General features: G+C 42.9%; 2 protein-coding genes across 2 annotated transcripts; both read left to right on the top strand.

The window, feature by feature from the left end:
• Nucleotides 1-15,029: 15,029 nt before the first annotated feature.
• Nucleotides 15,030-76,367, top strand: RTEL1 (regulator of telomere elongation helicase 1). The gene is made up of 35 exons (XM_063459489.1): nucleotides 15,030-15,168; nucleotides 24,311-24,509; nucleotides 24,683-24,776; nucleotides 25,097-25,178; nucleotides 31,575-31,635; nucleotides 31,902-31,977; nucleotides 32,068-32,152; nucleotides 32,394-32,459; nucleotides 32,596-32,749; nucleotides 32,864-32,902; nucleotides 33,086-33,164; nucleotides 33,909-34,006; nucleotides 34,269-34,324; nucleotides 34,461-34,535; nucleotides 35,326-35,401; nucleotides 38,740-38,872; nucleotides 42,346-42,459; nucleotides 43,027-43,067; nucleotides 43,463-43,548; nucleotides 45,049-45,126; nucleotides 45,248-45,325; nucleotides 45,416-45,562; nucleotides 45,672-45,787; nucleotides 48,683-48,806; nucleotides 49,717-49,885; nucleotides 50,308-50,462; nucleotides 50,536-50,631; nucleotides 50,713-50,920; nucleotides 51,151-51,273; nucleotides 51,354-51,470; nucleotides 57,516-57,734; nucleotides 58,993-59,232; nucleotides 62,884-62,964; nucleotides 75,261-75,364; nucleotides 75,749-76,367. The coding sequence occupies exons 1-35, from the start codon at nucleotides 15,067-15,069 to the stop codon at nucleotides 75,827-75,829; spliced, it is 3,852 nt and encodes a 1,283-aa protein (XP_063315559.1). The 5' UTR covers nucleotides 15,030-15,066; the 3' UTR covers nucleotides 75,830-76,367.
• A 6,236-nt stretch (nucleotides 76,368-82,603) lies between these two features.
• Nucleotides 82,604-90,194, top strand: TNFRSF6B (TNF receptor superfamily member 6b). The gene is made up of 6 exons (XM_063459488.1): nucleotides 82,604-82,652; nucleotides 83,711-83,745; nucleotides 83,869-83,925; nucleotides 84,304-84,679; nucleotides 87,362-87,553; nucleotides 89,509-90,194. Exons 3-6 carry the CDS (start codon nucleotides 83,896-83,898, stop codon nucleotides 89,739-89,741), a joined length of 831 nt encoding a protein of 276 aa, XP_063315558.1. The 5' UTR covers nucleotides 82,604-82,652; nucleotides 83,711-83,745; nucleotides 83,869-83,895; the 3' UTR covers nucleotides 89,742-90,194.
• The last annotated feature ends 24,895 nt before the right edge of the window (nucleotides 90,195-115,089 follow it).

Genomic DNA, 115,089 nt, shown 5'->3' with positions numbered 1-115,089 from the left:
TTAATATCATTTCTCTCACCCTGTCATACACAGAACCCCCCCCCCCCAACCTTACTATCATTCCTCTCACCCTGTCATACATAGATTCCCCCCCAACCTTAATATCATTTCTCTCACCCTGTCATACACAGAAACCCCCCCCCCAACCTTAATATCATTCCTCTCACCCTGTCACATAGATCCCCCCCAACCGTAATATCATTCCTCTCACCGTGTCTGTCATACATAGAATATCCCCCAACCTTACTATCATTCCTCTTACCCTGACTGTCATATACAGAATCCCCCCCAACCTCACTGTCAGTACATGTAAACCCCCAACCTTTAGTGTCAGTACATGTAACCCCCCCCCCCCCCAACCTTACTGTCAGTATATGTAATCCCCTCAAACCTTGACAATCTTCCCAGGATTTGACGCCCCAGCAATATCACCCCCCGAGATTAGACCATGCAATGCTCAGAGAAATTGCAAAACACCTAACAGTTACATCTCAGACTCTACAGGCCTCAGTTAGCATGTTAAATGTTAACATTAATGACAGTACAATTAGAAAAAAGACTGAATAAGTATGGTATGTTTGGAAGGGTTGTCAAGAGATAGCCGCTTCTCTCTAAAATAAACATGGTAGTATGGTTTAGGTTTGCAAAGTTGCATCAAACAAACCTGTTGTGGAACAATGTCCTTGACCTTGACAATGTCCATACTTCTGTAGCAGAGAAGATCAAAGTATAGGTGTTTTGACATAATGCACAGCACCTCGTTTGGCGAAAACCAAACTCAACATATCAGTCAGTACATTTAATCCCTTAATCTAACTGTCAGTACATGTGTGACGGTAGTCGCCATCACTGGCAGCATAGGATTGACACTTCATGTAGGTCCCCTGATGACTCTTAAATATGTCACCCTGTGTCCATTATAGGTGCTGTATATATATTACTATTGTTGTTTAAATGTTTTGTGTGCTCTCCTGTCCTGCTGATGTGCACTACTTGAATAGCAAGACTTGGTCATTTGCATATTTAGGTAGATTATGATTTCTGCAGGCAGTGGCGATATTACTTGTTAGTTTCTTCATTAGTTTGATGTAATGCGGATAGGGGATAGTACTAAGTGGAACTGTAAGGGCAGTAGTTGGAGGCAGTGTAGGTAGAGGTGTTGATACTTGCCTGGTGGAGAAACAGAAGAGGCAAAGGCAGAGGGTATAATACCTGCCTGGAATTAGAAAGCTGCAGCCTGGTCTGGTGAAAGAGGTTCTCAAAGACCCCAGTCAAGCTTCGTTGACTGGATCTGATGTGCTCCATATTCCCTGGTAGCAGAAAGGAAGCTAACCTGGCGAAGTTACTCAGTTGGAGTACAGGAGATCCACTGTATTTGGTGGTATTGGTGAAATGTCCTCTTAGCTATTAAGAAAACATCCAAACTACCACCAGGACCCCTGCACATATTCCTGAACTCATATAGATGGATAGAGCTAGCAACCGTGCAGTGTTCTCGCCTTATGAGGAGTTTCTGAGTAGCGTGTTGGAGAGATTGGCTATCTTCGAAACCATTTCAGGAACAGAGATGGACCAACAGAGGTGGATATGCCTGGCCAGCCAGGCCCGAGCAAGGGCAGAGCTAGCAAAATAAATGGGGCTAGTTCTTTGCCATCAACGGTACATCCAGGAGGGAACTATCAAGTTCCTTAATCTTAGGGCCCTGTCCCATTCCAGAAGATATTGAGTGGCTGGATTCAGGATATAATATTTCTGGAGGAGCATTATAGAGCCTTACATTTCAGAGCCTGGCATGAATATGTAGTGAGCCTGAGGCCTCCCTCCAGGCAGCAAATTGTAACCCAGGGAGAGAAGGTGGATGTAGCCAGCCTCTCTCCTCAGCAGCAGATTGAGCTCTTTGGGGGGGAGGTTTTTGTTCTCCCTACTTAGCGGCAGAGTGCAACCTAGTGAGAGGAGGTAAAGGTACCCGATCTCCTTCCCCAGGGTCAGATTTCAACTCATGAAGTGGAAGTAGTTGGCCTCCATCCTAGGCAGCATATTGTAACCCAGGGAGAGGTGAATTAGCCAGCCTTCCAGTCCAGCGGCAGATTTAGCTCCTGGGAGGGGAGGTCATTGGCCTACCTCCCCAGTGGCTAACGAACCTTGAGAGGGTCCAATGGAGGGAGCTATATGGTGGAGCTTCTTCCAGGAGTATTCAGGGTGAATGAACTTTTTGGGACTGGTTACCTGACAAACTCAGACACAGAGCGATTGAAGGGCTGGTATCTGGTTAATCTACCCTTGGAGGGTGAAATATGTGAGAGTAGTCACCATCACTGGGAGCATAAGACAGACACTTTATATAGGTGCAGCATCTCCACCGATCAAGAAAAAGGATTGGAATTCAATGCAAAAGTAATCATGACAACACATTTTTTTCATTACACACTTATCATCAACCAATGACAATCACATAGATTTTTATTTTTATTACAACAAAAACTGGGACACTGCCCCACCTGCCCTTCTAAAGCATCCCCCATTGCCTCAGTGACTCATTGCTCCCACTCCAGTCTTTGAATCTTCTAACCTGAGTGTTCCAGTCTTCAGGTCTCTAAAAAATATCCTACTGCCTCTCAGAAAACCTCCCCATGAGTCCTATCTCATAGCTTACCTGTTCTCCTTAAGATCTGGCCACAAAACTTGGCAGTTTGCAAATAGGGCAGAACTCCTAGGGCTGCTTTTAACTCATTGGTAGTGAAGGATGAGTCCCTCATACTACCGTCACTGGCACCATCATCTTTGTGCCACAGTGTTTTTTCTCTGCCTCTGAGCGAGCTATAATTGTATTTGGCAAGGAGTCTCCCTGACAGGCCTTGTTTGATTGCACGCTGATTAATGTATGTCCTCTCCTCCACAGGACATTCCATACACCACCATAAGTGACTCATCACCGGAAACCCAGGACTCCCAGTCCATGATTAACATTGCAGTGGCAGCTACTATGGAGAACTCTTATCCTCCAAACTCATTGGATGTTGTTAATAAATGACGTGTGGATGATTCTGATTTGTATAGGGAGAATGACTGGCAAGACATGCCCTCCTCAGACTCTAAGTTTGTCAAGGAGTCATTTGTGGAGGACTCCCTCCCTCACCACATGCAAGGATCCTACACATTAGAAGTCGATGGGATTTTCCTTGACACTCAGGGTAGCCCACTGTTTGACCCCAGGACCAACAGGCATCCGAGGTCCTCCGAGTGGAACCTGCCAACACATTTAGCCAAATTCATCTCTTTCCAGTTTAAAAAAAAAAAAACTACTAGACCAGGAAGTTCGGGGTCGTTCACAAGCTGAATGCCCACAATCCTCACTCCCCAATAAAATGGAAGTCACACCAGAATTCAATCAGATGGTGATAATCTTTATGTCATGGATGGAACACAATTAAAGCAAAGTCATTGAAAAGGGGCTAAAGCAACACAAGATAAATTGCTACACCTACAAGGTCCACTTGCCAAAATCTTCTACTTAGCAGACCTAGCACTGTTTCAAGGGACACTGTACAAGAATGGCGCAGTGCTGCATATGTATTCAGGGAAATACCAACGCCTCACAGAAAGGTGCAGGGCGGCCCTCTTACGGATCAACAGGCAGCTCATGAATTTGGCCACTAAAGAGCTTGGAACATCAGCCAACTGCCTTCTGTTTAGCAACTCCTTTATTGCCAAATTGAAGAAAAATGTCTCATTGTTTACAACCCTACCAAGGCACAATCATCAATGAGACAGGTGTTCCATACGCCTCCTGGGAGAGGTGTTTTTGGAAGGGCTGATTGGCAGAGGAGCTGGGCCACCATCCTCTTCCTTCTTCCCGACTGTTGCATGGACCACATCCTTTTTTTGAGGCCCAGACAAACATTTAGGCTACTGAGACAGAGGCCAAGTACGTTTTCCCACAGGTGCCTTGTAAAAGGATGTGGTCCACCTTTACATTACCATTACACTACTTTCACTGTGGGCAGGTTGTCCCATTTCCTACAGAATTGGGAAGAGATTTCCTCAGATGCATGGATCCTACAAATGGTGCGGAGATTCGTCATCAAATTCAGTTCCCCCCCCACATCAACCACACCCCTCTCCACCCCTACGGGTTTCCGTGGAGCACGAGGCCCTTATAGACAGAAAATCCGGGTGCTGTTTGCCAAAGGAGCAGTTCACTACACACATTTCTGGTGTCGAGAAAGACAGGAGATTTACGTCATCAACCTGCGACAACTCAACACCTACGTGGTGTATCGACACTTGACGATGTAAGGGATTCACCTGTTATGCAACCTTCTCCTCAAGTATGATTGGCTCACCCAACTCGACCTCAAGGACACATACCTTTCAGTGCCAACTCTCTATCTTGTCCAAAATTCCTTTGCTTTCTTTGGTGCGGACTCCCATGCCAATTCATCTGTCTTTCCTTCAAACTCAGCTCAGCTCTGTGGTACTTCACAAAGCTTCTAAAGCTGGTTCTAGCTCATCTACAGTCACTGGGAATATGGAGTCTAATCTTCCATCTTTCGTCTGCAAAACCAGGCACTTTCATGCACTTTCTCGAATCTCTGACATTCATTGTAAATCACGACAAATCAGCTCTGGACCTCTCTCAGGTTGTTCAGATCTTAGGATTCAAGATAGAATCGATGTTTTGCGTAAAAATCCACCTGCCCCTCAAGAAGATCGCAGCTATCCAGAAGAAGATTCGGAAGATACTTAGATTGGACCACATCCCTCTTCACCTCCTCCCTCGAGTCTATCCTGAGCCTCTCCACTAGCAGGCAATGCAACAGTTGAAAGCACATTGTAATGGACCGTTTTGCTCACCAGAGGTTAAAACCCGTTTAGGCCTTCGCCACTTGGGCCTGGAGAGGACTGCTTGCCAGCCTCTTGTCATGTGATTATGGTCCCTGGGAGGTTTTGCCCTTTTCAAACAAGATTTGGGCACAATGGATTTTCGTTGGGCTACTGCTGGCCCTTTAACTTCCAGAGGAAGGGTTTGTACTTTTAAATTGGCACTTCGAATGCAGTCGAAGTGCCGAAGTCGTCGAAGTGGCCGCCATTCGACAAACGAACACGTGGCGGCGGCCATTTTAACTTATTCGAACGCGGTCAGCGGTGTGTGCAGCCAAATCTATGGAACTGTTTGCGGCTACCCAAATGCACGAACACCGTTGACCCGTACCTTCTTCGACACTGCGGCTGGAGACTAAGTCCCGTTCGAAGATTCAAACGCCCGTTCGAATGGGACTTAGTCATTTTCACAGTGTAAAATAGACCGACCGCACAGCCCAAATCCATGGAACTGTTTTGGGCAGGAAAAGGTGCCTGCTATCGGTCAAAAGTGACATAACTATCTCCCGAACGGCTGAACGGATTCGTATGATTTTTGGGTATGTTTGTATTTGGAATGTGCTGATTAATATTATGTAACTGTTATTAATATTGGATGTATGGTTTTAGAGTTATGAATGTTAGGTAAAAAGTATGTTTTAAACTGTACGTATTTGGCGCAGCCTTTCTCTTCCTTGTTGTACATATAATTGGGTTACCTCTCAGGCTAAGGGGAGGGAATCTGTGGGATGTAACCATTGTGTGATTGTCTAATGTATAATTGTATGTGGGCGTCTCTCTTGCATGGGAGAATTGCATAAAAGCAGAGTGTGTGTCATTAAAAGTCAGTCTTGTTCCAGCATTAAGCCTTGGCTCATGTGTGGATTATTCGGCAATACCAGCGATGTATTACTCTGTGGATTACTTGGTGTTTTTATTTTATGGGAAGAAGGGAATGCTTGACGGAGTAACGGATTGTACCGTCACAACTGGTGGCAAGCGGCGAGATTTTCCCTTCTTTTTCCCTGCACAGAGGATTCAAGGAAAGCACTGGTGTATAGTGCATGGAGGGCAACGCTAGCACTCGTGCAGCGACCCTGGCTTCGGAGGAACTCAAGGGATAGAGCTAGCTACGGGCAGCGTCCCTATCCACAGCAACATGGAAGAGGAGTTTCGCTGGAGGTTGCAGCAGCACTTGGCCCAACAGGATGGGCCTGTATCAGAGGAGTGCATACTAGACTGGAGAGAGGCCACTCGTAAGGGGTTGTGGGACGAGGCCCTGGACGAGGTACAGCGGCGGCGGGGTGAGAGTCTCCCCAGTGAAGAGCAGCGGTTGCAGAAGCAAGTGGCCCTGCGGATGCCCTTCCTGGGAGAGCAGCCCCTGGAAGAATGGGTGAAGGAACTAGAGCATCGGGTATGGCAGGAACTATGGCTGGAGGATGCCTACCAGGCGCTCTGGTGGTATATGGCACAGCATATACCCGGGATAGCCGAGCATGACAAGCCAGAGGGAGAGGAGTTTGATGGTCCTGGCTTGTTATGGGAGTCCTTGGCAGAGCCTGACTTCGGGAGCCCTGCGCAGACCAGACTTCAGGACATTTTCTACGACAGGGAGGCTAGGCATGACTGGGATGACCTCCATGAGGTAGAGCAAGACCTGGCTCACCTAGCAACCCTGGAGTGGGAACTGGAGCAGAACTACCGAGGTCTCTTCCACTCCATTGGGAAGGCTCAGCAGGACAGCAAGGTGACAGACCCAGATCCAGACCCCTTCCGCTGGGAAGATATCGTAGAGATGTACTGGGAGGAACCCCAGATGGCAGGTGGAGATGGGACCGAGGTCTCTCCACTGGCCCTACAGGGATGCTGGGTACCCGGCCCAGATCCCCAGCAGCAGTGCACCTTACAGGGAGAGGAGACAACTAGTCTCGCTCCCCAGCGGCAGCCTGAGTTTCAGGAGGAGGTGATGGTCGATCCCCCCACCGTACAGCAACCAGCGTCCTGGGGACGGGAGGCAACCGGCCTCCCTCTCCTTCACCAGTCAGAGGTACCTGAGGTAGTGGACCTCATAGACTTGTCCTGGGGACACACACAGATGGCAGGTGGAGATGGGGCCGAGGTCTCTCCACCGGCCCTACAGGGATGCTGGGTACCTGGCCCAGATCCCCAGCGGCAGTGCATCTCACAGGGAGAGGAGAAAATCAGTCTCTCTTCCCAGCGGCAGCCTGAGTTCCAGGAGGAGGTGATGGTGGATCCCTCCACCTTACAGCAAACAGCGTCCTGGGGAGTGGGGGCAGCCGGCCTCTCCCTCCCACCGCATCAGGAGATACCGGGTGAGGGGGAAAACAACCCTAACCACACTGGCACAGATGGGACCGCGGTCTCTGTGCCAGTCCTACAGGGATGCTGGACGGGCGGTCCAGATCCCCAACCTTCCCCGCAGGGATACCAGGAGGAGGTAAGCGAGCCTTCCCCTCCCCTGCTACATCCTGACCGGGTCCTTGGGGCAGTGGATGAGTCTACGATACCCACTGACCCCCTTCCAGCAGAAGAGCTGGCATCCGGGCAGAGTATTGCTAGCCTTTGCCCTCCCTTTTTGTCCAGAGCCTGATTTACTGCAGGCTACCCCAGCGGAAGAGCTGGCAGCAGAGCAGAGTGCCGCTGGCCTCTGCCCCCCAAGTAACCCCAGCTGTCTGCCTAGCTGCGCCAGGGAGACCGAGGAGGCTGAACTGTCCCGCTACAACCTGGAACCTACAGGCCAGTACCATTTATTGTGGGGGGGTTACTCTGTGAACTGTTTACTGTGGGTGGGCTGCCCGACTAACCTAGGTACTGACCGGCAGAAGGTCAGGTACCTGTTTAGTCTTCCCCCCAAAGGGAAGATGTGTGACGAAGTGCCCTTCGCCACTTGGGCCTGGAGAGGGCTGCTTGCCAGCCTCTAGCCATGTGATTATGGTCCCTGGGAGGTTTTGCCCTTTTCAAACAAGATTTGGGCACAATGGATTTTCATTGGGCTACTGCTGGCCCTTTAACTTCCAGAGGAAGGGTTTGTACTTTTAAATTGGCACTTCGAATGCAGTCGAAGTGCCGAAGTCGTCAAAGTGCCGAAGTCGTCGAAGTGGCCGCCATTCGACAAACGAACACGTGGCGGCGGCCATTTTAACTAATTCGAACGCGGTCAGCGGTGTGTGCAGCCAAATCTATGGAACTGTTTGCGGCTACCCAAATGCACGAACACTGCTGACCCATACCTTCTTCGACACTGCGGCTGGAGACTAAGTCCCGTTCGAAGATTCGAACGCCCGTTCGAATGGGACTAAGTCGTTTTCACGGTATAAAATAGACCGACTGCACAGCCCAAATCCATGGAACTGTTTTGGGCAGGAAAAGGTGACTGGGGTCGGTCAAAAGTGACTTATAACTATCTCCCGAACGGCTGAACGGATTCGTATGATTTTTGGGTATGTTTGTATTTGGAATGTGCTGATTAATAATAATATGTAACTTATTAATATTGGATGTATGGTTTTAGAGTTATGAATGTTAGGTAAAAAGTATGTTTTAAACTGTACGTATAATTGGGTTACCTCTCAGGCTAGGGGGAGGGAATCTGTGGGATGGAACCATTGTGTGATTGGATAATGTATAATTGTATGTGGGCGTCTCTCTTGCATGGGAGAATTGCATAAAAGCAGAGTGTGTGTCATTAAAAGTCAGTCTTGTTCCAGCATTAAGCCTTGGCTCATATGTGGATTATTCAGCAATACCAGCGATGTATTACTCTGTGGATTACTTGGTGATTTTATTTTATGGGAAGAAGGGAATGCTTGACGGAGTAACAGATTGTACTGTCACAAGGCAATATTCCCCTTTCCAGATGCACAGGCAGCTACTGTAAGCACCAATCTCCCGAACTGCGAACTACACGAATCCTCCAACTCCCGAACAGGAAAAGCACGGACCCAGGAAACAGCCGAACAGAAAAAGCATACAATCAGCTTACACTCCTGGCAATCGGCATACAATCCAAATCCCCCAATAACGAGACGACACTTCGTTTTGAGGGTCAAGCAGAATCTGACTGTACTGGCACATACAGTCTCTTTTATTCCCAATCCACAAACATAGTACAGCCCACAGGGTTTTACAGAACAACCAATTAATCTGTACAATACACACAGACACTCCCACACAAAATCCTCCCCTCTGCCTGTGATATGATTACTGAACACAATGGGTAATATCATTATCACAGGCAGAGGAATACAGTTTTATAAAACATATCACCGGGACCCCAAAACATGCAATAACCCCATATAAAGTATATCTTTAGAACCGGGGGATCTGGGTGAACCACATATCCACAATGCACCCAGATCCGTTCAGTAGTTTGGAAGATACAGTTTAATGCAGATTCCGCAGAACATATACAGATTATATAAAAAATAATTACTGTATAATGTGTCTTCTGTTGTATAGTTTAAAACTACTGCACGATGCCTTTGTGCACCAGATACCGGCGAGATGGCACCGTGTAGAAAAGTCACAACAGTGTCTGTGAGTTAAAATGGCCGCCATCCATTGTTCTCACCATGTGCTTCATCCATTGTTCTCAACATGTGCCTCTGATACATGAAATGGTGGCCACCCAGTAACTCCACAGTATGTCCCCAGATGGTTCTTAAAGGGCCAGTAGCAGCATAATACAATACAACATACCCAAATCAGTTCCTAGAAGGGCAATACATCCCAGGGCCATAGTCACAGGGCAAGAGGCTGGCAAGCAGTCCTCTCCAGGTACAAGTGACAGGGCTGGTTCTGCCACACACGTTACCTACACTCAGGCCTCTCCTACGACCAGATGGTGCCTCTCACTTCCGTAGTACGGATGGAACTCAGTTGATGGCTCGGCCATCTGCAGGCTTGGAATAGAAAGGCCATATTTGGTCCTTCACCAGATTTTTTGGTGGTATTGGATGCCAGCCTATGGGGCCGAGGGGAGCATTGTGCGGTCTCGTCCACAGGAGGGCCATGGTTAGACGAGGAGACCGACTTCCATATGAATTGCTTGGAACAGATCACAGGCTCCTTCATCATCTGCAATCTGGCCAGACACATCTCTGACTGCTGCATCCTGTAAAACATGGAAAACATCTCGTTGGTCAAGGATATAAACTGACTGGGTGGGGCCCACTCACAGGCGCTGTAAGAGGCAACAAAGGACATTGACATCGCAGTCTACACGATTATAGTGGAACTCTACAAGTTGATCTTTTTTGCCTCATGGACCAATCGCCAGCTCCCGTGATTTTTCAGCTAGCTTCTGGATCCAGAAATCGAGGCAGTGGCCATCACCAGAGGCGTACACATTCCCTTCATTCTCAGTGTGTCACGGTTCTCACTGCAACATCCAGACTGCCAGACGAGGTCGCCCCAGAAGTGCCCAACAAGGGATTTGAACCTGGGTCCTGGGCCACCTTACAGCTCAAGTATAGCTTATAGTCCGATCTTGCCTTGTATCCAGCACTGGGGGCTGGACGTTATCTGTGGCTGCTCCAATATTTCCAGCACACCTGAAGCTGAGGGCCAAATTAGCCAGGTATAAGACACTGCCTCTCCCTGAGGGCAGTGTCAGTTCATTGACTCTGGTTCCTGTATTGCTGTTTCGTGGTCCAGTGTTCTCCTGACCTTGGCTTGTTATTTCATATATCCTGACTTCTGGCATCCTCTGACCTCGGCTCTCTACTCGTGTATCCTGATTTCTGGCACCCATTGACCTTTGGCTTACCCACAACGATTCTCCTGTTTATGTCCGTATCTGTACTGCGACTTGGAGCATCATCCTGCACAGTCCCCCGTGCACAGACTCACAGGCCAGGTGAGTTCTTCCCTGTGTTTAATTGCAAGGGTGAGCATATCTCTGCATACCGGACTCCCACTAAGGTAAGCCGTGACACAGTGCTGGCGAGGGTCCTACATCAGGTTCATGTTCAAGGGATTTTGCTTCTCTTCATTGCTCTTCTATGACCAAGTCAGGCATGATTCCTGAATCTTTGGAATTATCCTGCGACTATCCTCTCCTCCTGCCGTCATTCCCTCTTCTCCTATCCGATCCCCAGGGAGATCCACACCCTCTCCTCCTCCAAGGCCGACTAGATGGCTCACATGGCTTGAATGATTTCAGGGTATTCTGGTCAGTCAACAGCCTATCACAGACAACTAAGGACCTATTGTGGGACTCTTGGACGTCTGGCACTAGGACTAGTTGGTGTTTGGAGAAGGACTCCAATCCCTGTATTGCACCTGTTCCCGTCATCTTGATTTTCTTATCCTATATGTTCAGATCATTCGTTTCATTTGGTGGGGCATGTTCTGGTTCAGGGGCTCCAGGTAAGTCAGGAACCGTTGATCTGTCGGCTTCTGTGTGTTATTCAGTTGTCTTGTCCCCCCAGCACCAAAATACTTGCGGCTCTGGGGTGTTGACATGGTCCTCTGTTTCCTTCAGGATTGGCCAGCTAATGAGGTATTGTCAGCTCTCAGCAAAACTTACTCTTTTACTTTGTCTGGTCTGTTTCTATCACATGGCTGACATCTTGGGTTTTGATGTGGACGGGTTGTCTTTTTTGCCGAAAGGGGTATCTTTTTCAGTCTCGCAACATAACAAGAAGAATTCTTCAATGGCTTTCTACCCTTTTTTTCCTGCTCCACAGATCACAGATCTCCATGATCAAGACGTTATTGCACTATGTTGAAGCAACCACTCCTCTGCGTCGTTCTCCAACTGGTCAGCTGCTTATTTCTTATGTCAAGCCACACAAACATGTGTCGACTACTATTCTAGCGAGATGGGGTCGCTGGCTTCTGATATTGGCTGGAGTGCAAAGTGCGGCTGTGTCTCAAACTTTCTCAACAGGTGCGTCTCTTGTGGTTTCGTGAACATATCTTTCGAGTCTTTTACTTTCGCTCGTCTTCTCACGCTTCCTTAGCGTTAAAAAATCTAAATCTTAAGCCTCCTGTAATGTGGTAAAATTGTAGATTATGATAACGGAGTGTACTTATAAACTTAATTTTAGTTATGATAGGAGGCGAGTATTTTCTCTCACATTTTGGGCTTGACATGGTTTTCTATGTTGTTTATATTTGCTTACTGAATGGGTGGTAGTTGTTAATACTGCTTTATGTCAGTTGCATAGTTAGTTTTATTCTTATACTTTGTATTCCTATACTTTGATCTGTTTGATGTCATATATTGTTTAACATTATTTATATGGACATTCTGTCATTGCCACTACCTTTCACGTATTTGTGTTCTTTTCAGTGTGAAACTCGAAACTTTGGTGTCAGTGACGGAGATTCCTCCTACGCATTCCACGTTGTCTATCCAGAATTTGTTGGATTGGTTGTAAAGTCTGACTCTTTGTTTCGTGTTTTATATTGGACTATTCCATTCACATCAAAGAAAAAGGAGGTGTTTAGACTCTCAGGGCTTTATATAACATGACACCTTTTTTTTTGATTGGTTGATTTTTTTATGATTGGTCTGTTTACTACAGTTTGAGTAAAGAAAGTTTATGAAAAATACTTGCCTCCTGTCATTTCTAAAATTAAGATTATAAATACACTCCGTTAGCATAATCTACAATTGAAGCAACTGTCTTCTCTTCCTGGTCATGTATCAAAATGTACCCAGAGGACATCAAAGTGAGCGTAAGCCTTGGAGGCTATGACAGTCAATGAACAAATAGTGGAGTTTTGACTCTCTAATTGTTTACATATTCTTATAAACACTACATGTTACTATAAAATTGACGTTTAGTTCCCGGAATTCCACCCATTACAATATTCTTCACTGGTAGAACTACAATGATCGCAGGGTGTAGGTGTAAATGGGCCCCTAGGGACCTCTTGTTGCTCCGCATAACTTGCTACCTTGTTTTTGGCTGTGTTGTACAATATAGCAGGGCAGTTCTACCTTCATTAAAGAACCAGGAACAGTATTTGGAAAGACAACAGTTCTGTTTTAACCCCGTCACTGTCAGGATACACTAATATGCTCAGCACGCAGAACTTAAGTAATAATTAAAGAAAACCCTAAAGCGTATTACCAGACCTTAGAACGGCTGGATTTAACGTATAAAAAGAAAAATACAAGACAGGCCAGGAATACAGAGTGTACGTAAACGGTAGGCAAGCCAAAGTTCAAGGAATAAAGAGGTCAGAGTAGTCAGGAAACAAACCCAGGCCAAAATACACAAGAGTCAATACCAGAAACGTGCTCTGGGATAACCACAATGAAAACCATGACACTGAGAAATTATCATAAATGGTTTAAATAGCTTAAGTTACTCTATGATTGGCTGCAGGAGAGCATGTGACATCACACGCATCTTCCCAGTTGTCAGGGACTAAAGGGTTAGCTAAGAACATTAAAAGGTTCTGACTTGCAGCGGCCAGCGTCTCTAATAATTTCAGACCCGGCTGCTGCGAGAGGGCAGGAGCACTCATCGGGACCGAGACCATGCTCGGAGCAAGATCAGCAGGTTCCGCAGAAGCAGGTAAGTCTACATCGGTGACTTTTTTTTAATTTTTTATATTTAATTTATGCATTCATTCTTTAAAGAAAGATTGGGGGAATTAAAAGGTTTACACAATATTCCTTATCCTGCAGGATTCCTGATATAATTTTATAAAATCAAAAATATAATTGTTGTTACATGCACTAGGTGTGACAAAAACAGACAAATAAAAATGATCACATACCCTGCTCATAGGTGTTTGTTGGAATCCTTATGGCATGGCTAATAATATAGCTTACTGAAAATGGCAACAGAATGGAAAAAGAATGTCTGCATTTGTGCATAATGTCCACATAAAATAAGTAAAGTGAAATCATATATTTCTAACCTAAAAGTATTTAAAAAGGTTTTTAGAGCAATCTCTGTACAATGTAATGCTTAGAGGGATACGAGAGATGACATTTACTCTCTGCTTGCTAACTGCAGAAATGGTAACATCTTTCCACTTTCCTTTACTATTTGGAAGAAGTAGGGGATGTCAATATTTTTAGGACCTTTGCAGACATTAAATTGGTGGAATGGACTCCTGGTAAGGAAATTAGTTTCTCTACAGACTGGTTATTATAACTCCTGCAGTATAAATAAATGAAATTACAGCTGACTTGGAGAAATTTTACTTGTTTAATTTTTTTGTCTTAAAAATGGCAAACTCACATTAAATTCCCAACTATTTATATTTTTTTTGTGAATAATTTTCTTTAAAAACATATGCAGCACAATATGAAGTCCAGAACTGATTATGGTTCATTTGGAGATTATGGCAGGATATACAAGTAAATTGAAAATGGAAAGGAGAGATAATTTTGTCATTTTCCAAAGATGTATTAAAGGAACATTTCTGTGAGGATTTATATATATATAAAGATAGAGAGAGTCACAATGAATTAAAATATTAATTATAAAACAAAGTTCAGCAGCGCTTTACAATGGGTGGACGAACGGACATGTAGTTGTAACCAGACAGGTTGGACACACAGGAACAGAGGGGTTGGGGGCCCTGCTCAATGAGCTTACATGCTAGAGGGAGTGGGGTATAGTGACACAAAAAGGTAAGGATAGTATTAGACTAGTGACAGTTGTAAGAGAGGGCTTTTCTTGTGTAGATTCTCCCAAGGACCTGATTCTGCTCCAGTGATTTGTTGATGAAGTGCGCAAAAATAATCGGGTGCGTTTATTCGCTAAAAATGGTTAACTACTCTGTAGTGGTTATGGTGCATGGAGGGTTCATTTAAGTTCTCACTACAGTGGATATCAGTTAAATTAACTCATGTGTAGCAATCAGATTATTTTTTTTATTTTTTTTCCTGGGTTTCAAATGACTGACAAACTGTGCTTCCTCCACAAACTACAATATGAATAAAATATTCTATAACAGTGATGGCAAACCATTGCCTCTGCAGCTATTGTAGGGGGCAACATTTGAGGTGATGCCCCAAATCAGTGGATGTGTTGGTGGAGCATCAAGGGAAATGTAGTCCAAGAGCCCTCACTGACTCAGACTGTGGCAGCAGGCGCACGCTCAGCTCAGCCTACCGAGTGACGTCACGACGCCAGCGCGCGAATTTCCAAACCTGGCGAACGTGAGGTCCCGGAAGTGAGAGGACAGGAGGACGAGGACACCGGGTGGGAGATGCCGCAGGTGCAGGTGGCCGGTCTGTCCGTGGACTTCCCGTTCACGCCGTACAAATGTCAGGAGGATTATATGGGCAAAGTGCTCGAGTGTCTGCAGAAGGTGGGTCCCATGGAGACTGAGAGCACCAAGATGGAGGATGGAAAGGGACCCTCCACTCACTCAGGCACATACACCATGGGATTCTTTACTCCAGGAGGTCACAGGGAGGGAGGGGGGCCATGGTCCTCTGTGAGGAAACAGCATTGTGTTAAGCTGGTGGTCTTCAGTCATGTACAATGAAAAGAGGGGTCTTTCTCTCTAATATTAAAGTGCAATTTATTAATAAAATAAACATTAAAGGACCACTATAGTGCCAGGAAAACAAACTCGTTTTCCTGGCACTATAGTATTAAAAGGTCCCCTCCAGTCTGGAGTAAGGGGGTTGACTCCCTCGGCTCTAGGGGCTCTCCTCCTCCTTCGGAAGTCATCGGCTGAATGCGCATCCACGCGCGCATTCAGTCAGTCCATCGGAAAGCATTCTCAATGCTTATCTATGGACGCTGGCATCTTCTCATTGTGATTTTCACAGTGAGAAGCGCGGAAGCACCTCTAGCGGCTGTCAATGAGACAGCCACTAGAGGCTGGATTAACCCATATGAAAACATAGCAGTTTCTCTAAAACTGCTATGTTTACAGCGGCAGGGTTAACCCTAGATGGACCTGGCACCCAGACCACTTCATTGAGCTGAAGTGGTCTGGGTGCCTAGAGTGTCCCTTTAATAAAGGCTTCTGGAACTGAATATCCTTCAGGAAAGATGTGTTAAAGGGAAACTCCAGTGATCCGTTTTCCTGGCACTGGAGGGTTCCTCTCCCTCCCTCCCACCCCCCAATCCCCGGTTACTGAAGGGGTGATGTCCCTCGCCGCTGTCTCCTCCGCGACGCTCCTCCTGTCCATTGCGTCGGCCGGTGGGCGAGACTGATCCCGCCCACCGGCCGAGGAGAACTAATGCGCATGCGCGGCAATGCCGCGCATGCGCATTACGTCTCCCCATAGGAAAGCATTGAAAAATCATTTCAATGCTTTCCTATGGGGTTTTGAGCGACGCTGGAGGTCCTCACACAGCGCGAGGACGTCCAGCGACGCTCTAGCACAGGTTTCCTGTGCTATGGACCAGGAAGTGACCTCTAGTGGCTGTCTAGTAGACAGCCACTAGAGGTGGAGTTAACCCTGCAAGGTAATTATTGCAGTTTATGAAAAACTGCAATAATTACACTTGCAGGGTTAAGAGTAGTGGGAGTTGGCACCCAGACCACTCCAATGAGCAGAAGTGGTCTGGGTGCCTGGAGTGTCCCTTTAAGTTATGGGGATATTGAAAGACCAATGCTTGCATGTATGGAGGGATTCAGTATCCCGTCCAATGAATACTACTCTTGGAGTACGTGATGGAGTTTTGAAAACATAGTAAAATAAAGTAAGGGGAAGGAATGTACAAGTCAGAAGTCATGTAGCAAAAAGTGGAAAACTAACTACGCTGTTCCTCTCACTTTTAATTAAACAAGGTATTGACAGGTGCCGGAAGAATCTAATTTATTGGTACATGAAAAAATTGATCAGGAGATTCCATTACCACCACCAAAGAGAACAATTGAACCTGGCTTTGTTTCTCGGAATATGTAACATTTACTCTTGCTGCATTTTAAATCTGATCTCCCATTGTATCGCTTAATTTAGCCATTTATTTATTCTGTCCTATGAAATGGACTACGTATATCGCAGGTTGGGAGTGTTTACCAAGTGACAGTAACATAGCGGTCTGTAATTGGTTACACTGGCCAGTTTTGTGCATTTGATGTTTGTACTTGGTTTTACAAAGCATCTGAATTATGCTTTTTGTTTGTGTTTCTTGGTGATATTCACAGCTGTATCTGACAATGGTTATAAAGTCATTGTCTGCACAATTCTAGGGCAAAGTTCTAAATATACAACAAATACCTTGGATTTAGTGGTGGATCTCTGCTATGTTTTTGCAACATTACCCAATAATACTTCCTTGTATTATTTTTTGGGAATTAGTACAATTACCCCGTTTTGGATGTTTAATTTTTAATTTTATTTACTATCTGTTATGCAATGTGAATTCATCCAAATATCCTATGACACCAGTAGAGGGCGCTCTCAACATTTCATTTTTTCTTTCGAAACATTATAACCGAGCGGCGCAACACAGCGGTCGCCATTTACAACGGCTCCGATAAATCAGCGCAACAAACGAGCAATTTACCTGCACTCACAGCCCATCGGCTAAAAAGAACTGCAGGTGCATACTCCGGACACCTGGCGGATCCCGCAGATGCCTTTTTTCCAAACACCGGGCATGAAACGCCGCACCAAGGGACCTGGGGCCTACCGCACACGCGACCAACACCTAACCAGGGAGCTGACATCGTGGCTCGGGGTGAGCTCACAATACGCAGAAGCTGACTTCTACACCCCGGAAGAAATGGGACGGAGATCCCACAAACCAAACCCGCAACGGGACATAGGCAGCATGCTGCAATCCCCTCCGCCTGCACGGACCCAAGCCGCCGAGGTGGTCTCACCCGAGAGGTCCGAGGACGGGGACTCCACACATAGCATGGCTATGACAGGTGGGGGAAGTGCGCACATACACACCCTGGATGACTCTGCACCGGCAACGAGGCAAGACATTCAGAACATGCTGGCTGGTCTTCAACGGAATTTACAGCACATGTGGCAAGCTGACCTGAAGGGGCTGGCGGCAGAGGTACAGGCAGTATTGGCCCGAACCCAGGCCGCGGAACAAGAGGTGAGAGACATACGCCAAGACCTCACCTCCCTTAAAGACACAGTCACCCAAATGCAAACCGCACAAGAAAACACCATTAAACAAGTCACCATACTAGACGACAGGGGCAGGAGAAAGAACATCAAAATCAGGGGAGTATCAGAGGCGGTACTACTGGACGAATTGCCCCACTTTATAAGGCGCCTAGTGGCTGCACTCCTCCCCAACAGACAGGCGAAACACTTCGTGTTTGACGGCGTATACCGCATTGCCAAACCACAGCAGGCACCAAAGGCAGCCCTATCCTAAGATGCCAATCCCGAACGGATAAGAGAGCCCTGATGACGGCCATTAAAGAGAAAACACTGAACGACTTTGAAACACACAGAATCACCTTCTTCCAGGACCTGAATAGAGACACTCTCCTATGGCGCAAGAGCATGCAGCCCATCACGACCACCCTGCAAGCAGCGGGCCTCATGTACAAATGGGCAACCCCCAGGACATTATGGGTGACTAAAGGTGACCAACACTACAAGATCTCCAACTTGGGAGAAGGTCCGGCCCTGCTGACCACCCTGGGACTGTCCAACAACACCATGACACCAGCCACCACGTTTCCGGGACCCGCATCCTGAAACCTGCATTGGCCACATTGCTAGCCTATTGTTACTGTTTTTTTTGTGTTTTTTATTCGCTGTTTGTTTCGATTTGTTTTGCTGTTTATTTTTTTTTATTTTTTGATGACAAGCTAAGTCACTCACAACCTGTTATCATTGACCCCAACCTCACCGGTTAGTACTACTTACACAGCCCCGTGACGGTAAGGTGGTTGCCCAGCGCCCAAACCAGGGTCCCTCCTCCCCCCCCCCCTAAATGCCCGGGGTTATAGGGCACAGTAATCCTTGGAGCCCCCATGCAGGAACACCGGCCTAGCTGGGGAAAAAAACAAAAGAAGAGGTCATATGACTCCTGTACGCTGCCACGACAGGCCAAGCCCTGCGAGGGCACAAACACCCGAGCTCCAAAATACACTGCATTCTCACATAGACGAGACGCAAAGGCCTTGCTCCGCTACCTAACCTGACACATCTCGAAACCACGCAAGGCACTAAGCAACCACTAAGGCTATAACCTGTGCCAGCGCCCCAACATCGCCTCAGAGTCCCACTGGGTCAACACTAGACAGACATACATATCACACTCACCACTGGCACAGTCAGTTCCCCGCTAAAACTACATAGCCCTTGCCATTATAAAATGTGCACAGCTCAACTCGGCCCAACATATGAGACAAACGAAATGTGACTGTACCTCATGCATATGCTGTTGTGGCACCTTTACCTATGTCTGTACTGCTGAAACTGCACCAAAAATAAAGAATTAAAAAACAAAAACAAAAAAAAAACATTATAACCAACAAAAAATGCTTTTTAACCCCTTAAGGACGCAGCTTCAAAACCTGGACTTACCCTTAAGGACACAAGCCTTTTTTGCATTTTTTGCTGTTTGTGTTCAACCTCTGTTTGTATTTTTCTTATTTATTACACCAACACATGATATATATCATTTTTTAAAGGACAAAAAGGGCTTTAATCTGATGTGACATATACATATATAAATTCTTATTTATTATTAAAAAAAATCCAAAAAAATGTTTAAAAAATGAAATAAATTGTTTTTTTCCCACAGTTTAGGCAATAATAACGTGTGTGTATAATAAGTGCAGCTTAAGGAAAGTAATTTAAAAAATATTCAATTAGTTCTGATTTTCAGAGTACATAATATGTCTAGGATTTCAGCTTATTTTAAAAGTTACAGGTCACAAAAAACAAGGAGTAAAAACTTTTTTTTTAATGTGGAGCTATTTTAGAATTTGGCATGTTTGTCTTGTAAGCTTAATAGCCATCACAGAAAGCAAAATTGCTTCACAAAAGTATATATTTATATAAAGCACACATCACAGGCTATTTACCAAAGGGTATTCTGACACTTTTTACGTAGCCATTTCGCTGCCAATCTCTGCTAAATCGTGTAGTAAAATTGTGTTTTTGTGTTTCTAACATACACACATAAAACAAGGATTTTCAATGTGTATTTCATAAAGTTGATATATACTACTGATGTAGAAAACCCCATATTGTTTTCAGCCATATCAACAGAGTAAAATGATACCCCCAATCTATGTCTTTGCCACTATCCTGTGAAGTTACAGTGCCATAAAAGAGACCTGACCATTTCAGTTTTCACAGTGATAATTTTGATAGATGAATTTGATGGAGCAAGTCTCATTTTGGGGCATTGTAGCAGTTTAACTGTTGAATTTATCCCTCAATGACCTACCATTGGTGAAAGTAGACACTACAGTGTATCTCATATGGTATATATTGTGCCTTAACGTGATGCCATTTTTTCACCAGTTTATGTCAAACTTTGTGGTAAAATGTTTTTTTGCATTTTTTTACATACACATTACATTTTTTGGGGTCATTTTTCAAGTCTGGTATGTGCCACTGTGATCAAAACCCCATAATTATGCTCAGCAAACTCTTCTGAATAAAACAATACCCCCAATGTATGTCTTTGCCACTATCCTGTGAAGCTACAGTGCCTTAAACGAGTCCTGACCATTACAGTTTTTACAATTAGAATTTTGATAAATGGATTTGGTGTGTCTATATCACATTTTAGGGCATTGTAGCAGTTTGACAGTTAAAATTACTCCATAAATGCATACCATTTGTGAAAGTAGACACCACGGGCTATGTCATATGGTATATTTTGAGCTTTATTATACAGTTATGTTAGCACCAATTACTTTTTATATGTTATCATATTGTTTTATTTTTGCATTTTTATACACACATGTTGTATTTTAGTAGTTAATTATGCAAACTTGATATGTTACTGTAAATTAAATCACGAAATTATTCTCAGCTATATTTCCTGAGTACAAAATGACCCCCTTTGTACACCTTAGCCAGGTTTTTGTGAAAAAATACAGGGCTAAAATCATACCCGGCCCATTACAGGTTTTTTTAAATGGCAAATTGACGAATGGTCATTGTTTCATTTTGGGGCATTTTAGTCGCTCATATATTTAAATAACGCCACCAATGCATACCATTTACAAAAGTGGACAACATGGGGACCCTCATATAAAATATTATAAGCTTTATTGAAGTGACATTTTGTTACCATTTTGTTTCAAAGTTTGTGGTATTCATTTTTATTTTAACATTTTTACATACACATAGTATTTTTGATGATTATTTTTTAAATATCCTGTTTCCCACTGTCATAAAATTATCTTAGCTGTACTCAGCAACATCTTCTCAGTACAAATATACCCCATATGCATATCTTTGGAAAGTAGCGATCTTAATATTAATCTAAATCTCTAATCCTAAACCAAGCCCTAATTCTAAACCTAATCCCAAATCTAACCCTCAATCTAATAAACCATTAGGGGTTAAACCATTACCACAATCCTAACCCATAACGTAATCCCATGTGTAACCCTAATTATAACCTTAATCCAAATCTCAATCCTACCTTTAGCAATAGTGTTAAAATGATTCCCCCTGCTGGTGTCAGCCGAGGAATTCCCTTGCTATATTCAGCAAGGGATGCCCATGCTGACCCTAATCCTAATCTGAACCATAATCTGAAACATAATCCCAATACTACAATTAATTATAAACCTAATCTTAAACATAAACTTAATAATAAACCCAGTAATAAACCTGATAATAAATCTAGTACTTATGCTAAACCGAATAATAATCCTTAATTGTAATCCTTAATTTAATCTTAATCCCAAAGGTTTCCCTCTACTAATATCAGTGCTGATATTAGTAAAGGGATTTTAAACTAAAACACAGTGGTATGTTGCTGCCATCTACTGGCTATTTTCAGTATTGCAGTCTCCCATTTCTTACATTGAAGACATTATGACCAATGCAATGCATCTGTGCTGGACAACTGAAAATGCCCAGCACTGATCAGAATGGCATTGGGGCATAGAGGGTGACCCTCCAGGGTTTGTTCAGACCCTGGGGGTCTCCCAAGCACCAGATCACTTGAGAGAATGACTGTAGCTGAGCTTGATCGCTGCAGTGTTCTTTGTGGATTTAAATGGCTACATGCAGTGCTACCTTTCAGCACTGCATGCAGCTAATCAAAAAGTCTGGGGCCACTAAAAATGGCCCCAACTGACAGAGGGGACCCCCAGGTTTCTAATGATACCTGGGTTTCCTAGTGTGAGCAGGGATTTAACCCTGCTCACACTACATTGCTGTCTATGGGGATTTAAATCCCCATTAAAAGAGCTGCTTGCCGACCTCACTTTGAGCTCTGCATGCAGCTCATCAAAAAACCTGGGGCCACTAAAAATGGCCCCAGCTGACAGAGGGGACACCCAGGTTTCTAATGATACCTGGGTTTCCTAGTGTGAGCAGGGATTTAACCTTGCTCACACTACATTGCTGTCTATGGGGATTTAAATCCCCATTAAAAGAGCTGCTTGCCGAACTCACTTTGAGCTCTGCATGCAGCTCATCAAAAAGCCTGGGGCCACTAAAAATGACCCCAGCTGACAGAGAGAAACCGCAGGTATCTATTGATACCTGGGTTTCCTAGTGTGAGCAGGGATTTAACCCTGCTCACACTGCATTGTGCTCTATGGGGATTTAAATCCCCATTTAAACAGCTGCATGCCGATCTCACTTTGAGCTCTGCATGCAGCTCAGCTGTCAGTCTGTGGACATTAAAAATGACCCCAACTGACAGAGGGGAGACCCAGGTTTCTAATGATACCTGGGTTTCCTGGTGTGAGCAGGGATTTAACCCTGCTTACACCACAATCTAGATATAGGCATTTAAATGCCTATTTAAAGGGAAACTCCAGTGCCAGAAAAACGATCCGTTTTTCTGGCACTGGAGGGTCCCTCTCCCTCCCACCCCCCAATCACCAGTTACTGAAGGGGTGAAAACCCCTTCAGTGACTTACCTGGGACAGCGGCGATGTCCCTCGCCGCTGTCTCCTTCTCCGCGATGCTCCTCCTTGTGATTACGTCAGCCGGTGGGCGAGACTAATCTCGCCCACCGGCCTAGGAGACCTAATGCGCATGCGCGGAAATGCCGCGCATGCGCATTACGTCTCCCCATAGGAAAGCATTGAAAAATAATTTCAATGCTTTCCTATGGGGTTTTGAGCGACGCTGGAGGTCCTCACACAGCGTGAGGACGTCCAGCGACGCTCTATCACAGGAAACCTGTGCTAGAAACTAGGAAGTGACCTCTAGTGGCTGTCTAGTAGACAGCCACTAGAGGTGGAGTTAACCCTGCAATGTAATTATTGCAGTTTATGAAAAATTGCAATAATTACACTTGCAGGGTTAAGGGTAGTGGGAGTTGGCACCCAGACCACTCCAATGAGCAGAAGTGATCTGGGTGCCTGGAGTGTCCCTTTAAGCAGATACATGCCGCGCTGACTTCCAGCACTGCATGTAACTCATCAAAAAGGCTGGGGTCACTAAAAATGTCCCCAGCTGATAGAGGGGAGCCCCAGGTTTCCATTGATACCTGGAACTCCCTTGTGTAAGCAGGGATTTAACCCTGATCACACCAAATTGTAATAGTGGGGATTTAAATCACTTGGAGCTCTGCAAACAGAGCATCAGTCAGTCTGGGGCCACTAATTCTGGCCCCAGGTGAGAGAGGGGAGCCCCAGGAATCAAATGATACCTGGGGCTCATAGTTACCAGCAAGGTAATAGACCCTGCTGGAAAAATACTGCATGATGGAAATGTTCCGTCATGCGTCCTTAAGGGGTTAAGAATCTTTTGTATTATTATTATTAATTTTTTTTTTTTTTCCTAAAAGCATTACTGACTGTCATTAAAATATAAGCAACAAGGAAATGTATAGAATGCACTTCTTATTTTTATTTGTTTACTTTTCTTTGTAACTGTTGGATGCTAATGCACAGTAGTTAGAAAATGTTAGTGTTGGTAAATCTAAGAACACATATGGGCAACTTATTTGTAGTATTTTGAATTTTATGCTGTTCTTTATTTTTTTCGACATGAAATTGAATTGAAAACTTTAATAAAAACATCTAATCTATATGTTAGAGCAGTGGTTCCCAACATAGTCCTCAAGTATCCCCTAACAGTCCAGGATTTAGGAATTACCCAGTTGTGTCTACAGTGTTTTTAGAGTAAAAACAAAACACTTTATACAACAGGGTAATCACTAAGTCCCGGACTGGTAGGAGGTACTTAAGGACTGGGTTGGGAACTCCTGTGCTAGAGCTTTGGTTAGCTTAATGTGTATTTGGAAACTGAAAGCTAAATTAAATCTTACATTTCTACACAAACAAACAAGATTTAGATTTACTTTATACTTAGATCTTTACATATAACAAAGACTAATATTGTGCATGTTTGCAGGGTGTGAATGGAGTTCTGGAGAGTCCCACGGGAACTGGAAAGACTCTTTGCCTGCTGTGTGCCACCCTTGCATGGCGCCAGCACTTTAAGGATGGGATCAGCGCCCGCAAGATTGCGGAACGCATGAATGGAGCCGAACTGTTTCCTGACCGTCCGATATCCACCTGGGGGAATACAGACACCAGTGATCAGGGCTCAGGTACAAGTCTTATTCTGAGAACAAAAGAGCATGTTACCTTCTCTCTTTTCTTCACTCTCTCCAGAAAACCACCTCTATTGGTTTTAAATCTTTTTTTTTATTAAACATACAGGTGCTCTTGATTCCGTCCTTTAACATTTTTTATATAAATTTAACACCCTGCTGTTCTCCAGCTTATTATAGTGACATTCCCAAGATTATCTACGCCTCCAGGACCCATTCTCAGCTGACGCAGGTTATAAGTGAGCTGAAGCACACGTCCTACAGGTAATGGGTATTGCTGTGTGGTGGACGGGGTAGCAAAGTTACATTCTAAGCTTAAAGAGTAACTGATCTTTGGAGAGCTGTTTCAATGTGGGGTATAATTATGGAATAGATATTTTGGCAATTTTACTTCAGCCAATTGGTTTAAAAAAAAAAAAAAAAGTGTTTTTTTTGTTTTGTTTTTATGTAGAGAGTAGAGAGGCCAGATGTCTATTCCATAGCATGCTAAGTGTAATGTGTACCATGTGAGGGGCCAGAGCCTATTCAATGTAGCCTCTTCCCTTTTTGAAAAAAAAAAATGTTATCCTCTTTTTTTCCTCTAGGCCCAAAGTTTGTGTTCTCGGTTCTAGGGAGCAACTGTGTATCCACCCCGAGGTGAAGAAGCAGGAGAATAATCACGTTAAGGTAACCTTTAGTAAAGGAAAGCACAGCATGGGCAACAGTCTCCAGTCTTAATAGCTCTCCAGTAAGTGTCCTGTCAGGCAAAACCTCTAATACAGGGGTCCACACTCACAGATCTGCACCGACACTGATAATCGCTGCCATACACACGGATATATACAAGCACTCCTCTAATTTAGCTTGGCCATGTGGCGTCTTTATGGAGAGGACGCTTCTAATAGGACCCTCCAATGTTTGTAGTCAGGGAACGGGGTATGATAATCTGCCTTGTTCCTGCCTCTTCACACACAATACACAGCATTGTGCATTAGATCCTCTGAGTCTGGCAAGTGATGCTACTAGGCTACGTTAGTGGGGAAGCAGCCAGTACCTCAATTGTTAGACTCTCTGGTTGGATATTTATTGAGCAGACTAGATGGGCAGAATGGTTCTTTTTTTTTTTTTTAATTCTTTATTTTTGCTCACGATAGGCAGAGCAAGAGCAATACAACTGTGAGGCTTGCGCAGAAGCCAAAATTCAAAAGAACAGTCTTGTAAACACAATATTTGACATCAGCCCATATGACAAGCCTCTTTATAAATTCTGTACCACTGGCCTCCCATCGAGGATTTTGTGTTTTACAATCAGGCTAGGCATCCTAAAAAGGAGCCCCAACTCTATCCATGTCAGATTTTACTTTAGGCTCCCTCAATTCTCCGTCAGTATGATCATGCCTGAATGAGGAAAAAAACTAAAACTGAGACATTTAAAATAGAAGAAGGTAAAGAAGAACAATACCCTTGGAAACCAAGGGTTTAGCAACAAGGTGTGAAATGTGAGGAAGCAAGATAGGAAAAGTAGAGGAAAGATGAAGAGAGGAGGAAGGAAAATGGGAAAAGAAGATGTAAGTAGAGAGGGTAGGAAGGTGTGGCGGGGGGAGGAGGGGGGCGAACGAGGCTAACGGAGTCCACACCGACACTGGACCTCGCAGTGCCAGTTCCCAACCTATACCATATACCCATCCCATCAGTCACTACTGGAGCCCATTACGCTATTATCCCATGGTTCCCAAATCCTCTGGAAAGTTACGGTTGTTCCTCTTAATCTTGCGGTCAGGTCGTCCTTGATTCTGCCTTCCCTTATCCTAAAAATCACCCCCCGGAACTCTGGGCCTCCAGGTGAGAGCCACGCCGTTGCTACCGCTCTGCGTGCGCTTAAAGTTATCGGCCGTACCAGTTTCTGCTCTCTTCTCGTCCATCCCTCAATAGATCCATGGGTCTAAAACTAGGGATTTGCCAAACGTCTGTGTCAAGAGGTCTTCAACGGATTTCCAAAATCCGTGGATTTTCGGGCATTCTCACCACCTATGGAGATACGTGCCTCATAATCCGCAGCCCCTCCAGCAATCGTCCGTATCTATCTTGCGCATTTTGTGCAAAGTTACCGGAGTAGTATACCACCTGAGCATGGTTTTCCATGCCTGCTCCTGTTGCGTGACACATATGGAAGCGCTCTTGGTTGCTTCCCAAATCTCCTGCCACTCAATTCCTTCCAGTTCCTCCCCCAGGTCTGATTCCCATCTATCAATGTACTTCAATCTACCCCATTCCTTAGTTTCAGTGCTGAGATGGGCATATAGAAGCGTAATCATTCCTTTGGGGGCAGAACCCTCCCTACATAATCTCTCATAGAAAGTAAACTGTCCCTGGGCTGCTGCTTTAATACGGGGTCTTCTAGCAAAGTCCCTTATCTGGACATATCTGAAAAAATCTGCAGGAGTCAAGTGATTATTTTGTTGGAGATCTTCAAATGGTATGATTTCCCCGTTTCTATACAGTTGGTAAATACGTTGCAACCCAGTCTGTTCTATGTTTCGGAAGTTCCTAGGGGCCATACCAGGTGGGAACTCTCTGTTTCTAAGTATCGGAGCCATAGGGGAGGGGGACGAAGCAAGTCCAAATTTGACGCAGTTCGCATCCCATTATCGAAGAGCGTTGAGGATGGCCAGGCATGTCGCCCTTATCATGGGTCTATGTTCTTTTGGTACCCATAACGTGAATTGAGGGACGTCGAGACCCACCATCAAGGATTCAATTTCCACCCACCTCCGTTCCCCAACAGGGGAATGCCACATGGCCACCCGAGACAGTTGGGCCGCTAAGTAGTAATAATACAGGTTTGGTAGACCCAGACCCCCTCTATCTTTACGCCTATACAGGATTTGTCTGGCTATTCTATGTCTCTTATTGTGCCACACAAAGTCACAGATCACCCTCTGTAACGGCATCAGTTGAGATTTCGTGACACGGGCAGGGAGAGCCTGAAATAGAAATAATATGCGCGGGAGGATATTCATTTTCACAGAGTGTATACGTCCTAGCCAAGAGATAGGTTTGTCCGACCATTTTTCCAAGTCACCTATCAGGGTCCGTAGCATGGGGTCGTAGTTGCTAGAGTATAATCGACCTGGATCTGCCGTCAGGTGGACGCCTAAGTATTTTAAGGAGTTCGGTTCCATCCGTATTTGGTACGTTTCCTTTATCAGAGCTTCATCGGCCGCCGTTAAGCCTATAGGCATCGCGCTGGATTTCTGGATATTTGCCTTGTATCCGGACAGACCCCCGTATTATTGTATGACTCCCTGCAATGCCGCTATCGACTCAATCGGGTTCGTTATGGTGAGGAGGACATCGTCCGCATAGGCAGAGACAGTGAATTCTCCCCCCCCCCCAACCCTAACCCCACTAATGTTTGGATGCCTGCGTATCGCCTGTAGTAAGGGTTCCATAGCTATTATGAAAAGGAGGGGGGAGAGAGGGCACCCCTGTCTGGTTCCGTTGTGTAGTCTGAAAGGATTCAGTGGGGCCCCTGTTATCTGTATCTGTGCCCTCACATCGTGATACATTGCTCTCGTGACTTGCACGAAGTCTTCCGGAAATCCGAGGTGTTTCAATACCGAGAACAAGAATTGCCACCTAACCCTATCGAAGGCCTTCTCCGCGTCGATAGAGATCACTAGAGAAGGTGTTCCGGTTGCCACTTGTTTCCAGATGAGGTCGACATTCCGTCTGGTGTTTTCGAATAATTGCCGTCCTTGTATGAACCCGACTTGATCAGCGTGGATAAGTGAAGGCAGAAGCGGGTTCAGTCTAACCGCCTGTATCTTAGCCAAGATCTTTAAGTCATGATTAATCAACGATATGGGCCTGTAGTTTTCAGGGTGGAGCAGGTCCTTCTCTGGTTTGGGCAACAGTACGATCGTGGCCAATGCCATCTCTGGGCCTAGGCGTTCCCCTTGCCTTAAGTAGTTGAAGAGTGCCACCAGTTGGGGCGTGAGCTCTTCTCTAAAGATCTTGTAGTACGTCCCATCGAAATCCGTCCGGGCCCGGTGTTTTGTTACCCTTCAGATTCGATTTTGCTCTGTCGACCTCTTCCTCACTGATTTCCGCGGCTAGGCTTTCCGCTGCCTCCCCTGTTAGTTTGTTCATACCCAAACCGTCCAGGTACTGCAAGATGTTGTCTTCCCCTTGCCCCTCCCGGGCTTGCCCGTCCGGTGTGTGAGTGTACAGTTGTTTGTAGAAATCCTCAAAGACCTTTGCGATATCCGTCGGTGTCTGATGGCTGTGATGTGGGGCCTGTTTTGCCTGGGCCGCAACGTCCTGGCCAGGAGCGTATCCATTTTGTTGGCTTTATCGAAATACATACGTTTGGACCACGTCATGGCCCGAGCTGTGTCATCCAACAGAAGGGTACGGATGTCCCGTCTAACTGCCTCCAGGCGACCGAATAGCTCATCGTCCGGGGCAGATTGGTGTTTCTGCTCAAGGTTCCGTAGTTGTTTCAGTAAGGTTTCCAGCTGGTGGTGCTTCAGTTTCTTCTTCCTTGTGGCCAATTTGATCAGGTTCCCCCTTATCACTGCCTTATGTGCCGCCCATACTGTGCTAATGCTCACGTCCGGGGTAATGTTTTAGACAAAGTAATCTGTTATAGCCGTTCGAATGTTTTCCATTAGCTTCGTATCCCTTAACAATGACGTATTTAGTCTCCAGGACCAAGGACTCGCCACACATAAGTTACCCAGAACGATAGAGACATCCGCATCGTCAGACCAGGAGATATTTCCAACCTCTGATCCCACAATCCTGGACAAGCCCGTTGCGTTAACTAGGAAGAAGTCTATCCTGGAGTAGGTTCCATGAGGGGCCGAGTAAAACGTATAATCTCGGTCTACCGGATGTTGTGCCCTTCAAACATCAACCAATCCCGTACCTGCCATAAAGACCTTAAGCAGATGGTCTTGCCCCCCCCCCCCCTCCCCTCGAGCTCCTATCCACGGGCACGGGGCGGCGTTAAAATCTCCTCCCATGAGGATCATGCCACACGGCAATGCAGCAACCTTTCCTCGTCACATAGTCCAAAATCCAGCGTCCGGTTGATTCGGAGCGTATATATTTATCAAATGGATGGTGTGCGAATCCAGGGTTCCCGATACATTATAGTATCGTTCCTCCGGGTCAGCATCCTGGGCCGACATCTGGAAGGGGCAAGTACGTTTAATAACGATGGCCACTCCATTCCGTTTACGATGTGATCTAGCTTCAAATGAGCCTGTATATGTATGGTCTCGCAGTCGAAAAGTAGCCTGTTTGGGAAGGTGGGTCTCTTGTAAGTAAGCTATTTCCGAGTTCATCCTTTTTAAGGCCCTAAACATAAGACGTCTCTTCTTAGGAGCGTTAAGGCCCTTAACATTCAGAGTGGTAAGCTTAATCTCCATCATGAAGCATGTTGAACTTTGCCCTTGCATATAATTTGTGGATGCTATTCGGGCGATAGAACCACCCCATGGAATTAACCACTCGTTCGCCACCTCCTCCGCCCCCGAAAGGAAGGATACAGAAGGAGAAGGTAGAGAGAAAAATAGAGAAAAGAAAGAAAAGAAGAGCAAAAATGGCATCCGGACTCTGTCCGATGCGGTGAAGATTCTGGTCTTACTAGTCGCCAGAAAGTAGTGGGTAGCGTGCGCCCACTTCCCCATCACGATCAACGTGCGGAGGGAACTGAGGATCCATAAAGCCCCGCCTCCCACACGCCCTACATAACCAAAGGTGACCTCTAGATTTCGCTGCTAATTATCCCCCTTATCCGTCCCGGTGCCTTGCTACGGTGTAAACTACTGCGGTGTCCTTCGTAAAGTGTCCTGGGTACTGATACTTGGAGTCCCGTCCCTTCATCCTCCCCTGTCTATCGGCAAGGAGACAAAACCTGTCCCCCGGCCAGACCCTATCCACCCCGCAGGGATCACTGGAGGATACCCCTGGCTAAATCTAAATCTATGGGGACCTAACAACAGACACCCACATCCCGCTCGATCTTCGCCCATAGGGGGGGGGGGGGGGGTGAGTCCACTATGTGTCAACGGTACATATCCCAACCATATTTCCAAAGGGGCAGTGGGCTCAGGGGAAATACGCGAGGGGAGTCTGTCTAAGTTGCACGGTGACAGGAGGACGTCTGGGGAAGAGGTGTGCAAGAAATCCCATCCCCCCACCCAGGCCACCAACCGGGCACCACTACCATAACCTTGGGAAATCTCCACACTCCCCCTGCAGGGGCGGGCAGAAGCTACTGAGGCATAGTTAGGTTATGTTCTCGTACATATCCATATGGCGTATACCATTGACCCCCTGCGCTTCGTAAGCTCTGACATATCAATACAAGAATGGTTCTTATCTGCCGTCATATTCTATGTCTCTATAGATACCTGGTTACATTTGCCTGATGTCTGACTGGACAATCTAGTAATTGAAGTGCCAGCAGCTTTCCTCCTATGCTGTAGGCCGCATGAAATGGTTAGGAGACTGCAAATGGTCCGCGGGCTGGTAGTTTCAGACCCTTGCTCTAATATCCAAGCTTCAGGAGGCAAATCGGCTACTCTGTTATGGACGTTCTTTTGGTTATTGGAGATTAGTGTCCAGGTAAACATAGTGGATCCGTTAACAATTAAGTGTGAATGCCCTTTTTTTCTTTTTACCTTTTTCCTTATAAAAAATTTAAGCAGGTGCAGAATTAACCAATAACAAGTGAAATAAATAATAGTGTCTGAAATATGCACCTTAGCTTGGCATACTTTGGCTGATGTAGAATCTCACAGAGAGGAATCTCAGAGGCGCAGAGATTGCAGATTATTGGAGGAAACTAGATAAGGTGTGAGAAGAAAAAAAAAAAACTGCGGGGAGAATCATATTACATTACTGTCTGTTGGTGTCTGTAATCGTGCTTTAGCCATTGTCATGGCTTTTTTTTGTACTCATCCTTTCCATATTGTAAGGGAGATCTGTTTAGTGGTCTTCTTGAGCTAATTATCCCTGATCACACATTCAAACATTATGCCTGACTTTCGACTATCCCATGTATTTTAGGTCCACATGTGCCGTTCTAAAGTGTCCAACAGGTCCTGTCACTTCTACAATAATGTGGAAGGTGAGTCTACTTGGAGAGCTTCTTAACAGAGCCATGGTTTTTGGGGAGATATGGATATTTTTCAGATTTAGGCCTTCATACAGACCCATCTATAATATTACAATGAAGTAGAAGCCAGACTTGAATATGAGCTGTGATAAATGTCATTATTACTAGACTGGTTTGAAGAATTGCTGAAAAGCACATGTTTATGCTGGTGTACACTACCAGGGAGTAGTTGGAGAAATTATGTTCTGCTCATGTCATTTGTCACTTTTTCCTTCAAGAAAAGAGTACAGAGAAGGACTTGACAAGTCACATCCTGGACATTGAGGATCTTGTGAAGAGCGGCACCAAGCATAGGTGAGTTATACATTGTGATATTGCTAGGTCTATGCTTCTTCTTTGATGGTGTGGTGAATTCTAGATCCATTGTTTGTTTTTTTCCTGCAGGGCCTGTCCTTACTACCTGTCCAGGAATCTGAAGCAGCAAGCAGACATCATCTTTATGCCATATAACTATCTTCTGGACCCCAAGGTACATATATTACATAGCTGAAAAGAGACTTGCGTCCAAGTTCAGCCTTCAATTTTTATTCCATTTTTTTTTTTTTTTAAACCAAGTAGCAGAACAAAAACTAAAAAGAAAACTAAAATGTATATATCATAAATGGACATACACAAAGGACAGCCATTCCAGTGGTTAAACCTCTAATGCCTTCTACACTGAGTTCCCAGGTGGTCTGACTGTAGATATTTTTATTTTTCTCTCTACTCAGAGTCGTCGAGCCCACAATATTGATTTGAAAGGGACGGTTGTCATATTTGATGAAGCTCACAATGTGGTAAGATTTCTGTTCAGTTCCGTTTGCATGACTCCCAGAGAAGGCATTTCCTGATCTATTTTTCACAGTATTGCTGCTCTGCATCCATTACAACAGTCCTGACATTGATCTCCTTGTTTGATCACGTTAACCCTAGGAGCGAATGTGTGAAGAGTCTGCCTCCTTTGACCTTACACCATACGACTTGGCTTCTGGCATTGATGCCATCAACATGGTCCTTGATGAGCAGACAGAAGCTACAGAACACAATCTTATCAGGTCTGAATTCAATATGGAAACCCCGAGCTCTGGTAAGTGCAGTGTACGAACTGATATCTGCTAGGAATGACCCACTCATTCTCTGGAATTCTACTTGAGAGAGTAGATCGTTACGTCAGCAAATATAACTTTCTTTGTACTTTCAGGTCTAAACATTGAGATTGAAGACCTTGCAAAGATAAAAGGTGGGTATTGCTGTCCTCCACACACACACACACACACACACACACACACGTCCTTCTCACTGTATCCCATCTTCATCCCTATGCCAATGGATAAAATACCATTTTTTTCTAATGTTCTATGTACAAGAAATATATATATTTATATTATTAGAGGCTCTGATCTTCATTCTTTCTCTTTTGCAGGTGCACTCCTAGAGTTGGAGCGTAGTATTGATGCTATAGCACTGCCCTCCAGTGGGAAAGGCCTCACCAAAGATGGAAGGTAAGTGGCATGTCATATTCCTTATGCATACCTACCTACGTTATTAGTTAAAGCTATTTAAGCGGAACCTGTTAGTTCAAAATTCTTCTTTATATTTTTTTCTTTTTACATTTATTTAAATTATTGGCATGTTTGTGACACTACCCTCCAGCCCTCCCTTTTTTTAAGATTTAATATTTGTCCCTTTTTAATATCCTCTAGTAATGTCCTGCTAAAATGAGTCCACCTTCTAATAAAGCTTTATTCTCTCCATATCCTTTGGGAATCCAACTGTACAGATAAATGTGCTATAATGCTGCAAATCAGACTTTATATTTTCGAGTAATTACCCTTCAATTTGTGCAATTCCTACAATGGCTTATTTAGATTGCGTGTATAGCCATTTCAGATGTACTAGTGGGGAAACTTCAGGCTGCTGTTGCACCCCCCCCTTTACCATATTAAGGCATTAAAAATAAAATGGAAGTTAATAACAAATTAGTCATTTCTGCATTTGCTGTACTGAATAAACTTTCATTTAATTCCAATACAACTAAGAGTTTAGTTGATAAACCTCAAAGATTGACGCAATGGAAAATTTGCAATATGATAATAAAGCTCTTTACTGCAAGTATGTTCTAAAGCATATGGTACGGCCATACACCATTTCATATTGTTTATAAACTCACGAGATTAGATATAAATGGAAGATTATCTGCAGTTAGTGGTTTCTGAGGTTCTTACTTTTTTTTCTTTTTTTTTCAGTTACATATTTGACCTTTTCGCTTCAGTGGGGATCACCTATGACACAAAGTCTCGTCTCCTGGAGTATCTGGAACAAATTATTCAGCATGTGGGCGGAAGTGAGATATCGCTTAAGGGTGCTGGTGGATGGGTGGGGTGTTTTTAAACCCACAGTTGACCTGCACACACACCTTGCCATTTTATCTTATATCTGTTAAAATTCTATTGTTGCAACTTTTATCACGTAGAACGAACTCAAGGCCAAACCTCAACCTTCCCACAATTCTCAGGCAGTCTTGGCTGGCTGAGCAATATGAACAGGTGTTAGAGTTTAGGTTTAATGCCCTTTCTAACATGCAATATATATTATTTTCTGTCCAGAATCTGGGGTCTTCACGAACACTCTGGGGCTACAGAAGCTGTCTGATATTATCCAGGTGAGGAGATGGTTGACACATGGATTTGTAATGGTGGTAGTGTAGATGTCCTTTGACCTAATCCCAGCAAATCGTCTTGTTTCATTGCCTGCGCCAGCATGCACCTTTCCTTTACCCTGCTATATGTTCTTTGTAGATCGTGTTTAACGCTGATGTTCCGGAAGGTACACCTGCTCCTACGTCCACTCATAAAAGTTCCAAATATTATAAGGTCAGTGTGTCCGTAATCTGTGTCAATCAGGTGGAGTCAAACTCTCCTATCATGGTATTTTCTATTTTGTGTCTCCTATAAAAGAGCAGATTATTTCAAAAGATAAATGGGAGCAGCATAAGATGAGATCATGAAAGGAGTGAAACTTGCTTTTTCATAATTCTGAAACCTAAGCGGTCAATGTGGTTCTCCCCTAGATTGAAACATACTCTATTTCCTGTCTCCTATCACTGCATTCACTCTCTCCCCCCAGTCAGACTGTGCTTTGTAGATGGCGACCTCTGCAGCTTGATTTGCGATTGGCGTAGGTAGATGTATTTTAGCCCTTAGATATCTTGTCAAACTTGTTTTGCAAGTTTGCACTTTTTAGTGAGGGTGTGTGACTTTGAGTGGGGCTTCATCAGAGCTACAGTACTGACGTGACTAAATGCCAGGAGAGCTGTAGAATAAAAAGACACAAAAAGACAGCTGCACCCCAAACCCTCTATAAAGGGTAAAGCTGTTTAAATAGAGCCTTTGTAAGATGATCAAATGCCCTGTCTCCTCAGATCACAGATTTTGTTTTGTTATGCAGCTAGTGGGCCTTAAAACTAATTTTTACCAGGATGTTGTGTCTCCAAGGAATGGCTAATGGACTACATCTCCCCTGATGCTTTGCCAACATTATTGCTGTAGGAGCATTATGGGAGATGTAGTCCACAACATTTGGTGTGCTGAATCTGGCTTCCTCTGGCCTAATTTATTGGAAATCTTAGGAATGTGGGTGATCACAGTTTGTACTGCTTCCCAGGTTCACATTCATCCTGACACAAGCCAGAGGAAGAAGCCACGTGGGGATGTTTGGAGTAATAGCAGAAAGGATGGAGGTAAGAGATTGAGTGGTGGTTCATTTCGCCATTGTTATTCATACTACAAACCCTGGCTAATGGTCTAACCACATCTTACTTTCTCTAATGGACTTTTTTTTTTTTTTTTTTTAATTCTTTATTTTTGCAGTGCATTGAGATATAACAAATGAGCATGTGGTACCCCAACGGCATTCCTCATGCTTTTCAAATAATAGTTGTAACAATAGGGTATGTGTTAGTACTTGCACAGTTTTGTATGTTAAATTAGTAAGAGGTTTGACAGTCAGGTTCAAATAACTTGGTAGTATTTAAACAGGCTTAGACAATTCAAGAATATACTTAGATTTTAACAGGCTGAAACTTACGTTGAGTATTTGGGTCATAGTGTTATCATACATGTCCTTATATGAAGTAGTGTAAACTATGTGGAGAGTAAAGTTTGAGACATGCGTGCTAGGTGCTTGAGTGGGAGGAAAAGATATATGTGGACGTAGGCTCATATAATGCTAGGCAATCATGTATGGCGGCACAAAGTTCGTGGTTGACAAGGTGTCAGTACATGTGTGGGTGTATGGTGTTCGCTGAGTTAAACTAAAAACGTTCAACAGTTATTCTTTTAACCACTCCAGCAAGCTGGGTGCCTATTAAGGATGTCAAAAGTCACTTAGCCCACGCCTGCAGCTGGCATGTTGTTGTTCCCCATGGCGGTGTAGCCTTGTATGAGGCCCATAGGTTGATGCAGAAGTCCATGTGCGTCCTGTCCCTCAGCCTCTTGGTCATGAAATTCGGGTCTCACTGCGGTAAATGTCAGCGTAGGCCCCTGTGCACCTGCTCCGGTGTTTTGCTGTTGCGGTCTGCGCCGTCTGGAGCGTACCTTCCAGGTGGTTGGAGCTTCAGGTCGGGCCCGGAGTTGCTGGTGATGCCTTGTCGAGGAGTGGCTTTTTTGCTTCCTCTGTCCGTTATGACGGGTCGTGGGAGAGTCGGCAGCAGACGGTCTTGGACAGTTGCGGCTCAGTGTCAGGCCTTGTTTCTCCGAAGAGCAGCTCTTCTTGCTGGGCTCTGGATGCCTGTAAGGCTGCTGAGAGGGGTCATCGGATTGCTGTAGTGGATTGTCGATGGTGCGTGTTGATGGGCGCTCGGCTGCTGCGCCTAGGTGTTTCTCCCTCTTCATCGGCTGCACGTGGCCTCTCTCACTGGCTCTCTTGGGGGTTTGCCGTTTCGCCTGTGCCATCTGTGCATGGAGCCGCAGCTTCTCCCAGAATTTGGTGAACAGTTTGTTGAGGCGTTTCGTGAGGTTGGTGCTGCTGTCAGGGAGCTGCTTTAGGGTTGCGGGCTGGAGCTGTGGTCGTAGTGAGTACTCAGCCGCCATTTTGTATGTGCCTCGTGTGTCGCCGGCCCTGGAGCTCATCTATTGCGTAGCTATCGATGCAGATTTATCGCTCCGGGCTCCCAGCGAGGACCGGGATGACCCCCACCGGTCCCGCGGGGGGTAGGGTGGAGGTGAGATTTGAGGTTCGAGGTGAGTCTGTAGCAGGTAAGGAGCGAGCAGAGCGGCTGTCTCTCCTCTGCACACTGTCCTGTAGGCCTCGGTAACCGCCGTTTGGGTTCTCGGGTGGTCAGGCTCATGATTCGTGTATCCTCAGTTGTGTCCGGGTGTCCCCAGTACGGCTCTACCCCTCTAGAGTGGATTTGTGCCAGTTATTGGGGTATTTACCCCTGAAATCGAGTATTTTGCGCAGGAGTTTGGTCTTGGCACATCCACTCAGCCTGGATGCTAGGCTCCGCCTCTCTAATGGACTTTTAGATGTTTACAAAACAAGTGAAGGTGGCGGGACACCCTCTACTTGGGCATCCCTGGGCTTAAAGGACCACTCTAGGCACCCAGACCACTTCAGCTTAATGAAGTGGTCTGGGTGCCAGGTCCCTCTAGGATTAACTGTTTTTTTTATATAAACATAGCAGTTTCAGAGAAACTGCTATGTTTATACTGAGGGTTAATCCAGCCTCCAAAACCTCTAGTGGCTGTCTCATTGACAGCCGCTAGAGTCGCTTGCGTGCTTCTCACTGTGAAAATCACAGTGAGAGCACGCAAGCGTCCATAGGAAAGCATTGTAAATGCTTTCCTATGCAACCGGCTGAATGCGAGTGCGGCTCCTGCCGCGCATGCGCATTCAGCCGATGATGTCGCAAGGAAGAAGGAGAGGAGGAGGAAAGCTCCCCGCCCGGCGCTGGAGAAAGAGGTAAGTTTAACCCCTTCCTCCCCCTAGAGCCCGGCGGGAGTGGGTCCCTGAGGGTGGGGGCACCCTCAGGGCACTCTAGTGCCAGGAAAACGAGTATGTTTTCCTGGCACTAGAGTGGTCCTTTAAGATCTTGATAACATAACTTTAGAATCATCATGTTTAAGGGAACATTATTATTTCTTAAGAGACCTACATAAGCATCTTAATAGACACCCGTTTATAAAATATTGATTGCCTGTACTGGGATATTTGCAGTTAAACAGGGTTTTATTCAATGGAGCACTCACTGCGTCAGTGAGGCATGAGGAATCTGTGACAAAGCCAGATAGAATGACCAATCAGAATGAAGCAGTGGAAGATAGTGAATCAATGAAAAGAATGATACAACAACCAATCAGAATCGGGCTGAAAGAAGCTTTATATTGAAGAATTGCAATGTTCCTTAACTTTTTGATATTGAGGATTTCGAGACAAAGACTGAGGTCTATTACGCTGCCAGTTCTTGGCATGACTAGGAATCAGGAGGTCATTGTAACAAGGCCGTGCGTTTCCTTGACAACAAGCTGGACCCTAATCCTTTTAATGGGAAAAAATCGTTCCTTTTATGAGATGCTGTAATTTGTGCTCACACACCTACACATGACCTCTTTTATGTTCATGTATGTATCCCAACAAGTGTCCATTAAAGCTCTAAATGCTTTCCATACACGAAGACCAATATTACCAGCATTTTGGATTTGCTCTGAATATTTAATGTATCTATCGGCTCAGGGATGCAAACAATCAGTGTTTCCCAGTCTCACATCTGTTTCGAAAAGTAATGTCATGAAGGTTGTAAATCTGTAAAAATGAAATCTGCTAAACATAAAAAAAAAATCCCTCACCCAGACCCTGTGGTGTGAGTTACAGGACTGTCTGTTTTAAAAAGGAAAACAATTACCTCCATTTATTTTTACACCTCTGCATTTAGCACAATGGGGTATTATCAGTTCTTAGTGAAAATGAGACATTGACCTAGTAACAGTGGGCTTTTTGACTTTAATGAAAAATCCTTGACTGTGTTTCATGGGCCTACGAGTTCGTTTTTATCAAATAATTTTCCTCTCTCTGTTGCAGGGAAGATTCTGAGTTACTGGTGTTTCAGCCCTGGGTATACAATGCACGATTTAGTGAAACAAGGTGTTAGGAGCATTATTCTGACCAGTGGTACCCTGTGTCCTCTCTCCTCCTTTACCATGGAAATGCAAATGTAAGTGGATTGGTAGTAAGGTTCAGACCATGGTCGTATGATCCTCCAATGCATCATTGTGTAGTTGCCTTGCAGGAATCTCTATAACGCTGTTAGTTAATGCTTAGGGTAAATAATGACCACGTTTAATATAAAATTGTTGACCTTACCTTGTCAGCTTTGTGTTACGTTTTGAAGGTGCTCGAATTTCCCCTGCGCATACATTTACCAGATTTATAGAGGGTTTGGGTGTTTGAAAGAGGAAGATCTGTATCGTTTTGTGTCTATAAATATAATGTGTATGGCAGCACTGCGAGATCTGTTTTCCTGGAAATTTATATATGAACAGTCAGTCCATGAAAGGTATTGACTTGTAGTATGTAGCCTTCATGTGCTTTGTATCTTGTGACTGGCAAGGCTCAATATTTCCATTCTCCATTGGCATGTGAATATTCACCTCAGATGAGTGTGCTATGGACGCTCTAGGCTTACAGTGGTGAGTATTTAAATACCAATTGTCTTCCCTAACAATGATAGATATTCCTTTGTAAACCTGCAAAGAGACAGCAAGAGAGTAAGAGCCGGCTGTAGTTGGACAGTAACTGTATTCATGAAAGACTACAATAGAAAGCCAAGAAGAGTGTGGGAGACTGTAATAGCAAGAATGCAGTGAGAGTATGTGCAGAACAAGATGACGTCAGAAGATAAATCGCCTCGTTGAAGAATAAAATATTTACCCATATACCCTCCTATTATACCGCCATTCCCTTCTGCCGAAACAATAAAGTATACCCTGATCCCAAAACATACCCCGGTTCCCTGCTGACTAAAGAATAATAGGTCCCCCTCTTCCCTCTGAAGGATAGCAAATACCCAATTCCCTCCAATCTAAAAAAATATATAAAATACACCCATAATCTTCTGGCCTATGCTACAGAGACTCAATTTTTTTTTCTCATATTATTATTATTATTATTATTTTATTATTTATATAGCGCCAACAAATTCTGTAGCGCTGTACAATGGGTGGACTAACAGACACATAATCAGACCACTGGGCGTACAGGAACAGAGGGGGTTGAGGGCCCTGCTCAATGTGCTTACATGCTAGAGGGAGTGGGGTATAGTGACACAAACGGGTTAAAGTAGGGGAATTAAATAGTTTGTTAGAGAAGGGTTTATTGAGTGCTTGGTAGGTCATTTTTGACAGTTGCAGGAAAGGAGTCATGGGGTGGGGGATGAGAAGCCTGCTGACAGTTTAATTGATACGCTTTAACGAAGAAGTGAGTTTTCAAAGATTTTTTGAAGGAGTGGAGGCTGGGTGAAAGTCTGATTGAGGAGGGAAGGGAGTTCCACAGAATAGGTGCAGCCCTAGAGAAGTCTTGAAGGCGAGCGTCAGAGGTGGGGATCCGGGCAGAGGATAGGCGTAGGTCTTGGGATGAGCGCAGGGGTCTCGATGGGACATACTTGTGTATGAGGGAGGATAGGTATGTTGGAGCAGCATTGTGTAGGGATTTGTAAGCAAGTGCCAGAATTTTCAATTGGGCCCTATATCTAACTGGAAGCCAATGCAGGGACTGACAGAGCGTGGAGGCGTGGGAGGTGCGACCGGACGGGAAAATAAGCCTCGCAGCCGCATTCATTACAGATTGCAGCGGTGCAAGCTGGGAACATGTAAGACCGGTCAGAAGGGGATTGCAGTAGTCGAGGCGAGAGAGAACAACAGCATGAACCAATATCTTAGCCGCGTCTGGCGTTAGATATGGGCGGATGCGCGCTATGTTCTTGAGTTGGAAGCGACAGGATTTGACTATCGATTGGACATGGGGAGTAAAAGAGAGGTCAGAATCGAAAAGAACCCCTAGACAGCGAGCCTGCGAGGTAGAGGTGATAGTAGCGCCGTTGACTTGGATGGAGACAACAGGAGTAGCCGCACTTGAGGGAGGAACAACTAGAAGTTCTGTTTTGGACAGGTTGAGTTTAAGGAAGTGAGCAGCCATCCAGTTGGAAATAGCAGAGAGGCAGTCAGAAACACGAGTCAAGGTGGGCGGAGAGAGATCAGGGGAGGACAGGTAGATTTGCGTGTCATCTGCATATAAATCATATTGGAAACCAAAGGAGCTGATGAGTTTACCAAGGGAGGCAGTATAGATGGAGAACAATAGGGGGCCGAGGACAGATCCTTGGGGGACGCCGACAGAGAGGGGTTGGTGAGAAGAGGCAGAACCAGAGAAAGAAACACTGAAAGAGCGCTGGGAGAGGTAGGAGGAGCACCAGGAGAGAGCAGTATCCCGTAGACCAAAGTTACGAAGAATGTGAAGAAGCTGTTGATGATCAACAGTGTCAAATGTGGCAGAAAGATCAAGGAGGATTAGGATAGAGTATTGGCCGTGAGATTTAGCGGCAATTAAGTCGTTGGATACTTTGGTCACAGCAGTTTCGACAGAGTGACCAGCGCGGAATCCAGACTGAAGGGGGTCAAGCAGAGAGTTGGATTCGAGAAAGTCTGTCAATCTGGCGTACACAACTCTCTCGAGGATCTTGGAGGCAAATGGGAGTAGTGAGATAGGGCGGTAGTTGGATGGGGAGTTGGGATCAAGGTTGGGCTTTTTCAGAATTGGGGTTACGGTTGCATGTTTGAAGGGTGAGGGAAATGTGCCAGAGGAAAGGGAGCGATTGAAAATGCTAGTGAGCGGAAGAGCAAGAAAGGGAGACAAAGTGCGGATGAGATGATCAGTATAACTGCATGCACCTTCCGCACCTCACCAATTCTTTGTTCACCCCTTGCTCTGTTTTTATAATAACAGAAGACAGTGCTCGGATTGTACAATGTGAATAAAATATCAGAGCTGAGCACGTGGTCATGCAGCCATGATTCCAGGCCTTGGCTTGTAGCACATAATTTTATATTTTTTATCTAATCAATTACATAGTTACATAGTTACATAGTTACATAGCTGAAAAGAGACTTGCGTCCATCAAGTTCAGCCTTCCTCACATATGCTTTTCCTGTTGATCCAAAAGAAGGCAAAAAACTCAGTCTGAAGCGCTTCCAATTTTGCAACAAACTAGGAAAAAATTCCCTCTTGACCCCAAAATAGCAGTCCGATGTCACCTTGGATCAAGCAGCTATTACCCCACTAATTAGAAATTGTATCCCTGCACGTTATGTTTTTGCAAGTATTTATCCAATTGCAACTTAAACATCTGTATAGACTCTGACAAAACCACAATTAATCAAGACACAATGCTTTTTACACTCTTTGATTGTGGTCGGTCCTGCAGCTTGTGACTTTTGCTTACTACATGGCAGCATTTTTCATGTGCTGCCTGTGAGTATACAGTGGAAAGATGTGTTTAGGAAGGGATGGTGGACCTGGCCGCCATTTCTATGGAGTAGTAAAGGTGTTTTGAAAGCTTGGCTTGTGTGTGAAGTGGCTATGTACAGACTGCAGCTTCTTCCAGCGGTTAATAATAAAATGTTTGTATTTCAGCCCATTCCCAGTGTCCTTGGAGAATCCACATGTAATTGAGAAGCATCAGATTTGGGTGGGAATCGTTCCCCGTGGCCCCGATGGAGCACAGCTCAGTTCGGCATTTGACAGGCGGTACGTTTTTCTGGAATCATGACTGCATGACCACGCGCTCAGCTCTGATATTCACATTGTACAATCTGAGCACTGTCTTCTGTAATTATAAAAACATAGAGCAAGGGGTGAACAAAGAATTGGTGAGGTCCGGAAGGTGCATGCAGTTATACTGATCAGATGAGAAAAACAAAAATTGAGTCTCTGTAGCATAGGCCAGAAGATTATGGGTGTATTTTATATTTATTTTTAGATTGGAGGGAATTGGCTATTTTCTATCCTTCAGAGGGAAGAGGGGGATCTATTATTTTTTAGACAGCAGGGAACCGGGGTATGTTTTGGGATCAGGGTATACTTTATTGTTTAGGCAGAAGGGAATGGCGGTATAATAGGAGGGTATATGGGTAAATATTTTATTCTTCAACGAGGCGATTTATCTTCTGACGTCATCTTGTTCTGCACATACTCTCACTGCATTCTTGCTATTACAGTCTCTCACACTCTTCTTGGCTTTCTATTGTAGACTTTCATTCATACAGTTACTGTCTCACTAGAGCTGGCTCTTACTCTCTTGCTGTCTCTTTGCAGGTTTACAGAGGAATATCTGTCATCGCTGGGGAAGACAATTGGTAATGATCAGTTTTTTTTTTTATTTTATTTTTTTAATGAATAAAGCATGGACATAATTCAGTAATGTACTTGTTCTGCTGCCTCTCCAGTCCTCCAGTTGGTGTTACGTTTCATGCCTTGTCCTCCAGTTGGCGTACTGCCTGTCGGGCTGCGTCCTGCACTTGGCGTGCTGCCTCTCATGCCATGTACTTGTCCTTCAGCTGGCGTGCCTCTCGAGCAGTGTTTTACTGTTGACATTCTGCTTCATTGTCCTGATTGTATATGCTGCCTGATGCCTTGTGTCAGTACATGCTGCCGTTGTACATGCTGCTCTGCATCCTCAAGTTGTATATGCTGCCCAGTGTTGTTTATGCAGCCCTATTGTCACGTTTTACTAACAATCTGTATACTTCAGGGAACATTGCTCGAGTCGTACCACATGGACTGCTTGTGTTTTTCCCTTCTTATCCCGTTTTGGATAAAAGTCTTGAGTTTTGGAAGGTGAGGAACATACTTTGAGTACATTTAATACTGTTTAACGCATGATTTGATAGACTCAATTTACAAGAATAATCCAATGTTATGTGTCACTTTTAATCTTTCCAAACCTGCTAAAAGGAGAAGTGGGGAAACTCTCCTCGATATATAAACAAATAAAATCTTCATGTTTGAACTGCAAGGCAAACAATAGGTCAGTCTCCATCCTTCTGTTTTTAGATAAAGAAATTAAAGGGACACTATAGTCACCAGAACAACTATAGCCTGTTGTATTTTTTCAGGTAAGTATAATCATTCCCTTCAGGCTTTTTGCTGTAAACACTGTTTACTTCACTGGCTACTAGAAGTGCTTCCTGGTGCCGAGGAGACATTACCCACCCTTTGGATGGAGACATTAAACTGTCCTCATAGAGATGCTGATTGGCCAGGGTTGTGTTTGGATTGTGCTGGCCCTGCCCCTGATCTGCCTCCTTGACAGTCTCAGCCAATCCAATGCTTCCCTATGGTGTTTCGAACACTGTAGGTTCAGGAATATTCCTGACTTTATAGTGTTTCTTTAAATACAAGTCAGCTGAATGTCTAGGAATATCCTCTAAAGTCCCTTTCATTTAGAATTCAGGCATTATCACATTAGAAGTGTCTCAGATCATGTCCCATGAGACAATGTCAATCTTTACCCTTTTGGTTCTTACTACTGCATTTGACAACATTGATCTCAAGATTGGAATTGACCTCTGTGATCCTGAACTGTTTAATATCAATCTTCATTCTCAGGTCATGGCTAGTTATCATGAATATGCTCATTTGCACCTGGTTTAGCACAGAGAGTATACAGGGAGCATTCCTTTTTATTTCCCGTGACATTTGCATTGTGTACATTACCTCTGGAAAGGTACTGCTATGTAGACCGCACAACTCTCCCTTTCCTTTGTGCCCGGAACTAAGAATCTGACAAAATGAGTAGAAATAGCACCCACCGCTGAGGGGGCCCTAATGTTTACAGTACTCGAGAGGCAGGTACACATATAATGTAAGAAGCCCCAAACACTGGTTTATTGGAGGTTTTAGCAATGTTTCGGCTCACAAATGGGATTTTATGGCCGCATAGCAGATAACTTGCTTGTGGTCCACAACATTCCTATATGTGTGCTGGATCCTGATCCATGTGTTGGTTGAAGGTAAAATCTTAACAAGCCCTGCTGGTGAACTGTTGCTAGACAAATGTTTGTCCCTTAAAATCAAATTTCCACTGAGATTAATTGTATTTTCTTTCATCTGTGAGACATTGCCATCATAACCTGCATAAATAGGTTTCTGTTTAGCCCAGCATTCATTTAGTTGACATCCGCTGTAGGGGTATTCAGGACTTGGTTCGCCTTTTTAGTTATCCCCTTATGACTCTCACAATTCTCCTATGCTGTATGCACATTTGAAAGTGTTTCAAGTTCTATGAAGAATATAAAAAAACTCTATAAAACATTAATACTATATCTCCTTTTATAGGCACAGAATCTGTCTACACGTATAGAAGACGTGAAACCTATGTTTGTGGAACCTCGAGGGAAAGGTTCCTTTAACGAGGTAATTGGGGAGAGCTAGTTTGCTATATTAATCCCCTTGCTACAGATATCAAGACACATGTTGCATTGAAAGCATGTCACTTGTGCTCAGTGGAATACCTGTTATGATTTGTTCCCTATAGGTAATAGATGCCTATTATGAGAAGATTAATTGCCCGAAGACTGGAGGTGCCAGCTTCTTTGCTGTGTGCAGGGGAAAGGTGCGTAGAGTGTTCATGCGCATGTACGTCGAAACGGAAAGCTGTATTCTATTGATTTATGTTCCTTTGTTTCATTCTTTGTCCCACCAGGCTAGTGAAGGGTTGGACTTTGCAGATTATAATGGCCGGGGAGTGATTATTACTGGACTTCCATTCCCCCCACGCATGGACCCCCGTGTAGTGCTAAAGATGCAGTTTCTGGACGAGATGAGGCGTGCTCAAGGAGCCTCTGGAATGGTAAAGAATTTACCGTGTATATTTATGGGGATTTTCCACGCCAACTAAGTTGTTACAGAGATGAGCTTGAGCAGCCTTTAAATTTAAGTAACTTTGTGTCTCCTCTTAGTTCCTTTCTGGGCAGGAGTGGTATCGACAGCAGGCTTCTCGAGCAGTGAATCAGGCTATTGGCAGAGTCATCCGACACCAGCAGGACTATGGCGCCATCTTTCTGTGTGACCATAGGTAATTGGAATGTTAGTTGGCATAAAGCCTGTAACGAATTGTTGTAAAAAAATGAAATGTTGATGTAACATAACGTCATCTCTGTAAAACTCACCTGCAGAATAATATGCTACATATGTTTTCTGTCTGCACCTTTGACTCTGTAAGCATCATATTTACCTGTCTGGCTTGATGCATATTTAACTCCTCACACAAAACCTCATGTTATACACCAGTCAGCTGTAGAAAAAGGACTGTCTGATAATAGTTTTTTTTTTTTTTTATTCTTTATTTTTGTAGTGCATAGGCTTAGTACAGTCGCTTGTGAGGTACCCCAAAGGTAAACCCCCAGCACATTATAAAACATTTAAGCATAGAGGTACCTGGTTAGACTAGCAAATTTTTATAAGGTTGGGTTATGCAGATCGATTGTCCCTACTTAAGCATATACATAACTTAAAATAAAATCACGTCGCAAGATCAAATTAAGATGCTGTGTCAAGTATAGTGGTAGCTATACCAGCAAACTAGTGTAGTTGGATTCAGTTTTGTGAGTCGCTTAGTGGAAGCATGTTTTTAACAAGCTGGATTTAGATTCTATGGAGCGAGTGTTACCTTCCCAATGTAAATGTCTATGCAAGAGCAAGATTACCTAATGTTAACTACAATGTAGAGCAGAACGTTACTCTTTCTTATGGTATATCAAAAACAAGATAAATTGCAGGTTATGTACAGATTAACCAACACTATGCATAGGTATATGAGAAGAACGTGGATTCAAGCTTAAACATTAACAATCGGTCACCAACAGTCCTTGTTGGGGTCAGTATGAGAGATTGGGCTATTGACTCAACTTTAGTGGCAAGTGTCCCTTTTAGCCAATGCCTGACCGAGGAATGTAAAGGTGGTGGCATGTAAGGGGCATATAAGAAAGCATATCGGTAGTTCACTAGGATAAACCGGGTCTACAATGCCATCTGAACCTGTACCGAAAGACAGTCCGGGGCCTCTCACCCGTTCACCCAATGCCCAGTCTGTGGGAAAGTCGTTGGTCGCTCTGCCGTGGGTCTCTCTTGACTGCCAGCACTCCAGGGGTTAAAATCCTCACTGTGTTCCCTTTCGCCGTCTTATGTGTCTGCTGCTGGTGTTGAGCCTTGTGCATGCGGGTGCTGTTCAGCTGTGGCAAGGAGCCCTCTTTGGCTAGGTATGTGACGGGTCGCTGTGTACCTCTGCTCCTCAGGTCAGTCTTAGTGGAGCTGGCGGTGCGGTGGGAGGGTGATGTCTGCAGGCTATTGTTTTGGTTGCGGTGCCTCGTTCGTTGTGGGCCGCGGTGACCCTGTCGGATGGAGGAGGGTCCACGCGAGCCTCTCATGGGGGTCCCCAGCGCCGTTGCTTGGTCACCGTTTGTGCTCTTTGGGCGGTTAATGCCCTTTCGTTGCTTCGGCTGCCGAGGCCCTGCGCTCGCTCTAGTGGTGGTGGCGCTTTGCTCGGGTGCTTTGCTTGTGAGGTGGTGTGCTGCCGTTGTGGCTGATACCAGTATTGGGTGTGAGCTCCTTACCCGCAGTTGCTCCCAGAATCTCAGGCATACTGCATCGAATTTGGCCTTGAAGGCTGCTGCCCATTTGTCCCGCTGCTTCAGGTCAGTGGTCCCGCTGTCGGCCATCTTAGCTAGGCCTCGTGGGGCCGTCTGAACGGCTTCGTGTCGAGTAGTGTGGGGGGGGGGGGGAAGGACGACAGGAGCCTCTCTCCTGCTCCCGCCTTCGAGTAGGCCTCAGTTGCTTTTCCGGCAAATATTGCTCGTTACGTTGCTTGATGGGTATCTTTGTACTCCGCTTATTGTGCCCTTTCTATTGCTGGCTCTGGGTCGTGTAAAATGGCTTTCCATGCAGGCTAGTACAGGAGCGCTTGAGGTTGCGGCTACTCGGCTCTGCGGTCAGGCCCCGCCCCCCGATAATGGTATTTTATCCTCACTATGGCAACATGTTGACTTTTCATTTAGGAATGTGCCAGTGAAATGTCTGTCCAGATTAGACTATTTCTAAGATGAACCCTAATTTAGAGGATTGGATCGGTCAGTAAACCAAGGGGTTGAATGAGATTCAGTAAGGTGATTAAAAAAGGCACACAGACCACCCATTGAAGTGGTCTGAGTGCCCTGTCCCTTTTGCACCCAGTGCTGCAATGTTAAAGGGATTCTATAGTACCAGGAAAACAAAGCTGTTTTTCTGGCACTATAGGTTTCTAAGGTGCCACACTCCCTCTGTACTGAAGGGGTTAAACCCCTTCAGTCACTTACCTGAATCCAGCTCTGATGTCCCTCGACGCTGGTTCAGGCTTCTCCCCCTCCAACGTCAGCCGGCAGGGGAGACCTAATGTGCATGCACGTCAATGGCCGCACTCACATTAGGATTTCCCCATAGGAAAGCATTAATTAATGCTTTCTTATGGGGAACAATCTGACATTGGAGGTCCTCATGCAGAGTGTGAGGACGTCCAGCGTCAGATACCGGAGCAAAGGTCCGCTTCGAGCCCTCCAGTGGCTGTCTGGTAGATTGCATGGAATTTGCTCCTCAGAACCTGCTCGTCATGAGACGGAGGAGGAGCTTCGACCCAGTGCCGAGGGACATAGATGCTGAAATAAGGTGAGTAATAAAGGGTCTTTAACCCTTTGTTTACCGGGTAGGGAGGAACGCAAGGTGGAGCGTTTTATGCCTTATAAGGGACGATGTGCATTGAATCATTGAAGAGTAAATGGTATTTATACATCTCTAAGTAGGCTTCAGTTGGTCCCTTCTTTACAAAGATGGTGAAAACGGTATTAAAATGATGCCAGGAATTTTGATGTGTCACATCCTGGTACAGACCATTATTGGTATTCTATATTTTACTGTGATCACATCCTTCCTCTCCTTGCAGGTTTGGCCACAATGATGCCCGTTCTCAGCTCCCCTCCTGGGTACGACCCTATGTACGAACCTATGACAATTTTGGGCACATCATACGGGACGTTTCACAATTTTTCAGAGTTGCACAAAAGATTGTGAGTGAGCTGCGAACGAGAAGTTATGGGTATTGGATTAGAGAGTGCATTTTACTTAAAATCTTAACCAGAATATAATACAGACACTGATACTGTACTGAGATATGTTGGATGCATTAGGCACACAACATTGATTCACTGTTTTATATTTATATGTTTATTTTTTTAATACTTTGTTATGACAGTAAATTTGATTTTATTTTTATAAACAAAGCATGATAAAACATGTTTGGAGATTTTGCAAGGGGAGATCTATCTCTTCTTTTTCCCTTGACCAAAGGACCTGTTAGTTGCCTTTTTTTAGTCTGGTTCCAGTTGCAATAGTTAACTGATGAAGTGGCTGAAATGTGTTCAGTCAAAAACATAAGTGTTCAAGGTGATTTTTGATATGCCCACTCGTTTATATTATAAAATATATATATATTTTGGAATTTGAAAGTTTGCCTTCTTTTTTTTTGTGTTCGTAACAAGTCTTGCTTTAGTTATTTAAAGGGGCATTCCTAGGCACCATAATTATATTATCCCATTGAAGTGGTTATGGTGCCTGAAGTCCACGCAAGCCATCTCACTGTTGGAGGAGATGGACTCTGCATTAGCCATGCCAACTCATTTCAATGATCAGTGGCACTGATATGCAGAGAACGCTTAGCTGATGCTCATATTGCTGCGCCGGTTAACGCGGAAGCTCCTGTCTCTGTGTAAAGCAGATGTGTGCTGTGCTAATTTAGCAAATTTAGGCATTTGCTAAACTTTCTTTAGACTAAGGTGAGACAGAATTAGAACTGTAATGGCTGTACTATGTATCCAGGGTGACGATATGTGAGCTCTTAATCATTTTCTATGAAATGTGTCAAATTCTCTGTATGTGTGGAAATTGCTTCTTGTATGGACAGTTTGTATCCTTTTTCAGATGCCCCCTCCCACAATCCGAAGCAATGAGAAAGGGGGGCAGACCGTTTGTCTCTCCAGCTCTCCCTCTACATTCAGGTCTTTGCAAAATGTATCGGGCGCTCAGGATATCTCAAGAAAAGCAAAGAACTTGGACTCGCATGTCCCCAGCTTGAAAAGGAAGAGAGAGGGTGAGTGGACAAGGTCTGCAGCTCTATAAATGGGTTAAAAATGCTTGAATATCCAAAGAGGTTTACTCCCTAAACTGGGGATTTTGGAGAATTAACAAATGACTTGCAAAGTTTAGTCCATTCTCAAGCACTGCCATTATTACTTGGCTCGTATAGGTCAGCTGGAATTGTGGAGGTTTTACAATAGAATGTAACATTTTAGGTCATACAAGATGAGTTGGAGAATATATCAAAATTCTTTATTTTACGCTACAGTTTGCATTTCTTTGTCAATTTTCCATAATTTCTACTTTAGTAGAAAAAAAAAAAAAAATCTGTTTTCTATCTGTTATTCAGATGGTGGTACTAGGAATTTGTTAGGTGTTTTTTGTAACATTTAATACATGTACAGAGTTATCTAACACGCACCCTCTCGTTGTTAGGAAACCCTGTGGAGCTGACACTCGGCACAGTCTCTGATTTCTGTGAAGGGTATGAGCAGGTAGTAGGTACAAATAGCTGCCGCCCAGCAGGGTTATTGAACGCCTTGGATCACACAGAGAGGAGGCAGCAGGAAGAGCCACTTTCAGCAGAGAAGGTAGCGGATCTAGTTTGGGGAGGGGTTGAAGAGAGTCTAAGTTTCAAGTTTTAATTTGTTTTATTTCTGTCAGGTCTCGCGGTATTCCACAATGTCCTTGCAGCGCGACAAGCGGCTTCTAGATGAGCAGCAAGGCCTCAAAAAACGGATAAAGATTGTGCAAAATCGGGTTTGTCTCCACCAGATTTTCGTTTCTGTATATTCCTTTTTTTCCTCTCCTTTTACAAACGAATCTCCCCTTTGTGTACAGGGTTTAGAAGAGAGCTTTCCACCCAGCCAGAAGGTGAGCAGTGCTTCTTTGTTCATTAAGTCTGTGAAGGCATGCCTCAGCCAGTCGAACTATGACATTTTCATGGCCGCATTGACGGATTACAAGAAGAATGATGATTTGCAAAGTCTCTTACCTCCGCTCCGTACCCTGTTCTGCCAGGACCCAGTAAAGCATGGTCTGATGCAAGGTGATTCTTCCTTCCTGATGCTAACCCTCTTCAACTGAACCGGCCCTTCTCTACATTGTGCCTACCGCTTCTGCCAGGGCCGCTTCTTCAGTAGCGTTACGGGGCCTGACCGCGAGGCGGCCTCTTGCCAGGGCCTGTCCACTCTCTTACTTTACTTTTGCGCAGCTCCCCCCCTTGCACTGTCTCTGCCAATTGATTCTGATGGTATTTAGCTCTTATTTTTGTTTCAGGTTTCTACCAGTTTATTCGACCTCACCACAAAAAGGAATTTGATGCTATCTGCAAGGAGTTGACAGGAAGAAGCTGTGGGTATAAACCTGAGCACAGTATCTCTAGGACAGAGAGAGAGAAGGGTGAGTGTGGCAAGAATCAAACTCCGTAACATACTCTTCTCCATGTCTGTGCTTGTCTACATGTCAGCCTCTCATTGCAGCTCAGCTGGAGGCACCGGCTACCACGACCGTAACAGAACCAAAAATCACATTTTCAGAGGGCTCAACCGTACACATGAACCTTGGCGAAGGACACATGAGCTCTGTTATAGATAAAGGTGAGAATTAGACGTTCCCCAGGCAACAATGGAAAGCAAACTATTATGTTGGAAATGTTGTTTATTTTCCCCCTTTCCCTGTTTCACTCTGTATAGTGTGAGTTTACATATCATCTAGTATTTGGTAACTAATTTAATTTAACACTGTACAGGGTTTTTTTGACAGTAGAGGGTATTTCCATTTACAGTATAGAAGACCTTTTGATGTGATGGGGTTAAAGTATTTGACCCTTTATTATCTCATTATTTTATTATTTTAAGTTCTACACCAACTTATTTTTTGCCTTGGCTAATATCTGGCGAGATGATTGTTTTCATAACTCACCTCCGTACTAACCGCGATGTTGAGGGGAGTGATGCTTGACTTTGCACCCTCCCCCTGCAGTGATTGACTCTGCCGTACTCAAATAGTCACACACTATAGACTATGATACGGCAAGGGGGCTTTACATCACTCATTTACCCCCCCTTTCGTCGGATCAACATTGATTGATCCCACTGTAATCCAATGGTCTACGTTACCAGTTATGACACGGTTAGAGGGGTGTGGTAATATCACGTCATTCACCCACGCCCCTCCACACGTCCGAACAGCTGAAGGTATAAGGTGGAGAGGGGTTCTCTCTTTTTTTGCTCCCTTCCTCCTACCCTTTCTATCCCTTTACCCATTGTTAAATGCAACTTCCCTCTCTTCTTTCTGTTTATTCCTTTTATTATCTGGTACTGTATACATCTCTGTTTCTGTATCCAGAGCTACTTCCTTTGGGATCCCCTTGTTTCAAGGGTCTCCTTTGCTGTATCTAATTTTGTTAGGGTTACCCCCTATCCTGTAGCTCTGAAGTAGGCTATTACAGGACAGATTCTACAGCTTCACACTTTATCGTGACGCTGTGGCTCTGTCTTGTATCTTCCAATTTTTTTCTTACATTTTGTTATTTAGGTGTTATTGCACCATTCAGCCTAGCATTATTGCACCTAGTCTATTTTTGTATTATTGGTCCTTGTGTATCAGTATCTCTAATGGCAGGTTTCCTGTCTAATAAAATGGATGCCCAACAGCTGATGTTGTTTTTTCTAACCGCACCTCCTTGCAATCTTCCTTTTCTCCTAATATACACACAAGTTTTAATAAGTTAACCAGGAGTTTCAAAAAACAAATTAAGACAAGTTGAGAAATTTCAACACTTAATACGTATATTAATAAAAAAATTATTCCAAAGGGATTGAGAGTTTTTGTACCTCCCTCTAGGAATATAGAAATCAAAGGTTTCAATAAGGAATGGGAGGAGGCAGCATCTAAATGTTCAGTCACATTCATGTCTATCATGTGTAAATCTGAGAATCTACAACTCACCAAGATACAGCAGGAATTAGACACTGAGATAGAGGCAGTCCAAAAATGTTATACAGATCCTCTATTCCAGAGTCTTGAAGTTAAGCTTAAAAATAATCTTGATAAATTCTCATATCAAATTAAGACCAAAAAGCATCAGAAAGTTTTAAGAGACTCTACTGATTTTGAGACCGGTAGGATATACCGCTTTTTAAAAAAAAGAGTAAGGACGGATTCTGACCGATTCAGTACTTCAGAGTACGAGTCAACTGATAATGAGGAGCATGATTCTACCACCTCCTCCAGTGAAACCTCCCAACCTTTAACCCCTAAAAGTATATTATGCAAAGGGTTGATTTTTTAGGCCTAAGACAGGCCGAGGAACTCAAAGGTCCAAACACCAGACAGTCCCAAAAGAGCAGGGGCCAACGGAGGTACCGAAATTAGGTCCTGACGACTTGAAAATTGTAAATATCTCTTCTTTCACTCTATCAGATACAGAAACTTTAGTCCTGAAGAAGGGTCTTACTTTTGTACCTATTCCATTTGACAAATTTATTTGGACTAAGGACTTACACCTTTTTGCCCGGAAATTGGCCCTAATCAAATATCACACCATTAGGAAAGAACAGAAAGCACAACATCTAGGGTTGACTGTAGATTTGGATTGCCTAGATATGCTGATCGAGCTATTACAAAATAATGAAGATGTGAGACCAGTTAATGTGCCTTTGACAAATTTGAAGCCTAAGAGCACATTTACTCCTCACTTTAAGGATTACAAATGTGTGGAAGTTTTTCTGGAAATGGTATGTAGGGATATTGAACAAATAAATTCCAATGATTTGGACTTTAAGTCCAACGGAAATTTAACTAACGCTGAAATAAAAGCGTTAAAATCTCTACGTACCAATACGAATATAATCATCAAACCCTCCGATAAGGGAGGAAATATAGTTGTGATGGATCGTCCCCACTATATATCTATGGTTAATCGCCTATTGAGCGATACCAAGACATATCAAACTCTACAAAACGATCCCACTAGTGAATACCTTATTGAAGTGAAAAGTTTACTGTCTCAAGCACTTAATAATAAGCTCATTACAAAAGATGAGTTTGAATTTATGTTCACAAGGCATCCTATGACATCTACTTTTTACAGTCTTCCGAAAATTCATTAATCCATGATTGACCCTGCTGGGCGACTGATAGTCTCTGTAACAGGCAATTAAACTCAAAATATGAGTATATATCTTGACAAGATTATGGTCCCATTCGTATCAGCACTCCCCTCTTTTGTAAGGGATACAAAACAAATGCTACAACTTATGGAGAACTTCACTGCACCTAAAGAGGCACTATTATGTAGTCTTGATGTGGAAGCTCTCTATAGCTCTATCCCACACAATCTAGGGATTGAGAATCTGAGACTTATGTTACAGTTACAGTCTAAATTTTCTCCAGAGTACATAGACTTTGTCTGTAAAATTTTGAGTTTTGTACTTACTAAAAATGTATTTCTCTTTAATGACGTTATTTACCATCAGACTATGGGTACGGCAATGGGTACTTCTTGTGCCCCCTCATACGCAAATCTATACTTGGGCACATGGGAAAGTAACCTTCAAATCGATGAGCGTTTGGTCCAATACTTGACACAAATACACTGTTGGAAACGTTGCATCGATGATGTGCTCATAGTATGGCTAGGTTCAGCAGACGATTTCAATGAGTTTGTACGACTGTTGAATCTGAATGAACTGAATCTACATTTCACAAGCGAGGTTGGGGGTAAACACTTAAACTTTCTGGATATCACCCTATCATTACAGGATGGTCGAATATCCACAACTTTGTACCGTAAAAAAACAGCTACGAATAGCTTTCTCAATTGGCACAGTTACCACCCTTACCCCTCTAAAGTAGGAATCCCGATTGGGCAATATCTGCGGCTGTGCAGAAATTGCTCAACTCTTGAAGATTACAAAATAAAAGCTGTCCTCTAAAGATAAAGGATACCCTAATAGAGTGTTGAAAAGGGCATATTCTAGGGCACTAAATTCAGATAGAGTGAACCTTCTTCATGATAAAATTCTACCTTCAAGTCACCAGATTCGATGTATTGGGACATATGATGCAGGTTGGCAAACAATGCTGTCAATTCTTGGCAGATATTGGCCAATTCTGACATCAGATGCTCATATTACAGCACAAAGAGGGAAGAATTTCAAGGATCTACTGGTACCCAGTCATTTTGGTCCAACTTTTAGCGCTCCTAAATCGTATTTACCCAAAGACACATACAGGTGTGGCCATTGTAGCGCCTGCCAATATGTAGCCAGGGAAACCAGGACCTTCTCTGATAGTTCGAATCAGGATCTTCATTCAGTACAGTCCCTTTTCAACTGCCGCACAGAGGGAGTAATTTACCTTCTGACTTGTTCCTGCGGAATTAAGTATGTCGGAAAGACTTTCCATCCCTTTAAGTTCCGCATAAGGGATCATGTTAATTCAGTTAGAAGGAAATTGGAAACTCCCATCTCAAGGCATCTCAAAGCACATCATGCCAATTCATCCAGTAGGATACGCTTTATGGGCATAGAACTCATAACCCAAACCCAACGTAAAGGGGATTGGGATCGCAAGTTAAAGCAAAGAGAATCCTACTGGATCTACAAGCTGAAAACACTCTCACCACAGGGACTAAACGAAGGTTTTTCGTTTACACCATTTTTATAGACTTATAGGTCTTCCCATCAACAGAAAATAGGTTTACCCACCTGTCTAACCTTATTTTAATTGCTGTCTGTAAATATGTTTATATGTAAATAAAAAGTTTTTTGTTTTTTCATTAAATAACTGCATAAATCCCTACCGGCTCTGACCTGATTATATTGCTGATCTAACTGGCCCACCAGCCATTGCTTAAGATTATAACTTTAATATCTAACGGTGGTCTTTCTTTATACTCTTCTATATATTTTTTAGAAGCAAACTATTATGTTGGAAATGTTGTTTCTTTTCCCCCTTTCCCTGTCTCACTCTGTATAGTGTGAGTTACATATCATCTAGTATTTGGTAACTAATTTAATTTAACACTGTACAGGGTTTTTTTTGACAGTAGAGGGTATTTCCATTTACAGTATAGAAGACCTTTTGATGTGATGGGGTTAAAGTATTTGACCCTTTATTATCTCATTATTTTAAGTTCTACCAACTTATTTTTTGCCTTGGCTAATATCTGGCGAGATGATTGTTTTCATAACTCACCTCCGTACTAACCGCGATGTTGAGGGGAGTGATGCTTGACTTTGCACCCCCCCCTGCAGTGATTGACTCTGCCGTACTCAAATAGTCACACACTATAGACTATGATACGGCAAGGGGGCTTTACGTCACTCATTTACCCCCCCTTTCGTCGGATCAACATTGATTGATCCCACTGTAATCCAATGGTCTACGTTACCAGCTATGACACGGTTAGAGGGGCGTGGTAATATCACGTCATTCACCCACGCCCCTCCACACGTCCGATCAGCTGAAGGGCTTTCTCCCTAATTAAACAGGTATTTAACCAGCACGACGGGTGAGATATGCGAACTTGCTCCTGACGACGGCGTGTATTCACGCTGAAACGCGCGTCGAGCTCTTTTCTTTTTATTTTTTATTTTCACTTTGGGTAGCACATAGGTAGTCAGTATGTTGGTATAAGTTAGTTAGTTTAACAGTTGTTTAGGGTTTCTATATAGGCAGTCTTAGTCCTTTTCTGGACCTTGTATTTAGGGCTATTTATTCAGGACCTTTTTGTCCATAGGACTTATAGTCTGCCTATGAGAGAGGGAGTTTTTCATATTGCCTTTTTTGGGGGGTTATCGGCTCCTATTTTTGTTTTTACCTAGGAAGCTGTGGGTGGTATAAGGTGGAGAGGGGTTCTCTCTTTTTTTGCTCCCTTCCTCCTACCCTTTCTATCCCTTTACCCATTGTTATATGCAACTTCCCTCTCTTCTTTCTGTTTATTCCTTTTATTAGCTTGTACTATATACATCTCTCTTTCTGTATCCAGAGCTACTTCCTTTGGGATCCCCTTGTTTCAAGGGTCTCCTTTGCTGTATCTAAGATGATACATTGTTTTACCTGGCTTGACTCACAGAAAGTAGCAATACTTGTGGGTTAAAGTATGTCGCAAAAATAACAGCTCCTTTGTTTGTCATATGATAATTCGTAATCTCAACATGACACATAATGCCACAGGGTTACAAAATTGGTAACTATTTCTGTAACACATGATCTCATATGTTTGGAATGATCAATATGTTAGCACGTGTCATAAAAACTCAGTCATGCTCAGTTACTATTAGTCATTGATTAAATGCCAGAGATTTTTATTTATTTATATTTTGACGGAAAGGCTGATTACCCTTGTTTTGTTGCTTAGTTGCACAGATATTGCAATAATGCTTTATTGGTATTACTATCAAACTGTGTTCTGTGAATGTTAATTTATATTATTGTACAGCACCATGGTATAAGTGTAACTGATCGATAAATTGTTAATAGTCGTATCTCAGCTTTTCATTTCCCAGCTCACAGATTGTGAACCAGGTTGTCTGCAGCAATCTGTCAATCTAATAAACAATCACGTTACATTTTGGAGAGTTGTGTGGCTGCATGTTATGCTTTCAATGTTTAATTTGTGTAACCCATTACAGAGTCTAGCAGTAACAGTGCAGCGGGCCCCTCTAAGCAGGACGGGAGGAGCCAGGTGTCCGTGTACCTAAACCAGGTGAAGGAAGTACTAGGAGCTGCCAATTATCAGCGATTCTCGACTGCCCTATCCTCCTACAAGAAAACGGACAACTATCAGGATATGGTGACTGAAATTGCAGGCTTACTGACTGAGAAACAGGAGAATTATGCCCTGTTGAGAGGCGAGTAGTAAAACTAAACATAAATGGAGGGAAGGGGGTGGGGGGAAACTTGTGCAGAATTTCAGAAAGAAGGTCCGCTGGCCTAGCTCCTATCCGAGTAGATATTTTCATTTTTTTTTCTTTATTTCTTTTTTCTTTATGGAGTCTATGGTGTTTGTTTCTATTTAGGGAAATCGGTGGCGTGTCGTGCTGGTTAAAACCCCTCTCCCATGCTAACAGCTAGATAACTGCACATCATGGCTGCTTTGGTGGAATACAAATTCACTCGTTATGCTAACTAGAAAGCGAAACTCCTGTGAGTGGGTCGGAGAAATTGTCAGAACAGAGCGAGAGTTTAGCTGCGAACTGTCCTGAACAATGCCAAAAAGGCTGCTTTATGTAGCAGCCTCCGGATAACCTGACCGGTCACCACTGCTGATTCCCTTCCTTCAGCCGGTCATGAACCACTTAAACTGCAACGAGACCTATTTCCCCCAAGTAACTGGACACGACCTAGTTCTTGGAGGTACAACACAATTTTATTGGCAACACACAGCGTTTATGCATACCCCGTGCAAGGGGTGAATCACACACACCTAGAAGGACACATCCCGCAATCCTCCACTTACCTCGGTCCCTCGACCGACTCGTCTCTGTTCGCGAGGTCCTGTTGTGAAACCCAGATAAGGGTAGCGTCTCCTCTAGGGGTAAAAATGCTGCCCCTGGATGGTGTTTGCATATACTAAATGGCGGCCATCCAGGGAAGCACTCATTAATTACTTCCCTTGCGGTTTCACATTCTGGTTGCAAGTGAGAACGTTCTGATTAATTGGTGCAAACGTTCTTATGGGGCACTGGGGAGGTCCTCGTTCAGGAAATGAACGAGTCGGTAAACAATCCACAAACGCTCCCCCTGGCTGGCGTTCGTCTGTACGAATGGCGGCCGCCCAGGGGAGCGCTCATTAATTGTTTCCCTTGCGGTTTGCGGTGTGATACTTATGTTGCGAGGTGTAAAGGTTCTAAACAAATTCTAAATGGGGGTATCGGGGTGGTCCCCATTCAGGAGGCGAATTAATTCCCTTCATGGAGGCACTCCCGAACCGGGAGCGGGCATAATATACGAAAGGATGAGGAGAACACACATAATATAAAGGTCAATTCCCTGACAGGCAGAGGTCCCGCCACACACTACATCATAGCAAAACTATGAAATGACCATATTTATTTGACAAGTGTCCAAAAATGTTTTGTTTTTTTTTGTCTTTCATTCTCTGCTCAGCTTTTCAAAAGTTTGTGCGTCCTCATCACAAAAAGGACTTTAATCAACTGTGTGTGGATTTGACGGGTGAAAGCTGTACCAAGAAAACCCTGTGCCCCCCTCCAGCCGATTCCGATAAGCCGTCTTCCTTGCAAAATACAGACACAACCATTGAAACTATAGCGCCAAACCAAGACTGCCACCTTGAAGGGGAACCTTCAGGATCCTCACTTGGATCGAGACCCTGTGATACCACAAGCTGTGAGTATTTAAATGTACACACAGAGAGCTTGAATAGGGAACTGCAGTGCACTTTGTAGCTTAGGTTACAGATGGTTATACAGGGAGCATTCAGATCATTATACAGGGTGTATTCATGCAATTACTATTAAAAGGCTCCCACACACATTAGGTGCACTCTGTAGGTTAGGTTACACTTGGTTATACAGTTTAAGTTTATATTATTAAAGGGACCCTCTGCAGGTTAGAAGAAAGTTAGTGTGTATGTGTATATACGGTTAATACAATGTTAAACATAAATCTGCACACCAGTCAAGCCAAAAGACTTGCTTTTCCCACAGAAATCACAAATTTGCAGTGATGTTATTACCACAAAGGATTCTGGGTGGGCATATGCAAATAAGTTTAACAAAGAATCCCATTTTTGCCTCATTCCATTATATATATATTATGTACAGTCTTGCACTCCACCTACTGGTATTTGTACCCAGCGCTCGTCAGCCTTAACAGATCTAAATAGGTACAGATAGCACTCCAAGGACTTCAGGATAATGAATTCAAACTTTGCTTTTATTGCTAAAAGTTTTAAAGATCAACATTTCAGTTTGCACTTCAAACTTTCATCAGGAAGGTGGAGGGCAAACTAAAACGTTAATCTTTTAAACTTTGAGCAATAAAATCAAATGCTATCACCACAATCACGTGTGAATAGTGTGAAATAAGGATGTTAAATCAGGTGAGCAGTCTCCCAGGGATCACTTCCCAGGTAGTGATCTTTTAAACCAAGAAACAAGCAAAAGACAAATGGGATACGGCTGCAAAATCAAAAAAAAAAAACATAAATAGAACATAGTGCAATACAATTTCAACAGGTTATATCCGCTGTATAAAGGTGCACTCATAAGATCTAGACGTATCATTCGCTCAAGGGTGCCTCCTCCGATGTAATTGGGGGGCTGAAAATCTCCCTCCGCTGCCTGCAGTATCGCATGAAATCAGGACTCCGGATAGTAGGAAAAAATAGCGGCTTTTATTATAAATCAAATAAAGTGATAAAATAGCAGTAGTTGTGGTCTGGACAGCGTAGAGAGATTTTCAGCCCCCCAATTACATCGGGGGAGGCACCCTTGAGCGCATTATATGTCTAGATCCTGTGAGTGCACCTTTATACAGCGTATATAACCTGTTAAAATTGTATTGCACTATGTTCTATTTGTTTTTTTTACATTTTGCAGCCCATTTGTGTCATATATATATATATATATATATATATATATATAGAGAGAGAGAGAGAGAGATTAATTTTTTGACGTTAACTTTGTACAGTAAATAGAAGTAGCTTTGAGATTAGCTCAGCAGTGCAATGTGATGTTAATTAAGCATCATGACTGGATGTTTCATGGTCTTCGCAAAGCTCGCTGCAGTTGCTGCAAATCTTGGGTTTTTTTTCTTAGTGAATGCAGGAAATACAAATGTAGATGTGAATAAGCAGAAATTAAGATAAGCCATTCTAAAAGAATGCACTAAAGTGCGTGAGAAAACAAATGTGTTTATAGGGAAAACAATGTAATGGTCCAAGATGCTCCAGTCTCTGTGCTGCTTTCCATTTGTTACAAGATGTTAATAGTTGCTGAGTTTATAAAGTCACATTTGCAGAAACATTGTTTTCCATGTTTGAGCAATGACATTTCAGATGTGGTCGTGTGTTGTCTTGGAATTACAGCTGGGGTGGTAGTTGGTATTTGGGAATAATGGTTACACAAGTGGGGGGCAGCGAATTATGTGAAGGGGCCCTGTTCATGAGAAAGATCTGTTTTGGGGATTGAGTACTGTAATCGTCTGAGAAGACTTCTATGATGTGGTGGCTGGATGTGGGGAGAGGGAGCTTATTTCAGTAGTAAGGGCTTCCGAGTATATGAATGAAGTTTAGAAGGGTCACATGGATATCGACGGGAGGTAAAGAATATAAGGGAGCGGCGAGGTCAGGGATGTGATATACAATGTATTTACTCTATGAACTTGTTATTCCTGAGATGTTTTTACTCAGCCATGAAGTACTTGCCATTCATTAGTCGGTGTTTGAATCGGTTCCACAAGCCTCTTACAGCTTTGGGTATAGTGTGTCACATCAGGAGATTTAACAAAGTTTAACAATTGCTAGACTAAGAGGCCAAAAATAAACTGGATGTGTCATACTTTGTGGTTCTTCCTTTTAACCCATGTGCAGGTTTCCTCATAAGTTCCTTTTTGAGAAGTTGTCTCTAACGTCCTAATTAGAGACAACTTCTCTCTTGTAGACTCTGACCCAGCCGATTGGGCCCTGACTCGGTCTTCTTTAGCCTATTGCTAAGCTTGGACAAGGAACAAAAAATCCTTCCAAAACAAATGAATTCCATGGTAAAACTTCTGATACCCTTTGTCCTTTTTAATCATTGACCCACATGCAAAACCATTCTAATTAACACATATCCATCTGTGTCTGTGTGTCTATTCACGTAACTAGGCTGAAAAGATCAGCACCAAACTATGTCACTGGTGGTCGCAACAGTCTGTCTTAACCCATCACTGACTTCTCTAGGTAGTAGTAACCAGGGCTGCTGATACAATGTTAAATGGAACATGCCAAGAAAACAAATACTGCTTGCATAGTTGCAAAGTTCTAAGTCCACCAACAGCCACACAAATACACCATGGAAGGGTGCGGTACATCAACTGGACTAGAAAGTTCTTGTATTGCTTGTGACCACTGCCAAATGCTGAGCTATATTTTCAAGTCAATCCAATCTGAGCAGAGATTGATGGGATATTCACAACAGCAACATTGAAAACAAAAAGTACAGGATTGGGTGCTTGGTGTCAGTGCAAGTAGCTGCTAATGCAGGAGCTTCAAAAGTTTGTTTTCTTTTTATCCCTGCGTACCCAAATGTAGCTTTTTCTTTATGCATTATCCATAGAATACATTAAAGGGACACTATATTCACCAGAACAACTAGAGCGTATTGTATTTGTTCTGGTGAGTATAATAGCTTCCTTTAGGCTTTTTGCAGTAAACACTGTCTTTTTAGAGAAGATGCAGTGTTTACATTACAGCCTAGGGATACCTCCACTGGCCACTCCTCAGATGGCTGTTGGAGGTGCTTCATGGTGCAGTGCTGCACAGTGTGACTAACATTCAGTGTCTCCACCCTCTGCGTGCAGACAGTGAGCTTTCCTCACAGAGATACATTGATTCAGTTCATCTCTTTGAGGAGATGCTGATTGGCCAGGGCTGTGTTTGGCTTTTGCTGGCTCTGCCACTGATCTGCCTCCTTGACCGTCTCAACCAATACTATGGGAAAGCATTGTGATTGGCTCAGGCCACCACTTCTGATGATGTCAGCCAAGCAGGCAGGTCAGGGCCAGAGGCAGCAAACTGGAATAAAGGTAAGATTGTACTTTATTTGGGCAATTAGGGACCAGGGGGTTTAGATGGTGGCTTTAACACTATCGGGTCAGGCATACATGTTTGTGTTCCTGACCCTATAGTGTTCTTTTAAGAAAAGGGGCCACGTTTAACACGGGGTTTCCCTTAAATGTGTATGTAACTACTGAAATATTCAGGATATAAACAGTCTTGTTTTGTTCATTTTTACTATTATTTCTGACTGACTTTCCTTTTATGCTCCTTGACAGCACAGAAACCATCCATAGGCACCACAACAATCAGAGTGACCAGACCAGATACTTTACTCCCTCCTTATGTGCTTAAGACAGGTAAGTTAAAATGTCTCCTGCTCTCTGATTGTCTCTTTTCTAACCTCTTGAAAACTGTTAAAGGTGCAGTTTGCATTCTGTACCCATTAGTATAAGAAGGGAAGGTGCTTAACCTTTATCTTCCCACTTAAGATGTATTCGATAAGTCAGACAGTGTGTCTGTGAATAGGTACATGATGTGCAGTGTCATTCGGTGAGGTAGGAGATCAGCTGATCAGGCTGTGTGTCAAATGATGGGGTTATCAGCTGACCTAACAGTGCCCACTGTATGACATGTCATCTGTGTGTATTACGTGTTAAGCATATCTACTGTTTGTACGGTAATCATGATTCAGGAGATTCGGTAGTTCAGCTAATATGAGGAAGTTTACTATCTAAGTTTCATATGAATTTTTATTTACAAGAAATAGTGTTTCTGCTTTCCTGGTTATAGGATCTCTAATCCCGTAACACAAATGAAATTTCATCCATAAACTGCATGTGAATTCTGTGTAGCCCAATGCACACAGACAGAATGAGATTTAAGATTTGTCAAATTTAAAGTGTATTTTTTCCCTCTGCATGAATCATATTGGAAAAAAGGTTTTATTTTGATTTTTGATTTTTAATCATTTCATTTTGGTGCTTATTTTAAATTATTCTATCATATACACTAGGTAAATAAAATGGTGCATACTTACAACTTTACCCAGCATAAACCCATTACACCATGCCCCTACCTCTTCCTGATTATTAACTTTATTTTTTTTATAATTCTTTATTTTTGTAGTGCAGGTATAAAAGGCATGAACAACATAAAACATGTCATTCGTTCAAGCAATAGGTCTTGCAAAAAAAAAAAAAAAAGACCTCAAGGAACAAATGCATCTTTAAAAAAAAAAAAAAATGTTTTTCTATTTATATTGGTATAAACAAGAACTGTATCCTTAGCCTGGAATGTGTCCTGCTTGTGAGGATTGGTTTAGGAGTAGATATAGAGTAGTTTGCAGGATAGGGTGAAAGGCTCTACATAAAATGAATGAATAAGTGTAGTGAGTGGTGGTATGGTAGGTATGTGACGGTCATGTAGTATGGGCAACTAACATTTTTGTTCCCCACATATGGTGGGTGAAGGTTTAAGACCCTTCTCCCGGTAGCGGCACTGTGGTTAGAATTTTGAAAACCTAAGAGAAGGAGATAAAAGAAAGGAACATAGAAGTGAACAGCATCAGTGAAACAGATTGAGTTCTGAGCCCTCTGCTGGGACAGCACATGAATCATCAGGACGGCTTCTTGCTACGTTACTTGGAGTGAAGGGTACCACAGCGGCCGGGTCCCAGGTGCTAGTTGAGGCCGGCGGGGTTCGTGCTTGGTCGGCTCCAATAATCCCAGCGAAGAGAGGAGGGTCGGTGCTTCTGCTGCTGAGGTGATTATATGGGTCGCTCCCTTGTGAGTCACTGATACAGATCTCGTCGTTTGCGCAGGCGGTGTGTGATCTCATTGAGGAATTTGTGCCATTGTAGGGTAGCTTTTGTTAGTAGAAGGGTAACTGTGAGTCCTTGGTAGAAGGATAACTGTGAGTCCTCAAAAGGGAGCAGTGTCTTGCGCCACAGTGCTGTCATGATTTGCCCCTTGTCGTGAGATGATGCGCATTTGAGAATGACGTCTTGCTCCTGAGTGGATGGTGTTTTAAGTGAGGTAGGGAGGCGATATTATGCCATCCATGACGATCTTTAGAGCTACGGTAGGAGGGACGACAGGAGGCGTCTCAGGTAATGCGGTGGTTCGTCAGTTGAGACAATGGCAGGGATGCCCCGGATTTTAAAGTGATTGCGTCTGCTTCTGTCTTCCATGGTTGACAGCTGTGTCGCCAGCGTCTGTTGGTTTGATTGAAGTTAGTGCAAAGTACCATTTATGGTATTCATGCCACTGTGTAGATTAATAATTTCTTCCTCTGAATTCTGAACTCTGGTTGTGACTTTTTTCACATCTGCTTTGATGAAATTAGTATGGTATGTATGATGATCTTCGTGTCTGCTGCCATCATTTTGTGGATATTCTGGAGTAGGAGCTGTAGGTGAAGTTTGGTGGTAGGTGCTGAACCTTCCATGGTGTCCATGTGAGTGGAGTGGGCAGTTTGGGAAGTTGTGGAGGTCTGTAACCCTTGAGAAGCTGTGGGTGTCTGTGCTCCTTTTTTCACCTCTGGGGTGCTGGTGTGTGTGCTGTGGAGACCCTCTGCGGGTGCCATCTTGTGAGGTACTTGCCTCTGCAGCATGGTCCCGATATCCCTGTTGTCAGGTGGGATCCCAGCCCCAGGTTTTTGTGAGTGGCGCCCCATGACTGGTGTGTACTCAGTTGGGGGCATGGAGCCCCAGTCTGTTTCGTTCGGGTCCTCAAAGTCAGTTTTTTTTCCCCAGCCAGTAGGAAGCCCCTGATCGGCATTGGAAGGCTAATTTCGCCAGTTCTGCATGGAGCTACCAGAAATGGCGTCCAGTCCAGCTCATGGCTAGCTCCGCCCCCATTAACTTTATTTTTAATAATTTTCATCTTCTCATGTAACATGCCAGGCTCTCAGGGCAGGCGTGTTTTAGGGATGTGTACAAAATAGAGAAAACACTCCAAGTGCCATAACCATTACACCCTGCTCGGGTCTGCTGCGCTTGGTATCGCAGATTGTGAACCTGTATTGGCCACGCTGAGCAGAGTCTGAAATGCTCTAACAAATTACAGTGGGCCGGAGCCAGGGCACTATTGGAACCGTAACCACTACAGGCTGTAGTGATTATAGTCCTTGGATTTTTTTCTTTAAAAATGTGTTAGTAAAAATATATTTAAGACTTGTATATAGTTCATGAAAGTGTGCACACATCATATAGGCCATTTATATAATTTGTTTAGAAGTAGAAAAATAGAGTTGTGCAAAAATTATATAGTATCACTTTGTAGAGAATAATAGGTAATCCCTAGTACTTCCAAAATACATTTAAATCCAACCTTATTTATTTTGTACTATCAACCCTTACCTTCATGCCTTTAACGTAGAGGTAAACATTACTTCTTTCAATTCTTGGTGGTGTTCGCAAACGTGCGAATTGTAGGGAAATTAAAGACCGTTTCAAATTTTGGCTATTTTGCCCCAAATTGGAACAATTCCAAGTCCTCTGTTTTCAGTTTTGGCACAAAATGCACAATTCACTTGGAACTGCAAACCATTCTCTATTCGATTCATACTGTATCAAATAACCCCGTAAATTGGAATTTACTAGAGAATTTAAAGTTTTAGACTAAGATAATGAAATTGGAAATTTTTTTTGTACCTTGGCTATTATCCCAGTCTAGCTATTCCCTATTAACCACAGATACTGCCTTATTAAATGTACGTACGTCTTTTTCACCAGGAAGTTGAGATAAAGGATTACGAAACTGAAACTAGACTATCTCAAATGTTGTTGTGAGTTGGCTGATAAAGAATATATATCTATTTTTCCAGGGAAGTTAAGACATCCTTAGATAATCTGATAACTAAATATTGCGCACAGGACATCCTCCTGATAATAATTTAACTTGTATTTTCAGTTTTCTAATTTTATCCTGCCCAACACACACAACTTCCTAGAAATGGCAGTAATAATTGGGCTAAAACAAAAACCACATATCGCTGTTATATTTTAAACTATGCATTTTAAAGCATAGAAATGTGACAATAAACACTAAGTTATACGCTGCACTGCAGGTTTTCAGCTGAAATTGCAGATTTTGAAATATATTCTCCAGTTTTTGCTTAAGTAACAGTAAATGTTGCAATTTGGTTTTCATTAATCTGCATATCAGGGTTTAGTGAATTAACCACATTTAATTGACCAGATTATAGTAATTGCGTAGATCAAGCACTCATTTTGTTAAGGTTTATTGCTTTAAGAGCATGAAGCCTCCTGGGTAACAATATTGTTTGATCAATGCGTCTGCTGGCAAATTATAAACCACTATGTAATGTCGGATCAAGTTGTTACCTGCAGGTAACCGTAAAAAGTGGTGAGAGGTGGCTGAAGATTGCAAAAAGAGGCCTTAAAAAATAAATTAAAAAAAAGATACTAAATGAAAATTACTAAATATACCATCAAACATTTTTTAATTATGGCATATATTTACATACCTGATAATTATGTATTAGGCAAAAATGGAACTGGAATTTTACACTTTAATTTTATTATTTAAAAATTCCAATTCTCTTGTTAGCCCTTTCCAGTTTAGTGTATAGTCCCAAGAATTTTCACTTTTGTGAGATTTTCTGTCTTGTGTGAAATTCTATCTTTAGAACAAGTGGCTGAATGTAATACTGTTGTCTTCTTACTACAGAATTACATTACGTTATTGCAGTTCATAAAATTACAGGAAGCACCCATGTTTGGTATTCTTTCAGGGTCTGTTATTTCCTACAGTCTGCCTTCAAGCCTGGAGATTGTCAAGCATCCCATTGTACAGCGCTATGGAATTTGCTGGCGCTATATAAATAAAATAAAAATAAGGAACATTCTGTTTTTATGCAAAATAGGGAAGGGATAGTTTTACAGTAACAGGAATTCCCAAAATTCAGAATTAAGCAACAAGATGAATCACAAAATAACACATATTCTTGTAGTAGCATAATCCACATTTCTTGAAACCTCACAGCTGCTTTTACCTAGCTGCATACTTTTCGTTTGAATGAAACGTTTTATTAAATGAATGCATGAATTTCAATCTGGCTGCCTCGTCTGGTACTTTGACGTACTTATCTCTCCTGCCAGTTTCCAAGCTGATGGAGGTAAAACAGACTGCTTTATTGAGAAATCCTTTTTTTATTATTTATTTATTTTTTATTTTTTTAAATTCTTTATTTTGGTTGTGCAATAAAGATTTACAAACATTCCCGCAGTGCCACGACAGCAGATGCAGGCGTGTCATACTATACAGCGTCATGACATTTAGTTGCACAGTTTTGCGTGGTGAGTGATTAATTAGCGCGGGTCTTGTCCCAGAATGGGTATGCATAAGGATTACCTTTCAGTCATATGGATTAGTCATTTTTAGCATTTAATTAACCCCTTAAGGACGCGGGACGGTTCAGGACCATCATCGGCATTTTCCCATTGCCGACCGACGACGGTCCTGAACCGTCCTTAATTTAAAATGTACTTACCCGATCGCCGTCGTTCCCCCGGCGGCGATCGGCGGTGCTCCCGTTGTGGGGAGACTGCCTGCAGCCCAGACAGTCTCCCCATGGCGAATTAGGACCCCTGTGGCCATGTGATCGCCCAACAGGGCGACCACATGGTCACAATAGGTGTCCTAGTCTCTGCCTGCAGGGGGACTGTCTGTGCTGACAGGCAGTCTCCCTGCATGTGTAAAATCATTAAAAAAAATTAAAGTTAATTTAAAAAAAATATTATTATATATGTGTATATATATGATATATAGACATATATTATACCTATATAATATATGTCTATATATCATATATATAATGTCATGCTAAGTGTATTTTTACATTAATATGTACATATATTAATATAAAAATACACTTATAATTAAATTACACACGTGTATATATATAATATATATAATAACTATATATATTGTATATATATATTATTATAAAATACAAATAATAAGTAAATTAAATTAAATAAAAAAAAAATAATAAAAAAAAAAATTATATATCTATACGAAATTTTATTCTAACTGTATTTTGATATTAATATATATATTTATATCAAAATACACTTAGAATGAAATTGTATATATATCTATGTATATATAAATAAATAAAAAGAATACGAACTATTCATATGTCCATATAAAAAATTACATAAATAATTATATAAATATACACGTAGACTTCAAATATATAAATATGCATATATATTTAAATTCTACGTGCGTATTTATGTAATATTTTTACATAATGAAGTTATTTTATTGATTGCAATTTAAGGGACCTGCCTGCCAACCCAGGCCAAAAGTCCAGAGAATTTAATTTGCTATCACTGTATTTTACCCTGTAACGTTCTACGACACCCTAAAACCTGTACATGGGGGGTACTGTTTTACTCGGGAGACTTCGCTGAACACAAATATTAGTGATTCAAAACAGTAAAACATATCACAGCGATGATATTGTCGGTGAAAGTGACTTTTTTTGCATTTTTCACACACAAACAGCACTTTTACTGATGATATAATTGTTGTGATACATTTTCCAGTTTTGAAACACTAATATTTGTGTTCAGCAAAGTCTCCTGAGTATAACAGTACCCCCCATGTACAGGTTTTATAGCGTTTTTGAAAGTTACAGGGTCAAATATATGGGTCAAATATTTTTACATTGAAAATGGCCAGGTTGGTTACGTGCCTTTGAGAGCGTATGGTAGCCCAGGAATGAGAATTACCCCCATGATGGCATACCATTTGCAAAAGAAGACAACCCAAGGTATTGCAAATGGGGTATGTCCAGTCTTTTTTAGCAACCACTTAGTCACAAACACTGGCCAAAATTAGCGTTCAATTTAGTTTTTTACTTTTTTCACACACAAACAAATATGAACGCTAACTTTGGCCAGTGTTTGCGACTAAGTGGCTACTAAAAAAGTCTGGACATACCCCATATTGAATACCCTGGGTTGTCTACTTTAAAAAAAATATGTACATGTGGGATGTTATTCAGAGATTTATGACAGATAATAGTGTTACAATGTCACTATTGATACATTTTAAAAATGTATGTTTTGAAACCGCAATATCCTACTTGTACTTATAGCCCTATAACATGCAAAAAAATAGAAAAAAGCATGTAAACACTGGGTATTTTTAAACTCAGGACAAAATTTTGAATCTATTTAGCAGTTTTTTTCATTCGCTTTTGTAGATGAGTAAAAGATTTTTCACATAAAAGTCAAAAAACATGTATTTTTTTTCAATTTTTCATCATATTTTTTCATTTTTAAAAAATTAAATTACATGAGATTATATAAATAATGGTATGTAAAGAAAGCCCCTTTTGTCCTGAAAAAAACAATATATAATTTGTATGGGAACAGTAAATGAGAGCGGAAAATTACAGCTAAACACAAACGCCACAAAAGTGTAAAAAGATGCCTGGTCGCAAATGTACAACATCGCAAAAAAAGTCCAGCTGCGAGAGACGCTTCTATATATGGGAAAGGTCTAACGCCTTGGGCTTTTCTATCGGGGCGACGACCCCTTCCGGCTAATGTGGTGGGTAGGCCTGCTAGTTAATCATAGTGTGTGTGTGTCTCCTATGAGGTGCCATGATTTTTAACTCTGTGCGTTTTGTACGCACTGTGACGTGGCTGAGGCCTCTACTGTCTCCCACTATATCAATTTGTAGCGCCCTGTGTCTCATGGTTGCATGTCTGGTTGGAGGGTATGTCTGAGGGTTACTCGCTACCCGTGTATCTCCTGGGGGGGGGGCGCTCACGTCCCTGTTAGTGTTGGCCTAGGTTATAAAACAGTTCTAATAAAAATAAGTCTGGTAAAACGAAACCATAGTTCACTAGGAGAGTCCCTGGTCTTATCTGGCTCAATGGGAATGAAAGCAAGGCAGTCTTGGTGCTTGGTGTGGGGGGTGATTACGTATGGGCGGTGAGACCATCTGTAGGCACTAGGTGGCCCATTAAGGGTATCAGCCGGTACCTCCTGTCATTCCGCTGAGTCTTATGGGGGTCTTGTCGCCCCTGGTGTAGTGCCTCTCCAGTTTGCCAAGGTCCACTGCCCTCAGGGTTGTCGTCGCTTGTTGTGCTATGGTGTGCGGGTCCGGTAACGGGAGGCTCTGTATAAACTCTGTATGGTCTTCGGAGGCCGTCAGCGTGTGTATGGAATCCCCCAGCGACACCACCAAGGTTCCCGACAGCCCCCATCGGTACCTGATTCCCCGGTCTTGCAGGATCCGGGTTACGGGTGCAAACCTGCGCCGGTCTAGGAGGACCGCAAAGAGCAGGTCATCATATATAGAGATCCTGCAGTTAGCTATCAGCAGGCTTGGTCGTTGCCTGGCCCGGGCCATGATGGAGGATTTTGCATTAATGTCTTTGGTCACAGCTATGATGTCACGTGGTGCATCTGCAGGTGCTGTAGGAGCCTTTCGGACTCTGAAAGCTGTGACAAAGGTTGGTGTTTCGCCGTCTTCCTTGATGCCGAGTGCTTGTAGTACTTTGCGGACAAAACCTAGTAAGGCTTCTTGGCCCACCGTTTCTGGCGCCCCGCGGATCCGAACATTCCTCCGTCGGTGTCGTATTTCCAGGGATGTCACAGTGCGGGAGAGGCGCTGTACTTGTTGGGTGAGTATGTCCATACGGGTATTAGTGTCTTCCAGTTTTTTCCCTCTTCCTTGGACTCTATGGTTCCCATGCGGTGTCTCAGGCCGCCAATCTCCTCCTGCACCTCAGCGAGGTCCGATTTCCATACCTCCCTCATGTCTCAGAGGAGGTTTTTGATGTCCCCTTTAGTGGAGGGGGATTTGTCCGAGTCGGAATCCGTTCTCTGATACACTCTGCCATAGGCCTGGGGTGCTTGGGCTCTCTCCTCATCTTGCGACGGCTCAGAGTCGCTGGAGCCACGTGGATCTCCGAGCGCCATGCTTGGTCTCGCCTGTGAGGATGGCCTGTTAAAGGACAGGCGAATATCTGAGTGGCTGGCACTCTCCGCATGGGTGATTTTTCTATTTTTTCGCCCCGTCTCTCTCAGGTTTCCCGATGGTTGAAGTCGTCGTGGTTTATGCACTTTAGGGCAAAATGTTCGTTTTTTCTTTCTATAGAGCGGGAGCTCTGCGAAAGCACGACCGCTCAGTAGCTCAGCTAGCCACGCCCCTCGAGAAATCCTTTCAAGTGTGGCTACGCCAAATATGCGTTGTGGTGTCCTTTTTTTTTTTCTGTACATCAAAATAATTTAAAATACAATGTGATCAAAATATGTTTATTTAAGACCCTAAACGTGTAGCAGCAGCTTACAATACTTGTGTATAAATCTCTTAAAAATACCCTAAATAATGTTCGTGTTAGCAACATGGAATGCTGCAAAAAAACAAAAGCTCTCTTTCTCTCATTTTTGTGTATAAATGACTCCAGTATCAACATAAAAAAAAAGAAAACCAAATATAGTGTAGTATGTATCAACAAAACTGAAAAGTGCTCTATATACAGTGTATCACACTCACATTAACTAGAGCACAAGATAGACCTGGCTGTAGGTAAGAACACATCTGGTGTTTTACAAGGGTATCACCCATCATCTCCCCCTGATATGGAACAATGAAGGGAGAGCAGGAGATGGATTCTTCTCTCTCTAACTCAGCTTATATGATTGAAATAAAAATATATACATCATCTAGTAATGCAACATATATTGAGCGAACTGAGGTGATATATTGACTCTCATAAATTAGAGAGCCTTCCAAATCCCAGCTCTAAGGTATCGTCACTTGTGTGCTTATCAGGATGGCCCACAAATCTCAAATACAGAAATCATTAGGTGAAATAAAGTATCTATCTAAAAACATCAAAATATAAAACCATACCCTTGCCCTGTAATCCGAGGTGTATTTCCCCTGAATTTTCAGGCTATCTCAATCTGCATATCACTTACTTTCATCGTGTGGGATTTTGACTTCCTGGTTCAATCATGTAATCCGTCATTACATAAGACGAATCATCATCCAATCATTGTTGCCCTATAAAAGGAACAAACCATTCATTCATTACAAAATATGTAAATATTATCCCGCCCATTTGGGTGTAGCTTTTCTGCCGCACATCGGACCCAAAGTGTGGAACAATGAGAGTTCTCATATGAGTAAGTTACGCAGTCCTCAGTAACTTATAGGTCGCATATAAGAGAAAGATAAGTTATCCTACTAAATATGATCAATTGGTGACAATGTAAAAATACTTAAATACTATAAAAATACATACTATACTATAATCGCATAAATGGACTAACATTACCGGGCACATAGCTCTGTAATAGAAGTCCCCAATAATGTTCTTCTGTTGGAGCAAACCATCTATCCAACATGAATTAATATTTTTTCCAAACATCATTGTCTATTTGCAGAATATTCTACTGCCAGAAAGGGAATTTCCTACTACAATAGCAGGATTCACATTTTTTAGCGGGACATAAGTGAACGTTATGTGACGCTTTACTGGAACAACACCGCAGGAGGGTTGGATTTATTACGGAATTCACTCCCTAAAATAGATTCATTTGAACCTACAATTTGATAAGATTTATTGTTTTTCTGTGATCTAAGTTTCTGCAGAAATTGCTGGCAGATTACCACAGAAGTTCAAAAGTGGCTGTTTTAGTGTATTGTTTTTGTGGTGTTATCCCATTCATTGTAGAGCATTATAATGAAATATTGACCAGCCCCAAGCTCCAGGAAATGTAGGGACATATTTACTGGCAGAAAATAGTTCATTGTGTCATCCTATAAACACATAAAAGATGAGAACTTCCTTCAAGCAAAAAGCAGAAGTAGTTGAGTTGTCACCATAACATGACGGTGTTCTAGTTATTTTCATAGTCATTCTCTCACTAATTAGCTACAGACTAGTCACAACGTCTCGGCGATCTGGATTGTTATGGGAAGATGCACTGTGTAGTTTTATCATTAACCATTACTGTAGTTGGTTTTTGGAAATCGAGATAGGCAGAGAAGATTGATGCCTAGCTCTTGTAACTAAATTAGTAAATGCTCAGTGGTGTTACGTCCATAAGGGCACTTAGGGCAGACCCTACCAGCTAATTGTCATAGTTGAAAATAATATTGAAAAAATATATATTGCCAGTGGAATAAGGAGATTTTGTTTATTTTGGGAAAAGGTACAATTGTGTATTTCCATTATAAATGGTAAACATACACCATTCAGTATCCACAGTGCTATATTATTCATCCTTTTCTTCCACTTCAGCACCAACTGATCCACTGATAATGAATGATGGCTGTCTGGATAAGTTATTGAGAGCATCTGGGCATGTGTAGAACTTAGGTCATTTATGAAATCTGTCCTGTTTGAGAGCACCTCAGACATGCACAGTGTGCCCCTAGATGTGATTTTATTTATTTTTATTTAAATATATGCATGTAAATATTCAGTTTAATAACCAGAAGAGTAACTTAACTGGACACCTTATGTCAAATCGTTCAAAAGTCTTACACTCTCATTCAGAGCCATTTGGACAGTAGAGTGGAGGTAAAGAACCGAGTTTGTAAAACAAAGGTCATGACTTCAATTCGCAAATTGTGGGATATTTTTTTTCCTCTGGACAGTCGGTTCTTATCAGGGGAGTTATGATTTCAATACCAGTATTTTTGTAGTGTTTGTTTTTTGTTTTTCCTGTTCGTTCTTTATTTTTCCTCTAGTGTAATGTAGCATCGAATGTATATTCTAATGCCATTTATGTATGTTATCTTAATATATTTAGTTAATATATTTTATGCTCGTATTAAAACATGGGCAAACTAAATTCTCTTCACTTAATGAGCTTTTGTGGACTGAACACTCAGGAGTGAAAAAAATGTTTACTTATGCTTTGACCCATGTTGGATAACATATGAATTGCATGCGGCATCTCATACGTTTGTTTTTTTCTGATATAGCAAAAATCTGAATTGAAACCCTTCTACCAGAATGAGTAAAAATAATAACAGACCACACAAAGTAGCAGATCTCACTGTCCATACCAGCACGGTGTGTTTCTGCTGATAATGTGTTGCCCAATAGCTAAACTGTGTGCTTTCTATAAATGAAGCACCTGTACTTAAAAGGTTACTAGAAGCACCATGATCACTTTGGTGATTTGAAGTGGTCATGGTGCCTGGAGAATATCGTGTTTCGCTAGGAAACGCTGCACAGATAGAGTTTTTAACTAGCAGCGACATCGGGGGCGTCATCACCCAGCCTAATCTCAATGGCTAATGTCAATTCTGTGCAATTTTTCATTGTCAAGCCGAAAATTGAATTATTGAGTCATCATATGTTCTTCAAATAGTCGCATTGTGAATGCAATAATGTGTTTGGGTCCTTCAGAGAGCGAGAGCTTATATTATCTCCAGACTGCAGATTAGGTTACTCTATCATGAGATGTTTGTTAAAGGGGCATGCATTGAATGTAACAATGTGTTTGGGTGCCTCAGAGAGCGACAGCTTACATTATGATGAGGGTTACTGTGAGTGATAAGTGCTCCAAGTAATGTGTCGAGGGGACTATTTGTCACTTTGAGTGAAACACTGGGGATTGTCCCTCCTCTCTGTTTTCAGACGGCCCAGTCTGCCCTCGCTGTAATAAGAAAGGTTTGGCTCCCTTTAAATGTTTATCATGTGACTACTACTGCTGTGGAGCATGCTGGAAAGAGCTCCTAAAGGTTTGTGATTTATGTTTTTACCCTATAATAAAGGTGATAAATGTTTACCCTTAAACTGCTTCACTTAGGCCTCTAATACTGTTGGATAAGGTTTACAAATTATTTAATATTTTTGCATATAATTTCCAAATGATTTAATATTTTGAAAAAAATATTATCTAAAGATTACAAACTAATAAAAAATGTTTTTATATACTCCTATATTGTTTTATATATGATGCATTTTGATATCTTTACTTCAAAATATTAAGTTTCTAAAAATTAATTATTTTTTTTTAATCATTTGAAAAGTTCATCCAACAATATTAAATAGATGCTTTACTTGCTTACATTACGGTTTGTGATAAATTTTTTTAAAAATATATTTTTATTCCTCCTCTTCAGAGAGCTAAAGTTTGTCCCGCTTGCAATAACAGAACCAAAAAGAAGTATCTGGGTCAGATATTTTTCACGGCACAGCTGTAGGAGCAGAGAAAACTTAACTTTGCCTCATATCTTCGTTGTGTTTTGCAGTCGCTCTGGACAGCACCCTTCAAAATACTCTCTGCGTAATACATTGGTTTTGGCCTACACAAACTCCAATGTAAAATTTAAAAAAGAAAACTGTATCAAGTATGTATTCTCATGAACATAAAAATTAAGCTGAAGATTGGGTAACAATGCACAGCACAAAATGAGATCTATTTTATCTTAACGTTCCATAGTTTCCAGCATCAAGAGTGTTTGATTAACATGTTGGCACAGTAAATACTGCTGATCCGAGTAATGGAACATACTACATATAAACTGTGTTGGTGTAAAGGCATGGTTTCACAAAATAATTATATTTATTTGACAAAACTATTTTATAAGACTGAATTTAGAACACTTGTATATTTATCAAGTCAAAACCAGCCAGTGATATCCCTCAAAGGTTCTACTTGTTAAACAATAGGATTTAAAAAAAGTTTTTATTTTTTTTATTAAATGCCATCAGTATTTTGCATCTGTATATATATTTTATGTAAATGCTTTAACTGTAAAATTACATATTTTTTAATGATGATAATAAAATGGTTATTCCTGAGTTGTGGGTTTTTTTTGTTTGTTTTTTTTCACCATAGATTGGACAATGTGTGCATAAAAAAGGGGGTTACCCCTTGCAGCAAAAAAATAAGGAAAATGTTCTTTAATTTTTCTTTATCTCCAATATATCATTGTATTGGAAGACATTATTGCACCGATAATTTTAAGACCTATTAATTATTTCTTGTTAAACTGCACACGACACTTTCACAAATTTTAAAGTCCAGTATGCTGCTGTTCCAACTCCCTATTTTATTTATTTTCCAAACTTTTAAAAAAAATCATGAGATCTTAATCTTAAGATTTAAATTCAGTCTTGCGGCATCTGCAGTGAGCTCTCACCAAACCAGGAAGTAATTTAGACATCTGTGCTGTTCCAATAGCTTTCTGTTGGAGTGAACGTGCCCTCTGTGGATATTCCACTATCCACAATGATAAACCTCTCTGGGTGTATTATTAAGTGGTGCCCCTAAATATCTGTGGATATGTATGCTACTGCACTAACAGGATTTTAAGAAATTGGTTATAGTAGTTTAGAAATCCCAGTTTCTAATTATCAGATGCTCAAGATTAGACTGTTGACTTTTCTGCTCATTCGGGAGCTGCTAGGATGAGTCTAGTTTTGTTGACAACACAACAGTTACTTTAAACCCCATTACATATTGTAAAAGCAACACTATATATAGTGTGTTGGGAATACAAACCTGTATTCCTAATGATAGAGTGCCCCTGTCTTTAGTCCTATATAGTCCTCCTCCCCCCCCCCCCCCCCTAATAAAAATTAAATCACCGTTGCTCACCTATCCCTCGTCAGTGACATTACTGTGCAACAATGGCTGCCTCCAGCGATGGTCCCATTTAATGCTGTTGTCTTCAAAGCTTTCCTGTGATCTTCCGCGTCACCCGACCAGGTTTTACTCGGTCAGTGCAACGGAAGTGCCTCTAGTTGCTGGCAAGTAGACAGACGCAAGATGTGTATTTAACCCTGCCATGTAAACAAAACAACTGCAATGCTTTACATTGCAGGGTTAGAAGGACAGGGCCACTGCACCCAGACCACTTGATTGATATGAAGTGGTCTAGGTGACTTCAGTGTCCCTTTAAGTTGTGGTCTATGAAGTTTTGTATATGCACACGACTTTGTTACATCCTTGTTGTGTTCGCAAGACATTCACCTTAAAGCCACGATATGTATCCATTTATAACAATATTCTGTCTGAAATTGCTGTACACCTCTCTGTAAGTCCCTGATGCAACCTTGTGGGATAGCAGTGTGGTCAAACAGCAATAAAAACCTTAATTTATCGTAAAGAAGCAAGTTGTTGGTGTCATGACGGACAAATCAAGAAAGTCCCTCAGATTTGCAAATCAGCCAGATTTTTGGGACTCCTGTCTGGTCCCTTGAAATTTTACTTATCATAACTTTTCTTTTCTTAGTATAAGCGACAGTACAATCTTCCTCCCTATTTAATAAAGTTTATATTTTGGCGCCTAGAGCTGGTATTTTATGGTACTTTATTACAACTGATCCATCGTGTCGAGACCTGGCTTTTTAAGGTATGGTGGACCATACTGCAAAGATGGAGACTAATATTTTAATATTCCTTGGTCCTTTTTGTCAGTTATCTGTTAGTAAGGTGAATTCTCATTTGCACAGCTGCAATTTATGGTAAGTAAAAATTAGTTTTTGTTTCTTTATTGTAAGGATATAGTCCCCTGCTCTTACGAGATTTCTGATGTCACCTAATGCCATCAGCTTCTGGGCATTCTATAACCGGTAATGGGTGATTTTCTATGTTTCATTCACTGTGGTTATTTTCAGATAAGTGGTGGTTCCCCTAATGTATATAACTGTTACTATCTGTTTATAGCTTGGAGAAGCTGCATATATGATGTCAGTTTTTTTTCCTGCAAAAGAGAAGAGGGGGTCCTACTTCCTTTTCCTCCAATCTGCTCATATTGCATCTAGTGGCGCTTGATTTATCCTTTGTTCACGCGTGATACACAATTTAGTAGGGTGCTCTACTGCTGGTATCCTTCAATGCAAACTTTGCTGCTTGTATTTTACAGTTTTTACAGGCTATTTCCCCATGATAATGGACATGTTAATTTAAATCAGAAACACACTGAAGTTCTATTCTTTCTCTCAAAGGTTTTGGAGAAAATCAGGATTAAGAAGAAGTGCGATTATTTACAGAAAATATTTTATTCCTTGAGTTTGAAAAGAAATCATGGTTTTATATGTATGTTACCATGCTCTTTTACAGCACTTAAAATAAATGGAAATACTATACATAGCATAAATAAATAAAATACAAAAGTACCCAATTCTCTTCCTCTAAATAATAAATAAATATTTCACATAGTTACATGAGATTAAAAAAAACTCAGATTATCAGTCACAATGACATAAGAAAGTCCCACAAGCACTAATGACATGCTTGTTACGTACATATTTTCCCTAAAATGGGCTACAATTACTCTGCACATTGCTGTCGCTAGGTAAATGGTGTCATTAACAGCTTAGTCAAATCGTGAGACTAGCTCCTGTCCAAAAACAAAAACCCAGACAAGATTGATTTTTTTAATCTACCTACCTACCTAAATTCTGTGTATTTGTTAGTCTCTCATCTATCCCGAAGGACCGTTTTTACTTGCTTTTGTCGCTTTGCCATTCTTGAATTTAGGAGATGTCGATAAGTACACTGTCAGGCATTGTGTAAAACAAAACAATTACCCACACCTTGTGTCAGAGAAAGAATGCACACAAAAAAAATGACAACACGAGTGTTGAATTATTTTATCTGTATTTATGCTTTAATTTGGTTTTTTTTTTTTATCAATGTTATTTAAAATGGTGGGTTGTTAAACTTTAGCTAAATAAATTTTAGCACCACTGAGAATTGCAATACTTCAATAAAAGCTTTGGTTTTGATTAGTTTATTCTCAATCAGAGACCTACGCAGCTCGTGCTGTTTGTGTGAGCACCTAACACTTAGTGTGATTTGTTAAAGTAAGAATTCAAAGTGAATCGCATATTTGAGGCCACAGTAGCAGAACTAAATGCATAGTAGAATTTTCCCAGTCTAGCAATTTTAACCTTAACTTAGGGATTAGCCTAGCCTTGGTTAAGCTCCGTTTTAATTAAGACAGGGGGTGAATGTTGCTTTACCTTTCTTTACTGAAACCTCCCATTAGCAAACAAACGGTTAAATAGAAGAGGTAGGAAGTAAAACCATAACAGGCCAACCTACATCCTCTTTCCTTGTCGAACAGGTAGAGGACGGCCAATGAATTCAAATGGAGAACCGAGAATCTTAAACAAAGGTCCATAGCCAATAATTAAGTGGCGTGGTTCCTCAAAAAAAGACGAAACAGAGAAACGTGAAAGTGTATAATCATATATGAGAACGCAGACAGGTAAGCTTCACAAAGCATGCAAATACGAACCAGTAAAGGCACACAGGAGAGCCAGAACATATACAATCCGTAGAGATAACAAGTGTTAAATAAGTCGCAAAAGAAGAGCAAAGACAAACAACCAACAGAAAAAAGTAAGGGAAAATATTTGACTCATGTCTTTATTAAAATGTAGACCATACCTTCACTTTCTCTAAATTTAACTCAAGACAGGAGGCTTCATCTTTGCTATTTTAACGCTGAGGTACCAGAGCAAAAGATGCATGAGGATGTGGACGAAAATAAAAGGTCCAAAAAGTGGATTCCTGCAGCCAAAACGTCAGAAAAGGTAAGGTAAAGGCTGAGGAGGCTGCAGCACCCCGAACCAAGTGAGCACCATTGGATCCAGCGAGCCACCACTCTAGTAGAGACGGGTTTGTGTGGTTGTATGTAAGAGATCCAGAGAGGGCCAGAGTGAGAGGCTCAAAGAGACTCTGTAGCAGTCATATATGTGCGAATGCAGGGAGCCATGCAAAATGTTGGAGAAGCAGGAAAATATGGATAATATATAGACTTGGAGTGAGTCTTTATGCAATGGCCGATGGAAAAGACACCCCTTCTGGAGAAAAGGAGATAATCCGTATCAAATGCATGAATTTCCAAAACCTGAAGGAAGACCCCAAACAGAGAACGACTGCCAACTTAGCAGAGAGTTAGTGGAGAAACAGTGAATCATTACCTGGCCAGGAAGACAAAAAAAAAAAAACAACACCAATGAGACATTGCAAAAACAGGAATATTTCGAAATGGGAACCACTTGTTCCACCAAGCACCAGCACTGCCAAATATGCCAAGCGAAGAAGTATGCTGGGCAAGTTCCTGGAGCCCAAGAGTCCCATAACAATTCTCGAGTGGAAGATCCAGTCCTGCAGGATTCTTATACAGTGACAGGTGAGAAGGCAGAAGAAGATGCCCACTGCAGACATTTCTTGCACTCCCGGGAACCAGGGTTGTGACTGCCACAACAAAATAACCAACAAGATTGACAAGTTTGGCTCTTCGCGAGGTTCAGAACCCGAGCGAACATGGAGAAAGGCAGTAAGGCATAGGCTCCTGAGTCTGGCCACACTTGTAGGAACGCATCCACCGCCACTGAGGACAGATCCGGAAGTCAGCTGAATTAGTCGTTCATCTACTAATTCAGTCGAGAAGCGAAGAGATCCAAAGCCAGAGGGCCCTGAGAAGGTCCAGCTGATGGGTCTCTGATGTTCTTCTGAAGGCAGAATCTGTAGATGTCCTTGATCAGGTCCACCAGAACCTTTGATTGAGACCCCTCCCATGGCAGTTGTTATAGTGCTGCCGACCGCCCTATGTGTTACCTATTAAGGGTTAATAAGTGTGTAGGGGTTTAGAAAAATAGCCCTTTCTGTCTTATTAGAGATTTCACCTTATAGCTGAGGACAGCAGGGTGAGTTGTTAGTGGAGGACTCATCTTAGAGGTTTAGTCTTGACATGGAAGGTGAGCTTACTCTTAAATGACCATTGGAGTGATACTAAAAAAACATCCTGTTATTAAATGTGCTTAGGGAGTTGGGATAGTGCGCAAGAGACTTTTTTCTTTGTATGTATTGGGGCTGACGTGTACTATAGTCATTGCGGACACTCAGGAGTAGTGGGAGTTTAACTTTGTATGTTTATATGGAATCCCTGGTAGTCCAGTGGTGAGCTCGTATAGTCTGCGCCTTTGTAAGATCTTTGATATTCTTGTTGCCAGTTCTGGCTGTCTGATAGTGTCACCGTGTTACCATGGCAATGCTCTGATACAATGAGTGATGGTGGCGGCAATTGCGAGACGGACATGCGCAAGGTCTTCAGCCGATGAAGACCAGAACTTTGGGCACCGGTGCACTGGGCCAGTGAGTGGAATCTTAGATCACCATATCTGGCCCACAAAGATGGGGCGTGAGTCGGCCTGTGCTGCCTCAAGGTAATGGCCGCCCAGTTAATGTCACCCCCTCTGATGGTGTCACCTGGTGCGGTCTGCAACCCCTAGTGAAATCTGGGATGGGGGGGGAAGGTATGGCGTGCATAAGGGTGTTTATTCTGTTATATTTGCTGTAGTATTTTATTTATTTAATTAAATTAATTTATTGTGGGGAAAGGTGGAGGGGGGGGTGTTATATGTTCTGTATGAGGAAAAATGTATATATTGACTGAGGGGGCACGGGCACCCCATGTGATGTATTATATTATGAGATGAATAAAGTTATATTTACTGTATGGAGATATACTAGGGGTGCCCCTGTTTAACATGTTTTGATGAGGATGTTATAGTTTTTATTTGGGGGGTGGAGGGGGGAGGACTGTTACCCCCGTCCCGAGGATAGTTTTGTGGAGGGGGGGTTAGTTTTGGGATGAGGGGGAGGGTGCTCCCAAGGGGGTTAGTTTTGGGGTGGGGTGCTCCCCGGGGTGTTTCCTGGATTGGCTGTTACCCCCCTCCTATCCCCGGGGTGGTTTTGTGGAGGGGGGGTTAGTTTTGGGTGGGGGTGCTCCCCCGGGTGGTTTTGTGGAGGGGGGGTTAGTTTTGGGTGGGGGTGATCCCCCGGGTGGTTTTGTGGAGGGGGGTGCCATCGATACAAGTGTTTGTGTAATCATGTGAATCCCTCCCCCTGTATTTCCTTGTTTGGGTTTGCCCCTAAGCACGTGAGTGAGGGGGAGGGGAGGGGGGGTGCGAGATTAAAGTGATATTTTGTGCATTAGTCACAGTCCGGGTATTGATATATAACATGGAGCAGGGAGGTCAGTCAGCGGGACACCCCGAGAGGTAAGTCACCCACCATGGTATTTATACAAATATACCGGCTCATTACTACCGTATTATTATATCTGTCATTAAATAATGTGAACTACTTCATGTACACACTGTATGGAGCTCTGTGATACAATATTACACACTGTATGGAGCTCTGTGATACTGTCATACACCTTGCCAGGGAGCTCTGTGATACTGTCATACACACTGCCAGGGAGCCCTGTGATACTGTCATACACACTGCCAGGGAGCTCTGTGATACAATATTACACCCTGCTAGGGAGCTCTGTGATACAATATTACACCCTGCCAGGGAGCTCTGTGATACTGTCATACACACTGCCAGGGAGCTCTGTGATACAATATTACACACTGCCAGGGAGCTCTGTGATACAATATTACACCCTGCTAGGGAGCTCTGTGATACAATATTACACCCTGCTAGGGAGCTCTGTGATACTGTCATACACACTGCTAGGGAGCTCTGTTATACTGTCATACACACTGCCAGGGAGCTCTGTGATACTATACCACCTGTACACACCACTGTGGGCTCTGTGATATTATACACACTGTACAAATCACTGTGGAGCTCTGTGATATTATACACACTGTACAAATCACTGTGAAGCTCTGTGCTACTATCATACAAAAATGTACATACCTGGGGCTCGGTGATACTATACACACTGTACACATCACTCTGGAGCTCTGTGATACTATACACACTGTACACATCACTCTGGAGCTCTGTGATACTATATACACTGTACACATCACTCTGGAGCTCTGTGATACTATATACACTGTAGTACATCACTGTGGAACTCTGTTTATGTTCCTCCCAACATCATGCAGAAGCCTTTTTGGGAATAACCTGGCTGGCCAGGCATTATGGGAGTTATAGTGGCACAATTGCAGAGAAATAAGTAAACTTCTTGTCTGTTAGCCTGCCTAAGAGAAATGTATTAAAGGAGGGGCTGAGGGGCCAACTAAAGGGGAAGGGGCTTTAACTTTCCTCTAAAGTCTGAAATAAAAATGAAAGTTTGAATTCTCTCTTCTGTCCTCAGGACCAGACAAAGGAACAGCTCCGGAGAAAGAACAGGTAAAAAAATAAATAAAATTATATATAATATAATATAATCATTACTAGCCAATTTATCCTGATTAGTGTGTAAGAGCGTTTAAAATTCTAATAAATGAGCAGTAACTGACCTCCTCTTGGCAGGTCCATTGAGTGATTCCATCTGGATGCATGATGTGTCACCCAAGCACTTTAATAAAGGTAAGAGCCTCTTATGTAATGTGCTATTATACTATCATAGTTTTAAACGCCACGTAATAGTCAAGTGTTCGGGCATTCACCAGCACTGTACAAGTCCTCATACCTTTAGATATTGCACACCCATAAGCCGCTGCTTTCTTTACCTTATAGCAGAGATAGCTAATCGTGCCACTTGTCCTTGATGTGTAGCCACATATTAGACCCAATGTGTAACAGAGATAGAGTTTCAATACTGCACAGTTTTTAGCCTCTTATTTATTTTTTATTTTTAAAATTTTTCCCCAAACCTTTGAAAGTAGCCCTGTCAATACTCGCCATACACCCTGTTTGTAGTCTGTCCTATTAAAACTCATGCCATCCCTCTTCTGATCGATGCAGGTTGTTCTTGGCAGCTTCTTCCTGCTGGTAGGACTGACAGATAGTTCTGTGCCAACCTACAAGTGGACAGACAATCTTACTGGAGAGCAGATAACTTGCCAAAGATGCCCACCGGGTACATATGTGGCAAAGCATTGCACCACGGAGTCTATAACTGATTGCCAACCCTGCCCGGACCAACATTACGCCCAGTACTGGAATTATCTGGAAGAATGCCGCTTCTGCAACGTCTTCTGTGAGAGCCAAGGGAAAGTAAAACACGAGTGCAATTCTACCCACAATAGGGTGTGTGAATGCCCGTCTGGCTACTATCAAGGGCCTCATATGTGCGTTAAGCACACAAAGTGTCAGCCCGGGTATGGAGTATCTCAGAAAGGTGAGTTATTACCAGATCAACATGCAATCCCCTATGCACACCTATAGCCTTCCTATTGATTCCAGTATTGTTGAATGGGTAAGGCAGTGTCTGAGTGACAAGCACAGAGGGTTGTAGTCAATGGAGTATATTCGAAGCTTGGGCTTGTCACCAGTGGGGTACCTCAGGGTACTTGGACCCATTCTCTTCAATATTTTTATTAGTGATATTGCAAAAGGTCTCGATGGTAAGGTATATCTTTTTGCTGATGATACTAAAGATAATTGTTGTTGTTGTTGATGTTAGGGATAGGCCAAATGGCAAATTATTTAGGTAAACTAGAAAAATGGTCAGAGTTGTGGCAGCTGACATGTGGATAAGTGTAAGATAATGCATCTCGGGGTAAAAACCCAAGGGCAGAGTACAGAATATTTGATAGTCTTAACCTCAACATCTGAGGAAAGGGATTTAGGGGTGATTATTTCTGATGACTTAAAGGTAGGCAGACAATGTAATGGAGCAGCAGGAAATGCTAGCAGAATGCTTGGTTGTGTAGGGAGAGGTATTAGCAGTAGGAAGAGGGAAGTGCTCATGCCATTGTACAGAACACTGGTGAGACCTCACTTGGAGTATTGTACGCAGTACTGGAGACCGTATCTCCAGAAGGATATTGATACTTTAGAGAGAGTTCAGAGAAGGGCTACTAAACTGGTTCATGGATTGCTGGATAAAACTTACAAGGAAAGGTTAAAGGAAACATGTATAGCTTGGAGGAAAGACGAGACGGGGGGATATGATAGAAACATTTAAATACATAAAGGGAATCAACACAGTAAAGGAGGAGACTATATTTAAAAGGAAAAAAACTACCACAACAAGAGGACATAGTCTTAAATTAGAGGGGCAAAGGTTTAAAAATAATATCAGGAAGTATTACTTTACTGAGAGGGTAGTGGATGCATGGAATAGCCTTCCAGCTGAAGTGGTAGAGGTTAACACAGTAAAGGAGTTTAAGCATGCGTGGGATAGGCATAAGGCTATCCTAACTATAAGATAAAGCCAGGGACTAATGAAAGTATTTAGAAAATTGGGCAGACTAGATGGGCCGAATGGTTCTTATCTGCCGTCACATTCTTTGTTTGTATTTTTTGTGTCAATTTAATTTCCCGGTTGTGTTTATTTAATACCATGTTTGGCGGCCCACCTAACAACAGTTTGTCGCCCAAATCCTGTATTGTTTATAAACCTAACATATCTAACGTTATTATTCCCTGAAGTGTCAGGGTGTAGCCGAACTGAAAGCGTAGTTGACTTGAAGGATTTTTTCAGCTTAGGCATTTTTACCTTGAATCCTTTCCAGCTCTTATTTTAGTGAATATCTCTGCGTGATTTAGTAGAGACTATGTGCACGCTTAGAAACAAGTTCTAAAAGTTAGAAATTGAACTACATGTCACAGTTACTAAAAAAAATATCCAGTACGAAAAAGGCCAGGTGCATGCTGGGAAGTTAGCCCTAAATACGAGAGAGAGAGTGTTTTAAGTCAAAATCAAGATAAGCTCCTCTTTTACTGCAACTTGAACTAAATAATAAAGTGATTTATTTACCTTCTATCCCACAGGACGGTAGTCTCACCGCAGCAAAGATTACAGGACTCTAATAGAAAGCATCTTTAGTGGCTGTCTGAGTGACTTTCACTAGAGGTGGCCTTCTTGGAAAAAGGTAGAGTTTACAATTGTCAGACTATAGGAACACTCTCTTTGCCCCAGAACCACTTTATTAAGTGGACATTATAGTCACCAGAACCACTATATCTTAATGTAGTGGTTCTGGTGTCTATAGACTGTCACTGCAGGCTTTTTAATGTAAACACTGCCTTTTTGGAGAAAAGGCAGTGTTTACATTGCTGCCTAGTAGCACCTGTAGTGGCGGTCACTCAGAAAGCCACTGGAGGTGATTCCTAGTCCTTGCTCTGCATGTAGACGCTGAAGGCTCCCCCTTTGAGGAGATACTGATTGGTGCAGTGCTACGTTTTGTCGTTCATGTGCAAAAGCCTCACGTTGCTTTCCTATGGGAAAGCATTGGATTGGCTGAGATCATCATCAACTCAGCCATGGAGTGGGGTCCAGCGGTGTGTGGGAAAAAAGGGGAGTATGAACACCTTTTCAATGCGATTAGAGATGGGCCGGGGACCTAAATAGTTAGATTAACACTAGTGTCAGGAATACATGTTTAAAGTTGTGATCCTATTGTGTCTCTTTAAGCTGCAGTGTTCTGGTGTCTCTTTAAACCATCTGGGCAGTCCCAAGGTCCAAACAGCTTCTGTAAAAATGCACACTGTTTGGTGACTGCACCTGATCATATGCCTCTGCCATGGCCTTTAAATGCTCAGGCTTGTGACATCATTTTCAGCCACTTAAAGGATCAGGGGTCGGCTAGCGTCTTACACAAGCACTGCTCCCTTCCACCTGAGAGTTTGGGATGAGGCAAGCCCACAAAAATCATGAACAATATAGATTAGGAAAGTATACAACATGGGCTTTTCCTCTATGTATTTGCCTACATTTTACTGTGAGATTAGGTGATAACTCCCTTCAGAGAGTGCTGGGCCTTGGATACACAATGATTACCCATTGTACAGCGCTACGGAATTTGATGGCGCTATATAAATAATAATAATAATTTGTTCCTGCCTTTTCCTGTAGGTACGTCAGAGATGGACACTAAATGTGTTCGTTGTGCTGCGGGAACATTCTCTTCAATTAGTTTTTCAATGAATCTGTGCCGACCCCACCGAAACTGCACCAAGGATGACCTGTTTGTCAATGCACCTGGCACAATCTTTCATGACACCATATGCTCCACATGCAAGAACCTGGAGAGCTTGGAGGATGATGGTAAGACAAGAAACACAATGTAACACCATAAAAGTGTAACTTTGTTAATGGAAATGTTGTAAAGTCTTGATCTGTCAAAAGACCTGTCGCGCTTTAATTCCCTGGTGTCCCGACATCCAGAGACTCCAGTGCACTCTCCCCAGGCAGCACAAGCAAGCACATCAGCAGCCAAACTAATAAAAAAAAACAGGAGAGCACTCGGAGGACCAGTAGAAAGATTCTTATAAAAAGTCCTTTATTTGCTGAAACATTGACTCTGTAATATTATAGCTCTGTCTGTTATGGGTTTTTTACTACAGTGCAATTCAAAGTTAATACCAGAGGAGCAGAACTTTAAGCGTAGCGGACTTAGAGAATTCTTCCAGTTTCAGCATTTTTTACCTTAAATTTGAAATTTAATTTGAATCGTCACTTTAGTTAAAGGGACACTATAGTCACCCAGACCACTTCAGCTCAGTGAAGTGGTCTGGGTGCCAGGTCCCCCAGGTTTTAACCCTTCAGATGTAAACATAACAGTCTCAGAGAAACTGCTTTGTTTACATTGCAGGGTTAATCCAGCCTCTAGTGGCTGTCTTCCTGACAGCCGCTAGAGGCGCATCTGTGACGCTGGATGCGAAATTAGGGCACTATAGTGTCAGGAAAACCGCTTTGTTTTCCTGACACTATAGTGATCCTTTAATAACCCTGACAGTGTTTCGGCAACTCCTGTGATTGCTCTACTGTTTTTATCTTTAAAAAAATTAAAAATGAAAAAAAGAAAGTAAATATTTTTATATATAATATACACATATCACATTTATTGAAATGGCTAAGAGTATGTATATATGTGTATATATATATATATATATATATATATTTATTTATTTATAAAGCGCCAACAGATTCCGCAGCGCTGTACAATTAGTGGAGAAACGTACAATATACACAGACGGATACAAGAGGTAGAGAGAGCCCTGCCCGTAAGCTGATATCTAGCCATTGGAGCTCTTTTATACAATCTAAATTGTAAGCTCACGGGCTTACAATTTATATATATATATATATATTTATAAAATATTACATTGCACAGATCATGCTGGAAAGTTATAGAGGACATTTAGAATGTAAAAACTAATTTCATTTTTGTTTTATTGTCTTCATTAAAATGTGAATTGCCAGTAATTCAGGCTGAATTTCACGTCTTAGACCAAAATAGCCAAATTGAAACCATAGCTGACTTGGAGAATTTTTCTAAATTGCCTCTTTTGGCATAACATTAAAAATTAACTTTCATTTCCTGACAGTTAACACGTTGGGCAATAAAACCTGAATACTATTTATTGTTAATGTTGTTATAGTATGTGTGCCTGTATGATTGATTATATATATATATATATATAATGTTGTAGTTAGTTAATACATTGCTAAACACAAATACACACACCAGTCAAGCCATAAGACTTGCTTTTCCCATAGAAATCTCACTTTAACAGTGCTCTCACTGCTGCAAGGGATTCTGGGTCGGCATATGCAAATGAGCTCAACAAATAATCACTTGCGTTGCTTCTCTTCCTGAGTTGTGTTTCAAAGCTGTTGTATACAGCAGACACATACTCCAAGGAATCCATGTATAAAGTGGAATTGAGGGGCAAAAATTTGGTTCTTCGTTGAGCTCATTTGCATACACCTACCCAGAATTCCTTGCAGCAGTGAGCGCACTGTTAAAGTGAGATTTCTGTGGGAAAAGCAAGTCTTATGGCTTGACTGGTGTGTGTATTTGTGTTTAGCAATGTATTAACTATCCACTTACTTCAGGTGGAAGGGGTTTTCATCCACACTTTTTTCCCCACCACAACTCTGTGGTATATAATGTTGCATTTATGTATACTAACACTAAAAATGGATTCTATATAATTTGAGAAGGGCAATCATTTTGACAGCTGCTAATGTCCCTCACTGCGTATTTCTTTTCCCAGATAACTGTTTTGAAGCAGCACTGGATTTAATAGCATACAAGATTTGGTCCAGCCGTAGACATTTTCACAAGATACTAAAGGATCTACAGGTGGGGAAAAAGAGCCACAAAAAGATTCACGATTTCTTAAAGCGATTGTCAAAAAAAGAGGTACGGAAACTACTACGAAACTGCCAGGGCACGAGCTTCACATTTAGACCAAGGTCTATGTTACAGGAGCCTGCTGGACTTTAAACTTGAGGAACTCTTTGGATCTGTAGAATAGTTACTCCTAGGAGCTCCACCATTTATTTTCTGCCTTTGAACATTGAAGTTCCCAGCTCACAAGTGGCTTCCAAACATTTCCAAAGATGGGCATCTGGTGCCTTTTTTTAGAAACTAATGTGCAAACCAATAAATGTCTTCTTCGAAGCATCAAGTGCCACTTACATTTATTTGAATACCACTTATAGACCAATTTTTATGTTTTGAATTCAAAGTTGTATTGACCACGAAACGGACCAATAACAAACAAGAGAGCAGAAACGAATGAATCTCCTCATTTAATTTATTTTGCCGTTCTACATTGTTCTCACCCACTAAAAAACAAACAAACAAAAAAGTAAGTATGGTCTGTGTTTTTGTTTGTTTTTCAATTGAAGGGAAATAGTTCTGTAACATTAAATTATATCTTGAAAGAAATAAGAACTCCGTAAAAGCTTATTTTCTTACTGTAGAAGTCTCCGTGTTGTACTATTGTATTGCTCTGAAGTTGAGTTCCGTTCTATGACCTTACTCCAGTAGTGAGAAACTCCGCATGCCGAAGTAACACGATAATTGCAGTGTGATGTGATACTTTTTTTTTTTTTTATTGGACTAACGATACATATTAAAAGACTAGTTTTCTTGAATTTCCGCTTCTCTTCAGTTCAGAGAGATACTGATTGCCGCCCGCAAAATATATTCAATCACAAACCACAAAGAAACCAAAATTGCACCACAGTTGAGCGACATTTCAGTCAGGCTAATCACATCACCTGAAACCGAATAATAGTTAAGGGAAACTTTATAAAACCCAAGGAACAGAAATGAAAATGGTAATACATTTTGATTGTATAAACGCAGGACAAATTGCAGATTCTAGATGTATTATATAATTTTTTACACTAACAAATTTCATTCATTTCATTGATAATACACATATATTGGAAGGCGGGGCCTGAAGTTGTGGGAGGGGCTATGTCCCTTTAAAAGGGACTCCCCCTCCTACCTAACTTACCTGCAGGTCCAGACGTTCTTTGGCCCACCCTCCTCTCCCTCTTTTCAATACTATTTAAGGTAGGCCCACTTATTTACAGGCCTACCACACACGTTGGTTTCGGCACACCTCTACCGACTTTTATTATTATTGTGATAAGTATACTCACTTGCTATTTCATACTATACTGAAATGGGCCCGAACACAAATACAGTATGCTGACATCTTTGTACCTTTAAACACTTCCACCCCTTCCTGGTATTTTATATCAGGGTTATTTACAAAACTAATAATTGTTGGGAATTAAAAGTGAATTTCAAATTTAAGGCCAAATTAGCCAAACTTGAAATATGGTCCAAGTTAGCTCCCAGTTCCGCTACATTGGCCTTAAACTTAAAAATTTACTCTGAATGCCCGACAAGTCACACTGTAGTAAATAACACTGTATACATTTAATTGTATGTCAATCTATTTATTTCATATCAGTAATCTCTCCCTTACCTATCCTATTCTGGCTGTTCCCTATCCGCCGCATCTCTTACTCTCAGAACCCTCTTCTGCTATTTACAATTCCCCCTTCCCCCTATCCTTAATCAGGATATCACATGTGTCTTAAAGGAACTCTATAGCGTTAGGAATACAAATTACATTATTTAGGTGGCCACCTTCCCAGTGCTTTTGTTAAAAAGCAGTTTACTCACCCTTTCTCCTACGTCGTGCCACTGTGTTCAAGTCAGGAACCGCCTCCTTGGCTGAGATCATCAATATAGATGATCTCAGCCAATCCAATGCTTTCCCATAGGAAAGCATTACGAGGTCATTGCACATGCATGACAAAACACTATATTTTCACTTGCAAGGTTAAAACTAAAGGGACATGGCACCCAGACCACTTTATTGAGATGAAGTGGTTTGGGTGCCTATAGAGTCCTTTTCAGTTACAAATGTTACATTCTATTATATTGATCTAGTATCGATCTAGTCCTGGGGAAAAGAGCAAACCTTCGAAATCTTGTATCTCAATATGCAGTGTTAGTTTAAAAAAAGGAACCCTGCATACTGCAACACTCCTCTTATTTGGCATCTATACTTTTCTTTTCACTAGGAGCTATCAGCTACTTGCGCACAAATCCATTTCAGCTGTGTCGAATGAATCAAATTCCTGTTATTCAAAATTCGTTCGAGTGTAGGTTTACAAGATTTTGATTGGTTTGCCCCAGCTGAAATGGTTGTGCTCAATTTAGTAAAAAAAACTAAAACATGTCAATAGCAGATCTAATTCAAATTATTTCCATTTGAGCGATCAATTGTTATGTGCTGAAAATGTTGTGTGAGTTTTGTAAATTGTTTTTTTTTTTTTTTTAAAAGCCTGCACTTTATATTATATTTTGTTAATAAAGTGAAAATGATTTTTTTAAAAATATAAAGTCTCCTGCAGTAAGTAATGGTTCGTCGGTATTAAGGGTATTTACTTGATTACTAGATAGGATTATAACAGCCCTGGTATGAAAATATAAATTCAGGGAATCCCACGGAGTCATAAAAGGTAAAGAAAATCCCAGGCTTTGTGCGTCATTGCATTACCTCAATCAAAACCTCTCTAAATATAGAACAATAAAACAAATTATGGAGCTCTGCCCATTTCTGTTTAATGTTATGTTACTATTTATAAGATCTATTCTTCTTAATTTGGAAAGTCTTTACAACATTCACCTTTTATTGTTTACATAGTGACTCCTTCTGACAAATAGGTTCATTTATGTCAGTCCTGCATGACAAAGCAAAGGGATTTCTTCAGACAACTCGTATTGTCATTTCTCACGGAAAGAAAAAAAAACTGCTTCCTTTAACCCCTTAAGGACACATGACGTGTGTGACATGTCATGATTCCCTTTTATTCCAGAAGTTTGGTCCTTAAGGGGTTAAATTCCATGTTTGGCTCCAACCCAAAAATGAAAGAAAAATGAGAGTATTTTCCATTCCCTTGTTTTTGACTTAAGTTTGATAGTTTTTAAAATTTGTTCATTTGTGACCAATTCATGGTTTCTTGGTCTGACCCCAAAAACGTAATATAGAAACATAGAAAGTGACGGCAGATAAGAACCATTCGGCCCATCTAGTCTGCCCAATTTTCTAAATACTTTCATTAGTCTCTGGCCTTATCTTATAGTTAGGATAGCCTTATGCCTATCCCACGCATGCTTAAACTCCTTTACTGTGTTAACCTCTACCACTTCAGCTGGAAGGCTATTCCATGCATCCACTACCCTCTCAGTAAAGTAATACTTCCTGATATTATTTTTAAACCTTTGCCCCTCTAATTTAAGACTATGTCCTCTTGTTGTGGTAGTTTCTCTTCTTTTAAATATAGTCTCCTCCTTTACTGTGTTGATTCCCTTTATGTATTTAAATGTTTCTATCATATTTCCCCCCCCCCCACACCCCCCCCCATCATATATTCCCGTGGATGTTGACTCGCTGGATATCTTACTCGTATGTGCAGTGCATCCTCCGTAAAACTGCTGGTAAGCTGTTCTGACAAGCTCACATCAGCTGTGTTAAATATCTTGTACCCGTTCACCCAGCTCCCATTCATTTCTATTCTATAGGGAATATGGAAACTATAGCTCTCTGTAGTGCCCCCCTTCTGTCACTTACCTGAGTCCAGCGCCGATCACCCTTGGCACCGCTTCGGCCTCTGCTCCTCCTCCACTGTCAGCCGGCAGGGGAGACCTGATGCACATGCGCAGCAATGGCCGCGTTCACATTAGTATTTACCCCATAGGAAAGCATGTGTAATGCTTTCCTATGAGGTTTTGGGTGACGTTGGATGTCCTCATGCTTAGCATGAAAACGTCCAGCATCGAGTAGGCGACCAAAAGTCGCCTAGCAACCCAGAAGTCCCTCTGGTAGAACGCCGCTAGAGGTCGAGTTAACCCCTTAAAGGTAATTATTGCACTTTATCAAAAACTGCAGTAATTGCCTTTGCAGAGGTAAGGGACCTGCGACTATGCACCCAGACGATGCAATGAGCTGAAGTGGTCTGGGTGCCAATAGTGTCCCTTTAACTTTTCCTACAGTCTCTGTAACTACACAAAAAAGTCAGGCAGAAGAGTGTACATTCAAAACATATACTGTGTAGGTATACCTAGAGGTTTTATGAGAGTTATTCACTAAAGATGAGATTTATTGGGAATGCAAAGTGAATATCAGATTTAAGTTCAGGCTATGCTACCAGCTTGGCCATTAAAGCTGATTGTCACTTTTAATCCTTTTTTTTTCTCCCTCTATATCAGTGGTAGTCAACCTTTTTCTAACTACCGCCCACTAATGCATCTTTTTGGTTGAAAAATTTTCCTTACCGCCCACCAGTTTTCGCGCAAGTGCGGAATATTTTTTTCGAAAGGAGGGTGTTTTAAAAAAAAATAAATGTACGTTCATTTATCTTTTTATTTCCAATTAATGCAGGTTTATAATGTTTTTAACTTTATAAAGTTTAATGAGAAAACAATAAAGTAAATTGAAATTACCTTTACTAGTGATTAATGAGATCCTTGAGGTTGATGCTGCAAGACTAAATATTTGATATCTGGTTCGATTTTCGTAAGGAACAAACAACGGTCCTTATGAACGGATATTCAGACGACTTCTCTGTTTGCGCATAATAGGATTTCTCATCTGTGCGTCATCTCCCCTCTTCTCCCTCCTCAATTCCACATCCCACCTTTTTTCCCCCCTTTTTATAACCTTCCTTATAGCAATGCCCAGTAGGAAGGCTGAGCTAGGTATCCCACTATAACAGACTGGCACACAGGGCCGCCATCAGGGCATGACCCACGTGTATCAGCGTAACTGCCGCCGGTGCATCTGCACCGGGGCCCACACGCTTATGGGGCCCATTAGGTGGCCCAAGCATTTAGGGCCACCCAATGGGCCCTATTATCTTCAGGGGCCCGGTCAGCGCTGTAATAGCGCGACCGGGCCCCTTTAAAAAAAAAAAAAATGCAGCCGGAAGCAAGTGCTGCTGGGAGGAAGTGACGTCCGGTCACTTCCTCCCAGTTTACTCCACGCGGGAAGGAGGAGAGAAAGGGCGCGAGGAGAGGCAGTCGACTAACATCATCCCCAGCCACCCTCCTGCGACGAAATGGTAAGGAAGAGAGGAGGGTGGCTGAAAATGAGGTGTATGTGTGTGTATGTCAGTGTATGTGTGTGTGTGTGTATGTCAGTGTATGTGTGTGTATGTATGCCAGTGTATGTGTGTGCCAGTGTGTGTGTGTGTGTATGCCATTGTGTGTATGCCAGTGTTTGTGCACTGTGTGTATGCCAGTGTGTATGCCTGTTTCAGTATTTGAATCTGTTAGTGTGTGTGTGTGTATTCCTGTGGGCAGGATTTGGAGGCGGGCCCTGTGGGCGGGCTTGAAGGGGGGCCCAGACCTTGGGCTGTGTTAGGGGCCCCAAAATTTGTGAAGGCGGCCCTGCTGGTACACAGACACACAGACAGACAGGCACACATGCAGACACACACACACACATGCAGACACACACACACACATGCAGACACACACACACACATGCAGACACACACACACATGCAGACACACACACACATGCAGACACACACACATGCAGACACACACACATGCAGACACACACACATGCAGACACACACACATACATACAGACACACACACAAGACATACATACAAAGACACATACACACATACAGACAGACACAAGAAACATATACATACAAAGACAAGACACAGATACATACACACATATATACAGACACACACACGACACATACAAAGACACACATACATACAGACACCTACAGACAGACACACACAAGACATACATACAATGACACATACACACAGACATACACAAGAAACATATACATACAATGACAAGACACACATACATACACACATATATATATATATATATACATACAAAGACACACAGACAGACACACACAAGACATACATACAAAGACACTTACACAGACACACACACAAGACATACATACAAAAACAAGACACATATATACAGACACACACAAGACACATACATAAGACACACATACAGACACACACAAGACATACATACACAAACAAACACACATTATATTTAAGTCACCCTCCTGTTTCATACCTTTAAGGTGCAGGAGGGTGACTTTCCCTGGGGTCCAGTGGTGGCTCAGGTGGATGGGAGTCAGAGTTCCCACTCTGACTCCCTCCTCCTCCTTCCTCCCGCGTGGGCTCTCAGTATGCTGGGAGGAGTGACCGGGGAATCACTTCCTCCCAGCAGAGATGATGTCATCACAGGGGGCCGGTCGCGCTGTTAAAGCGCCCAGCGCTGACCAGGCCCCCTCACAATCCACATCCATCGGGTGGCCCTGACAGCATGGGCCACCCGATGCACCCCTCCAAATGCGGCCCCGGCGGATTGCCGCCCGGGCCGGGGCCGCAAGTGGTGATGGCGGTACCCGGTCGCAGGGGTACCGCCGGCTCGCACCCGCCCGCCCGCTCACCCAATCTATAAAAAAAATGTGAAAATCCCTACCGCCCACCTGGAATCCCGAAACGCCCACTAGTGGGCGGTAGGGACCAGGTTGACGACCCATGCTCTATATCCTCTTTTTTTTTTTCTTATATATATTCAACTTACTCGTTTGTAGTAAGAAAAGGTAGGGGCTAAATACTCTTATAGGGAGCATGATCTCTGGCAATTCTTGTCGGAGTTTAAAGGGACAGTATAGATTGTGTTATGGCTTCATCTTATTCATCTGAAGTAGTTATAGTGTCTGGAGTCTCCTGGTGCCCTCCTTCCATTCAGCGTTCAAATTATTTGTAATGTTATTGTGCTAAATGAGTCCACGGCAGCCTATCCTCCTGTGCTGGTTGGCTATGGAGGAGACATCAACCTGAACAGCAATGTGCGGCTGTGATTGCTTGAACCTATTACTCCCCATTGCTTGTATGGCTCGAAGGAAGTCTGTAATCTCTGCCTTAGCCGTACCTCCAGTGGGAGCTGGGCTGTTGGTGGCCATGGACCATTATTTAATATTAAACTGCTTGGAAATGGTTTAATACTGAATGGAGGGGACAGCGACAGAGGACCATATTCAATTCAATGAGATGAAACGGTTATAGTGCTTGCAGTGTCCCTTTAAGAAAAGTTCAGTTTTAGTTACTAAGTTAATTTTCCCACAATCCACCAGTCAAAAGAATCCCACAGAACGGCAAACTACAGACATTATGGACAGATGAGAACAAAATGGCTGCTCCCATGTATTGAGATCCAGCGCAAGGAATACAATATAAATAAAGGGAGTCATTAAGATACAACGGGCATAAGGAAGAACATGGAAGTGCCATTTTAAATTCACTTTTATTACCCAACAATTCTCAAACCTCACACGTCAAGTTCCAGGAAGATTTGGAAGCTGTTACACAATGCTTTATTACAAAACAGGAACTTACCTTTAGCATCGCGTAAAGGGAACAAATACATTTCCCAAAGCACTCAATAAATCTTAATTTTCAGACACTGCAAGGTCAGGTATATATCTTCCAACTCACGTGTAATAAAATATGAGCAAACTTTGGACAAACAGTGTGAAGTTAAACTATTGAATATTAAAGGGACATTCCAAACATGATGAATGGATTTGTCTGCCGTTGATTATTTTTTTACTGCTGAATCAGGTATTCCTTCTGCTCAGGATATTGGAGGCCGATAATGGATTTCGTGTAAGAAGTCAAACTTTTCTACGGTGTGCTGTAGTGGTTATGGTGCTTGGAGTGTTTCTTTAAACCCGAAGCTAAGGGTACCATGCTGTACTCTGTGTCATTAGAGTATCACGTACAGCAGTGTACCTGGCGCTGTGATGATGCTTGGCATTATAAATCGAGTTCTGTGTTTTCATGACAATATTATAGGTTATCGATGAAGAGCAGAAACCTTTTGAAGCAAATCGAGAGCAGTGAATCCTGCAGCTCTCTGTACTGCTGGCATAGACCCCAGCAGCATTCTGCACAGAGCTGACAGAGTCTCGCAGTGAATCCTGCAGCTCTCTGTACTGCTGGCATAGACCCCAGCAGCATTCTGCACAGAGCTGACAGAGTCTCACAGTGAATCCTGCAGCTCTCTGTACTGCTGGCATAGACCCCAGCAGCATTCTGCACAGAGCTGACAGAGTCTCGCAGTGAATCCTGCAGCTCTCTGTACTGCTGGCATAGACCCCAGCAGCATTCTGCTCAGAGCTGGCAGAGTCTCGCAGTGAATCCTGCAGCTCTCTGTACTGCTGGCATAGACCCCAGCAGCATTCTGCACAGAGCTGACAGAGTCTCGCAGTGAATCCTGCAGCTCTCTGTACTGCTGGCATAGACCCCAGCAGCATTCTGCTCAGAGCTGGCAGAGTCTCGCAGTGAATCCTGCAGCTCTCTGTACTGCCGGCATAGACCCCAGCAGCATTCTGCTCAGAGCTGGCAGAGTCTCGCAGTGAATCCTGCAGCTCTCTGTACTGCTGGCATAGACCCCCAGCAGCATTCTGCACAGAGCTGACAGAGTCTCGCAGTGAATCCTGCAGCTCTCTGTACTGCTGGCATAGACCCCAGCAGCATTCTGCTCAGAGCTGGCAGAGTCTCGCAGTGAATCCTGCAGCTCTCTGTACTGCTGGCATAGACCCCAGCAGCATTCTGCACAGAGCTGACAGAGTCTCGCAGTGAATCCTGCAGCTCTCTGTACTGCTGGCATAGACCCCAGCAGCATTCTGCTCAGAGCTGGCAGAGTCTCGCAGTGAATCCTGCAGCTCTCTGTACTGCTGGCATAGACCCCAGCAGCATTCTGCTCAGAGCTGGCAGAGTCTCGCAGTGAATCCTGCAGCTCTCTGTACTGCTGGCATAGACCCCCAGCAGCATTCTGCACAGAGCTGACAGAGTCTCGCAGTGAATCCTGCAGCTCTCTGTACTGCTGGCATAGACCCCAGCAGCATTCTGCACAGAGCTGACAGAGTCTCGCAGTGAATCCTGCAGCTCTCTGTACTGCTGGCATAGACCCCAGCAGCATTCTGCACAGAGCTGGCAGAGTCTCGCAGTGAATCCTGCAGCTCTCTGTACTGCTGGCATAGACCCAGCAGCATTCTGCACAGAGCTGACAGAGTCTCGCAGTGAATCCTGCAGCTCTCTGTACTGCTGGCATAGACCCCAGCAGCATTCTGCACAGAGCTGACAGAGTCTCGCAGTGAATCCTGCAGCTCTCTGTACTGCTGGCATAGACCCCAGCAGCATTCTGCTCAGAGCTGGCAGAGTCTCGCAGTGAATCCTGCAGCTCTCTGTACTGCTGGCATAGACCCCCAGCAGCATTCTGCACAGAGCTGACAGAGTCTCGCAGTGAATCCTGCAGCTCTCTGTACTGCTGGCATAGACCCCAGCAGCATTCTGCACAGAGCTGACAGAGTCTCGCAGTGAATCCTGCAGCTCTCTGTACTGCTGGCATAGACCCCAGCAGCATTCTGCACAGAGCTGGCAGAGTCTCGCAGTGAATCCTGCAGCTCTCTGTACTGCTGGCATAGACCCAGCAGCATTCTGCACAGAGCTGACAGAGTCTCGCAGTGAATCCTGCAGCTCTCTGTACTGCTGGCATAGACCCCAGCAGCATTCTGCACAGAGCTGACAGAGTCTCGCAGTGAATCCTGCAGCTCTCTGTACTGCTGGCATAGACCCCAGCAGCATTCTGCTCAGAGCTGGCAGAGTCTCGCAGTGAATCCTGCAGCTCTCTGTACTGCTGGCATAGACCCCAGCAGCATTCTGCACAGAGCTGACAGAGTCTCGCACTGAATCCTGCAGCTCTCTGTACTGCTGGCATAGACCCCTGTAATATCTGTTAAAAACGTAAATGTGCTGTTTACTCTGCCATGACATTGTGAGACACTGAAATAGCTTGTACACGCCGTTGTGGCGCCGCAGGCATATTGTAATCTTCTGCACAAGAAAAAAAAAGAATAATAAAAAAAAAAAGACAGGACTTCATTGTTGGAATTTCTCAACCTGAGGGTAAACTTAGTACCACGAACAATATGTTAAAATAAAAACCCCGTTCACTTCCTGCTTTTACCCCATTTTTTGCGTGTTTTTTTTCTCGTGTTTCCTTCTTCCTTTTGCACGTGTGTATTTGTAGAAGATTGTTAACATCACGTGATGTTTATGTAAGAAGGAGAACTCGGCAGCAATACGGAACATAGTGTCCAAAATTGCTATAAATTTGGCACGTTCTGCTTTTCTCATTATAAATCCCTCACACCCCATTTGTTAATAAAATGGATATTTATTCACTAAACCAGAAATTCTGGGTAATTTAAAATGGAATTGCCAATTTTAGGAATAAAATCGCTGAATAAGAAAAATTCCCCAACACGCAGGCTTATTCACTACACTGGAATGTGTAGTGGGTTGATATCCATGTGGCAAAATTGAATCAAAAACGGCTCCTCTGGAAAGGTCCGCCAAACCTGCTATATTTACAGCGTGGCCTGAATATCGCCTTAAGGACACATGACGGAAATTCTCCGTCACGATTCCATTTTATTTCTGTAGCTGTGTCCTTAAGGGGATATTGAAATTTGGTTCAGAGCTCAGTGAACAATCAAACTAATTTGCCTTCAGTTTGGCTTCTTGTGAATAAAGCTTGTCTACTCTTCACAAATCCTAATTTCATTCACAAACGTTTTGGTTTTTGTTTGTTGTTTGTATGGTTCCAGTAACTGTGCCTATTACTAGGAACTCAGGATTTTTGTCATGTAATACCATATTAGTAATCCAGTCAGGTGCAGCCTTTTGCAACGGTTTTCCTTTTGTCTAAGATTCACGCCCGGCGTCTTTGAAACGCTAAACAGACAGCTGCTTTTATCAAATCGGTGAAAAAACAAAACAAAAAAAACATCTACATGTGACAGCTTGCAATATTGCTGGGGGAGACATTCGAAGGGACAGTAAAGAGTGATGAAAAACATCAGATCAGCGTAAATTGTAAATGTACTAATTAACCAATACTATTTGAAAAAATATATCAATATTTTTCTAACCGATGTCTAATTATTATTATTTTTTTAATTAAACTAGTTATTTTTGTTGCATTAGAGGGGTTCAATTATAAATTACTACACTACTCAGCCTATTACTGTTATCCAGGTTGGATGGAATTGACATTAATAATGAGGAAGTGTTTGGTCTACATCAGACGTGTCCAACATACGGCCCTGAACTGTTTGTAATGCGGCCCAGTTGCCGTCCGGGCTGCTGGTTGGTGAGGGAGCCCATTACTTATGGTGCTTTTATCCAGCGGCAGGGATATGATGTCATCCGAGCATAGGCATCAATACTAGGCACGAAGGACCTGTGGAGGAACAGCATAGTGATCCCATCATGGCAGTAACCACTTACCACCAGGGAGAGGATCCACTCCAGCCCTCTCAGAGCAAGGTAGGGAGCCTGGGTGGACCTCTTAATTAATAAATGTTTGTGTATGAATGGGATTTTTGTGTGTGTATGTCCGTAGATATGTGTGTGGTTTTGTGATTGTGTGCATGTATAAGTCTGGTTGTGTGTGTGTGTGTGTATAGCTGTGCTTATGTGTATATGTATATAGATGTGTATGTGTTTAGTGGATAGCTCTTCAATTTGGTATCCTTAAATATAGCAATTCCACATAAGAATAACAAGTATGCGCACAGGAGAGCAGATTAACAACAATTGAACAACAACTCTTAGTCATACAAAAGGCCCAACGACAACATCAGGACAGCATGGCTGCCCTTGAAGATAAGAGGCGCTGGAAAAATTTGAAGATCCGCGGCCTACCTGACGCTGTGGAGACAGCGGAACTACCGCACCTATTCCGCAGAATGCTGGGTTCGCTCTTCCCAGCCAAACAGGCCAAAGGGATGCCGCTGGATAGCTGGTACCGGATCACTAAACCAAAGACAGGTACCTCAGAGGGAGGAAGAGATGCAATAGTGCGCTTCCAACAAGGCCGAGACCGCACGGCCTTCATGGCGGCCGTGCGCAACAAAACACCACTACATTTTGAAGGGCACTCTCTGTCTTTTTTCCCTGATGTTTCCAAAGCGACCATGGATTGGAGAAGGTCCCTGAGGCCCCTAACTACAGAGCTCCTCGCCCACGACATGCCCTACCGATGGGGTTCACCCAGAAGCCTGCTCATACTCAGGGAGACCGGCAACCTCACTGTGCGAGAAGCGGCCGAGATTCCAGCCACACTGCAGAAGCTCGCACTGGCGGAGTGGACACCTGAACAAGCTGCTGATAACCCGCGGATGACAACCACTGCCTGGAATCCTGCTACAGCACGCCCGTTCATACCGGCAGCGCAACGGGGAGAAAATGCTTCCACTTCGGTGCCATGAACTTTCCATTAAATACGTAATTCTGATGTGTTTTCTGTATAGTTCACAGTCACACAATTTTCCATGACCACCATTAGAAAGTTAAAGTTACTTTTATGTTACAGTTATGACATGTGCGTCACCTCCTAGAGAATTACCCACACCCTGGCTCCACTTAACCACCCACCCTTCCCCACCATAGGAACAACTGTAATTGCCGTCCTACGAATATACAGGGGGATTCAAGCCTCTCTCACTTACTCTCAGACCATAGGTTTCTAGCCAACTCCTTGGAAAAGAGGCATTTAATGCACCCTGCCCAATGCTTACATATTGTTCACTAGCCTTGTAATATCTAGGCAGGAATTGCATTGCAGAATTCTACTACACACTACTTTATATGTTATTATAATTTATAAAAATGTGCCATGTTATCTATGCTGACAATTGATAATCCTGTTGATTGAACAACTTGCACCAGCTGTTGGGGCAATGCAAGCTGGAATGTACCGCTAATGCACAATGAAAATAAAGAATTTAAAAAAAAAAAAAAAAAAAAAGAATAACAAGTATGAGCGTTATCTACTTAGCAAATGAAATAAAATTAAGAAAATGGCTTTTGAAGTTTTATTATATAAATGATATTCTATGTACACAGAGAATATTTCTTTTTTTGCTCAATGTGGCCCAAATGGTTGTTCACCCATGGCCTACATTATCAACGGGAGCCATATAACCCCCTGCTACTACGGCACACCTCCAGCGCATGGTGCCCCCACACTGGTTTAATTACCAGCATGTCATAATCCGAACGCAGTGATGTCTGTCCCTCTACTCTGTATTCTAATAGCAAACCAAGGAATGTGCTTTCCAGAGGAATGATCACAGCAACTACAGTGCATGCAAACACCTATAGAAAGGCTCTCCCCTGTCAATCAAATCTAGGCAAAGAGGGTCATACTGTGGTGGAATCTCGGTAAAAATAAATTTAGTAGGCCGAGATTACCACGTGGCATGTGTACGTGCATATGCTGACGTATCGATCAGTTGGTTGCACGAGGCAAGATACGATCAGTAGTGTACGGAGCATGTGCAAGAATACAGGATGTAGTATTCCCCCTCCTCCATTGTGCTGGACAAGCCATGCGGTCAAACAGGAAGTTAATTCTTATTTGTGTTGATTGGTTAAGAGAATGTGCGGGTGGAGCTTAATATGGGAGGAGTTATGTGCCTATATAAGGAGCCTGCACTATTGTCCGGGGCTCAGAACTTGCTGTATTTTGGTGACGTTAGTCCCTCTGAGTCCCGATCGGTGATCCAATAAAGAATCTCTTCCTTCCTGAAGAAACCTGTGTCCATCTCTCTGTGCTTCGCTTCCGTCAGTTTCTCCGGTATCATTTGGTGCATTGGCCGGGAAGCTCATCGTTCAACGGTAGCTGAGAGGCAGAGGCGTGAGACGGTCTATCTTTGCCCACGTTCTCTACGGCTGCACCCCTGAACTTCTGCGTGGACCTCCCTTCGTCTCGGCGCCACTGGTCTGTTGTCCAGGAGATCATCGGCCTCTACGTAAGAAGTGCTGGGGTGTCCCCGTCGATGAGTGTGAACTCAGGTTCAGGAACGAGGAGGTAAGACAACTGCTGTTTTAGACGGCAGGACCCACTAGGGGTATACCGATTGTGCGGTAGGCCCAAAGGGGTTTGAATCTGTGTATCTGCCCCCTCTGTCGGAGGGAAGGAGCGAAGGCGCACCGCTCGATCGAACGCTCTTTAGTCAGACCGTTTGATTTTGTTAGTCAGGTGGGGTCCTGGTGTAAATAGCCCTAGCCGGACACCGGTGTCTTGTCTAGACTAGCGTTCTAGGGTGTATATTACGTTCGCTAGGTCGGAGGGACCGGGAGACTAAGCGGCGCCTGTGTAAATTCGGTTCGCTAGCTCTCAACCTATCTGGGCTAAGTGGGAAGGCGTGTAAATTTGGAACCCACTAGACTTTTGATAGTGCGACTAAGAGGCGCCTGTGTAAATTCGGTTCTCTAGCTCGCTATATGTGGTGATTGGGCAGTGTGGCTAACCAAAACGGGTGTATATAGTTTTAGGTAGTCCATTCAAGGTACTGGCCAATAGTTTAGTTGGGAATTGTAAATGTGTTAACGATTGTTTAGTAAAGTGTATATCTTGTTAGATAGCGCGAGCTCAGCCGTCTAGCGAGAGTGTTAATAGTGTGTTGCTGTATTATAGTGCACGGTACCATAACCCTGTATATTTACTGACACTGTATATAAGTACTAATCATTGTCGTCCATTGCATGTTTAACACCATAACCACTAATAATTGTATTGTGACCTTAACTTGTGCTTTGACCTATGCTAACCGTACTGTAACCGCTATTTGTAAAAGACGATGTTACTGGGGTGTGTTATAGACGGGTAATTCGTATATAGAGAATTATAGCGTGGGTGACTGTATAGTTTCGCCAAAGGGCATAATATTGATTATATAGTGACTGGTGTAACAGCTGTGTGTGTACGGGAATTCCCTGAGTGTTTATTGTTATTGTGTACGTTTCACTTGGTAACCGTACCACGTGGTGCTGTTGCCAGAGGAAACGGGTGTGACTGTTGAATAGTACGCGTGTATAGTATTCGTTGTCGACGACGTTCCATTGTTAAGTATGGGTGCGTCGCAGTCAACGATTCCGGATCCCTTAGGTTGTATGGTGAAGAATTTTAAAAAGGGATTCAAAACTTGTGATTTTGGGGTTAAAATGTCTCCTGTACGTTTGGTCACTTTGTGTACTAGGGAGTGGCCTACTTTGGTTGCGGCATGGCCGCCACGTGGCAGTTTGGATCCAACTCTGGTACAGCGCTTACACGTGGCTGTATCGGGTAGGCCTGAACTTTACGGCCAGTTTCCTTATATTGATTGTTGGAGACAGGCCGTAAATGACTCGCCAAAATGGCTCCGGACATGCCACGAGGAGCAGTGTCGCCTCATGGTAGCTAGGACTTGTTCGTCCACTAGGACTGGTGTTAGGCCCATTTTGGACACGCCCCCTGAGTCCGAGATCCCTTTGCCGCCCCCTTACTTTCCGTTAAGAGGAAGTGACGCAAACGCAGGAAGTCCTGCAACCCTCCCCTCATTACCCTCATCCACTTCCGCTTCCTCCTCCAGTACAGGATCCACCCCCCCTCGTACTAAATCTCCCCTTCCGGAATCAGAACCAACCCCCATTAAAAACGAATATCCTGATTTGGCGCCACTTCAGACTTCCAGTCAAGCTTCATCTAGCTCGGCTCGAAGTGTTTTATTTACAACCTTTTCCCAAAACCAAGCTCCCATATCCCCATACCCTATTTCTCCCCGACTGGAACCTATGACTGACGCCCCTCCACGTAGCCCCATACAGACCCGACAGTTGACCGGTGCCCAACAATTAAGACACTATCAGATGCCTCTTCGTCTGAATCCTGGGTCAGCCTATATCGATGCCGCAGGCCAAATGGCACATGCTGACCCAGTCTTTGTATATGTCCCATTCACGACAACCGATCTTTTAAATTGGAAGACCCACAATTCCTCGTATACTGAGAAACCACAAGCTATGACTGATCTGTTCACCTCAATAGTACAGACACATAACCCGACATGGGCTGATTGCCAGCAGTTATTAATGACTTTGTTTAACAATGAGGAAAGGACAAGAATTAACCAAGCAGCCATTAAAGCACTAGAGGATAGAGCCCGTGCTTTGAACCAAGCTAATCCAGCAGCATGGGCCGCAACACATTATCCCAACACCGATCCCGATTGGAACGTAAATGGTGCTGATATGGTCCAACTCAGAGCCTATAGAGACGCTATAATTGCTGGCACGAAAGCCGGAGGAAAGAAAGCTATTAACATGTCGAAGACAGTTGAGGTGATTCAGAAAAGCGATGAAGCGCCCAGTGTCTTTTATGACCGATTATTGGAGGCATACCGCTTGTATACCCCCTTTAATCCGGAAGACGCAGATAATTCCCTAATGGTGAACTCCGCCTTTGTCAGCCAAGCTTACGGAGATATTAAGCGCAAGCTACTAAAGTTAGAAGGGTTTGCAGGTATGTCAATCACCCAACTAATGGAGGTAGCGAATAAAGTTTATATGAATAGGGAAACAGAAAGTAAGAAAGAGGAAGAGCGCAAGATGCGTAAAAAGGCTGATATGCTAGCGGTAGCGATCGCAGGCGTAGATAGACGGGGCCCAGATAGAGGCGATAGTAGATGGAGTAGGGAGCCTTTGAGTAGGAATCAGTGCGCGTATTGCAAGGAAGAAGGGCATTGGAGGAACGAATGTCCGCAAAGAGAGCAGTACGAGAGAGACCTACCCAGGGCAGGCTACGGAAATTTTAGAGGCAGAGCGAGAGGTAGAGGAGGCCCCGGAGGGAGTAATGGTAATAGAGGGAGTAATGGGAACAGAGGAAGTGTTAGGGAAGACAGGTATATTCCAGCAGCGCAAAGGTCCCGCGATAGAGAAGGTAGGGACTTCGTAGGATTGGCTGACACGGTCATGGAGGACTATTGATACCGACCGGGCTCCATCCCCCTTGGTCGAGCGGAGCCTATGGTCGATGTATCAATAGGGGGGAAAAGGAGTGCGTTCATGATCGACACTGGTGCTGAACATTCAGTGGTGACTAATCTAGTTGCTCCTCCATCTGGAAGGACTATTACTGTGATAGGAGCAACTGGAAGAAGTGCTGAAAAACCGGTTCTTAAAAGTCGACTCTGTACATTGGGAGGCCACGTAGTAAAACATCAATTCCTTTATATGCCTGAATGTCCAGTCCAATTGCTGGGACGTGATATGCTATCAAAATTACAAGCGCAGATTACGTTCCTACCAAATGGAACAACATCCTTAAAGTTTAATGGACCTTCAGGTATCATGACATTATCCGTACCAAAGGAAGAAGAGTGGCGACTTTATACAGTGTTGACTAGCCAAAACCCTAGGAGTGATGAGACATTATTTAACATACCAGGAGTTTGGGCAGAGAACAACCCACCAGGACTGGCCCGCAATATTCCACCTATAAAAATTGAACTAAAACTTGGGGTTTATCCAGTGAGCCTAAGACAATACCACATCCCGCAGAAGGCTAAGAAGAACATCCAATCCTATCTGGATAAGTTCATACGGTATGGTATCCTAAAATTCTGTACTTCCCCCTGGAACACCCCATTGCTGCCTGTTCAAAAGCCCGGTACAGATGAGTATCGACCTGTGCAGGACTTGAGAGCAGTCAATGATGCGGTTGTTAGTATACATCCAGTTGTACCCAATCCATATAACCTGCTTGCTTTAATTCCGGGCGGGGCTACTTACTTCACAGTCTTAGATCTCAAAGATGCCTTCTTTTGCCTCCGAATTGCCGCAGAAAGTCAATGTATTTTCGCTTTCCAATGGGAGAACGCTGTAACGGGCTCAAAACGCCAAATGACTTGGACAAGACTGCCCCAAGGGTTTAAAAATTCACCTACCCTATTTGGTTCAGCCCTAAGTCAAGATCTACTGGATTTCGAGTCCATCCCAGGAGAGTGTGTATTGTTACAATATGTAGATGACTTGTTGATAGCAGCAGTTACAAAAGAGATCTGTCAGCAAGCAACGCACGATCTACTACACATTCTCTGGAAGGCAGGATACAAGGTGTCTAGAAAGAAGGCTCAGTTGTGTTTGCCAACTGTCAAATATCTGGGATTCCATATCTCTGAAGGTCAAAGAATTATGGGGCCAGAGAGAAAAGAAGCTGTCTGCCAAATACCAATACCCAAGAATAGAAGACAAGTGCGAGAATTCTTGGGGGCAGCAGGCTTCTGTAGGATATGGATTCCTAGCTACGCGATACTGGCAAAACCTCTGTACGCAGCTATAAAAGGTACAGAGCACGACTCCTTCTTATGGACTCAAGAACAACAAACGGCATTTGAAGATGTGAAGAAGGCTTTGATGAGTGCCCCAGCATTAGGTCTACCTGATCACACACGACCATTCTACTTATATGTACATGAGCAAAGAAGAATGGCTGTGGGAGTATTGACACAGTACTTGGGATCATGGCAAAGACCTGTTGCCTATATGTCTAAGCAATTGGATGCAGTGGCCAGCGGACTTCCACCTTGTCTAAGAGCCGTAGCTGCAGCCGCCCTGCTAGTAGCTGAAGCCGATAAACTCACTCTGGGTCAAGAACTTTATGTACGAGTCCCACATGCAGTACAGACGTTGTTGGATTACAAAGGAAATCATTGGTTTAGTAACAGCCGTATGACCAAGTATCAAGCAATGTTGTGTGAAAACCCAAGAGTGCATTTAGAGACTGTAAACACCTTAAATCCAGCTACCCTTTTGCCACAACCTACTGAAAGTCAACATGATTGTTTGGAAGTAATGGATGAAGTATTCTCAAGTAGACCAGATCTTCGTGATTTTCCCATCCAGAATCCCGATGTTCAATATTATACCGACGGCAGTAGTTATGTGAAAGAAGGGATCCGCTATGCAGGATATGCAGTAACAACAATAGACAAGGTGATAGAAGCTCGGCCACTGGCGAAAGGAACATCAGCACAAAAGGCAGAATTAATAGCACTAACACGAGCGTTACAATTGGCTGAAGGTTTAAGAGTGAATATCTATACGGACTCTAAGTATGCGTTTTTAACCACTCATGCCCACGGAGCTTTGTATAAAGAAAGAGGACTACTGAATTCAGAAGGCAAAGAAATCAAATACGCAGCTGAAATCCTACAACTATTGGAAGCAGTGTGGGAGCCGAAAGAAGTCGGTATCATACATTGTCGAGCGCATCTGAGAGGAGATGGTGATGTAACCAAGGGAAATCGGATGGCAGATAGTGCAGCTAAGCGTGCTGCTGAATCAGGAAGACAGGAGTATGTGGGGCATATAGCTGCTCTTATACCAACTCCACTGTCCCAATGGACTCCAGTTTATACAGCTCAAGAAGAGGAGTGGTTAAAGACTGAACCAGGAAAGTATTTGGAGAACAAGTGGTATCAGCTAGAAGATGGAAGAATAGTCATACCAGCATCACTAGCGGTAGAAATTGTCCAAAATTATCATAACGGGACACATTCTGGGAGAGACAGCACTGAAGAATCTCTTAGAAAACATTTCTACATACCAAGATTGTCCAACTTGACTCAGGCCATTGTACGAAGATGTGTAACGTGTGCTAAAAATAATGCAAGACAAGGACCAGTAAAGCCACCAGGAGTCCAGTTTATGGGGGGACTCCCCATGTCCGATCTACAAATAGACTTTACAGTGATGCCTAAATCGGGTGGACATCGTTACCTGCTGGTAATTGTGTGCACCTATTCAGGCTGGGTAGAAGCATGTCCTACTCGTACAGAGAAAGCAGGAGAAGTTGTAAGATTCCTGCTACGAGAAATAATACCCCGATATGGACTACCCTGTTCTATAGGATCGGACAATGGTCCAGCTTTTGTTCATCAGTGCCTACAACAACTGACTCATATGCTTGGTATAAAGTGGAGGCTTCATACTGCATATAGACCCCAGAGTTCTGGTAAGGTAGAGAGAATGAATAGAACTATTAGGAATCAGTTGGCTAAAATGTGTCAGGAAACCCAACTTAAGTGGAACGTTCTCTTACCCATAGCTCTATTGCGAATCCGCAGTACCCCTACCAGAAGGATGGGCCTCTCTCCTTTTGAAATCATGTATGGGCGACCACCTCCCGTACTTGGTAACTTAAGGGGGGACTTGAGTCAGTTGGGAGAAGGAATTACCCGGCAGCAGGTTGTAGAGTTGGGTAAGACTATGGAGGAGGTACAGAAATGGGTACAAGATAGATTACCTGTGAATATTTATCCCCCTGTTCATAGTTATCATCCAGGAGATCAAGTGTGGATTAAAGAGTGGAATAATGTACCGTTAGGGCCCAAGTGGAGAGGTCCTTATGTTGTTCTTTTGTCTACCCCTACAGCGATAAAAGTAGCCGAAGTGACTCCGTGGATACATCACTCCAGGGTTAAACCAGCAGCAGTCGATTCTTGGCAAGTTACAGCAGATCCAGAGAATCCCTGCAAGATCCGGTTAAAACGCACTACTCAGTCGGAGTAACGAGGAATCGTGTGGATTACAAATTTTATTGTTACAGGGATTTGGTGCGTGAGTGAGAAGGCCATAATAAAGCCTGTCCGCTTACCAACACATAGTATATAAGCCAGGAAAGTCTCGAAGGGACACCTGTGAAGACGAGCAGGACTCCATTCCCTGCAGCCCTCACATCCTGGAAGCTGAGGCGCCTTCGCACGGACGAAGACTGAGGATGACGGCGAAAGATGTGCTTTTGATAGTGTTTATTTATATGTGTTTTTATATTCAGGAAGGTAGAGGTACCGACACTCCTAGCTGTGAGGTATGCATTAAGACTACGAGAACAGGTAACCATATTTCCCAAACCCTAATTTGGCATTCACAATACGAGTGTAAAGGAGATGTATCGAGATGTAGATACTTAAATATAGACTATAGTGTGTGCCATTTAGGAGTAGGAGAACCTAAGTGCTTCAGTCCAGAGTATCAACCTCGTACAATTTGGTTGACTCTCAGGAATGGAGACCCTCAGGGGACCCTAATTAACAAGACGGTGTTAGAATCCGTACATTCTTCGGGTGTTCTGCTATTTGATGCGTGTAAAGCGATATCGAGTGGTAGAAAGCCGTGGAATGTATGTGGGGATCTTAGATGGGAGAGGACGTATGGGTCTAATGATAAATATATTTGTCCCAGTAGTAAAAATAAATATGTGAGTCCTAGATGCCCAAATAAAGATTATAACTTTTGCCCATATTGGTCTTGTGTGGGGTGGGCGACTTGGGGACAGACAGTAGACAAAGACATGATAGTGACTAAGTTGCCGACTAGCCCATATTGTAAGTCTATGGAATGTAATCCCATCCATATACTTATAAATAACCCCGATAAGTTCTTAGACAAATATGGCAATTTATTTGGGTTTCAGATATACGGGACGGGTTTAGATCCTGGGACATTATTGTTTATAGGGATAGAGACTGATACGGTATCCTCCCAAACTCATCAAGTATACCATTCCTTTTATGAAGAGATGAGCATAGATAATAAGATCCCCCATAATGCTAAAAACCTGTTCATCGATTTAGCCGAAAGTATTGCCGGTAGTCTTAATGTTACCAACTGCTATGTGTGTGGAGGTACAAACATGGGAGACCAATGGCCTTGGGAAGCAAAGGAGGTAATGTCCGGTTCTGAGGCAGTTGACCAACTGATATCTACACAAGCCGATTATCATATGAGTGTTAGAAGTAAATCTGAGTGGAGATTAAAGACCTCCATCATAGGTTATGTTTGCATAGCAAGGAAAGGAATAATGTATAATACTTCTGTAGGAGAATTAACTTGTCTAGGGCAAAAAGCTTATGATGATGATACAAAGAATACAACTTGGTGGTCGGCTTCAAATGTCTCGGAACCATCTAACCCGTTTGCTAGATACGCCAATTTAAAGGATGTGTGGTTTGATTTATCCATCACATCTACCTGGAGAGCCCCAGCAAATTTGTACTGGATCTGTGGTAAGAAAGCCTATTCGGAGTTGCCACAGGACTGGGAAGGGGCATGTGTGTTGGGTATGCTCAAACCATCCTTCTTCTTGTTACCGATTGAAACAGGTGAGACTTTAGGTGTTAAAGTGTATGATGTGAATCATAGGAAGAAAAGGGGACCCATAGAGATAGGCGCCTGGGAAGATAATGAATGGCCTCCCCAGCGTATCATAGATTATTATGGGCCAGCCACGTGGGCTGAGGATGGTACCTTTGGTTACAGAACCCCTATTTATATGCTCATCCGTATTATAAGATTACAGGCGGTGGTTGAGATTATTACTAACGAGACATCACAAGCGCTCAATCTTCTAGCAAAGCATAACACCAGGATGAGGACAGCAGTCTACCAAAATAGATTAGCCTTGGATTACCTTTTGGCAGTAGAGGGAGGTGTATGTGGGAAGTTTAACCTGAGCAATTGCTGTCTTCAAATAGATGACGAAGGGCAAGCAATAGCTGAGCTTACTAGCCATATGGTTAAACTAGCGCATGTGCCTACTCAGGTATGGAAAGGGTATAATCCAAGTAGTTGGTTTGGTAGCTGGTATGAGTGGTTTGGAGGGCTTAAGGCAGTGGTAGGTGGAGTCCTACTGATTTTAATGTTGTGTCTACTCCTGCCGTGTCTTATACCCTTAGTAGTTAGGTCTGTGCAAAGCCTGATAGAAAATATAGCAGAGAGGAAGGCTGCTGCACAGATAATGGCGATTTATAAGTATAAGGCTCTAAATCAGGGAGAACCAATGCAAGAAGATGAGTGTTGAAGATTCACATCATAAGATAAGTCTGGTCTGGTTCAAGGTAACTTGCGGTGTATGCAAACCAAGGTTAAGTGATGCCTCAAGTAATTGTGAAATATCAAGAGGCATCAAAGGGGGGAATGTGGTGGAATCTCGGTAAAAATAAATTTAGTAGGCCGAGATTACCACGTGGCATGTGTACGTGCATATGCTGACGTATCGATCAGTTGGTTGCACGAGGCAAGATACGATCAGTAGTGTACGGAGCATGTGCAAGAATACAGGATGTAGTATTCCCCCTCCTCCATTGTGCTGGACAAGCCATGCGGTCAAACAGGAAGTTAATTCTTATTTGTGTTGATTGGTTAAGAGAATGTGCGGGTGGAGCTTAATATGGGAGGAGTTATGTGCCTATATAAGGAGCCTGCACTATTGTCCGGGGCTCAGAACTTGCTGTATTTTGGTGACGTTAGTCCCTCTGAGTCCCGATCGGTGATCCAATAAAGAATCTCTTCCTTCCTGAAGAAACCTGTGTCCATCTCTCTGTGCTTCGCTTCCGTCAGTTTCTCCGGTATCAATACTACAGAATGATTTACAGGTGAAGGAGAGCCCATATCTTTAGACTGAATTATTGCAAAATCTATACATTTGCTCGCACAATACAAACGCAAAATTCAATACTCTGTTATTTACAGAAAGGATTTGTGTGTACCGAGACAGCCATAAAGATAGTTTCAAAGTTGAGATTATTTTTAGTATTTATTTTGCTTGCACTAACTACCGGTACTTTTTAATTCCCGGTCCAGTCACCAAGTGTTTTTATTGATTTCCTGATAATCAGAAAGTTACAGTCATTAGTCAGTCCTTAGCTACTTATTAAGGCAGGTTATAGACATAGTGTAAATAACGGATTAATGAGCAAACACAAGATATCTTAACTATAATGTCATTAATCTATTTAACCATATAAATGCCAAATATAGCCTGCATTGGGATTTCCCTGAAACTACAATGCGATCCAATGATAACGTAAGAAAGTTATGACTACTTTGTCTTATGGTAACACTTGAGGTTGGCAAAAGGAGGAGGTCCTCTGTCATCTTTTGGGATTCAGAGTGTATTGCGGGATCCTCCATAGACCCCAGTGTTGTAATTCACCATTGTACAGCACTAAGGTGGTTTCTGACAGCTGAAGCACCAGGAGTCTAAGAGGACCTGCATCGTGGAGATGACTGTGGCCGCGAGGGACAGCCTGAGAGAAGTAAAACTCACCTCCTCTGCACCCACACCGGGTCTGTCCGTTTTGGATTCTTTTGAGAAATAAGCAAAGATTGACAGATCTGCTTTAACAAGTGAGGAGGTGGGCTTCAGAAATAGTTTAGACTTGATCGGGGGGGGGGGGGGAATATCTAAATAAGTTTGAGGAGGTAGATGATGTGTCTTCCTAATAGAGAACTTCACATTTTATGAGGTTTATTGACTAAACGCAGAATTGTAGCTTGTTGGGTGTTTACGAATTTCAATATCTAGGCAAAAACAGCTGATTTGGAAAAAATATCCAACCAGACTTTTGTAACGGTTTGACTATTTTAGTCTTGTGTCCTCTGTGTGATTCACTCGGAACGGAATGTCTCCAGTGAGCTGGGTGGGGAGGAGGCAGGATCCATAGAAGGAGTTAGCACTATAAATTGAGAATATTATAGCGCTGTGTATATCATTGGACCCTGCTCTAGCTATACAAAGGGATTTGCAGGGGCTTGTAGACAACAGTCAGCAAAGAATTAGAAATATTCTTCAATTCACCTCTTTTTAGCTCTTCAAATCTGCACAAACTTGTATTTCATGAATGATGTCATGGATGGGGGTAAAATATACAGAAAATGGTATGACACAGTAGGATCTATTCTGTAGGTTTTTAAAACGTGTTAATTCACTGAAACAGGAATTCTGGAGGAATGCAAATTTTAATCCAGCATTTTTTAAACTGTGAGAAGAAAAGAGCAAGCTTGCTCACGATTTAGCGATTTGCAAGTCCTTCGCAAATGCTCCACAATTTCTAAGGCCTGGATTTAATTACTTTGGATAAACTTTTCAAATGATCAAACTTTTTAAATCTGTTGTGAAAAAACTTTCAAATGATTTATCTACACAAATCCCCGTAGACTTTATTGGAGACTTCTGTAGAAAAATCAGTGGAAACTTTTTTTTCTAACTGATTGTGATCATTTCAAAAGCTTATCCAAAAGCATTAAATCAAGTTCTTAGTTGCTGAATCCCTAGACAGGAGATTTCATGATTAGTTAGTTGGTAGAAGCAAATTATCTACTGGATAAACCCATAACAGCTGCTGTCGATAACCAACAGGAGAGATGGGTGTAAGGCTGAATTTGATGTACCAGTGTTATTTCAAGGAACAATATAGGGTCAGGAATAAAAACATGTATTCCTGACCCTACAGTGGTAAAACCACCATCCAGCCCCCCTGCCTCTCTAAATATAGTAAAATCTTACTTTTATTCCAGT

Source organism: Pelobates fuscus, chromosome 6 (assembly GCF_036172605.1).
Source record: "Pelobates fuscus isolate aPelFus1 chromosome 6, aPelFus1.pri, whole genome shotgun sequence".
Classification (NCBI taxonomy): domain Eukaryota; kingdom Metazoa; phylum Chordata; class Amphibia; order Anura; family Pelobatidae; genus Pelobates; species Pelobates fuscus.
This window is presented reverse-complemented; position numbering and strand designations above follow the sequence as displayed.

Coding starts and splice junctions, on each gene's coding strand:
- TNFRSF6B (XM_063459488.1), top strand. CDS start 83,896: ATGATGTGTCACCCAAGCACTTTAATAAAG. Junction 84,680..87,361: donor GTATGGAGTATCTCAGAAAG/GTGAGTTATTAC, acceptor CTTTTCCTGTAG/GTACGTCAGAGATGGACACT. Junction 87,554..89,508: donor GGAGAGCTTGGAGGATGATG/GTAAGACAAGAA, acceptor TTCTTTTCCCAG/ATAACTGTTTTGAAGCAGCA.
- RTEL1 (XM_063459489.1), top strand. CDS start 15,067: ATGCCGCAGGTGCAGGTGGCCGGTCTGTCCGTGGACTTCCCGTTCACG. Junction 32,460..32,595: donor TTGATGAAGCTCACAATGTG/GTAAGATTTCTG, acceptor CGTTAACCCTAG/GAGCGAATGTGTGAAGAGTC. Junction 45,563..45,671: donor CTCAAGGAGCCTCTGGAATG/GTAAAGAATTTA, acceptor GTCTCCTCTTAG/TTCCTTTCTGGGCAGGAGTG.